General features: G+C 46.3%; 1 protein-coding gene across 1 annotated transcript; it reads right to left on the bottom strand.

Annotated features, from left to right (window-relative positions):
• Positions 1 to 13,943: 13,943 nt before the first annotated feature.
• On the bottom strand, positions 13,944 to 101,347 carry LOC8035372 (probable ubiquitin carboxyl-terminal hydrolase FAF-X). Its single transcript, XM_029966017.3, has 48 exons — positions 101,146 to 101,347; positions 97,811 to 97,970; positions 96,580 to 96,739; positions 95,741 to 95,853; positions 93,733 to 93,845; positions 91,718 to 91,823; positions 88,156 to 88,523; positions 85,568 to 85,706; positions 84,516 to 84,578; positions 83,815 to 84,009; positions 83,185 to 83,283; positions 81,254 to 81,656; positions 75,545 to 75,632; positions 74,657 to 74,708; positions 74,205 to 74,276; positions 73,195 to 73,298; positions 72,235 to 72,445; positions 70,799 to 71,010; positions 67,551 to 67,679; positions 64,002 to 64,113; positions 61,114 to 61,251; positions 60,418 to 60,538; positions 59,872 to 59,990; positions 58,562 to 58,716; positions 54,726 to 54,954; positions 52,553 to 52,654; positions 51,400 to 51,545; positions 50,471 to 50,579; positions 50,141 to 50,284; positions 47,376 to 47,519; positions 45,211 to 45,561; positions 44,025 to 44,287; positions 39,098 to 39,271; positions 37,338 to 37,479; positions 35,163 to 35,340; positions 34,195 to 34,318; positions 32,881 to 33,125; positions 31,253 to 31,431; positions 23,980 to 24,071; positions 21,877 to 22,018; positions 21,231 to 21,327; positions 20,654 to 20,802; positions 20,128 to 20,301; positions 19,232 to 19,335; positions 18,281 to 18,510; positions 17,485 to 17,687; positions 15,307 to 15,453; positions 13,944 to 14,467 (listed from the first exon to the last, which is right to left on the bottom strand). The coding sequence occupies exons 2-48, from the start codon at positions 97,889 to 97,891 to the stop codon at positions 14,258 to 14,260; spliced, it is 7,431 nt and encodes a 2,476-aa protein (XP_029821877.2). The 5' UTR covers positions 97,892 to 97,970; positions 101,146 to 101,347; the 3' UTR covers positions 13,944 to 14,257.
• Positions 101,348 to 121,427: the final 20,080 nt, after the last annotated feature.

Raw genomic sequence — 121,427 nt, forward strand, 5'->3', positions numbered from 1 at the left:
GTTCCGACTCCTGGCACGGCTGAAATCGACCATTTCATACCCTCTAAATCCTAAACGTAAAAAAAAAAAGCTTTTAACATCATGTTATTGAGAAAAAAAAAGTATAAATCTGACGTTATAAAATCTGAGTAAGTATATATGCAAAATGCATCCCTGAAGTCCTCATTCTACTTAGCCGAGCGGTGATCGCACAAAGCACTTCGTGACCTTTGGCGACGCACATATATCAATCGCGCGATCAAGCGCAAAAGGCTCGCAACAGACACCAGAAACTCAAAGGTTGCAAACGAACCTTATATCATACAGATATATATTGCCAGGATGTTGTTTAATTAATAATAATAATAATAATAATAATAAAACTGAGAGTGGAACGCGACAAGCGTGCCTTTTAAAGGGCCCCTGAAACGAATTTTGGGCTGGAATAATTCAATTTATATTGGGATTTTACTAATAGCACATCGTTCAGTGGGCCAAAAGAAAAAAGGTAGAAAGTCAAAGCCTGACTTTCGGCACGAAAATTTGAAAACACAGCCGGACTATTTCGTACCTCCTTCCCTTCGTAAGCTCTCTGCCTTTTCACTGTGATACATCCGCGGCCCCCAAAGCGCGTCACCGGGTCCAAACCACGTCACACGACACCGGACCTCACTTAATCCCTTCACTCCTAAGCTGACATTGCGGTAGAAGCTACGCGCTTGTCGGACCAAACAGCCGCCTCCCTTTCATCATTTGACCTCATTTGCTGCGCATGGGTATGCGCAAGGGAACGTGATCACGTGACAAAAGTGTGGCTGGCCCAACGAGCACGTAGCTTCCACAGCACTGTCAGCTTCGGGGTGAACGGGATGGGGAAAGCAACTTTTGTCTGAATTTTGAGCGACGGGCTAATCTTCTATAGGCCGTTGCAACCTAAGAACTAAGGGCGAGGGTAAGGCAGGCCGGGGAGGAGGAAGCAGACGGAACGCTAAAGAGAGAAGGAGGTTTCCCCCTTTTTTCTCCAGCGTTCCGTCCGCTTTTTCCTCCCCGGCCCGGCTTACCCTCGCCCTTCGTTCTTAGGTTGCAACGGCTGTGTCTGGGTGCACAAACGAGAGTCCGATCAAGAGGGGGTTCCCCTCTTTCCGTCTTCTTGAACTGTTTGGTACAATGCGCGATTTATGAGTTGAGGAGGGAAGTTAAACAGGAAAAAGTTGGAAAATTGTTTCATGACCCCTTTAAAGGGCAACTCCGCTTCATTTTTGATATTTAGAAAACTATGTAGCCCTCTTCAGTATCATATAGGAAGACCCTATGTCAAATATTACGATCTAATTCCGTTTATATATTTAATAAACTGGCCAGCAAACCTTCAAGCGAGCCAAGTCGTCAAAATCTGCCAACTCTAGCGTGCGGCGCGAGGCGCAATCATCAGCGTTGTCAATGCCACGGAGTTGGAGCAGCCGACATTGAGCCACTACGTCAGAGGCATGACTACGTCATTCTCACGTTTTGTTTGTTTTTACTTCTCAGAGCGAAATTGAACGATGACGTCATGAGTTTCTCCTCACGGTGTTGGCTGACCGGGCGTTCACGTGATCACCGTAACGCGGATGGGCTAGTTTGCGCTGCCCTGCGCGCTTATCGGTCTGTGTCTCCGCTCCCCTTCGCCTCTTTCGTCTTCTCCCCTTCCCCCTCTCCCCCGGGCCATTACCGTCCACGCCATGCGAAGCGACCTGCCGCCGTCGCGTGTCCTGTTTCTCGCTCCCTCCCGAACATCACAAGATCACGTGGTTCGACGTGACGTGGCCATGACTCTGACGACCCGACACCAATGTTGCCTGACGCAACCGAAATTTCAGTTTCGGTATCAGCTGATGTTTAAATTAGGATTACACAAATAATATTCCACATTTCGCAAATCCGAAGACGTAGAGTTGTGTAGTAGTGCTTTGTGAATTTGAATCACATGTAAGCCTAAATTTTTCGGAATTGAGCGGAGTTGCCCTTTAAGGCAAATGAATTACTTTATAAAGTGAAATCGTTTGAGACATGCGGCGATTTTTAAATCGTACTAAATGACATGTTTTAATCCAAGCACGTAGCCAGGATGTTGTTTCGGGGAGTCCCGCCCATGACAAAATGCTGTATGAGGGGGGGGGGGGGGAGAGGAGGCCCCAGCAAAATGAAAGATTTCGTGGGGGGGGGGGGGGGAGGGGACGGGCCCCATGCCCCCCCCCCCCCCCCCCCCCCTGGCTCCGTGCCTGTTTTAATCACTCATTCCAGCGTGACGTCACGTTTCAAGTGAGCGTTGTATGGAATTCCCGCGCGAGGTCATGTGGCTGTGACATCATGACCCTATCGATCAGTCAGGATTTTCGCGTCACGCCACGGACGCCGGACGCTGTCCCGTTAAAAGAGAGTTTTAGAATAGGAGGCCGCGACGTTTTGGGTCCTTCGAGCAGCTTGGGGCGTCGCACTGCGCAAGCTTAGAAGTTCTGAACATGCGCAGTGCGGCGTCCCAAGCTGTTTGGGCAGTTCGGGGGACCGAAAGAGTCGGGCCCGCCTATTCTAAAGCTCGCTAATGTATAGATAGTTGGTGCGTGGCACAGGAACAAGCTATTTTTCTCTTTGTTTAGAATAGCTGCACGACAACATCAGAAGCGACGCCGCGTTTGCCTGACCTAAATCTTCATACTGCTAAAAACGCACAAAACCGAAAAAAAAAAGAAGAAAGATGGAATCGCCATGTTGCCAGGACGAGGGATTGTAGCTGTTTGTACGGAACCTGCCTTAAAACATACTTTTCTGTACGATTATACTGATTTCTCACCATATCCAATCAAATTCTTCTTACAGCCGCATTGTCGCGTCTCGCAGCATTGTCGCGTCTCGCAGCGCCAAGTATGACAGCTTGTCTGTCTAAACCTTTTCACTTTTGGTTGCTCCACTGGAGGCGTACCCCTTTCATCCCCAAAGGAGCATGAGCCGGTGAGACACAACCAAGCCGTCAGTAACCTTCAGTGCAACGATAGTGTTTCAAGAGAAACTTTGAACACGCGCTAGCAGCCCGTAGGCCCTAGTTGACCCTAGCCTACGGGCTGCTGGATCGACACAGCTCGCATAAGAATTCCAAGCCTATTCCATTCCCACTTCATCCCGGGATAAAGACATCTAATTCCGTTCCCATTCTTCCTCTTAGCGCTGCCACCAAACCATTCCGTGTCATTCCAACTCCGCAACACTGCTCTAGATCACGTGGTCTCTCCGCAACAGCCAATGGCTACTCCGTTGGGTACAAAGCTACCGACGGACATGGAAGTGTGGAGGTTTTGACCACGGTGGGTTTGCCAGTGCACGCGTGCGCAGAGCACGAGCGACCGATGCCCTTGGACACCTCACGATCCCCGTTACTCCGCTTTCTTGCAGTGCAAACAATAGGGAGTTTTCGTAGATCGTTTTCGCCGTCGCGCAACGCTCTCCGAAAACTCCCTATAAGGGAGTTTTCGTAGACCGCGTTTCCCCTTCCGCTAAGCCCTCCGCAACGAAGAAGCCGCTACTGCGCCTGCGCGCCGATGTCCTTGACTCCAGAGTTCCGGGCTTGGTTCCGGGTATCGTAGCGGGTTGCGGAGAGCATTGCGGGACGATGAGAACGATCTACGAAAACTTCCTAATCAGAGGGATAGGCGCCCATCTAAAACTGCGACTTTGTTCCACCTAATTCGTAGTGATAATTTTAAAAATAAAACGAAGATAAAAAGGACAACGAATTCCTCATACAGCGAACATATTCCGATAAATGCCCTGCCAAATACCTGCAGAAATATTATTCCGCCTGACGGGAAGTCCTCCCCGTCCTCTTTTTTGCCCTTTCCCTCTCGTCTATCTGCACGGCGAGGGGGGGGGGGGGGGGGGGGGGGGGCACTTTTGTACCGGCTTTTTCTGAGACGATAAGCCTAGAAAAGCCCATAATGATCAGCAGCAGGCTTTTCGGCCTCTCGCCAAGCCTAGCCCTCCGGGTGAATGTTTTACGGAGCTGGAAGGCTGCGCCCTGTCAGTCACCCCCTTGACGTGCCGAAGTTGTTTGGCTGCAGCTTGCGGCAAATTAAACGCTTTGGAGAACTTCGATGCATCCCCACACCCATTGAACATACTTTTCATACTTATTCTTGGTTTCTCAAATAAGGAGTGCAGAACGTATGCGCGAGATGTGGTGGCTTCAAAATGTGAGCATGATTTACATAGAAATTACAGAGAAGATGCAAGCGAGCTGGTGAACTTCCACCATCGTAAAACCCGAGACGTGTCTGTGTTGTTCCCGTTTTTCTTCTCCTTTGGTCCTACGTCTCGGTTTTTACAATGGTTCTTATGACTTACATATTCACAAAACATTCAGCATCCTCAAAAAGCCAGCCTATCACGCTCAAACCTGCCTCAAATGGGGAACGATGGAAAAGACAAATGTGTATCAGGCGCGGGAATGTTAGCGGATCTGTTTTCGTATAGCGCGCATAAATTAGTGTGTCCCTAACTCGCAGGATATGATGGACAACGAAATATGGATGAAATTCGTATTTACACATCCCAACAGCCACGTGAGTTGAAAGGGCAGGAAGGTTGAGTGTCAATATATTAGGAAGTTTTAGTGGATCGTGGAAAAACGGTCTACGAAGACTCCCTATTAAAGCCCTATTGGGGAGTTTCACGTGTCGTGTTATCGTTCAACCTTGCTTGTATCGGTACTATTGCACGGGCTGCTACTTCAAAGTATTCTTTGGAGTCTTCAAGAAACTAAAGAAAAAGCAGCCCCTTTTTTAGTATGTCACGGAACCGCAATTTGACATTGTAAACACATTATAGATACACTCTGCCACCCAGTTTCTCCCGGTTTTTGTTTTCTCCTTAGAAGTTAATCATGTTTAGAAAGCTGTTATGCGAGTATCCAACCTAAGCGATAGATCTTAGTGCTAGACAATACATTGCTGGGGAAAAATAGCAAAAAGCGCAGATGTGGTGCTCGCGCTAACAGTGTCGCGTAATTAATGTGCGCATACCTTTACATGATCGGTGTGAATCAATGAGTTTATTGTAAAGAAAAAGAATTTGATAGCGGGAAAAGTATTTTTGTACAAGCAATTCGGAAAAGTGTGTCAAGATAATATTCGAAACCGGCAGTAATAGGGCGTACTCGCAAAATATCTATCTGGCGTAGTGGAGGTTTTGTTAAGATGCTCGAGGAATGGACTTGTCTCTTATTCTGCGTGACAGAGCCAGCGCAAACACAAATTAACATTTTAATGCAAAGGTCATACAGATTTTAGTGTACAACAACAAACTGATGCCACGTAAGTTGGTGCCCAATGGCACCAAAAAGAAAAACCACCAAAAAATGTTTTTTCTTCTAATAAATTTATGACTTACTTCGCTTCCACCGATCGTGTAGCGGTATGCATACATTACACAGCAGAGTTAGCGCGAACTGGACATCGGCGCTTTTAGCTTCTTTTCCCCCAGCCAGGGCCGTAACCAGGGGGGGGGGGTTAGGGGGTTCTGACCCCCCCCCCCCCCCCCCGAAATTTTTTTCTGGGTACGGCCTGGTCGGTGCACTGGCAGCCAGCCGATTTTAATCTCCACCTCTGCGCACGCGCAGTGGCGCCGGTCGGCTACCGGGTACCATAACGGGGACCGGTTCTCCGGTTTGCTGTAACTCCATTATATGCCACCGATGCACATGATTCATAGGCGAAAATAAGACAATAGACACTTTCAAAATGGCCGCCGTTGTCCCCGAAAACCCCCCCCCCCCGAAATTTTTTTCTGGGTACGGCCCTGCCCCAGCTATGTATTGTCTAATTTCGAGATTTACTGCTTAGGGTGGATACTCGCATTAACAGTTCTCTAAATATCATTCACTTCTCACCAAAAAAAAAAAAAAAAAAAAAAAAAAAAGGTTGATATAGTTTGTTTGTGCTAACTTTGTGGCACAGTGTACCTATGTTTTTAAAATGTCAAATTACAATCCTGTGTCATATTAAAAAAAAAAAAAAGAGCTACTTTTGCTCTAGATTTTTGAAGACTCCAAAGAATTATTTGAAGGTAACTCGACACGCTAAACACCCCAAATATTGGTTTAATATTGCGTTTTCCGCTCCGATAGCCGTGCTCGATAAAGAATGCTCACAACAAGGCTCACTTATATATCGTTGTGGAGCGCTGTTATCGGAAAGCTAAAAACGATCCACTAAAACTTCCTAATATCGACACTCACCCTTGCTGCCCTTTCAACTCATGTGGTTGTTGGGATCTGTAAATATAAATTTCCTCCTTATTTCGTTGGCCATCATATCCTGCGGTTAGGCACCCAATAATTTGTTCGCGCTGTACGAAAACAGAAACCCGCTAGTAGATGCCCGCGCCTGGTACAAATTTATCGTTTACATCGTTCCCCATTTGAGGCAGGTTTGAGCGTGATAGGCTGGCTTTCTGAGGATGCTGAAATGTTTTGGGTACATGTAAATCATGCTCACCTATTAAAACCACCACATCTCGCGCATGCGTTCTGCACTCATTTGAGAAACTAAGAATATAGGTATAAAAAGTATGTTCAATGGGTGCAGGGATGGATCGCAGCTAGAGTGCCTTCATGTGCGCTTCGCATAGAGTGATGCCAACTACCCTCTTCCACCGCCATTTTGTTTCTCTCATTGTTTCCCCGTGCGCCGGAAAGTGGCCTTTGTGTCCATCAGTAATCCCATCCGAAAGGGAAAATGCTAATCCTCCCTCAGTGGGTTCCACAACGCTGCTCCGAACTTCTGAGATAAGGTGCTTGTTTCCGGGAGGGTTATAAGCCCCACGGATTATCGCCGAGGAACAAAATGGCTGCTGGTTTGTCGGCGAGTGGTATTACAAAGGGTGGCATCACCCTAGCAAAGCGCTCATGAAGGCTCCCTTATCGCAGCTCTCCAGTAAGCATACACTTTGCTACAGGCTACAGCCAAAAAACTTGACTGCCGGGGCACAGCCTTGACACTTGGTAAAACAGCCACCGTGAGGCTAGGCTTTGCGAGGGGCCAAAAATCCTGCTGCTCTATATGGTCTTTTCTAGGCTTATCCTCCCAGAAGAAGCTGCTACAAAAGGGGACCTTCTCCCCCTCCTCGCCATGCAGCTAGACAAGAGCGAAAGGGCAAAAGAGAGGGAAAGGAGGACTTTCTGCCATGCGGAAGAATATTTTTGCAGGTCCCTCTTTAAGAAATCCTGATAAACATTTAAGAGGGGTTTATTTGAAGTGTTGGCTTGCTTGAAAAAAAGCTAAAATTGCTTGACAACGATGACAAAGTTTTTTTAGAAGCAGATATGAATGATCAATCTAGGAACCACTTGACTTCACAAAACACTACCACACACATTTAAAAAAGAAGCTGGTTAGAGTGCTGACCTACCCCTTGGTCAAATACCCCAAAAGTGATGACTTTCAAAGGCACATAACGACTGTTTCAAAATCCTTTTTTTTTAGGGGAGAAGCTCCTTAGGGGCTATAGTCAGTTACAGGTTAAGAAGGTAGCGGCAAATGCCCCTTAAAGGGATTCATATATCCCTCCGCCACCTCCGCATCCAATAGCGTCTCACCGTTTCCGTGACGTCGCGGCCAACGCGCGAGGAGGGTCTTGCCTTTCTGTACATATTTGCTTTATCTTTCGACTTTGACTTAGCATTGTGAAAGCCACGAGAGGGAGATTAGAGTTCTCCCCCACCGACGGCAACAAATACGACTTTCGGGGATCAGCCTCTCCTCTCCCTCCCTCCCTCCCTCTCCCTCCTCTCTCTCTCCCCCCCCCCCCCCCCCCCCCCCCCCCCCCCCCCGATGGATACAAAGGCTGCTTTCAAGGGCTCGGTTCCCTCTCCGATGAATACAAAGGTCGCTTTCTTAAAAAGTGGGATCGGAGACAAGTGGGAATCCATTGAAGCGGAACAAGGAGCGTTTCCAGTGAACTCTTCTTTCGACTGCGGAGAGATTTGAAACGGGCGCATCGCACTTGTGGGAGGAGCTTCTCCTACCTTCTTGACTTGCCCCTGCTCGTGAGCTCACGAGCAAAAGCTCACGAGCTCCTGCTCGCAAGTTCAGCAGCGAGAGCAAGAAAAAGAAAAAAATAATAAAAAGGGGGCTCTGAGATGCCATCCCATCTGTCTTCTTAAAAAAAAGAAAAAGAAAACCACACATTCTTCTACTGAAATGAACGAAAACGGCACCATCAGCACTAGCTATGACCAAAATCAGTATCAAGAAAAAGAAAAAAAAAAGAGTAGGGGTTCTGAGTTGCCATCCCATCTGTCTTTTTACAAGAAGAAAAAGAAGAAAACCACACATTCTTCTACTGACATGTCCGGCGGCGTGCAGAACGACGAGCACGGCGCACTAAACTACCTGACGATGTACGGATTGATAGGCGAACTCAAAAACATATCCGCCGTCACTTAGACAAGCTCGCTAGAAAAAAGTGGAGAGGGCTATGTGCTTCTTTTGATCCACGTGCTCCCATGACACAAATATGGCATATTGCGCGGGGCTAGCGGTCCACACCGCAGCAAAGATCGCCGTTCAATGCCCTCTCAATATTCTTGCGAAGGTCACTCTTGGATATTGCAGAGGATTATTGCGCTTCATTAGTGTATCTGCCAGCTGTGGCCAGCGTCAGTCCACCAATCGTGGACACTGAAAATTCCCCTGACCAATTCTCCACCGAGATTGATGTTATATTTACTTCCCAAGAACTTGATCAAGCTCTGGCGTCACTTAATTACTCTTCTTCACCTGGATCAGATGGAATTACCAATGGCACGCTGGCACACCTTGGACATGAAGGCAGCCAGCGTCTCTTGGACATATTCAATGATTCGTGGGTCACTGGCAACATTCCGCAAGAGTGGAAAATAGCTAGAATTGTGCCTGTACTCAAAATTGGCAAATCTCCATTGGATATGAAATCTTATAGGCCCATTGCACTGACAAGTTGCATCGGAAAATGCATGGAGCGCGTGATTCTCTCACGTCTAGAATGGTTTTTAGAGTCAAAGTCAATGTATCCCGAAACAATGACCGGCTTCAGACAGGGTCGAAGTTCCATCGATAACGTTATAGATCTAGTTACTCACGTTGAAGATCAAAAACTTTGTGGGAAAATAACAACAGCCGTGTTTCTGGATGTACGAGGTGCTTTCGACAATGTAAGTCATACCGCTGTTTTACAAGGCCTTCGAACGATCGGTATTGGTGGTCGTCTTTATCACTGGATAGCTGATTACCTACGTAACAGAGCGATCTTCATGCGCACGAAAGAAGGAGATACAGCACAACACGTTCTAAAGAAAGGAGTACCTCAAGGGGGGGTTTTGAGTCCTGTGCTCTTCAACATAGCTCTTATTGGTCTTTCTAAGATGGGCTGGAAATCCACTCGCATCACAACTTACGCCGACGATATATGTATTTGGACATCTGCAATTTCCCTTAAGAGCATACAGACTCGACTGCTTGGTACACTTGCTAACGTATCTCAGTTTCTGGCAATGCGCGGGCTTGAAATATCCCCTGAAAAGTCTGCCGCTATTGCCTTTACACGAATGAAAATGGATCGATACCCGTTAAAAGTGAATGGTGCTAAAATACCCTATGTTTCATCTCACAAATTTCTTAGAATTTTTATCGATCGCGGCCTAACATGGAATCCCCAGTTGTCTTATCTGAAAGTGAAGTTGTCTTCATTTCCTAACCTTGGCCGGTTCATAAGCGGAACAACCTGGGGAACTTCGACGGGTGCCCTTCTTCGCCTGTATAATAGCTTATTTGTTGGAATTCTTCGTTACTGCCTTCCTGTAATGCATGGCCTCTCTCCTACTAACATGAAGAAGCTACACTCACTACAAGCACAGGCACTCAGAGTTTGTCTAGGTGTTTCTAAATGTACATCCACCATAGACGCAATAGCAGAGTCCCACTGCTTTTCCATAACAGCTCTTCGTACGCAGGAAACTCTTCGAAATCATATGCGCCATCTTACGAGGCACCGAGCCCATCACTTAGCGGACATCCCGGAAAGGTGCTTCTACAGCCGCATTGCACAAGAGATCCTCGATCACATGCACATTCTTCCAACATCTTTTCAGCGATACAATTTAATCTCTACTCCTCCGTGGTCATTACCTCGAATTAAGATCTACAGCACTATTCCGGGTATTACAAAGAAATCAATGCTCCCCGCTGTCGCTCTTCGACAGCTCTCTTTATCTTACATTCATTTTGAACACTTATCTTCATGTCACATTTACACTGACGCGTCCACAACGCTCAATCAGTCCTCTATTAGTATGGTAGTTCCCGCACATTCCTTAAAAAAGGGTTATAAGCTCTCCCATAGGATGTCGTCCACAGCTGCCGAGCTGGTAGCTATTTGTGAAGCGATGAGATATATTCTAACAGTTCCTCCTCGACCTTGGACAATAATAACAGACTCTAAATCATCCCTTTAGTCACTCCAGCACCCATGTAAGAAAAGCCCATACGGACAGATATTATTGGAAATCCTCAAACTACATTGGGACGCAGTTTGTCAAGGTAATGAAATATGTCTTCAGTGGCTACCAAGTCACTGCGGCATTCAAGGCAACGAATTGGCTGACGCTGTGGCAGCAGATGCTCAAAGCTCTATACACGAAGTTCAAGCCCCATTTACTAGAACGGACATAAATAGTACAATAAGAGTCCTGGGGAAGACTATAACTGCACGCCTCTGGGCTAACGCAACCGATCAAGATACACACTTAAGAGCTATTGATCCTCACCTAACGTTTCGCGTACCTCGCGGTCTCACTCGTCGGCGCCAAGCTGTACTACACCGAATACGTTTAAAAGTAGCTTACACCAATCAATACTTATACCGCATAAGTAGAATTGCCTCTCCACACTGCAATCACTGCAGAATTATAGAAGACTTCGCACACGTCTTGCTGGAATGTCCTCAGTATGAAGAAGAACGCACTCAACTGCAGAAAGAAATGCAACTACGTTGTGGAGAAGACCTCACCGTCTGCAAGATACTGGGACCATGGGAAAACGAAGCCTCTGCCACAACAGCAACAAATGCCCTCTTGCGATACCTATCGGCGACCGGTCTCAACAAGAAACTCTAACGCTGCGACAAGATATACACTGATTTTAATTTTCCTCGTTTTATTTTTATTTATTTTCGTGCGTTTTTAACTCTTACTATATCTTTGTACCCACATCCCTTCCCCCTAACCAGAGTAGCAAGTCAGGAGATACTTCCCGGCTAATTTCTCTGGCTTCCTTTTTTCACATCAATAAAAAAAATAATCTACTGACATGATTGAAAACGGCACCATCAGCACTACCTATGACCAAAATAAGTATCAAGAAAAAGAAGAAAAAAGAGATTAGGGGGTTCTAAGTTGCCATCCCATCTCTCTTCTTAAAAAAAGAAAAAGAAGAAAACCACACATTCTCCTACTGACATGAATGAAAACGGCACCATCAGTACTACCTATGACCAAAATCAGTATCATCAGCACCACCCTAGCTTTGCCCCAATCAACATCATTCACCACGTGGAGATGCGGTATTTCTGATAAGCTTATGGTAGTGTCAAAATGTCGGAAGAAACTACTTTGTTGGCTTAATTTGTACAAGTGTTAATTGCCACATGCCTCAAATAAGGCATAGTAGTTCGCCAGTGACATTTGAATACTAATTTTTTCAGATTGCTGGTTCCTTTTCAATGCAACACAGAGAAGTCAACAATAGTGATGTTAACATCGAACCGATTGCTTCGAAATGTTACTTAGCCGATGATATGACGAAATGATTTGCATGTTTCACAAGGCTTTTGCGCAACTAAGCGCTTACTAAAGTTGGATGCTCATGCTTATGAACAACCTTTTCTCATTATTTTGCTGCTAGGCATTTAGACACCATATTGATGTGTTTTCAGTCACAGCTACGGCATTGCTGACAGCTCACTGACTGCCCTACCTTGCAATGCTGTTAAGCAGCTCTCAGGAACATAACTTTGCCAGTAACTGTTGAAATGCTCCCATCAAAAATTTGCATGCAAATATATGAAAATGTGAAACACAATATAAACTTGGTTTGTGAAAAATTGGATATATATTGTTAAATCTTACTTTAAAGGGGTACTCCGGCGATTTTTTGAGCTACCTCAATTAACTATATTTTCTGACTCCCTAGCCTTTACTCTTTCCGGTATGCTATTTAGTATCGCGAAATTCACAATAGTTATTGCGAAATCGGCAAATGAAAATAATGCAAAAACCAACATTCAAATATACCCGCACTTTTCAGTGCCGTGACGTCAGTAGAAGGCAAGCTTGCCAGTCGAGCGAGCAGTCTATAAAATAGAATATGCCAATCATTTGTTCCGTACTGGAGCGCGGGGACTGGAGCGAGCTTCCAAAACGTTTATTTGACACCATGAAACTGCTTCAAATCAGTTGGGAACAAATTCTAGTCCAAAGAGTGAACCCCTGCACTTCCACAGACGTCACTTTTTCGTTGTTGCCAATAGAGACTTTCAGTTTGAAAAACACGGTGAGGACCAAAATTGTAAATTCAACAACTTTGTGAAAAAAAATTATTTTGACCTAATATTTGGGATACTATTTTGGCGATGTTGTTTGACGAGTTTAGCAAAATTTCAAGCAAATCTGGAACCATGAAGAAATCGCCGGAGTACCCCTTTAAACATGATCAGAAACCGAAACCGAAACTTTGGCTCCGTCTGGCAACATTGGCCTCGGGCCGCCAAAACATGGCTATCACGTGGTACGAAATGTCACGTGATCCTCTACGCAATGACGGGAGGGGCTGGTGCGGGCCAGTGGGCCACCATTGGGGCGGGTGTGTGCCAGGCACAAGTGTCGTCTGCACTGCACTCTTTACCACGTTTTGGTGTCTACGACATTCGACAAAGTCTGCACAACTGCGGCATCAGTCTGCACATATAGTGTGAAAGAAACTCCCAAGAGACAATCACAAACAGTGAGTGAGACAAGGACGGCGGTTCTGATGCAGGAAACGGCGGTAACGGCGGGACGGCCGAATGGCTCCCAATACGCCAATCAATTGGCGTATTGGGAGCCATTCCATTTGAGAGACAATCACAAACAGTGAGTGAGACAAGGACGGCGGTTGTGATGCAGGAAACGGCGGTAACGGCGGGACGGCCGAATGGCTCCCAATACGCCAATCAATTGGATACCGCTGAATGACGAGAGGATATGTTGCTGACGTCGCCCGTTACGTTGGCTTGTCTAGAGAAGTAAAAACAAAAAGAGGAAATGGTGATGAGTTAGCTTGATGTTGGCTACGCCAACGCCACAGCCTTGACTGCGCTGTTAGTTGCGCTTCAATTCGCCCGCTAGAGCCAGCTGATGTCGGCAACTTAGCAAGTTGCAAAGTTTTCTGGATCGTTTAAGAGACATTAAGACAAAACTAGGTCGTAATATTTGACCTGTGGTCTTCCTACTGAAGGGGACTGCATTCTTTTTTCAAAAACAAAAATTAAGCAAAGTTGCCCTTAAAGTTCCTAGTTTTTTTTTTTTGTAACTTAGTGTTAGAACAGCCTGCCAACTGTTATGATCTGTGTCGTATAATTAAAGACGTTTTAGGCTACATTATAATTTTTATCTTTCTAGGTTGTATAAGAATTTCTATTTTAGTCCCAAATGTCGTCCCCACCACCTACTGTAATGCCTCATGGCACTGTAGGTGTCTGAATGAATAAATATATAAAAGCGACGGTGTTCCTATTAACGAGCACTGCATTCCACCCGAGCAAGTAGGCAAGTGCATATCCAGCTGATAACCACCAAACAAAAAAGTAGCACCCCAAACTAACAGCTCGGGCCCGCAAAGACGATATTCAATACGACGAGCCTCTTTTCTGTGTGCAGCCGAAAATCAACAATTTGTTTATTTTTTTTACCGAGAAACAAGACGAAAAACAGGCGCATAAAACAATGGGTCTTGCATTACATGTCCGAGAGCAAACTCTGCACAGCTTGTTCCTACGTCTACCGTCCCCCACTCTGGGCGTCCGTCCGGCTGCTCGAGTTCTAGCGGTCGTTGTTTCACGGCACAGGGCGCCCCCCTCCCCCCAGCGGCAACAAAGGAGTTTTGTACAAAACGAGGCTCCCCTGCGGAGGCTCGACTCCGAGAAAGCGTCCCTTCAGAGTCTCACGCACGCACACCCCTCAGGTCGCACCATCCTCCAGAGAAGGTCTGCGGGGCTCCGGAGCAGACGACGATGTGCCCGGCAAGGAACTGCCGGGGCTTGGGTCTGCTCGCTGCTGCTGCTGCTGTTGTTGCGTGGGCGCAAAGGAGGATTGTGCGGTGGTGCACTGCTGTGCCTGCTGCGCGACTCCCAGGGGAATCTCCCCGTCGTCCTCTTGCTCTTCGGGCTCCTGCATTGGGTCACGCACAAAGCCGTCACATGCAACAGTCTTGCAAAGCCGCCTTGCAATACTGTCTAGCTACGCTGTCTCGCATTGCGACAATACTCCTCACGCATGGCGCCTATTTGCAGCTCGAGTCATTCGCACCACTATGTGGTATTCCAAACCACTGCAAGCAACACTGCCTAGCAGTACAAGTAGAGTGTTGCGGTGCCTCTCAATGTATGTTGCATGGCGCTAGCTCGCAGCATTGTCACCCGTCGTACGAGCACTGCGTCCAAATATGTGCTGGACAACGCTGCTTGGCAGCAACAAAACACACCGCGAGCAACACTGGTAAGCAAATTATACAGAGCAATGCGCCGTAAAGTATTATGCTCAACAAATAAACAAGAACAGACGCAGTGTGTTGCAGCACCACAACACGTTGCAACACTGCTGTGTGATGCAGCAATAGATTGCTATTCTACAACGGTGCCGAGCAACACTGCGATCCGATGACGCAAAAGACACTGTCTTGCAACGCGGCCTCACAGCGCGACAATGTTGCAACGAAGTCCCACACTACAGACTGCACAACATCGCCTTCCTCCGCACACTGATGAGAGTTACTAGTGCGCTTCTGTGTTGCAGGATCGATAATGTTATTGAAAATACGAATTTGAAAATTCCATCCATCTAACATTTTTGCTACTTCTATATTAATCTGTTTGGGAAACCGAGCCAAGCGGGAATGTTTGGCTATACATTCCTGACTAGGAAGAGGCCCTAGACCCCTATTCATTCTATAAAGTAAATACCGAACGAAGGACTGCAGTTCTTCCGTGTTGGATGTTTGCTCTGCTCACCTCCTCGGGACAGAGCTGGATGGCCCTGGACAGGGTGAGCCGGGCACTGTGCGACCGCTCCAGGAAATAGCCGTTGGATGTCTCGTTGGACTGGGCCGGTGGCGACCACTGGTTGTAGCCGTACTGGCTGCTGCCCGCATATGGCCGCTGCGTGCACGAGCCACTCGCTACACGCCCTAACCTTTCCCTGGACTTCGCTCGTGGCCCAAGAACTACGTTACCACACAAGCTTTGAACCCTTTGTCATTTGGGATTGTGGAACTCCGAAACGAGATTCTTAGAATGAAATGTAAACATCTTTAGACAAAAATCTGTCTGGTGGAGTGGAACTATAGTAATAAAAAGGAAATACTCCAACCAAAGTCCGAAGTAACCCAACGTTTCAAAACCTGCTAGGTTTCTTCTTCGGGGGGCGACTGAATCGCACGGGGCAGCAGCAGCCCTCGTCTTCTTCGTCTGCCAAGAGCAACCCGTTTCTAGACATGGTAAAAGAGTAGCGCCAAAAAGAGGGAACACAGAAGAAGATAACGCAGGATGAGCGCTGCTTCTTCTGTGTCCCGTCTTTCTTGCGCTACTCTTTTATTGCATCTGTTAATGACTGACTAGCCTGTCAATCCACTATTTTAGACACTTTTCTAACAGAGGCGGTCCTTTGTAAATCGGCTGTCTCGTAGGCCCTGGGCGCACAAAGATGGCAAGGCACTCGGGGACCCGTTTAAACTTCCTGGAGTGACTTGGACAGTAGCATCTTGATTCAGATCACAAACATTTTTATGCCAAATTTGCCATTCAGTAAATAGTAAAAAGTTATCAAAGCTCAATTAGCTTTCATAGCAGGCATGTGGGATATTGAGTGAACCTGTTTAAAATGTGCATGGTTGAAAAAACCCCGAGACTGCGGGTAAACGACACAACTCTAAAAAGTCTCTAACACAGCTGAAATTTTTATTTTCCAAAATCTGGTTATATAGGCACTTCGATCCAAAAGAAAAAAAGGGGGAGAGGGTGAGAACTCCAAAGAATGCCGCTTTCCACCAATGTAACCTTTGACTAATTACAAGGTCAACGGACTCTGCGTCATGCACCTCTCTTATCTTTGAACTTTGGTGGAAAGTGGCATTCTTTGGGGTTCTCACCCTCTCCCCCTTTTTTATGTTGTATCGAAGTGCCTATATAACCAGATTTCGGAAAATAAAAATTTCAGCTGTGTTAGAAACTTTTTAGAGTTGTGTCGTTTACCCACAGTCTCAGGTTTTTTTCAACCACGTGCAATGTACACCAGCTCGTTTGCGCCCTTACTTTTTGTTCATTAAAATGTGCCACTTCCACTTAAAAACGACCTTCACGATTTGGACCCAATCTTTCATTTGGGACGAATGTTTTCAAGAACGAACGAGTAATTTCATGCCGAAACACTGTTCGTACGCAAAACACAGATAGCATCATTTAGTGATGAAAACTTGAAATGCAGTCATACGCTGAGCGACACCGTTAGGAGAAACACCACGTCGGCACTTTTTCTCGTATTACTTTGAGACGGTGTTGGCAAGCACCAAATTTTACCGCTCAGGTTAGTGCCCCTAATGAGCACTACCGACTACACTATCAGTTTTGATGAGAGCCTTATCATTCAATGAGAAAAACAAAAAAGACACCTGCAGTCACCTGTGTGAGCTAACAATATTGTGCTAAGTATTATTTTCGCACCCAATGCATAGTGTGCGGGGGCAAATTTGGGGTCAAAAATAAAAGTTTTCGCTTAGATAGTCCACACCTGGGGCATAGTCCGCACGACACGTGCATAGTCTGCCTAGTCCGAGCGTAAAAATGATCATACACAGCACACCTTGACAAATTCCTGCTGTATTAGCTGATAAAGAAGCTTATATCATACGTAAATCAACATTAATATACTCCGTTATTCATAAAATCCTTCCCGTCTTGTCACAGTGAGACTTAGAAAAAAACAAATCCTTGTATGGTCTGTACCTATAGATCGACCACATTGGCTAAAATTTCAACCCTTAAACACGTATAGTCTGTGCACCATAATCCAGAAGATACGGTACATGCCTAAGCAAAAAAGAAACACCAATAGAAACGGACCACGACGGGCAAAAACACATCGGGCCCCCCAGACCAACGGAGTGGCACGGGGCAAGGCCCGAACGCACTTACCCGCTCCAGCTCGTCGTGCAGCCAGTCGACAGAGGCGGTCCACTTGCGCTTGAGCTCGCCGTTGGTGTGCAGCATGTGTGCGGCTGCCGGGCACGACCCGAACAGGGCCACCAGGCACTTGATGCACTGGTACGCACGTTTCTGGTAGTGGTTCTTGCTGCGCTGGATCGTGTCGAACAGGCCCTCTCGGTCGTCCGGGATCCCTGCGGCGGTGGACATCCACGGCACTCGTTCAAGGTGCACTGCGCTAGCGGGTCGTGCACTAACCTAAAAATGTCGCTTCCGAAATCACTGTGCAGGTTGTTGTCGAAATGCGATGGCGCTTTGCATCGTCTTGTACCGCAAAGCATCCCTTTATTAAACTGCCGAGGAACTCCCGCGGAAATTCTAGGAATACCTTTTATCGACGTCCACGCAGTCTTCCATCGCGTTTAAAACCAATTCGCATAATTTTCCGACGTAACTGTCCGCTCCCTGTGGATGGACCTCCCGCGACCTGCCGACAACTTTTGCTGTAGCATCACTGCAATTTAAAAGTTTCTCTCTTAATACGTAAATATAGTAGACGTAAGGCCCTTACTAACTGCATTTGCCGTTCAGAAGTCAATAGATCGTATTACATTTGTTGGGTGCATTACGCCATCCATGTATGCGTGATCGAAGTAGGCATATAACGACACATGCCCGCCACCTACCTTGTTTGTTACAAACCGAGCTACGGACGCTGAAGTGGGCAGAATTCGCTTAAAAAGGCCATTGCATTTAAAGAGAAGGAAGGGTGGGGGTGGGAGCTCACCCTTGAGGGCGTTGTGAATACGGTGGTTCTGCCAGGAGTCCTCGAGCAGCAGCACGTGCAGCAGGAGGTCCATGAAGGGGCGCAGCTCGTACGTGTAGGTGTAGGCGATCTGCCAGAGGAGCTCGCTGAGCACCGTCGACGAGAACTGGGGGTTCTCCCACGAGCAGAAGCGCAGCAGCTTGGCCGTGTCCTCCGACCCGTTGGCGTCCTCTATCACCTTCTTCACGTAGCTGGAACGGGAGACCAAGGAAGCAGTATGGATGAAATGAATGAAGATAAGACGGCCATCAAGTCCCACCACTGCCAGTATGCATCACTCTTGGTAAAATAATGTGGTCGACGCACTCGTCAACTCGTCTTTTTTACGACGTTGCATATAATGCCCCGACTGGCTTACTTTTCTCAGAGCTGAATGTTTGTGTGCCTGCTGCCAATTACAAAAAGGGAAAAAAAGAAGCTTTTTAATACTTTTATTTATGCAGGACTAGAAGATAGAGGACTAAAAATGCTGCCATATTTCAGGTGTGCCTAGTAAGTCTACAGATCTAAAGGCAAAAGTTTATATTTTTAGTAGTGGGATTTATAGCTTAGTACATGAGGCTGTGCAAAAGCTCATAACCTCTGCAGTATTAAGTGGGCACACCACCACCATTACTATAAATGTCGGTATATATTTGTGGGCTTTTGTTTTGTGTTTTATGATATGCTTTCTTCGTATTGAGTAGTTCCCAAATTTTCCGAACAGGCTCTTAAATATTTTCTGAGGGAACGAAATTCTATAACCAAGGCTAAAAAAAGAGCTTTATGGGCCCCATCAAAATTATGTTTGACCATTTTTAGCAAACATTTATTACTAAATATACTTCCGATTGGCATAAAATGAAATCAACGCAAAGGTATAAGTCATTTATGGAACTATGTAACAACGGTACATGGCATTTGCCTCCTCACCTAGTTTTGTTGAAGAGACAGGCAGCCACTTGTGGTTGGACCACCATGAGGTAGTCTGGGCAGAGCTGATCTCCCGCATGGGGGTTGGGCAAGGGGGCGCTGTTCTGTGGGGAGCCGGAAACAAGGCCACATTCAGCGGACATTCCCCAATTCCCAAGAAAGATGAGTCCCCTCTTCACTGCAAGCGCCTGCTTCTCGTAGTGAGCGAAACATCTCGGACATTTTGAGGAACCACTTCTCAACCTAACTCTGATCTGAAGAGAAGCTTCGGAGTGGCGCAAAACCTCGAAAAAGTCGTGGCAAAACGCCACTTTGTGCTCGAGTCACCCGCGTGGCCACAGATAGTAAAGATTACTCGATCGCAGAGACTTTAGCTGTTGCGCTGTTACGTTCTTCCACTCCTTGAGCTGCAAGTTGCAACCAGCATTATGTTAGAACACTTTTAATGTTAGAACATTTAACAGTATATGCTGAGAAACTACTAATGAACACACCAGAGAGATGTTTCTATATTTTTCTACACTATTGGCACTGGACAGTGCAACATGCGGACAAATAGGGAACCTAAGCAGAGGAAGGCAAAGAGCACCCCCAAGCTCAAAAATAAGCTTTTTCAATATAACAATTAAAGATTTGAGCAAAGTACTATTTTAAGCTTCTTCGAGAGTAAAATCATAAAACTATCGGTAAATTATAAATCAGCAGCAGCAAACCAGACTAGTTAGAATCAATTTAGCAGCAAGCTCAATATTACTATATAATGTACAACACAAAGCCTCAATCCAATTAGAAAAAAAACCAAAACATTTCGCTTTTATCGAATACAAATCACGAGACCGAGTATTCGGCTAGTAAACATATTTTAAAACAGAAAGAGTCGAGGCGTAGTCACTCACTGGAAGGCAGGAGTGTGTCTTGCTGGAGACGTCGCAGCAGCGTACCAGCAGACTCACTAGCTGGTACAGCTTGCTTAGATCGGCGTACTGGTACTTGATGGGCGGACCGGGGCCCTCATCCAATGCCACCAGCATCAGGGTTGATAGCACGTTCAGCCGTAGCAGTTGTAATCTCTGCAAGGACGACGGAAGCTTGCAACTACGCTTCGACCCCTCTCCAAGGCAGCACACATCACGGAGTCGACGACAACTGAAAGTGACAAACGCTGCTCCTGCTCTACCCGCAAAGTGTCGTACTATTATATGACAACAAAACGGTCAGTTGGTTCATTCCATTACACGCTAAAAGTGCCGTTGTCTCCTTTTAGGTGGCAAGACGCGAGCAACCAATCTATTGAGAAGTCACGGCAAACTTTGTCTTAGCTCGTCTCAGGGTCGTGGTACGCTCCCAAGCCCACGGAAACGGTTTCCACGGTTGCGGCTCGGCCAAAATAGGCACTCGACGAAACCAGGAGTGGGCACCCACCTCCGGCACCCCGAAGCAGGCGTACATGTAGAAGAAGCCAAAGTACTGTGCCAGGTGTCGGCCATGTTCCGACACCTCCTTGTTGACCAGAGACAGCACTGCCAGCAGCAGGTGGTCCGACAGGGTGCCGCTGCCCTCCAGGAGCAAGCCTGCACCGGCGCAACGGAGAGCGTAGAAGCGCCGCATGCACGATTGCGCACTCAAGTCCGGCAAAGTGGGTTAGAGCTAAGAGCCACCAGACACGCTACGCTTCAAAGTAGACCCTTTGGCCATCTTGGTGTTTAGAACTGTTGCTGCCACTTATCTGAAGCTTTACCCCCCATCACGGGAAACGCTTTTCCGAAGCAAAACAATGGGCTGCCCAAGACTCCAGACAATTGTGTCCAAAGCTTGGGAAGTCACATTTTCTAATTGTAACTACCGCCGATCACGTCCGTTTTGCACCGGGCAACAAAATGGTGGCGCCCACGAGACAAATCAGGGGCAAAGTGTCGATACTCTAAACATAGCTTATTTAGCGACCAACGCGCGACACCAAAATCACTCCCACGGGAACCCCTCTACGAGGGACACTCACTGCAGCTGGAGGCAAACGGTGCAGGGGGGCTGTAGGGGCCGTCTTGAAGGGACGCGTGGGCCAGGAAAACAACCATCTTGGCAAAGGCACTGCGCACCTGCGCCCGAAAAAACGTTGTTTCATAAAGTTGTCCTCTTTACGCTCGCGGAAAAATGGCGAGACAAGTTTCTTTTTATGCTTTTCCTGAAATAGTTCGACGTGGACAGGTCTACTTTCGTACAAATCGTAATATTTCGAGCTGTAATGGGGTCGCAAAATTGGGCCCTTCGACGGTCACGCGCTAATAATAATTTAATATAGAAGTGCTTTTCTCTAAAAAGAACTAAAACCTTGAAATAGGCTTCTTAAAAACGTCCCTATTTGTGGTGCACAAGCGTAATTTTAAAAATGTCTAGTCGAATTGTATATTAAACAATGGGTGCATGCGATTCGGCAAAAAAGATTTTTGTAGCAAATCTCCCATTTACGTTACTTTTTGTGAGGAAAGATGTGAACCTGTGCAGCGGTGCTTTCTGTTGTCCGTTTATAAAAACACATCACTTATGTAAACCACTCCTGTAATGCAGCCTAAGAAAAAAGAAAAGAAAGAAGAGAAATGTGGCAGAGCCGATTGGCTGATTCGAAAGTGAAACGACGCCGGACGCACCTCGGCATTGGGGCACTCGAGCAGATACTCGGCCAAGCGGTGCGAGTGTCCGAAGAGCACCTCGGTGGCAAACCAGAGGCGCACTGCTCGAGAATGCCGCAGGTGGACGCACACCACTTCACACCAGTCTGCCGCTGGGCCCCTGCGCAGCATGAGTGTAAACACCGTGACACCACCGAAGAAACAGTAAACAAAGAATGAAACTACGAAGACAAAGATCGTCCAGACAAAGGTGATTGCTGTTTGCCTTTACATTCCATGCCCTTCTCAAAGATTAAATTCTTAGGTAAGAGTGAACCACTCCATCCATGAAACTAAAGTTCTTACAAACAAAAGTGAGTTGCTCTTAAAGGGCCACTGAAAAGAATGTTTTTTTAAACAGTCGGGACACACGTATCAAAAAATAAATTTTATGTGGGATTTTTTTAGTAATATTGATGGCACTACATTTATTTTAGTTGCGCCTGAATTATGCATGCGAAGTCCATGGCGTCACAAAATGGCCATACACTCTTTCCATCTCAATGTGATGGCCACAACCTCTCCTCCACGCGCCTGAAATGCCGAGCAAAAACAAGTGGAAAGAAGGTGACTTCCAACTAAATTGCGACTCGTGCCATCAATATTGCTTTAAGCGCAACTCCGCTCAATTCCGAAGATTTCGAGATAATGAGTTATTTTGCATGAAAAGTCCCAGCAAAAGACACCATGTCCATTGCTTCGCGAAAAATAGGATATATATTTTTAAATCTAATTTTTAACACGAGCAGAAATCAAAACCGAAACTTCGGCTTCGTCCGGCAACATTGGCCTCGGGCCGCCAAGAAAGATGGCCATTATGTGGTACGAGATGCCACGTGATCCTCTACGCAACGACGGGCGGGAGCGGGGCGGGCGTACGCCACGAGTGTCGTCTGCATTTTTTGCCACGTTTGGGTGTCTACGACATTCGACGACGTCTGCACAACTGCAGCATTAGTCTGCGCACGTAGTGTCCACAGTGTGGACGAAACCCCGGGAGACAATAATCACAAACGGTGAGACGACGACGGCGGCTGTGGCACGGGAGACGGCGGTAACAGCGGAATCACGGCGGGTCGGCCGTTCGGCTCCCAAGAGGCGTGCTGCGCAGCCGCGTCATGCCAATCACGTGGACACCGCTGAGCGTTGAGAGGAAACATTGCTGACGTCATCGGCTATGCTCGCACAGAGAAGTAAAAACAAGCAAAGGGGGGCAATGGTGATGACGTCTAGCTCAATGTTGGCTCCGCCCACGCCATAGTTTTGACTGTGCTTTTGGTTGCGCCTGAATTCACTTGCTCGAGTCAGCGGATTTCGGCAACTTGGCGAGTTGCAAAGTTTGCCGGACCGTTTAAGAAACATTTAGACAGAACTGTGTCGTAATATTTGACGTGTGGTCTTGCTAGGCGATACTGAAGAGGACTGCACTGTTTTTTCAAAACCAAAAATAAAGCAAAATTGCCCTTTAAACTTTTTTTTTTTACGTAAATTTTTTTTTTGATTTGCATGTCGCAAGCAGATTGTTTAAAAAAAACAATTTCTTTTTCTTTGAGTGGCATTTTAAATAGAGGCAAAACTGTTTCCAGCAAGGTTGTTTTCTTACAAACAAGAGTAGGTTGCTCTTAAATAGATCCAAAACTGTTTCCGGCAAAGCCATTTTCACTAGAAAACAACTTCACTTACTTCAGTGCTGTTATCATGTCGTACAACCTCGAAAAGCTACGTCAGTGTACTACTGTGGTGGAACCTCTCTAGAGTAAAGTCAATTTTTCAGGAAAAAATCTACACTAGAAAAATGTCTGGCACTTATATATCAGTACCTCAAATGCATGCACCAATACTGTGAGCAAACTTCATCTTTGCTTCACTGTGTCTGCAACTTTACTATATTAGTCTTGAGTACTGAGAGAGTCTACTACATTCCTGTGTTGCAGCACAAAAACCTTGTCCCAAGGCGGGCCCTACAGACATGCGGGCCTTGCACAGGCCTCAAGCGAGGAGGCCTCATACGAAAGACAATTTATTCCGCATAAAGGGAACAACATGAACAGAGCCAATAATCTACCGTGCATTCCAGCTCACCTGAGCGTCTTCTTGGTGTGCAGGGCAGTGAGGAAGAGGAACCTGGCCGCCAGCTGAGTGCTCAGCATGGCCAACTCTTCAGCCTCGGGCAGCTGCAAGATGAGGACAAGCTCGGCACAACTTGCCCAACCGGAGTACCCCCCCAAACATAGCTAGTGACCACGGCACAGTTCGGTTGTAACAAAGTCAGTGGGACTTATTACGCAACAAAATCAGAGGGAGTTACCGAATGCTTTGATATAGGGGCTTGCTTTTCGTTGTGTGTGAATTTCACCACTCAGAAAAATCGCAGTATATGTGAGTTGCTACACGTTCTAGAGACGGCATAAGAAAACAAAGGCCCCTCAGAAAGGTGACGATGTTAAATTATAGAGCACACATTCTAAACACAAAGGAACTCAAAGCTAGTAAAAAAAAACATAAAAAAACAACAACATAAAACAACCTTTTCAAAGGTACAGAGTGGCACCAGAGAGTTTGCTAAGATACCTTTTTCAAGGCTTTGATAGAAGTGGCCTTTTGGCATATACACCATCTATGAGGACTGCCAAAGATCTTCAGATTAACTCTTTCCTGACCACGGCCATAGGCCATTAATCAGTGATCCATGGTTTCCAAGCGTTGCTAAGAAATTCAATTTAGTGCAGAGGATTACGTTCCACAATCTCGTGGATAGCCGAGGAACTGTAGTTTCGGTTTCAACATAGGTTTGAGCTTTATCACAAGCTGGTGGACTGTCAAGAATAGTCTTGGGAATAGTGGTTGCACTTGTCTAATATGGCTAACTGCTTGCATCAGTCTTTGTAACAAAAATGGAATTATTTACATACCGTATTTACTCGCACAATGAACGCACTCGCGTAATGAACGCACCCCCCAAGTCGGCTCTCAAAATTTCGACTTTTTTTTCACTGGCGTAATAAATGCACCCCCAACTACGACGTCAAAATTTTGACCCCCTCCCCCCACGCGCGCGAAATGAACGCACTTTTCTATCCTGGTGCAGCGAGGTCGCGAATGCATGGGCAGCATGGGCGAACAAAACGAATTGCAAAAGGCGTTAAAAAAATTCGCAAAGATCCAACGGAAGCAAGAAAAAAAAACATAAAAAGAAGCTTTTTTTTTTTTCACAGCGCAGTTTGGATTTAGGGTTTGCGCGCCGCCGCGCGCAAGGAGGTAACAAAGAGAAGCGCTCTAAGCGAACGAAACCGCTAGCAAAAAGCGGCAAAAAAAAAACAAAAAAAAAAACCACGGAACTAAGAAAAAACAAAAAGCTTTTTTTTTTTTTTTTTTGGCACAGCGCAGTTTGGTTACGGGGGGCCGCGCGCCGCGCGCAAGGAGGTAAGAAAGAGGCGCGGAGAAGCCCTCTAAGCAAACAAAACAGCTTGCGAAAAGCGGGAAAAAAACAACAACACGGAACTAAAAAAAAAAAGAAAAAAGCTTTTTTTTTTTTTTTTTTTTTCACAGCGCAGTTTGGTTACGGCGGTGGCGCGCAGCGCGCAAGGAGATGAGAAAGATAAGCGGAGAGCCCTCGCCTAAGCAACGCCTAAGCAAACAAAACAACTTGCAAAAGGCGGCAAAAAAAAAAAAAAAAAAAAAAAAATCCAAGGAACTAAGAGAAAAACAAAAACAAAAGGGAGTTTTTTTTTTTTTTTTTTTTGCACAGCTGTTTGGTTACGGGGTCGGGCGCCGCGCGCAAAGAGATAAGAAGTTACTGCGATTTTCCAGGATAAAAGGTCCGTTCATTATGGGAGTAAATAGGGACGCAAAAATTTTCCTTCGCGTAATGAACGCCCCCCCCCCTCCCCCAACTTTGCATCGATTTTTCGGAAAAAAAGTGCGTTCATTCTGCGAGTAAATACGGTAATTCACTGTACTGTGGCATATTTTACAGCGGAGCTGTTAAAGGACACATGCAGAGGAAAAAAACTTATTTTTAACATCCTGGTTGGGAAAAGGAAGTCATAAAATGAATTTACAACGAAAAAGAAAATTTTTTAGAGCTATATTTACGGCGCGATATGAATTTATAGTTGGCGCCCGCGGGTGCCACGGAAAAGTTGTCTCTTATTTGTCACCTGACTGGTACATATTTGTCACGTGGTGCTTGCACTCTTTCGGAAGCTTCCTATGGCTTCTAAAAGTAACTTATTAATCTTTGTTTAAAGTATAACAAAAACACAGGATTAATAAGTAACTTTAGAGCCCAAAGGAAACTCCTGAAAAAGCGAAAGCAGACGCGATAGCCCTGTGCGCCGGTCAGATGACGGCGGCGGCGCCCCAAAGCAGACAAACTTGTGCGGCGGCGGCGACGGCGGCGATGAGAAACGCGTTGAAGCGGCGTCGCACAACACTCAGCGTGCGGCGGCGGCGTGACTTCGCGGCGGTGGCGACGCAGCGCAGGCCTACCACGTGACCAGCGGCGGCTCCCGCGGGCGCCAACTACAAATTCGTTTTTCGCCGTGAATATAGCTCTAATTTTTTTATTCGTTGTAAATTCGTTTTATAATATTTTTTTATCTAGCCTGTTTAAAAAAAAGTTTTTTTCCTTTGCACGTGTCCTTTAAGGGCTAGTTTCCCCAGTGTAGTGTCCGCGGGCAGACAAATGTCGACAGAAAACTCCGGACAGCTACCACCATCTATGAGCGACAGCGGCAACCAGCTTGCCAGTTGTCTGGTTGCCGCTCATAGAGGGCAGCAACCTCTCCAGAGTGGAGAGGCTGAATTTCTCTAGGCGTCGTCCTCGAGGTCGCCCTAGAAGTCATCCTTGAGGTTTGTCCTTGGCATTGTCCTAGATGCTGTCCTTGAAGCCGTCCGAGAGGTTGTCCTGGAGGTCGTCATAGAAGTCATCCTTGAGGTTGTCCTAAACGTCGTCCTTGAGGTCGTCTCGAGGTCATCCAGAAGTCGTCCTGGAGGTTGTCGTCGAGGTCGTCCTTGAGGTCGTCCTAGACGTCGTCCTTGAGGTCGTCCTAGACGTCGTCCTTGAGGTCGTCCTAGACGTCATCCCTGAGGTCATCCTAGAGGTTGTCCTTTAGGTCATCGTAGAAGTCGTCTTTGAGGTCGTCCTCTAGGTCATCCTAGGAGTCGTCCTTGAGGTCGTCTTTAGGCGCCTCCTCGAGGTCGTCCTAGAAGTCGCCCGTGAGGTTGTCCTAGACTTTGTCCTCTAGGCATCATCCTTGAGGTCGTTCAAGAAGTCGTCCTTTAGGTCGTCCAAGACGTTGTCCTCTAGGCATTGTCCTAGGCGTCAAGTGCTCTGAGGACACTTTGAATGATGTTATAGTTGTGAGTTGCAGATGCTTGTCAGTAAGCATTACTATAATTTCCAATGCTGTTCTGAGCCGACGTGCACGTTTTATGTTCCCAACAAGTCAGACAAAAATGCTCAATGTAAAGGAACTGCAATCAAGGCTGACAAAACCAAGATGAAACACAAAGAAAGCATTCTGCTGGGGACGTGAGGTGTACAATCTGTGCTTCACTGATATAAGCATTCTTTCACTGAAAAGTGGACGTTACGGAGGCTAACTCTCCGACGAACCAAAAATAGACGTCAGTTAGAGATCTTGTGCAATCTTGTGTGCAGTAAAGACGAGGGCAAAGGGGAGAACAGGTCACAACAAAGCGCCTTTTAGGGGCGAAGCTCCTTAGGGTCTAGCCTTGTCCATCCGGCGTCCGTGCTCACATCGATTGCCATCCCATCTCTCTTCTTAAAAAAAGAAAAAAAAAAATGTTTACGCAGTCGACAGGATTCGAAACTGTGTGGGGAGACACCAATGGATTTCTAGTCCATCGCCTTAACCAGTCGGCCACGACTGCGGGACGAGTAGGGGGCTCTGAGATGTGGTAGTAACTCAAGAGCTGGGGATGCTGGCGTGCATAGACCTAGTCTTTGCGAACTTCAGGATGGATCCGCTAGAAGAACCACTGGCTCTGTATTTCACCGACCATAAAGCTGTAATAATGAAGTTGAAACGCAACCCGGAACTCAGCACTACCTATGAGCAATAAAAAAAATCAGTACCATCAGCACTACTTATGAACAAAATCAGTATCATCAGCACCACCAGAGCTTGACCCCAATCAACATCATTCACCCCACGAAGATGCGGTCATTTTGTGCCCTGTTCTCCCTTTTGTCCTCGTCCTTGCTGCGCACAAGATTGTATAAGATGTCAAACCAACTTGCCCAAACAACCACTCTTCTTGAAGTCAGAATTCACTAACTTGCAGAAGTAATGGCCGTGGGTGTGAGGAACATTTTGTACATTCTTAATTTTTATTTTATTTGTTGTTTAAATTGAATAGCTGTAGAAGCGTCGACGTTTATGCACCTTCCGCAAGTACATTGTCTTTTTAAGAAGTAAAATTTTAAAATCTTCACATTATACCAACATCAGTTTTTCTTAAAAAAAAAGAAAAAAAAAACTAATTGGTCGCATTTTGATTGGTTATATTGTTCCATACACAAATTAGTTAAGAAAATAAAAGCATTTGCACGAATCCTTTGAAAACTTCTACATTTCCCATGGTCAAGAAAGTTAAAAAAGTTAACATAGTTAAAAGCCAGTTGCTGCAATTTTAGCACCCAATTTGTACGCTTCACCTTCCCAGCACCTCTTATCAAATAAATCCAGTTTCAAGGGATGTGCGAATAGTGGATTTTGAGTCCAAGCAAATTTGAAGCAAATTGTGGTTTTGGCCGAATATTTTCTAATCGAATAGTTTCTCCAAGTCCCGTCACTAATGTGCACCATGCTTAACCCTTTGACAATCACATGTACGGCGGCACTTACACATTTGAAAGTGTCCGCCTAAACGCGAAACTGCACACATCGCAAAAGGTGTTTCTATTTGTTTTGTTTCTGGCCAACTATAAACCTTTTGTTAGCATGGTGTTTCACTTTTCTGGAGCTATTTATAGTTTTGAAATTAGACGCTTGGCGCATGTGATATGTGCAAAATGGTTGCTTCGTATGTCCACTGCTCAGGCGGGTACTGGTAATTCGAGTGCTGGCACTTCCGATTCAGAATTCCAACGCTTTCAGAACTAAATTCAGAGGATGAGTGCTTCCCATCTGATGAAGAAGCTCAGTAAAGCACCTCCGGTTCGGAATCTGAAACCGCTGGAATGTTGCGGAAGCGGACGGGTCAAGATAAAACCGAATGGAAGAAAGGTGACAACTCTTCACCTTCAATACTTCCATTTGATGCTTCTAAACTGGAACAGGTTACAAGCACTGTACGTGCACCCGCTAAATAATTAATAAATAAAAAAAAAATCTGTGCATTGACTTTTTTTTTATGCTATTCCTTTGGAAACAAAGCTCAACCACTGGAAAGAAGCCTTTAAAGGGACAATGAAGGCAATTTCGCACATCTTTTTGGCGACTGAACTGGGTTCCAGGCACGTCTCATGTCACGCTGCCCAAATTTCAGCCGAAACCGGCGCTTCTATGCCGCGCAAATCAATTAAACAGTCGCGGTAATAATCGTACCGGGATCGACTGGAGCGACGCCCCGAGAGTTGCGGGAGAAGCCAGGAGAAGAGGAGCTCACGTGACCGATGCGGGGCCAAGAAGCGCGACGTCACAAGAGACGCGTCAGCGATTGGTCGAAACGAAAAACGTGCCCTCGGTCACGTTTTGGTTCGCGATTTTTAGGAATACTGTTCCAATTTCCACTTGAGTAACCATGAAAAGTATAAATCGGACCGAAAATGATTACTAAACCGTAAATAAAGCAGCATAATTGTTTCTTGCTTTGCTACGCTGGACGCGAAGCGGGCAACGAACAACTATGGGCAAACAAAATAAAATAAAAAAGAACACGGTACTGAAAGGATTCTGCAAAATTGTAGCTGTAGATGGCTGTTCCAACGGTCGACTGAAGACCAGTATTCGTTCGGGCGACGCTAGTTTTGTGTTCTCTGACGACGAAAAGAGGACGTCCGCGGAGAAACCGGATCCCGGAACGGCCGGATCGCTGCCGCTTTCCCCTCCGCGTCCGTCCTTCGGCATGCGGGCCGCTGGTTGCCGGCTGGGCGGTCTCTGTCGGGTGATGGCAGAGCCCGCCACACACGTACTCCCGTTCCGTTGGTGTTCGGTCACTGAACGGAAGCTCGAACTCGCTCGCGAAAGCGGCATTGCCGTAGATGTTGACAGATTCGGCGAAACGACCGCCCCACCGCGCTGCTATAACCCACCGTGGTAACCAGAGTCTCAATCTCCTAAATGCTACCGATACCGACTATTCACATCTGATGTCACTACCTACGTCACCTCCGTTTTTGGAGGCCCAGAAACGAGAACGGAGATAGTTCAGTTTCGGTTTCCTTACTTCTTTCGTAGGCACAAAAATACGCGTCATAAATGTCTACAAAAAATTGGGCAGCATGCTATGTTCCCAAGAAGCATAAAAACACCAATTAAAAAAATTAAATAAAATCGTCTTCATTGTTTCTTTAAGATAAAAAAAAAAAAAAAAAAAAACTCGACCGTCAATGGGCTAGATGAAAATTCAACTGATGTAATGAAGGTTGTTCCCAACCTTCTACTTGTCCACTTTGAACGCCAATTAATTTTAATATAACTATATGAACTGTGGCATGTTAACGACAAATTTGTAGCAGCTATCCTTATCTACAGCATTTATAAATCTGCTTGCTATATGCAAATAACCTTTCAAAAATTCAAACTTCATCAAAAAGAAAAGAATAGAAAAGAAAAGATCAAGCACGAATGATAAACGTGGGTTGTCAAGACATCACTGCCTAACATATACTCTTGCATAATCGTGGCGGGTTAGCCCCGTTGAGCTACTGTGGACTCCGGGAAAACAATACCCATGGAGCCTGCAAGCTTTGCAGGTATCGCTTCCCCGCAGTGCACAGGTGCTCAGTAAGAAGCACACTCAACAGGGGCTAACCTGTCGCAATCAACACTTCGAAAAGGATGAATATCGCAGTTGATCTCGAAGTAAATATCAAATAGCGCGTTATTCGAAACTACTATTCAAAAATTCAAATATTCGCACAACCATACAGAAATTTATAATTTCAAAAGTTTACGTAGACATAGCAAAGTAGTTCAGGAAGGACCTTGGCTAGATTGAGGAAATCGAACGAATCCAGGTTTGCAGTATGCTGCTTAGGTTTCATGTGCAATTTCATGGTACGTATTTCACATATGTAGTTGCACCTTTTCACATTTTTTGTACAATATAGGATGTTGCGACGCTCTTCCAGAAGCCGTTGCGAGAAGAAGAGCACACTTACCAGTTTGTCATGACCAGTGGGCGGGTTGACGTAGGGGGCGTTGCAGCTGATGAGCTTCTTCATGAACTGGAAGTACTCAATGCTGAACTGGTTCCGGTTGTGCATGAACTTGATGTTCTGGCGCCACACGCTGCGCTCAATAGCCAGTGGCATGCGCAGGCAGTCCGGTGGACGCGGCTCTGGAATCGGAGAGTGTAATGCTAAGCTTACTGTCCTCTCTGGGGTCGACATTCGATTCCCCCTCTTTAAAAGTCCAACGAAGATCATCTGCTCATATGGCGCAAGAACAAAGGTTGGCTTCTGACCAACTACACATCCCTGAAAAACCACAGTTCTCAAGCTCTCTCCAACTGGTGACAGCATAAAACATCAGCAAGTTAAATCTTCCTAATATAAAAACAAGGAATCCTAATTGGATAAATTTCAACTCTCTGGGACCCACGACTCAGAGTTAGAAAAGTATTGCCCCATAACATCTTAGACTCGGAAGTGTGGTTAAACCTGAAAAATTGTAATGTTCAAACATTCCAACAGCAGAGCCAGACAAAAGTGACAAAGCATGCAGCATGTGGTGCGCCAAAAGATCTCTTACCTAGAATACTATAATGATTGCAACTCTTACACCTGGAGGTGTACCTTCATATTCGCCCAGAGGTACACTAAAGGTCTCGGGAGCTGTTTCCAATGCAGTCGACGTGATTCATACCGGTAGGTGCTGCCACTGGTGTGAGGGGTACATGTTCCACAAGCGTAATGGTACAGTATCACAGACTAGAGCTGCACTGAGAGAACCTCAGACTACTTCCCTAAAACTTGAGTCCTCAAACAGTTGAGAACTGCCAGGTTCTTGGGCGTCCCAATACTTTTCTTGTACTTACCTCTAAGTAATGTGCTTCTCTAGTGTAGGTACTATATTTCAAGCATAGCTCACATAAGCATGTCTAACAAAGTCTCCAAATTTCTACCCGGTTCTACTATTGCGCAAGTGTTAAAAATAGGATCCCATTGCTGTCGCTCAATGTAGGTTAGTGTTTCTGGATACCTTAAAGTTCTTGTACGGCATGTGACACAGCGCAAAAAATAAACTGCTAGGCTTATATTTAGTTCAATGTGAGCGCGTTGGTGAAGTTAAATAAAATAGAAAGAGTAAACATAGGGACGGACAGAACAGCACCGAAAGAAGTGCTGGTCTGTCCGTCCCTATGTTTATTATTTTTGTTCTATTTTATCAAGTTTTTTCATTTTCTTCTTAGAACTAAATGGCTGTCCTCTAAACTACTATAGTCGGTGACAGGTTAAAAGTTCAAAGGAAGCTAATCCCACCTCTTTCCACCTTAGCAATGCAAAAGCTGGAGAGGAGGCGGCCTTCTCTCCACACTTGCTCTGCTAAAGTGCAAAGAGGTGGGAGGAGCTTCCTGCGAACTCTCAATCTGTCACCAACTAAAGTGCGACGGAAACTGCTCATTCAGGGCAACAACGTAACCAGTAAAGGTTAATGCTCATCGACAGCACGTTTAAATAAAATTCAATAGAGTGCCAATGTTGCGTTCGTGCCAGCTGTCACATGCAGTGTATCCCAAAGGCCCCTCTCCGACCCCAAAAAAAACAACCTTGTTGGGTGCACTGACCTAGGGAGAGGTCTTGCAGGCCCTGCTGGAGGCTGGGTGTCTCCTGGGCTCGCTGGTAGAAGAGGATGTAGGCGTTCCACCAGCGCTTCTGGCGCCGGTACGACATGCGCTTGAGCATGTGGTCGAACACTTCCCCCATGTACTCTCCCCCGAAGCACTGGTTCTTCATCTCTTCCTCCTCCTCCATGCGGCACTCGGACACCTCCCCGTCGTCAAATTTGTACCACTGGGGGCTCTCCCCGTGCCTGAAACGAGCAAATGCAACGACACACACTGACAGCTTCGCAAAGACCACGGGAGCCCTCCATTGGGGCAATGCAACAGACGAGGCCAGTTCCCATTTGGAAACAGGCAGAAATACAGTGAGAAGAGACGCTTGCAGTTAATCTGCCGTAATATCCCGAGGATAGCTCACCTAAAATCAAAAGCAAATCGGGTGAAAATAAAGAGTGGGCTAACTTTCGGTGTGCGGTCAAAAAAAGGTGAAAGGTTGCTAGAGTTAGATTCTGTGACCTGTGAAACTTGTGATTGCAGCGAGGGGTGATGAACTAAAAACGACTGCCATTCCTAGTCAGTAATGTTCGCTTATCTCTTACCGAGGCTAAGTAACACCATTTCCACCGAGGTCGCCATTTGCCGGGGTCCAGAAATTACTAGAAGTGGGCTATCTCTTGGTGCTATTGAAAAAATAGCAAATCGTGCCGAAAATAGACCCATCGGTTATCTTTTGAGGGGGGAAGGGGAGTCGGGACATTATGGTAAAATTTTCGCTACCAAGGAGGTTGCAAGTCCAAGCTTGCGACGCAATTTCGGGACGCCACTTCAGACCAGATTAGTGTTCCAAAATCGGAGGTGAGAGTATGAACGCAGGCTCGTCGGCAAAACGCAGCAGCAACTTGACCCCGAGACAAGGCTATACAAAAATGGGACAATGGAAGAACAAATTTTATATATGTTTTATATACTCTACTCACAAAAAGGTGAAAGAAACCATCACATGCATCACTAGGTGGAACCACAGGGCTTTAACACTTTTGCTTGCACCACCTGTCTTAGTTGTCATCAGCGCTAACTGCTACATCACGCTTGAAGATGGCATTGTCATTGCCCCGTTTCTGTCCACCCTCTTTTCTATGTTAAGTTATTACTGTCCCGAAATCTGCAGAACTGTTGGTCCTAACTCGGTACAACACTGGCAGCCAAAAATGTGAAGAAAAGTCAGGTTGGTCGGGGGTCAAGCTCAGTCAAAACTAGTACGTGAGAGGCCAGACTAGCCTCTTCTGAACGACGATAGTTGGGCAGAGGGGCACCCACCGGTAGAGTATGTATGAGTAATAGTGTCCTCCGCTGGCCTGGCCGCTGTGCACCACAATGCCCGTCAGCTGGTAGCGAGTTGACCCCAGGTCTTCGGCCAGAGGTTCCTCCTCAATCACCTCCCCTGCATACACAATCACACACACTCGAGCGAAAAGGCAACAGCGACAACAGCGGCAGGAACATCCGCTGCCACTGGGTCATAAAAACAAAACTCTCACAGCAGCACGGTCAAAAAGGAAGGATGTCCATGGTGCCTATTGTACATGCCATGCTAAGCTACTAACATAAATCTTACCAGACTGTTTTGGTGCAGACAAGGCTCCAACAGCCTTTATTACAGGACTCCAGAGTCAAGAATTTGTAACTGCATGCTTCTTGTCTTAAAAGAGCACTCTCCCTGTATGCATAGGTGCACTGAGGAAAAGCCTCCTCCTATAATGACTCCTATTGGGCTAATTTTATGAAGTTACAGCCTACAAACTAGAACCACTGCAGCTTGACAGAACACTGCATACTGTGGCATTAATCAGGGGAAGAAACTTCACCGATTCACCGATTGATTACAGCTGCATTGATGCTGTTAGACAAGTTGCAACGCTTTATACATGGGTACATGATTGCCTGCTAAATGAATATAAATGCAAGCTGCTAGTACTATCCTCCCACATTTTCTAATACTAAGAACCAAGCTGTCTTGTCAGCCACAAACACGGTCAGTTTTGCTCATCATCAGGGCGCCTATGCGTTTGCATGGTTTCGTGCCAAAACGTTTATAGCTACCCACTAGCTCATGCTACAGAGATCCATACAGTGGGCCCATGTTTGTTGCTAGTCCAATGCTCTTGTTACTAGCGTTCTGCAGCTTCAGTCTAAGCATGCTGTATATCTACCCCAGGAACTTCCGTACAACCCATGCAATAGACCGATCTCTACGCAAACAAACTTGAGGGAAGAACGGCACTTGCCTTCCATCTTGGCCAGCCCTTGCACGGTGTAAGGTTCCATGTCGAGCTCACGGGGAAACTCAAAGTAGTCGTTGAACTTGATGGCACACTCCCGCTCCCAGTCGTAGTCGAAGCGTTTCAACTGGATCGCCAAGATCGGGGGCAGCTTCTTGATGCACAGACGCTTCACCGTGTCCACCTGGGCACAATTGGACGGCCAATCACCCCCCCTGCCAATCGTGCCCTGTGAAGCTGCTCACGGGTCACTGCTGACCGAGCACGGTTCCCTTTGGGAAGAGTCCTTTCACTAGCATTCCTTCCCAGTCATGCTCAAAACCAAACAATCTTGGCCTTTCCCCATGTTCAGAGTCATAATTTCCGGAAAAATATTGGAAGCTGAAGAAATGCCCAAACAAGCCAAGGGAGTCAGACTCATATTAATTGCTACGCTGTACATTGCTTATCTCTTGCTGAATTAACAAAACTAATTTTAGAACTTGAAGTTTCTTTTTTATGTCTACGGGTCAATGTCGTCCCGCAAGTCACCGAGCTGTACTGCGCCATTGCGTGTCTCCTCCTTTTTTAATTTTGCTTTCGCTTGTTTTGCTGACCATACTATAATGCTTTCAAACCACTTCACCGAGATGTGCTCCGATTTATTTATTTTATTTATTGAACATACCCTCAGGGCTTGAAGGCATTATAGAGGGGGAGAGCAGATACAAGCAAACAGTTCCCTGCAATCGTTTGTTGTGGCACTCCGAAAGCTGAATTATCTTACTATCAGGGTGTCGAACCGGAACCGAACCAAACCGAAAACCGGAACCGAACCGGTATTTTTTCCGGAACTGAACCCGAACCGTCATATTGTTATCGCGATGAACCCGAACCGGAACTGAACCGGAAAAAAAATAACGGTTACCGGCTCATGTCAAAACGGTTCGGCCACGCGCTGTTGACAATCAATGTGCTATCAATGCCATTTGTTTTTTAAGTGCCGTCAACTGACACACACCTCGTTTACATATTTTTCTTCTCCACTCAGTCTTAGGAATATAAACACTGCATCCATGAATCTTGACAAACGCTGCATCCATGAATCTTGACATAGGAACCAGTATTGCGCTGGTTGCGGCTTGCACGGAAGAAAAAAAATTGAAAGGCTGTGCAAAAAAAAAAAAAAAATCGCGTCACGGGATTTCATTTTCCTACAATCTCGTAAATCCTAAATGCTGCTGTGTGCTCATTTTATAACATGTTTCTAGAACGCGCGAGTTCTTGAAGCTTGCTTCCATCGGAATGAGAAAAGAAAAGGCTGTGTGGTTTCATAATAATGCATCCGGTTTCGTATAGGCACTTAGAAGCTAACATATTTGTGAGACAGCGAACTCTTCTATTTTAATATTTATCCTATTACGTCCTTCTGGCGTTGCGTTCGGTGAAGTGTTTTTCATACTCCGTATCTTGTTTAATGAAAACTTCTTTAAGGGTCTAATTTGAGTTACCGAAGGCTAGTTCAAATAAAGAAAGCTGTATTTTCTCCCCACTGTTCCTTCAATTGCTTACACGCCGAGGTAGCGGGATAGTTAGCGAGTTCTACTTGTAAGTGGGTTTGTAAGGAGGTCGCGGATTTTACGGCTACTGCGTCGGACCCAATTAGATGAAGACCGAATGCGTAAACGTCAATGAGGTAAGCTTTGAGCGCACATAAAGAAACCATTCCTGGTAGAAATCCCTGAGCCTTACACTACGATGTATCCCGTTTCGTATGTGCTGATTTCAGATGTTTTATTTGTAATTTATTTTGATGCTGCAATTTGTCATTTATAATTTCCGAACCGGTTCGCGAACCGGTTCAGTGCCCTGAACCGGTTCGCGAACCGGTTCGCGGATCGAATTAATCGAACCGGAACAAAATTAATTTACCTGAACCTGAACCGTAACCGAAACCATATTTTTTTCGGTTCGACACACTGCTTACTATAATATATTTTATAAGCTAATAACCTTCCAGTACCTTAGTGCCCCGAGTAAAAGTTCTGCCGCGATATCTCCGGCATTTTCCGGCATAAACTGTCACTCATGCCACCTCCTACCTTAGTATACCGCAAAGAATTGGCAGCATCCCAAAGCCGCTTCTCAATATTTCGACCGCAAGTCCCAGCATGACACCCATGATGACAAGGTGTCACGCACCTTCTTGTTGCACTTGTCGCAGTGGTAGGCATTGGCGCCTTCTAACAGGTCCCCCTTCACGTACTGCTCCAGGGAGTCCGACAGGTTGCTGTGGTTCCGGATGTCAATGTTGAGCGTCGTGAACGACTCCTCCCTCGAGTACCTGGAGAGACAATGAGTCGGCAATGATGTCAATGTCAACGCTGCCTTTCCTCGCTGTGGTGGTAAGTGCCGAAGCTTGAGTGATGGTTAAATACAAATTAGAAAGAGAAAACGCAGAGAGAAAGATTCATACAACTGTATCGTCTGGTCGAAGGAGAGTATGCGGCATTTTGTCGCTCCAATTTGTAACAATGGCACTCACATGCTCCATAAAATAATGTTCAATCAATGAGAACTGTATGTCACCTTGCTGCCGCCGTTTTTAAAGAACAAAGTGAGGACTACAGGAATAATCTAATAACCTATACTCTTAGGAAAAGGATCAAGCACAATGAAAAGTGGCAATCGAAGAAATTTCACGCCACATATTTTATGACAGCGCCCAGCCATTGGAAGCAGCTGAGTAACCCTAAGTGGAAGCTGTTGATCCTGCAAGCTACTCCCAGTTTAAAAAGTTCTAAACCAGAAGGTGAAATCTCGGTAATGTGTTTATTGTTTTCGAATGCTTTCCTAGTTACTGTTTCCTTCTTTTTTTCCTTTTTGCGTCCCGTAGAAATTTATTACATTGCAATCTACTTATAACGATAACGAGAAAACCAGAAAATTCAATCGTTATCAATTGATTATCGTTGTATCTGGACTAGAAACTGAGTATTTCTAGTCTAAAAACTCTAGAAACTGATCTTTATAAGCAGTATAGCATCACATATGGCATCATTATAAACCAGGCTCGATCCAAAATGGGCCGTAAAAATCGGCGCCGGGACGTAGCAATCTCAACTTTTCGTCAAAGGTGCATTTCACAGGTCGGTTCTTTTATGTAAAATTACAAATCGCAGCTCTATAATCAAAGCATGCAACCCACCCTCATCCCCCACCTTATGTAATGTCCTCCCGGAGACCTTTTAGGGAACAAGAATAAAAAATGACCGCATCTCCACGTGGTGAATGATGTTGATTGGGGCGAAGCTCTGGTGGTGCTTGTCTGTGCAGACGCTGAGCCGCAGCATGCAGAGCCTTTCGTTCGTTTTCATCCATGTCGGAAAGAAAATGTGTGGTATGGAACGTGGTTATATACGCATTTGAGCATTTGACCGCAGCGCCCTCTCGTCTATAAACGTTGAGCCAATGCATGCAAAGTTTAACGCGATTATATACGCATTTGACCGCAGCGCCATCTCCTGTTAAGACGTTGAGCGGCCACATACAACGTTTCATCCATGACATCCCCAGCTCTTGAGTTACTACCACATCTCAGAGCCCCCTACTCGTCCCGCAGTTGTGGCCGAGTGGTTAAGGCGATGGACCAGAAATCCACTGGGGTCTCCCCGCATAGGTTCGAATCCTGTCGACTACGCAAACATTTTTTCTTTTTTTGCCCTACACGAGCATGTGAGTACGTGAGCTCACAAGAACGATCACAAGCACGAGCACCAGCAAGATCAATGTGAGCACGGATGCCGGACGGACAAGGCTAGACCCTAAGGAGCTTCGCCCCTAGTAAATGAACAAATAAAAGGAACGAAATTTCAGCCGCCATCAACATCTGCCCATTCCTTTGACAAGTTCCGGGTGCTGTTGTCATGCAGCCGGCAGAGCGGGGGGAAATGGCGCCTTGCCTGTGGGGGCATCCCTTGCAGATCTTCTGGTCGGCAAAGGTTCCTCCGAGCACCTTGGCCAGGATGCACGGCTGGCCGAGCGTCTTGAGTGCCTCGTCCAGGCTGTCCACCAGGCTGTTGAAGAACTCCAGGGCGTCGTGCTGCTCCCGCAGGTTCACGGGTTCGCCCCACAACCTGGCGGCAATGGACCAAAATCCCGCTTGAGGGAACACCCTGGTCTTGAACATTTTTCTCTAATTTGTGATCTGCATTATATTAAGTTATCACATCTAGTACTACAAGTGTTTTTGCCAAGCACGAACATAAGCTCATTGTTTTCCTGTTATAAATAAAAAGAAAATTATCATAAATGTTCCTGCTCAACTTTTTTACAATAACCCCATACAATCGAACCCGTTTATAACGAACCCAGTTAGAACGAATTATGGTCTATATCGAACACACAAAATTTTAAGATCAATATTCATGAGAAATATACTTTCTATAACGAACCACACATCGGATATATCGAACTGCGAGCGCCCGCTACCGCCCCCGTGGAGACGCGCGGGCTTCCCTGTAATGCACAGAGTGACAGAGGACAAGAGAAAACCAAGAAAAACACGATGGCCCTTGAGAAGATGAGTCACAAAACCGACTGCGAACGCCCGCAACCGACCCCCGCGGAAGCGCGCTGGCTTCCCCGCCATGCACGGAGCGACAGAGGACAAGAGAAAACCAAGAAAAACACGATGACCCTTGAGAAGATGAGTCACAACACCGACTGCGAACGCCAGCAACCGGCCCCCGCGGAAGCGCGCTGGCAAGTGATAGAGCAAAAGTCAAATTTGGGGGTTTTACGTGCCAAACCAACGACGGGCATCTGGCACGCCCCAGCGGAAGACTGAGGATTAATTTCGACCACCTGAGGATCTTTTGACGTGCAACCGAAAGCTCGGTTACACGGCGTCTTCTCCGCAATAAGCCTCCGTCAGATTGCGGGCACCTCGGCCGGGATTCGAACCCGCCACATGGGGATCCGTAGGGCGACGCTCTCGCCTCGGAGCCACCGAGGCGGCTGATAGAGCAAGCGTGCAATGACGTTCTGATGACATCATCCTGCAGCCGTACCAGGCCGGACGTGGCTCTCTTGTTCCTAGCGTTTTGCCGAGGAGGCTCGTTGTTCTTTGTGTCCTTCCTGTTCCCGCAAGAGATGGCGACCAAGGTGCGGTCATCGTTACCGTTCTCTACCAAGGTGGAAATAATCCGGCGCGTTGGACGCAGCGAGAAGAAGTCAGAAGTCGCCGCATCCTTCAAGGTCGCCAGAAGCACGCTGAGTACGATACTGAAAAACAAGCCAGCGATCCTGCAAAAGGCCCGAGATCGACCGAACGCCGACGGAAAGCGCATTCGGGCGCCTGCCTTTGACAGAGTGGAAAAGGCGCTGTATGCGTGGTTTTTGGATATTCGCGCTCGAAACCTTCCAGTTTCGGGCCCCATGTTACAGCAGAAAGCAAAAGACTTCTCTCTGTCATTAGTGCCACGACTTTTTTTTCCTTCTCAATTTTACGGAATTATCGTGTTCATTTATTGTCTGTTACCTAGAAATTTTCGGGCTTTCTTAGATGATATGTGTCAATATTGAAATTTATTGATAGAAATATGAATACATATGTTCCATCATGAAAGCTGCCTCGCGATAACACGGCTCTGAGCGCCGGCGTGAGGCTTGCTACGCTCGGCAGCCTTCGCCGCTATTCCGCGCGGTTTCCTTTTATCTCTCTTGCTTTTGCTGTCCTCACGAAATAGCGATATTTGCTATAACGAACTACTTGATATATCGAACTAAAATGCGTGTCCGATGGAGTTCGTTATAAACGGGTTCGACTGTAATACAATATAGCAGAAAGTGTGTTCTAAAAAAAAGTTGAGAATGCGACAAAACCAATTATTTTTGCTGATAATTAGAAATGACTCATTAGAGTCTTTGCCAATTAAAACCTTTGCAGTTTACATTTTTTAGAACTATTAACCTAGTTGCGCTCTCAGATTTACGAGGTATTAAACCCTGAAAAAAGTATTGAAATCCAAATTCTGGATCAAAAGATACCTTGGGCGAAATTGTGTTGTGATGAAAAAATGAATTCTGAGAAAGCAGCAGAAGCTTTTCGAAACATGCTTGCAAACAGCCTGAATATGAAACTGAATCGATGTAACTCTATAAATCTGCATTTCCTGAATGCAGTACTTACAATTTATGTTGTTTGTGACTTATAGAGAGTGTTCCGTGTTTTCGGATAAATCCGAAGAACTCCGAAAAACAGTTGCCAGTAAACTTTTGGTCAATTCTGATTTGTTTGATAAAGTCAAAATTTTATCTGCCACGGCCCCGCCCCCCCCCCCCCCCCCCCCCCCCCCCCAAAAAAAAAAGACGGTATTTTACAATTAAGTTTTATCAGCACGCAGGGTCAATGGTCCTGGGAAAATGGCACCACAGTTACCTTTCAAATCTCGGACCATTGCCAAAAGGGGTCTTACCGCTTATCTTGTAAAGGTTCATTCAGGACAACAGGTCATTGTACTTTTGGGTCCCAACAAAAGCCACTGTTTTCGTTTCCAGTTTGAGCCATACTATTTGTACTTTAAAGGGGCCCTGCAACAACTTTTTACTGGTTTTTAATTTGCACCGTACATGAGTGCACTGAACGTAGTAACTTAAAGGAACTTTTCTTTTCTCAAATTTCGCTTTATTGTAAAAGTTATAGGCAATTTAGATTTTCAAAAACAAGCAAAAAATAACCTCCTTCATGACGTCGTAGGTCCTGGCTTGAGTGGCCGTGAACTAGAGGAGGAGTAGTGAGCTCATCGAGCGCTCACGGCTGCCGCACTCCGTGTCGACGACTAGAGAGGGCGCCACTAAAGCACGTGTTGGATAGGCTGTATGAAGCGGGCGGCCAAGGCGGCTCGCATTGCATTTGCTGCGCGATTAAAGACTAATTCGGCATAACACTTCATTGACCACAAACGACAGCAAACACGGGGTAAAGATCAGTTCAGAACGGGAGCCACTTTGCGCTCCCATACCGCCAAAGGGCCAAATCGCCAGCCAACCCCGCGCCGAGAGCCTTCGGAAGCTTCGGAACGCTCCGAACCGGTCGGATCCTCGAGCCGGTATACGACCGCAGCGCCGCCGCATACATCCGGGACCTTTCTACGCCTGCCGTTCCGTGGTGCGTCATTCCACTAGCTCTTTCTAGTATGCGCCGTTTTTTCCGCCGCTTGGTGGCGGGTATTTCAACGGGTCATTTCTTGTTTCCGTACTTTCTAAACTGCATTTGTTTCTTTTCTGATCTAAAATACTATACAAAAAATACTTTTATAAATAACTGGAACGGTTCACGCCACTTATATTTTGTATTTCGACTACGAAGAAGCTTTTAGCGGCTTTGACCAGTAGTAAGCCCAGGACCAAAGACGTCACATTTTGCGCGCTTTCGGTACCGCGGGTCGCCCTCGTCGGTGGAGGAGGTTTCCGCGTCGTCTGGTTAAAATATGATGCACTGATATTTAGTTACTCTCTCCGTGCCCGCTGGCTTGCCCGAACCCCAAGAGACGTGGAAACCGCAAAAAAGGTAGATGCTTAAATATGATTGCAGGGCCCCTTTAAGAGGAAGGAGAGGTTGTGTTCTTGTAACAGTGAAAGTTAAGGACCATAGAGATTGCATAAAATGGGGAAAAAAGGGCAGTTGAAACTTCTTTTTAACAGCCTTTACCACTCCATCTTGTGCAGCTGCGAGATAGGTTGATGGAATAGGACGGGATGAATACGAGCTACCCAGCGACTACCTCCAGGAGTTTATTGATTTTAAGGCCTCAACGTTTATTGAAGCAACAGCTGTGTGGAACTTTTGTCGTGGGACAAATTAGTTTTGCCATTGGCAATGGCACCAATGCCGAACCAGGTAAAGAAATATTAATAAATACAAGCACATTTTTTTTTTTTTTTCATTTGGCATACGTTTACACCCACATATTATTTATTTATTTATTTTTAATAGGAACTACCGTGAATTAAACCCCAAATTCTGAAGAACTCTCAATAAAACAAATATAAACTCCCACTCGGAATTTTTGGAAAAACTTGAATTTTGAAAAACACATTCCGAATATGGCAAAAAAATAAACTCCAAAAAAACGCCCTCCGAATTTGACGAAAAGCGAACTCCAAAATCGCGGAATCCTACTTATAGATTGAGAAAAAAAATGTTGTGAAAATAACTTTTTTTGCTTTTTTATGTTTTTCAGGACTAGAGTTTTTTTAAATTAAAATCAACATTGTTGTCATGTCCCACTGTCAAAGTCAACAAAAGTAACTCTGATCTGAATCAGAAATCAAACCATTGTACCAAGATTCTCCAGTTTTCACAAACCCAAATATCGACCTCTCACATTCGTAGCACGTTGGTGCAATGAAAGAAGGCTGCAATACATGTGCATTGCAGTTTGCACAGTGCAAGGCATATGCTAAGAAAGGTCCATAAACAACTAGATGCCACTTCTTTATGAGGACTATAATAAAAATGCAACAAAAATTTGAGTGCAATGCAGGCATTATGTTCAAGTTTTCCCTTTAGTAGCAGCATCATCTAGGACTCTCACACAAAGAGTCAGAACTTGAGGAGAACCATGCCCGTCTACCTTATCACTGTGCAACTCCGGAAGTCTTGAGATAAATTAGTGCATCAGCGAAATCATATTCACAATACATCGAAACAGTTCTTTACAGGACTAAACCAACACGTTAAAATATCTTAAATTTTTTTTTCAAGGTAGGTAGTCCATTTGGAATGAGCCGCTCGAAGGGGGCTCAATGAATACGATTAAACCTTTTTCGTCGATCTCGCCGTCGTCCGAAATGATCCGGCCCACGGCAACTCGAAGCGCTCACTTGAAGTGCTTCCAGAACCCCCTGGGCACGTAGTACTGCAGCTGGCTGCAGGCCAGGTGTCCGAAGACGGCCTGCACCTGCTTCAGGACCCCGAGGTTGTAGTCCCGGCGCTGTTCCTCCCGGCCCCCTTCTTCCTGGGGACCCACGCAGAGCTCCGCTTCGGGGGCACCCCCTTCGGGGTCGCCGGAGAAGTCCTCGTTGGGGTCCAGGGCCGCCCCCTCCACTGCCAGCAGGCCCTCCCGGATGCTCTCTATCATGTACAGCTGTAAGGGGAAGACGCCACACTCCATACCAAGCACAACAAATGATGGGACGGCCACGGAAATAAAACGTGTCGGTGGCAATTATACAAATGTGAAATTCTTAGAAATGTTCGGCAAAAAATCGACGGTCGACAGAGGCCGGGAATGTGCGAGTATGAAGAGCATCTTCCATCCACATATACGCACAAGCAGTGGTACAGTTTCCTCATTGAAAATCGGCAACAAATTGCCTCAAACTGTTAACAGGGTGGTGTTAAGTTGTTGAACTCTTGCATCTTGTTTCAACCGCTGGTATAACACATTTGCGAGGAGTTAGAGCTTTCGACAATGTGGTTTATTTTCGCGGTGCGAGAAACACAGTTTGCTTTCCTTCGCAAACACCCGGTGTGCTACCATACGGGGCTGTTTTCTTGACACAAGATAAAATGATTATCAAGGCAAAATGTCCATGACTGTGACCTCGAAGCATTACCACTTCCAAGTTGCAAACGTGCCACCTTTTATCCGTTCGCATTTCTGAATCCATCAGAAAGCTTCCAGCTTTCTATTATGGATGATTAATGGAACACCAAACACACAGAGCAAGTGGGTTCAGCTACAAGGCCGTGGAAAAAAAGCTGCATTTGGTGGCTTCATTTCAATGCTGGCTTCACACCAGTGAAATGCCGGTCCAGAAGTTTCAAAGCTCTGAACACCGAGTCACTCTGAAGATTGAGTCACTCTGAAGATTGAATCACCTTGGACACTCAGCCACGTGCACATTGAGCCACTGTCGATAGTAAGACTGCCTGGACATTGAGTCACAGTGGACACAGAGTCACCTTAGGCACTGAAGCCCGAATCACACTGGACACCGAGTTTCTCTGAACTTTCGACTCTGGACATTGAGTCAACCAATTCATCAAGAGCAGACGTGCCCTCACCTGCTGCAGCACGGAGTTCATGTAGCAGGTGGCCCCGGCATTCTTGAGCCCCACGAAGCCCCCCTGTGGCCTGGGCCCCACGGGGGGCAGGTAGTCCCAGTCGTGGAGGGGTCCCTGCCCCTCAGCGTAGAACATGTCCTTGAGCAGGCGCACGGCCGTGGCAAGGTTGGCTAGGCTCTGGGTGCACAGGGCCACCACCAGGTCCAGGGCCGCCGCCAATGCCCGGGGACCGCCACACACTGCCACGGCCGCGGGGCGCCCACAGACGTCCCCCGCCCCGCCCGAGCACCGCCTCCGCCGGAGCTGGGCCTCCACTCGGGACGACGGGAAGGCAAAGTCCTCAAGCAGCTCCTGGAACCAAGTTGCCGTCAACCAAGAGTTTCGTCAAGAATATGCTCAGTTTACCTCGATCCTACAAATGAAGTCGATACACACAGAATTTGTCTCCACGGCATTCTTTGGTGTTTGTGGTGAACGTTGCGTTTTTTTAGGGGAGAAGCTCTTTAGCGTCTAGCCTTGTCCCTCCGGCGTCCGTGCTCACATAGATCTTGCTGGTGCTCATGCTCGTGAGCTCACATGCTCGTTATAGGGCAAAAAAAAATAAAAAAAGATGAAAAAAAAAAAAAAATGTTCGCGCAGTCGACAGGATTTGAACCTGTGCGGAGAGACCCCAATGGATTTCTAGTCCATCGCCTTAACCACTCGGCCAGGACTGCGAGACGAGAAGGGTGCTCTGAGATGTGGTAGTAACTCAAGAGCTGGGGATGTCATGGATGAAACGTTGCATGTAGCCGCTCAACGTCTATACAGAAGGCGCTGCGGTCAAATGCGTATATAATCGCATTAAACTTTGCATGCATTGGCTTAACGTTTATAGACGGGAGGGCTCTGCGGTCAAATGCTCAAATGCGTATATAACCACGTTCCATACCACATATTCTCTTTCCGACATGGATGAAAACGAACGAAAAGCTCGGCATGCTGCGGCTCAGCGTCTACGCAGACAAGCACCACCAGAGCTTCGCCCCAATCAACATCATTCACCACGTGGAGATGCGGTCATTTTTTTATTTTTATTTGGCTATAGCACATTATTTTATTCCAAACTCTGTCCTTTGTAATCTAATGGTGGGCACGTCTTGGATTTTTTGTTTCTTCCCCCAAACTGTTTGAACACAAATGCTAAACGCTCATCACCAACTGCAAACACGGAATGCCGGCATCCGGCGACCGACATTCAAACATTTAGTAGAGACCACCGTGTTAGAGACAAGCTTTGCCGACATTCTAGTGGTAGAATGTCGAGCTTACAATCGTGGGGTTGTGGGTTTGATTCCCCTCGGAACACGCTTGGAATTTCATTATTTTTTCTCAATTTACCACTCCTTTGTACAGATTGTCCGCAGAAGTATCTGTTACGCATTTCGTAATGGTTTCCGTGGCATTCCGTCACGCTTTCTTCAGTAACCCCAGTACTCAGACACATTCCGTGTTAAAAAGTCCATACCAGATGATGAAACAGTGCACGCAAAAAGACGACCACAAAAGAAAGCAGCACACACACATCGCTGTATAAGTGTTTGCTACCTGTGACTACAAGAAGGTGCAAAACGTTCCGGGATACTTTGGTAGAAGAATGAAACTTGGCGAAGACCCCAGCACATCCTTCAGCACGACAAGGCAGCCCAAACGGTCGCCACCTATTATTTACCAATTTATTTTAATGAAGAGTTGCATTCTTACTGAAGCTAACCCATATTTTATGAGGGTCCATTGTGCAAGGGGTGGCCTAGCACCGTGTATGCTCGAAGTGGTGGCCCAGTTGGCCAACAGCCAAACTCGTGTGCCACGAACCACCTGCACATGTTCGCATGTGTTGTGTGTTGACAACACAATGTGAGTCGCCCTACCCGAAGCTCCTTCGCACCAGTCTGTGCATTCTCGGTGTTGTCACGAGAAAGCAAAGGAAGAAAGATGAGGCGACGCTTAGAAAAAACGCGGCGACCCGTGCCAGGAAGACGGATATTGCACTTCAGCGTCGGCTGTGTTTCTCACAAAACGCAATTCCGTACACGTTGGTTTGATCGATAGATTGGAGTAGAGCTGCAAATTTTTAACGTAGGTGCAGCATCACCACTGGCTTTAAAGAGAGGGATGAGACCCACCTGTACCAACCCCCTGGTGGTGTCCAGCCCCACATGCTGCTTTGCCTGTGGCCCCAGTAGGGACACCAATTCCCTGGCCACCCCCAGGTGTCCCTCAAGTAGGGGCTCTGGTACCAGCAGGGCACCTGCCTCCTGCACTTGCTCCTGCAAGCACACCATGCTGCGTTACACACAGCAAGACGCTGCCATCCAGCACCCAAGTGGCCCAAAGTGTGTTCAGTGTGCCACTTATAGACCTTTCCAGAGACAGTCTTGAACGAAGTGATTTACAGCGTGCGTCCCTGGTTTCGAGAGTGTATGTCAGTGTTGCCAGAACACACTGAACTGTGTGGTTCTCATCAGTGGGCTGTTGCAGCCTGTGTAGGCGCAATTCGGGACGCTGTTGGCGGCTAAAGCGCCGTGTTTTCTTTTTTCTTTTGTGCTCTATGGCGAATAGAGTTTCTCAAGGTTTTTAAGAAAGCATTGTACTATTTTTGGGAACAAAAACGAACAAACAAAAACTATATTTTGTGAGTCTGTGCATGACAGAACAAATGCAACTGGAATGTTTGTTTCATTTCCTGTTGATTTTTTACTACGCCATGCACTCAGCTGTGTCGATCTACAAAGGCCTTGACTGTCGAAAATAATAAACCACAGAGCTGAAATGCATGGGTATTTCCCACTCACAACATGAAATTCAACGAGTCTCATCACTAGAACATATTATATGTACCCCACGGTGCAGCGTTATCTGAACAGGATTTAGTTGAAAAAGATCTTAAATGACACAGCATACACCAAATACAGTGTCGACGGGTCACTTCTAGGCGATCGGACGGAATCCAGCTTGTCTTTGGGCACGCTTTGAAGAGAGCAGTCTTTTTCAGAACACCAAAGCAAACGAACGAACGTGTCTACTCTGTCGCCATTCCCTGGACCCTATCAGCTATTTTTAGCGAAGACCGGGAACGTAGCGGGGAAGAATGTTCGAAGATTACCTCGACAAAAATAATCCTCGAAAAATGTCCAACGAACCGCGACGTGGGCTGCTTGACGTTTGCTCTCTTTGCCTGTTTCCTGTGAAGGCCAAGTAGGCTATGAGCCCTGGTATTCCCTGGTTCTCACAGTGGAAGATAACTCAGAAAGGGTAAGCATCCTGAACAGGCAAATAAAGTAAAAACTTTCAAGAAAAGCCGGCAAACTCTAAATGCACAATGCAGGTGGGGAGTCGCACTGACCGGGTCTCCACAGCTCAGGCAGGTGGGAGAATTTTCTAACCGATAGGGGTCGCCCGAGTTGCAAAATGGATTGGACACGAGAACTGCTTGAGCACTCGACTTCGGCTCGTAACAATCAATGCCTCGGCGGACACTCAGGTAGTGGCTCGTGTCCAACCACTGTGGTGGTGAGAACAGCCCAAGTCTAACAATGTCCGGAGCTCAGCACGCACTTTCTACTTTGCCAGTCCCAGTACATGGGTATGACTAATGTTGGCGGCATGGGATAGGCACCAGGCCATGGGGCCGCTTGTTCTGGCTTCGAGTTGAGCGGATGAACGATGCTCTTATTTCTCTAATCTGTTTGGCGACAGCCATTGCATAGAAAGAAAAACAAAGGCAAGTTTATTCAATTATTAACGTTAGGAAGTGATTCTAAGTAGTATTTAGAGAAAGTAGAAAAATCGTTTTATGGATCCTTTAAGCTTTCCTGCAAAGCAGCTGCGTCTAGCTATAAAGCCAATTCAGCTAGAGCAGGACACGGTGCATCCTTGTAGTTTTCCTGCAGTGCAGCCATGTCTGGCTGCAAAGCCAGTTCAGTCACTATAGGACATGCTGCACCCATTTAAGTCTCTTGCCAGCTGACTAGCCACAGCACCAACACAACTTTACAAGATCCAGTTTCACGGTAAAGCTTATTAGATTGAGGACCACAACAAGTTATCTGAAGTTCTAATGCTCACATCCAGTTACCATTGCACTGTTAATGCCTCACTCCAAGTGCTTCCCTTCCCATTTCCCTTACGCCCCCTTTATTCGAAACACATCACTTTTTGTGTCTCTCAAGTAACTGCCTCGCCGAGCTGTTCACGGCTCAATACTAGAACTACTCTTTCCCCATTTCTGAATCTCACTTTCAGAACACATTTTGATCATCCTGACGAAGACTGGTAAGAACAGAATCTGTGATAGACCTTGCACTTATCAGCATTCGTCAGCAGGGTCCCTAATAAAGGCTCTTCCCGCTGCTTCTGCCATCTCTTACATTCTCACTAAGCTAGCCTTTCTTCTTCCCCCGAGGCCACGATGAAAGAAGAGAGAGGCATCTGAATGGCACTGCCTCGCTACAAAGCAAGTGTGTCCAAGATTCACTCCCATTTCCGGCAAAAGCCGCGAGATGGCGCAGCATGACATGCTCACACTTTCGAAGCAGTGCAAAAGGGTATCTCTTTGCGTCGTGAACAAACGTCACCCCTCGCTAGCTCAGTCAATAAAGCACTTGGCACGGAATCTCAAGGTAGCAAGTTCAAATCCTGCCGGGGGACTGAAGTCTTTTAACACAGTTTCCTATGGGCGTAACGCTTTCTGTGTCGGTTTTTTCTTTACAGCCAAACGTTACAGATTTCCATGAAAATCACCTGATAAGACACATCCTGTGATAATAAAACACTGTCATGGCCTTATTTGAGTACACCAAACTACCGCTTCAATTACTGCTTCTCTCTTAAATGTGTGGCTAAGTCCCCTTAGGCACTTCCAGAGAACAAGCAGGGGCTTTCGACTCACCCGGACTTTCTTCAGCCAGAGCACCTCGTCGTTGAGGAGCTGCTCAGCAGCCGCCAGGGTACACCTGCTGGAGCATGCACAGCTGAGCAGGGCACACAGCAGCCCGAAGAGCTCCTGACACTGGGACGCGTGATGCTCGAGCTCCTGCGATTCAGCACCACTCCAAGTCATCAAACAAAGCAAAATGGAGTTGGTTCTTCAGAAACAAAGACAGCCCACACTGAAAACATAAAACATCAACGAGGCTTTTACCATGCAGCTTAAGAAGTGTTTTATCTTAGTCGGGGAGTTGTGGAAGAGCAAGCCAAAAACAGCAGAGGCCCAACTCACAGGCAGCTGGGCAAAGAGCAGCTCCACCATGAAGACCAGGCAGCCGTGCCCAGGGTAGCACTGGGTTGCCACGAGGCACAGCTGATCCGCTGCACACTGCCGAATGGACCTGCAGTAAGGGGTACTCTGAAGTGGACTGCCAGCATTTGCATCGGCCAACGGCGAACGGAAGTGTGCGTGATCCAGCCCTAACACCAGGCACCTGTGCCAGAGCTCATATCCACACAGGTGGGCCTATCTACAGCAGTACCTTGTTGATACATTCTCAGTTAGTACGTTTTTCCTTGGTGACCCAATTCCCCCAGTTCCATTTCGTATGGAGTTAGAACTCCGTAATTACGCACCACGCGTGAGGCGCACAAGTCAAGCTTCGCTGCTCTGCGTCGGCATGCTACAAGAAGCGGCTGACACGGGGGAATATTGGCCTCTTGGTGTCAGCTCCAGGGGCTTGGAAAGTTCGCTTGCTCTTGAGGGTCGATTTCTTGGTTACTAGGTTGACCCCTGAACTTTGAGAACGTTGCCAGATAAGAGATGTCGACCTATATTTGAAGAAATACGGCACTTTTTTGCAACCGGGAAAGTCCATGTGAAACAAATTGTTGATGATGAAAAACAACACGCAATGCAAGGACAGACAGGAGTGCCTTCTCCTGTATGTATTTCTCCCCTCTGCGTCCTTGTGTTTCGAACTGTTTTTCATCATGAACGTTTACATAATAGCCCAACTGTCCATTCTTGTAAACAAACTGTTGTGCACTAGTTGCTCTCTGTCTAATCTATGGCCCCTCGAGAGTGTTATTGGTCGTAACATTTTCCTGAATCACCCATCTTTTTTTATTTTTTTTTGTGAGGGTCCCCTCAAATACGAAATAAAGGGGATCAAGGGATCTCCTGCACAGCGAACCGGCAGTCCAGCCGCCGCTGCCCACCTGTTGGGGCACATGAGCAGCATGTCGAGCACAAACTGGGCCCACGGCTGCGTCTCCAGCATGAGGGTGTCCAGGGCCTCTGGCTGCAGGGCCAGGGCCAGGGTCAAAACCTCCAAGGCCTCCTGGCACAGCTCCAGCTGCTCCTCCTGGAAACCACACACCCTGCTGTCTCTCCTTGCCCATACCGGTCTTGACGCGTGCATCCGGGTATGCATGACGCGCCGACTCCTGCCTTCGGTTTTGCACGGACAAGGGACGGCCGTAAAAGCTAATCGGCTTGACCACGCTGCTTCGAACGCTTCTTTGACCGGTTTGCCTGGCACTGGTGTGAAGCACGAGCAAATACAAATGTCACCGTCGTCGCGGTGTCCCAACTCGCGACTCCCCAAGTTTACGTGGGCGACAAAGCCGAATAGTGGCCTAAGGCGGAACAAGCGTCTGCTGCGTTTGAGTCTGCCGCTGCGGCATCGCGAGGGTCACGGTGAACGACAGCATGACGCAAGTGCGAAGACGTCGGGCAGAAATTGAGAGACCACAAATGAGGATGCCGTAACCACACCAGTCCGAGACATGTTCTAGGCACCGGCATGATGGAACGTGCGAATAGTTTCGCATTCGACGAAATTTGCCATTCAAACTAAACACAAAGGTCGTCGAAGTCGTCAGGCGGAACTTAAAAAGAAGATTCATGGAAGAGGCTCGAAGTGACGACCGACATTTCGCTGAAAACAAGTCCCGAGGAAGCCCCATGTCTTGGTTAAATGACGGCTGCTACTTCAAGGTTTCCCATAGGCACCTTTCTGAAACTGCTGCGTTGATTGGGGATCCTGATACATGCAGTCTCCTTCAAAGGTTAAGAACTACAGTCTTAGCAATAAAAGCGTGCACACAATCAATGGCCCCAAGAAACGCCCAAACACCACTTTTGTGGATGCTGCATCCAAGGTCAACAAAAGCAATGTCGCTTTTGTGAATGCAGTCTCTCGAGAACAAAGCCATTTTTTTTTCGCGTTCCTGGGGATGGACAGTGTGAATTCGTGGTGCAACCCTCCGGACGACACTTTTGGCCCACGACAAAACGAGTGCTCGGTCACTTGGGGGGTTTGGGGACCTAGATAGAATGGGACCAAAGGGCAAGTGAGGAGACACTTGCCTTGGGCGGCACCACCTGCGACCCGGGGGCCTTGCCCGACGCTGCCCAGGCCAGCTGGATCAGTGCCCGCACCGTGCTCAGCTCGGGCAGGTAGGTCGCACCCTGCACACACAGTGTGGCATTGGCACCCCGCCCCTTCTGCAGCCATACTACTAATAATGATGTAAATAAAAGCAATAATAATTATGTTAAATAAACACACACTGGTACTAGTATGGGTGTGGTCACGTCAAAGCCAACCAAAGGCATGTGGAAGGACAAAAAAATGAATACAATAAAAATAATAGTATTAATATTACCGTAAAATCCCGTAAGGACATCCTCCCATGAGAGATCGTCCATCCCCTTTTTCTGGCTAAATATCAATAACATTAAAATTCCAAAACACGACCCACCCACCGATTCCCGCCGGACGTCACGAGATGTTCAACGGGAATGGCATCAACCGCGCAATGTGCTGTACAGGCACGTCTGACAGCGAGTTTGTAGTGGGTTCCCGCTTTTTTGTCTGCAATCTGCAGCCGCGATATCAGTTCCCATAAGACATGAGTTGTTCCTGCGTGTATATTGTATCGCGAAAAGCGAATCTGGTGTGTCTGCGATCTGTGGAATCCATTACCGTGACATGCAAGTTTGTGGCGGATTCCCGTATATTTTCTACGCCGTGGAACTTGAACCTGCTCTGTCTGCGATTTGTGGCATCCGCTCCTGTGAAGTGCGAGTTCTTGATGGGTTTCCGCGGGTCTTTTGCACCGTGAAACCTAAATCTGCCGTGTCCGCAACCTGCGGTATCCTTCCCCGTGACGCAGGACTTAGTAGCAAATTTCCGTGTGTTTATCGCATCATAAAACGCGAATTTGTCATGTTACGTGGTTGGTAGCAGGTGCCCCGGTGTTTATCACTAATTTTATAAAGTTCTCCGGTTGCATCCCTAAAGATAACCGACCCCATGTTTTTTTTTTGACCATTTTATCTCTTCATTTTAAGTTGGCATTCTTACGGGATTTTACGGTAATAATAAGTTTATTTTCACATACTGAAATTAAGAAAGTTATATACAGGGTGTTAATACTGACAGCCCTATTACGATCCATACGCACTGTGTCTCACGTATTACATGCAACATAACCAATGTTTCGAATCTTTAATATGAGCAGTCAGATAGAAATGCCATATCTTGCGGCCTTGCAGAAAAGCAACTTGAGGCAAATGCATCAGTGTTTCATACAGGAGTGTTTTTCTCAAGTTTATATAAAATGAATTGTCCTTAAATGATTGACATGAATGCTCAGCGAGGCCCTCAGATGAGCAGTAGGTGCACAGCCTCCAACATTTGGGGGTGGGGCGGGGTGCATCTTGTGCCTGGTTCCCTTTCGCAGCATATCAACCAGTCAAATAATAATAATAATAATAATAAAAAAACAACAACCTTATTTTAAAGTGTTCATGTCCATCAATCAAGAGAAAATATGGTAAGATAAAAAAAAAAAAAAGACCTGCTAGCCAGTAAACCTGCTAGCCAGTAACTATTTGGAAGTTTCAACTAAAAAAACAACTGACGGAATATACACCCCATGTTTTGAGGGACTACACCCGACCTTCAAAGCCCCGCAATCAAAGAAGGCATTACACAAGGTGTAGACAAGTTAGGGATCCCATACATTAATTCAACAACAAAAACAAATAAAACTCACAAAAAAAACAAAGCGATAAACAGAAATTATACAGTCAAACTAATTCAAACAGACAAATGCTGCAAGAAATAACAAAACAATACTGTGATACAACTATGAGTTAAGGAATTTAGTTGGCGTATAATTTTTATAACTCTAAGTTAGCATCTGTCACAAAGAAACAATTTTGAAAGGTTGTCGTGTGCTCCGACCCTGTGAGGTTTTCAAATGTATAATCAAAAGAAAGAAAGGAAATGCGGATGGCTGCTGAAGTGTGCACTGTGTCCATGGGCTTTTAGCTATACAAGACCGAAAATCACCAGCATAATCACACCAAGTGAAAAGAGCTTGTGAAAGGAAGTCCGCGCAGGCGAATCATTTTTGCAGCGCTTTGCTTCCTGCAGCAGCGGACACCTTCAAAGTGCTGCAGGAAGGCTCCTCGAAACTCGGGGGGGTAAACCACGGAGGAGGTTGCGGTAAGGGAGGGTCCCTCAACTCACCCCGTGTCTCAGCAGCTGCGCCAGCCGCTGTGCCACACTACGCAGCATGCACTCGGGCCCTGGGTTGGGGATGTGGGTCAGCGCCTGCTGCAGCAGGGCGCCCCTCCCCTGGGGACTCTCCTCCGCCCAGCCCCCCGCGGAGGCCGCATCGGGGGCCCCCAGGGACAGGCACTGGCCCACCGTGGTCAGCAGCAGCTTGCTCAGCTTCAGCAGCAGCAGCTGACCGCTCCTGAAACGGGGCCACTCACTCTTGGTACGTGCATCTGCCCCTCCCGCCTCCTATTTGCAGCAGGAAGGCGCAGCTTTACAAGATTTGAAACCCATAACTGCATCAAGAGGGGGGACGATAGGTTGACAATTTTGAAAGCCTCGAACGGTACACATAGCGTGCACTGATGTCACTAGGTCAGACATAAAAGTTGTAGCAATCGCTGGGCGGTTATGTTACACGCGAGACGTTCCAGTTTTGCTCCGGAACGTTACCGAACCCGGTACCTACGCTCACGGTGTTCTTCATCCGATAACTTAACTCGTGGCATATAAACCTGATAGCGGTTCCTGGAATAAAAATGCTGGCACTAATCAAGTTTAATTTTTTTTCCTTATTCTTTTGGTTACATAACCTCCCCATCAGCCAATCAGCAGAGAGCTTTGTTGATCCACCTTCATCACTGCATCACTTCTGGGCTTCATCGAAATCCAAACACCCACCTGACTAGACAAAGAATGTTTCATATTAATAGAAGGAAGGGCGCGAGGGCGCGTAGCTTCCGCTGCGTTAGGACGGTGCTTCTGGCCACGAGAAAAAAGGGCGGACTGACGTCACGTGCAAACCATGTTATAGGATGGCTTTTTGGTGGGAACCAGCTGAACATAGAAAGAAAGGAAGGAGATAAGAAAAGACCATTGACTGCTGGACTACACTAACTCTTTTATTGAACCTGCCTCTTCTTCTTGTAGTGTTGTTAATATCACTCCCAATATTTGCGTCTGCTTTTTCTTCATTAATCTTTTTGTTTCTCACTTCTTCCTATGTCTAATGAGCAAGATGATTGGAGTCCTACAGAAACAGTTTTACAGTGATAGCTGTTGTGGGCTCTTCCCACAACTGGAAATCATGTCCGTTGTTGATGTTGCAGTTGTAGTAGTTGGCAATTTAGGGCGTTCGTCGACGATGTTCCAAAATCCTTAAAAAAGATCACCCGCTGCTGCCGCCCCTGGGAACTGAACCTGGGTCCACTGCGTGCAAAGCGGAGATGTTGCCACTGAGCTATGCCACAGCATTAATAACCCACTCTATGTTTTGCGTTTTTTGTAGTACGCAATGCCCATTGTATGCGCTCTCTGCAATAACAAAATGCCGCCATAGCACTGTCCATGACAAGAGCTTGTGCCGAGAGACGCGCGTTCATGCGCTCCAGAACAAAAAAGAAATAAAAGCATTGGGAACAAAATGGTCAGATGTTTATTTTGTTCCGAATGCTCATGTTCACACACCCCATGGTGCGTGAGCGCGACCCTGATGCCGAACGACTTCGCCGTGATGTGTGGCAGCTGTCAAGGTGAATGTAGTCTGGATTAATGCAGGACTGCTCCAATTTTTTCACAGTGGAGCTGTTAAGGGCTAGTCTTCCCAGTATCATGTCTGCGTGTCGATACAAAACTCCAAACAGGTACTGCCATCTAAGAGCGACAGTGACAACCAGACAACTGGCTTGCCGGTTCTCTGGTTGCCGCCGTCGCTCATAGATGGCGGCAACCTTTCTAGCCTTTCCACTCTGGCTTTCACCAGAGCGGAAAGGCTGAATTTCTCTAGGCGTCGTCCTAGAAGTCGTCTTTGAAGTCGTCCCTGAGGTCATCCTTGAGGTCGTCCAAGAGGTTGTACTCGAGGTCGTCCTAAAAGTCATCCTTGAGGTCGTCCCAGACATCCTCGAGGTCGTCCAAAAAATTGTCCTTGAGGTCGTCCTAGAAGTCATCCTTGAGGTTGTCCTAGACGTCGTCTTCGAGGTCGTCCTAGACGTCGTCCTAGACATCGTCCTTGAGGTCGTCCAAGAAGTTGTCCTCTAGGCATCGTCCTAGACGTCTTAAAGATAACAGCTTCGCTGGTCCTCACTTTTCACGTGAAATGGAAGGGCTCTACATTTTTCTTCCAGAGAGCGCATGCAGTGGGCATCACATACACTACAAAAAACCCCAATAATAAACCAGGTTAAGAACACACTGTGGCATGGCTTTGTGCCAACGCCTCTGCTTCGCATGCCGCGGTCCCAGGTTCAATTCCCCCGGGCTACACTTTTCAGGAATTTGGCAACATCGACGACGGACGCCCTACTACGTCAACCGTAACGTCAACATCTACAGCAACATGAACGAAGGACGTCATTTCCAGTGGTGGGAAGAGACTGTAACAGCTATCGCCGTAGAAAAAGAAGAGCAAATATGAGTGCCCTATTTGTCACGGTGTCGTAACTCATGGCCGCCTAATCCTGTGCGAACTGTCAAGCTGGAAATCAACCCATAGCAGAATAGATGTCCAACGTAGAGAGCTCCACTGCTGCGGTATGGTCATGTCTCGTTAAAATGGATACCCTGCCATATGGACACCGTTTGGACAATCTTTGAGAAGAACGGAGGTGTCCCCATCAACGAGACATCACCATACCCAGGGATGGGCAAAATACATGAAAATATGTATCGAAATACAAATACAAAATACTTCGTCAAATGTAATTAATTACAAATCTAATTACATTTCCAAAAAAGAATTTAACCACAAGGTACAAATACAACCAAATGTATTTGGTCTCCTCCAAATACTTTTCCAAATACATTCCTCAAAATTTGCGTCAGCGACTTCAGGGCACAAAGGGTTTCTGGGTATCTTATTTTAATTTTGCATCGCACACTCGGGAGTTAGTGTGCGAGGCTCTAGTAACAGAATAGAAATATAATCACAAAAACATGTAATCAGCTTGGACGTAATAGGTGAAAAAAGTACAGAGCTTCAAGCAGCTTTTTTTGTCGATTACATTTTGGTATCGACCAACAAAGATCCGAGACAACTAAGACGCGCAGCACTAGCTAGAGAATTTTTTTATTGTTGCAACTCGCATCAGTTACGAAAATCTGGACGACCCGCGCATTTAGCATATTCCAGGCAAAAATATGGATGGAAATCAGGCTGGAAAGCATCACAAGTTGTCACGGGCACTTATTTAGCCAGTCTGCCTGTGAACGTTGATTTCGTCGCTATTCTTGCCCTGGACTAGCACCGTAATCACAAAGTCACTAAACGATTGTGCTTGATTGAAAGACACTGCATTCGGTGCAGAACATAGTTTTCTTCCTGCTCTGGACAGTGCCTTTAAAATAAAGCCGGAGGAGAAAAAGAAAATAGCCCCATGGTCGAATAAAGGATGGAGACTATATCTTACAACCACATGCATAAAGAGAAGAATTCTCGTGAAAATAAATTTGAGGGATGTATTTTTGCCCACAAAATTGTAGGTATTTAATTACAATTGTATTTGACATACCCACGTTTTAGTATTTAAATACACACATCAAATACATTACCCAATTTGTAATTAAATACAAATGCAAAATACACAAAGTATTTGAAATACGTATTTCAAATACTAGTATTTGAAATACTGCCCATCCCTGACCGTATCTAAACAATCACGGCAGGCAACAGCACGACACCTCCACAATGTCATCGGGCCAAAGACCAAGGGACTACACTCGAGGACACAGCAAACGCGCCAGTCAGAAACGTGTTCCAGGCGCCACAGAATGAGAAAGGAGGCAATCCGAAGACTTGTCAGTGTCATCACCTTCGGCTGGAGGGGTCCAGTCCCGAGAGGAAGCGCTCCTGGGTGAGCATGCCCAGCACCAGGGGCACACCCCCGCTCTGCACAAAGCCGCACTGGAATTGCTGGGCCTCTTCCGAGCACGGGTTCTGGGCGGGTAGCAGCAGGGCATACACCACCTGCAGAATGCGGAGCAGGCACCCAAAGGGACCGAAGTATATTGGCAGGCTCCTGATGATAGGCGTGACGGTGGAGGTAGTCATGAATATTTGTTAGGGTTAAGGAGGAACACTGGTCTTGCAGCTTTTTTCTTATTTCATGATCAAACCCAATTAAACTGCACAAGCTTATTCAACCTTTTGAGTTGATTTCAAATATCTGGTCATTTCCTCAGTCAGTAGAATTGTCCTCAAAATAAATAAAACTCACCTGCCTTTGTTTGGAGAAACAAAAGGGGAAAAAAACTACTCAACATAATATCCCCTTTAACACATGGCTAGATACTACGAAGTGTAGAGAAATCAATATTGGAGGCACTTTTAGGATTAACCCATTATTAGTAATTTTATCACACATGGAAGTTCAGTGCTCAATATGCGGCTAACAAATACTAGAACAAAAAATCAATTAAAAATTTTCTTGGACGTATATTAAAAAATCCACTCTCAACATGCTTCGCACATTTAGCCACATGTTTCAGGAAAAGTTATGTTTCTATCTGCCTAAATACTAAGATATTCCTCATGCAAATTTTTAAAAAGTCCAAAAATTGTGTTTTGTGGAAACAGTTCTTTAGAGTTGACTGCAATGCACATTCAGCCTGCATAGACATTATAAGTTGATTTATAGCTCAAGTGTTAATCCACAAAATTAAAAACCTGGTAGATTCAGGAAAGCAACAGCTGTAAGGGTCAACATTGCCATTTTCGAAAGAATGAAGCTTTAGGAATTTTCTGCCTCCAAAGACCCCATTGTCCCCCCTTAACACTCCCTTTATTCGTTACTACATCCAAAACCACATCCAATCGCTCTCCCCCACAGAGACCCAGTCCCGCATTTTCCCATTGCTTGGTCCCCCTCTCAGATTCCCTCTTTTTCCTAGCAGCTGCAATTTCCTAGCCCCTCTCTCCCCAGATTCCCCCCTGGCAGCTCGGGACGTCGACCCTCACATATTAAATGATTTGCAAGACCTTAGACTCATTAAAGAGTGGGCTTTCTTCCCTACAGAGTGTCTGCAATTGACCGTCATAGCTCTGATAATACGTCTATTTATACTGTCTTCCACAAGTAGTGAAGTATAGCGCAACAATAGGATCGCTCTGCCGGTCGCTCACCTCGAGGTGATACAGCAGCTCGGTGGGTGACAGCGATCGCAGCAGGGAATCCAGAGAAGGGGTTGTGGTGCCTGGCTGGTGGCTGCAATGCTGGCGCAATTTCTCCATTGTCTGCACATCTGCATTTCCCAACCTCTACCGTTAGGTTTGTTTAGTCAGTGACAATTCAAGAGAGCATGTCTCCCCCAAATTGATGGAAGTGTGCTCGGGCATCTATCGGTGCCCGTACCATAACGTAAGCTATGACCCATTCGGACTGTCCACCTTCTATTAATTTCTTCCTTTACCAAAGTAATCCATCGAAGCATCACATCCATTGAAGCAACCTCTCCTCAAATGGTTACTGAACTCAATTTCTCATTCATTAATCATTTGAAGTTAACAAACTGGTAGTTCACTAACCACTGCCTCGTGAACTATCAGACTTGTCGACCCCTGCAGGGATTAAAGAACCAGGTAGTGGTTAACGAACTAGCCTGTCAGCAGTCAAAACTGTGAAAGCAACTTGAGCCGGGCTTTAAACTAAAAAGGAGGTTTCCCCCTCACCCGCAGGCAGGATCTTGAGCAGCGCCATGGCCCCTTCCCTGAGCTGAGGCACCTGAAGAGAGCTGCCCAGGTCAGCCAGCTTGAACAGGAATTGGGTGTACCGGGGCTGCCTGGACATCAGCTGCAGGGGAAAGGCACCGGGGTTGATCCAGAAGCAGCCGGTAACAGCTGCATCTCCAAAATTAAAACCCCTTTCCAGGCCCTCTTCCTCACTTTGCTTCCACCAAGAGAAGTTTGGTACAATTCACTGACAAATTCAGCTAAGGGGTTAAACGGAGAGCAAAGCATGAATTTGGGGGATTGGCAAGCGCTAGCGACGAATCCGAAAACAGTATGAATACATTCGCTGCATGCCGCCATGTTAGTAAATTTCTTTTCCACCTCCACCGTTTTTGCACTCATTTTTTTAACCTCGCCACACCTAGGAACATCAACGACAGTACCGGCACATCGCATTGGAGCTTACTGCTGCAACAGCATATGGACAGAACTAAACTTGCACGCCACGTTCGGAGGTTATTTGTTCGAATTATAATCTGATACACATTGTTTTGGGGAGAAATAAGAGTAGAATTATAAAAGAAGCTCCTCTTTCTCCCTTCTCCATCCAAAACAAAAAGCTTCTTCAATAGCGAGTGAGTTGTGACAGCACGACGTCTGTCACGCCAACGTGCATCCCGACGATGCAGTCCTCACCACGCCAGGTAGGCAGGCCTCTGCGTCCGACCGCGGTCCCTCGTACTGGTGCTGAGGGGATCCCACGGAGCTGTCGGAGCTGGACTCTGGTGACGAGGGTACCTGGGAACCCAGCTGGCACAGTTTTGCAGACAGAACCTGAAAGACAAACATCACTTTCCTTCAACACTCCACACTACAACACAAGACACCAGATCACTCTGCTCACAATGAGGCAACAAAGAATGTGACAAAAAACAAAAAAATTTACATGAGTATACTTAAGACTGCTTATGTGTAGGAAGACAAAGCATTATAGTCCAGCGGGAAAAGTGTTTCTACACGTATTAAAGTTTAGGACAACACATAAGACGACGTTGAGGACGATCGACGCCAAGTATGGCGTCTAGGACGACCTCTAGGTAGTGATGCAAAACTATCGATAAATTGACTATCGATACTATCGATAGTTTTTCCAAAACTATCGATAGTGTCCCAGAACTATCAATAGTCGACTATCGATAGTACTATCACTAGTTTTTCGATAGTCGACTATCGATAGTACTATCGATAGTTTTTCGATAGTCGACTATCGATGGTTTTTTACTATACTGGCGACTAACGATACTATCGCTAGTGCTATCGATAGTCTTGCACCACTATAGTCCGTTACAACTCAAGAAGGCAGGTCGAGGGTAAGATGGGCCGGGGAGGAGGAAGCAGACGGAACGCTAAAGAGAGAAGGAGGTTTCCCCCTCTCTTCTCCAGCGGTTCGTCTGCTTCCTCCTCCCCTGCCCGTCTTGCCCTCACCCTACGGTTCGCCTCCCCCTTCTTCTTTTTTCGCCCTAACCCCCATCTTCGTCATCACTGAAAGCTGAACCAAAGTTGGGATGGTAAGTGCCTGGACTAGTTGGTGCCCCGTTTGAAAAAAAAATTAAAGCGATAAATAGACAAGAGGGTGCGACGCAAACTACTAGTGTCGCAAAACTATCCATAGTAAACTGTCGACAGTACTATTGATAGGTTTACGATAGTCGACTATCGATAGTTTTCCGATTGTCGATTAACTATAGTTTTCTGATAGTCGACTATCCATAGTTTTTCGATAGTCGACTATCGATAGTACTGTCGATAGTTTTCCGATAGTCGACTATCGATAGTACTATCGATAGTTTTTCGATAGTCGACTATCGATAGTAGTATCGATAGTTTATCGATAGTCGACTATTGATAGTACTATCGATAGTTTTTTTCACTATCGATAGTCAGATTTCTGGCGACTATCGATACTATCGATAGTTTTGCACCACTACCTCTAGGACAACCTCAAAGACGACATCGAGGACGACCTCTAGAAGAACGTCTAGAACAACTTCTAGGACGACCTTAAGGACAACGTCGAGAACAATGCCTAGAGGACGATGTCGAAAACGATGCCTAGAGGAGGACACTGAAAGAGGCTGTGGTGTATTTGCGTGGGCGGCCACATATGCCTGCGGAAGCCGCCGTAGATGTTGCCTCACAGTCCATCGCACAAACTACACAATGAGCACAGATGAAGTTTGAAGCGACCTTTTGCAGACGGCGCTCCGGCCGTGACATCCCGCTGATGACGCTTGACGACGTATTTTACACCGGAGCTGTTTATGGCTAGGGTTCTGTGGATTTTTCGTGTGCAGTGACTAAGAACTCTATGCTCGCACCGCCGCATGCGCCACACGCGCACGCCTTCCCCGTATCAAAGATTCAATGGAAATAACCCAAATAAAGCGTTGATGAACGTGCATGCAAGATGCCATTTGTTTTAGGCTTTTCCTTTAGAACAGTTACTGCTGCAGATACTGGCACGTGCGGCATGTGGAACACCATTCCCAGCATTCTCCTAGGTACTTGGGCAATAGGTCTATTAACAATATGCATCATTTTTAAGATCAGTAGACTCTCAGGTAAATAATAAAGATTTCTCAAAGATTTGCCGCTGTGCAACCCGCGTCGGCCATGTCTACACTTGTACCGCCCTCTCTTTGTCGTCTTTCGAAGCGCTTGCGTGCCTAGTTTCCTTTCCTTCCGCTCGCCCGGGGTGGCGGCCCCGTCGCACGCGTCTACTTTCCGCCGGGTGGCGGTCCCGTCGGACGTGTCTAGTTTCCTCCGGCTCCTCGGGGCGGGTCTGTGTCGTCTGCTAAACAGCTTCACTGGTCATGCACCTTCACAGAGTGGAATGGTTCACGAGTTTTTATGGCCATATTTTGATCACAACGCCGTCGGACGCTGCTTGTTTTCCAAGTACTGTAACAAGTGAGGTCATCCTAGAGGTCTCGGACGACTTCTAGGACGACCACAAGGAAGAGGGGCGACCTTGGGCATACCACTGAGCAGCACGTGCCGCTCAATCGCCTTTTTATGGCCATTTACTCCGATTTGTCGCTCAAGGGGACAAGTAAGGCTATCGCTTAAAACAAAAGGAAGCAAATGGCATGCCATTCAACTGTTATCCTATCTTTCGGTGGTCTACGTTTGTACACTGATTATTACAAATATAACCACTTGCGTGGCCGAGTTGGCAGTGCAATGTGTCCGCTCAGCATAAGCATAAGATTCGAAACCCAACAGAATAGTTCTTCCTTTTATGCCTTATTTCCTGCTCTCAAACTTTCCAGTAGAATCTCAATATTTATCGTGTGTTTTCTCTAAGAATTTTATCCACACCATTAATATAAAAAAAGCCATGGCTGGCAGCATCCAATTAGTCACACTTTTGTTGTCGCTGCAGTGAATACAAAAAAATACCTTTCTTGATTTAGTTTCAGGCACAAGTTTGCCTTAACGTTTTCTTTAGTTTTACATTCATCTGCTCTTTTTATTTGTGACAATATGGGAGTAATCTACATTAGAAGGAGTCCGAAACCCACCATTCTGTCCTTGATGGGGAGTTGGGACACCAGTTTCTTGTCGTCTGCCGGGTCAAGCAGTTCCGCATTGATGAAAAGGTCAATCTTCATGTTGATGTTGTTCACTTTCACCCTGCAAGGAGAGGAGCCAGAACATGCTTTTGTTTTCCCAGGATAGGACTTAAAAGAAGGGTAGATGCTATACAAAAGATGTGAAGGAGGTAAGGTACAGAGCGCGACACTGCTAGCGCGAACAAGCGATCGCAAGTTTTCTGTGTTTTCCTTTTAAAACCGAAAGGCTGTCATCAAAAATATCCTCGTTATAGAAAGAGCTCATCTAGGGCTCTCATATAAGGGGTAAAACCTTGTGCCCACTAATATTCTTTCCTAATAAAATGCGAAAAGGCGCCAATGTCATGTTCGCGCTAACAGTGTCGCGATGTGTACACCTAGACACATTTAACAAATTAACTTACGTGACAAGCAAAAAAAACAAAACAGGCTCAAGTATTTTTGAACTACAGCCGCCTACCGATTTTTTGGACGCCAATAATTCAGACTTGTTCGATATTTCGGACCTAAAAGAGGAACTATGACCTACCCGACAGAAATAGTGCATATTCACGACCAATGTTGCGGACAGCTTGAAATCCCAAAAATGAGATTTTTCGCACAAAACTGTCGCGAGAGATCCGCGGGAAACACCACCGAGAAGTCGCCATTTTAGATTCTATGTTGGCTGCACATGGGTTGGCTTGATTTGGCAGCGCCACTCGAGTATTGCTAAGTCCTACCACTAGGGTACGCTATGCCACAGCTTTTTTCTTTTTTCTCTTGCTGCGCGTCATTATCATCAGCATTGCTACAATTTTGCTTTGTTCATTCGCCATTCTGCAGTCGTGAACTTGTGCCTCTCATCTTGTTTCGATGAATCATGTTTTCGGACTATGCCGGCTTGGAGATCGTGACCTCGAAATGTCGCTAAGAAGCGCAGAAAGTACTCAACCATAACGCTAGAAAAGAAGGCAGCGATTCTCAAGCTAATAGAAAGTGGCCGAATGCAAGCGGAGGCGTAACCTGAAGCAATGCACTACTAAGGGCTTTTTTCAAGCCCGCTTCGACGTAATGAAGCAAGTTTTTTATTCTGCAGATTTTTCGGACTGCTCTGTTATTCGGACACTTCTTCAATCCCTGCGAAGTTAGAAAAATGGGTCGGTGAGTAGATTCCCGAACATCCCAATAAGAGCGGATTCCTCGAACAGAATTGACACTAAAAGGTACACTGCTGTCTGCACATGACCACCCAGCATCTTACAATAATTTCAGAGTGGGCCCCTTTCAAAGACCAGCGCGGTTTTTAAAATGAAAAACCCAAAATTCTCGGTTTAAAGCATGAAACACTGACCATGCTGTTCAAGGTCTTGTTTTGCCTTTTCCTCTGTACTGCAGCTTGATAGCCACTAAGAGATTAACAACAACTTTTAATAGTTTAAAAGCACAATGTAAAGATGCAAACAGCCGAGGAAAGCAACAGAGGTCAGTGTCCCGACCACGTTACATGGCTCTGCTTCACGTTACATGGCTGCGCGGCAGAGTAGCATAGGTCTAGATTCTTATCGGTTTCCCTTTTTCCAACATCACAGAGCTATGCTGCGGGGAAGCTTAGTTCTCATTCTCGGTTCCTGCGTTTTCCACAAAACAAAATTGAGCAGGCACTGCGCAGTGGAGCTGTACATACAGCGGCTAGCGATGAGCTAGAATGCGCAAACGGCGACCAGGCAGTACAGACTATGCGGTGTCCAGTGATGTGATTGGCCTAAGCCATTTTGGAGCACCTTTTGGAGCAGCCAAAACAGTGTTTTGGAGCAGCGAAAGTGGCTTTTGGAGCAGATATTCTAAGCTAAAAATATTCGTTTTAAGTGGCGGACAAACGAAAGGCACTTCTTGCTGCTTTCTGACAGAACTCGCTGTTTGTGTTTTTACGGCTAAGACATCCCACAAGTGTATTGTAGGCGTTGCCGAGCAATTCCAAAAAGAGGGCATGCTACCGTTTTACTGGTTCCCGACGTGCCAGATTTTCATCAAAAGTAAGCAAACGTAAAACAATGGATTGCAAGCGTCCCGCTGGTGCCTCTGTCGTAGTCGTAGTATGCAAAATGCAACTGTCCAGCATGCGACAAAAAAAATAAAATAAAACAGTCCAGCGGCGCGTGCTTGCCAGGCCGGAAGGCAAGACAAAGCTGAACACACAGAAAGAAAAAAAAAGAACCTGAGCGCATCGATGCATGACATCGCGAGCCAGGGTCAAAAAGTTCTTGGAGCACTTTGTGCAACGACTGAACTCGAGACAAACAAGCACGCTGTGCGGGTTCAGCGTGCAGACATTGCCTTCTTTGTTTTAGCTCACTTCTCTTCACCAACTTTCTTTCACGGCATATTTTTCACGTACCGGGGTTCTCTCGGAAGAAAGCCTACCGAGAAAAACCTAGGTAATCAATATTTCGACAAGCAGTCATTGAGCTAAAGAGGGATTTTTGTATTAGAGTATGATTTAAACAAAGACAGGAATGTCGATGAATAAGTTTAGGAAGTGCCATATCTGCAGCGACGTGGGGACGGCAACACCCGATGTCGCGCGACCACAGTAATTGTGCACAGCGCGAGCGTTTCAGCTCACAAAGTAACTCTCGCCGCGCAAAAACGTGGTTTTGTTTCACAGCATGACGACATTGCTGGCACCCGGCACACTAGCGTCGGAGCGTTCGCACACGCCCGCATCTATCGTTGAAAAAATTAGAAAAAAGACGCGAGACGAGATTCCCGAAGCGACGAGGGCGCGAAACGCGAGACGGCGGGAAAAACTATACAACGGGGGACCGGATGGACGATTCACGCAGGGTATCTTTGTGTCAGGAGCCGCTTGCGCCACCTAGCTCACGCATGCCTAATAGACCGATCTCACCAAGCGTTCCACGCATGCGTGACGCCGCCATAACTGTAGTTCGTAGGAGGCAGAAGCCAGTTCCCGAGGCAGCTCGTGCCGCCTCGTGCTCTGCTCGCGCAGACCTCCAGCAGGGTTATCGCGCGTGCAGAAAAACTACAGCTCCCACGATGCACGTCGGCAGCGGTGGCGTACTCAAACTAGCTGGTGAGATCGGACTATTGCGATTTTCAGTTTAGTTTCGGTTTTGAAAGGCTACCGAAATCAGTCCTTCGGCGCAGGCTTGGCGCAGATTACCCATATTTTGGCAAAATGTAGCAGGATGTAGCAGGGTTAGCCCATAGGCGCAGTTTGGCGCAATTGGCGCAGCAATCGCATCACTGGGTGTCTAACAGGCAATGAGTGGAGGGTCAGAATGGCAGTGGATGTGTTCAAGTCTGTCTACCACTCGCCCGCCGTGCGCGACACCTCCTCATCCCCGATGCACGCAGGGTAGACCTGTGACTGCTTGGTTCTTGGAGCCTGGTCGCCGTTTGTGCATTCCAGCTCGTATTGTTAGGCACTGTACATTTATACCCAAGTGTCTGGCTATTTGGAAGTCGCGACGGCAGAGGATTTCAATGACTCACTTGGACAGAATCTGTCGGCGTATCGAGCCTAGGGTGTCGTTTGTGTGAACCCAGAGCTCCAAGTCCTCCAGCTGTCGACCTTGGCTCGGAAAACGAACCGTCAGACCCAAGTGCTTGCCCCGATGAGCCCTGGGTGGAAAAGGCCACCGAGTTGATTCGGCTCTACGGACTGCAGCACGGTTAGCACCAACGAGTGATCTGCAGTTCTTTTTGTCTTCTCGTGGAAATAAAACTCATCAAAACTGAAATTATACACAGGCTCGATCGTGCTGACAAAGACCGGGGAGCACACAGTACATCCTGCACAAACCATGTGTGGTTTGTACTACATTTTTCATTCTTTTTATTACCTATTTTTTGCTTTTTATCTTCAAGTATTTTTATTTTATTATTTTATGTTTATTTTATAAATTGATTTACTCTGACTTTTGTTATTCATTTTTATTTACTTTATTATTTTCATTCAAAACCTGCCACTCTTGCCGGCAGATTTGCATTCAAATAAAATTAATTTATGCTGTCAGACCAGCTGTGCCAATAGCTCAGTAGCTATGACATCCGACTGCCACCGCACTAATCCGGGTTCGAGCCCCACCGAGGCTCATAATTTAAGTGTTAACTTTACATACAACCTTAATGTCCGTAACGCTCCCAGCGTGTCGCTCGTACATGACGTTCGTTACGTTGCTCGTTCACGACAATTTTCTCAAAGGAAACATCCCATGAAACACTTTCTGTGGTAAAGGATGACGGAATGTATTTAGGTTAGACAGCAACATAAGCCATACAATTTCAGCATCAGTCAATACCTTTTCGAGCAAACTGTCCAAAAAGCACCAACGCCGTGTCCGAACTATCCGTGTTGCACGGTGTATGCCGCACACTCACATCATCTGAGAAAAAGCTGAATGACCCTTTGGCCCATTTTTAAAACATAGCGAGGGAAAACTGAACTATCATTCAACCTTTTTCAAAATTCAACTTTACAGCCAAATAAAACTTGTATTAAAAAGATTATACAAGCTTGATCGTGCTGACAAAGACTGGCGAGCACAGCACGTGCGACGGGCCTTCCAGGGAAGAAAAGAAGGGCATCTGAACGGCACCGCTACCAAAGATATGCTCTCATTTCTGATACACACCGTGAGATGGCGCACCATGACAGGAAAGGCCACAAAGTGCCAAAAAGTTGCATGGTCTGAACACCAACCCTGGATAGCTCGGTCGGCAAGGCACTTAGCCCACTATCTCGACGTGGCGAGTTCAAATCCTGCCGGGGACTGAAGTCTTTTTATACGGTTTCCTATGGGCGCAACGCTTTTCGGTGTCTGTTTTTCGTTAGAGCTGGCTGTTATGCCCAGCCGTTACAGTCAAATGTTACAGAATTCCGTGGAAGTAGGCCGACAAAACAAATTCAGGTTTCGAAAATGTTAAGTGAATGTGACTGCCATTTATAGCTGCAAGATTACGTGCTAGCAGTGGGTAACAATCTAATCATGCACATCTAAAACACAAACATCATGTACGAACACGTTCAGTATGGCAAAGCGAAGTCACCAGCTGCTTTCCACTTTTTAAACGTCTCAAATAGGACCAATCTGTGGTTGATGATAATGATTAGGAGTTTAGTGTCACAGCAGCAACAAAGGCAATATAGTGCACAAAATTAAACATATTCAGAGAATACTAAAAAGAGTATCCAAGGCTAAATTATAACTGGTGTAGATATACAGTTTATGAAATAACAGTGAGTGTGCAGCCGAGCTGGTGATAATTAATCGTAACACCTGAGACAGTTGTGCAGATAAATTAGGGAACTTTAAAGTCGAAGAAAAGACAACAGTAGTATATCCATGAAAAAACGGTTAAAGTGCAGGCGAACTGGTGTAAGTTATACATGATGATTGAAAACCTGAGACTGTGGTTTAAAAAACAAAATATATAGTATATCCAGTTCGTTGAAAAAAATCTAAGGCATAGCTGAACAAAACAAAAGGTTCATCACCAAGCAAAAAGGTGGGGTCAAAATGAAAAACGATCTCTAAAAAGTTTTGGAAAATATGATCAACGTAGTAGGCAATGAGACGTATAATTCTATAGAATGCTTAAGGGGGCACACCCCCAGGGGGAGTCAACTTTTGAACCCTTGTTTTAAAATTAACGAAATTTACAGGGTAGGCTGGTCGTCATGCTAGAGGGTGTATGACAAAATTTCAGGTCTGTCGGTTAAATGAAAAGGAAATAAGAGTAGCTTCTATCAGCAACACGCCTACGTTGTTTAGTTAATCTATCGCCAGAAAACTATTGCAATATTAAAGATTTTTATTTGCTAGATATGTAGCAGAATGCCTAGAGGGTGCGGCTATGGAACATTTTTTCTAAAAAGTAATTCATTTCTATAAACTTTCTCTTCTGCAAAATTGGTCAACTTTTTAGTCTTCTGTGCCTTCGCCAAAATGTCAACATTTTTTACAAAAGATATCCGTAAAGTGACAAAAAAGTTCCATAGCCGCACTCCTTATTAAATTTCAGTCAGGATAAGGGAAGAATGCGCTTTCCCTGTTTTGCCATTATCAAACGATAGATTGACTAAAATGGAATTTATACCAAAAAGTGGAACGGAGAAAAATGTGTTCAAAGTGCTCCAAACCCTACCTTTTCTATAGCTTTGGTGGACGGAAAATAATTTATAAAAAATTAACTATACAGTGAAAATTAATGAAACTTTTTGGGAATACTCTCTAGATGTTGGTGGATGTAAAGATGTCATTTTTCAAAATCAACTTTTTTTGCAGAAATTTTTTTTTCTGGACAGTGTCTCCCCTTAACACAGTCAAAAGCTCTCCACAATGATCGCATAGCGTAACGTCTTCACCATGGAGCAGAAACTGACGTGTCGAATGGGAGTGACCTATTTTCAGGTGGCACAGGAGCACCTCCGTGTGACGTTCCCTGTTAAAGGGGCTCTCCCAAATCCACAGAAAGGGCTCGATAATGCAAAGTTCGTTGTTGTTCTCCATATCCCATTCCAACTGCCGTGCATGAAAAATTGATTTCTTCGAAAGTGGTTTAAAAACCCCAGTAGGGTAAGCCATCAGATGTTATTAAAGAGCCTCGAGCAGACAGCCAATTTTTCCGCCTCGTCATCGCCCCCGATCCTGACGTGACCCGGCACCCAGCGAAATTTTATGGGCAGCAATCTGCGGAAACGACAAACTGAGTCAAGTTGCGCAAGGGACACCGCTCACCTTGCCATGGGAAGAAGCGTGCGGTCCCCGGCATAGTCACCGTCGCACTGCGCCACATACTCGGACAGCACGCGGAGCACGCGCACCATGCGGGTGGCGCTCTCCTGTAGCGCCTCTCGGGGACCCTGCTCTTGCTCCAGCACGCACAGCGTGTCGTACGCCGCCTTCAGACGGTCCAGGCACGACTGAATAAAGTCTTCGTGCATCTCCACCTGTCAGGGAGGGTTCGCCATACGTATGGCGCCTAGAACTCGACAAACGATTAACGACGCAATAAATTGGGGACTCTCAAACTTCTTAATCTTGAGTGACACTTACCTGCCACGACCAATTGCCAACAAACCCATCCCGGTTCAGGCATTAATGTAACTAAAGCCTTTTGGGAGTCTACAAAGCTCGAAAATGGTTACTAAAAAGTTTTTTGCTCATAGTTACCCGTTGATGGACGTTGGGGTGAAAAATAATGCGGCTGGGACAAGGACAAAGAAAAGGGTTGCGCGAGATGGGCGCCGACTAACAACTGAGATCTTATTAGATTTCAGTTTTTCGTTTTTATAGCGAAGCTGTTATGCGCCAGGATCTGGGAAAAAATGCATCCGCCGATGTTGACAGAAAACTCCCCGTTGGTCGTGGCAAGTATGAATAAATAAAAATTAAAAAAAGAGGCAACCAGCGTGAGTCAGCCTTCCCTGGCATTATTAGATAGAGAGGTCCTGATCCCTTGTTATCATCTCTAGGCATCGTCCTCGAGGTCGTCCTAGAAGTCCTAGACATCACCCTCGAGGTCGTCCTCTAGCATTGTCCTTGAGGTTGTCCTCTAGGCATCGTCCTAGACGTCGTAAAAATAACAGCTTTGCTGGTCCTCCATCTTCACGTGAAGTGGAAGGGCTCTACAATTTTTTTGTCCTTTTTCTTTTTTGCCTTCGTCCCAGTCGCACCGTTTTTCTTCTTTGTCCTTGTCCCACTATCGCAGTTTTTCCACTATGAACTCCAACCAAGTCACCCATTCGTCCATTCAATGGATGTCTCAGATCTGCTAAATAGGAGCCTAAACTGGAAAAATGCACTACTTGGGATAGGGTTGATAAAAAAAAATCTAATATACAATAGCACAAGAGGACAGGAACCTGAAAGGGACAGGACAAGCACTTGTGCTATTGTATATACTATGTTGAACTAACTAGCCCAGAGCCCAGCAATTGGTTTTAATCTGGTTGAGAAAACTTGAGAACTCGGAGAATCCACGGGGGCCCTCCGGGGAACCCAGTTTCATATCCCACGCAATAAATAACGGTTTGTAGCATTCTAAACATATTCTGGTCTAGGGTAACGACCAGGCTTGAACTGGCGGCGGCGTCGACATAGCAACAAAACGTTTCCTTCCAGATGCCTTTTAGTAAGGGAGCCCTCACAAAAAAGGGGAGAGGGGACCCCACCTGGGACCCTTGCAGCCGGGGTCCCAGACTGGTGTAGACCTCCCGGAGGAGCTCGATGGCCCGGTCAGCCACGGGAGACGCCCCGTGCAGCACCACCTTCCAGAGGTAGTCGGCCCCGACCAGCTCCACATCCTCCAGCTGGTACACCCGCCGCTTCACCACCAGCTTGCCCTCCTTTGAGTTGACCGCCTTGAAGAAGCGCTCAAAGCACCTGCACAGATGTGCACGTTAACGACTGGAGAGAACGGGGAGGACGCGGAGTCCTGAAAAAACCTCAGGTTGCCGCACTTAAAACGTGCCTCGTCCTGGCTCGGTTTGCATTACGCTCAACTAGTATTGGCTCCTGCAGGCTGCAAACACCTTTTTCTTCGTTTGTTTTGCTCCTTTCATGAGCACGTGCGAAGCCCGATTTATTCAATTATTTTGTGTCCAGAAACAGCCATGGCCTAGGTACAGTTATGTCTCGTTAATATTGACAACTTTGTTCCCCCGTAAAACCGTCCATATTGAGATTAACAATCCATAAAGAGACAAAAATATGCATATTCATCAAATCTGTCTCTGGAAAGTTTGTCAATATAGTAGGGTGTCCATGTTAATGCGGCCCATATTAATGAGACATCACTGCACTGGCAAGGAAACACAAAAAGAAAACACACAAAAAAACCAAGCTCTTTTACAATTGGGTGGTCAGAGCGCAGTCAAAAGCGCACTCACTCACGATGATACCTACAACAGCACCGAGCGCAATAAAACTGTTCTCAATTTGTAAGGTGTGGGAAAGTGGACAAGGGTATTGTAACAGGCTCGCAAGTGAATGCAACCTTGCGCTCAGAGGATCATCACGATCGGTTCCTTTCGAAGCCTGTATGGCATCTGCGTTGCCGAGCGAGAGCGAGCAGGAACGCTCTGGCGCTCTGCAAGTATATCAGGCGGCTTCATTGCAGGCGGTCGACTCACTTGATGCCGTTCTCGGTCAAGACGCTGGGCTCCAGCTGAAGCACATTGTTCTCGAAGAAGTCCTGGTTGATCTCAGGATCCAGATCAGGCTCTTCACCCATCAACTGGAGAAAACAAAGACAAGACTGAAGGCTGCTGAAGACACCCGCACCAAATGTTGACGTCGGCGTTGCTCACGCTGCCATCTATTTCTAGTCAAAACGTGACCAAAAACAAGCGCTCCAACAACTCCAGCTTTGCTGTGCCTGTAGGAATAAGGCAGCGGCAGCAGCCAGAACGACCATAAATTTCAAACCCGAGCTGGCCTAACTATAGCATGTTGCAGGTTTACCCCTTAAGTGCGGAGTTTGCTTTTTGGGTGCACGACCAGTCCTTGAGGGAGTATTTGCACTCAAAAAATTGTAAGCATGTTTTTGCGCTATAAGCTCAAATTCGTCGTTGATTTGTCTCCACAAAAAGGAACAACAGGTTGCTTCTTGTTTTGAGCACACTTTCCTCGGTAAAGAAAGCATGCCCTCAGGGCTTCGCTGTCTTGCCACGGTAACGTAGGGGATGCGGCGGACGTCCTTGCCGTCGGCACATCGTCTAGGCCTCTTTTGTCATTATGGTCGTCGAGAGATGAGGTTTCGCCGTCACTAAGCGTGGCGTTCCAATTGTCCGAGTCATTGTTGTCACTTCGCTCAAGCGACGCTTTGTGCTACTTCCAAGCATGCGTGATCCAGAACAAGAACAGAGATATTTCCCACCAATACAATTCAGTCACGTTTGCACCTGGCGAATGCAAATCAATTAAATGCATTTAACATTATGTTCAAGACATGGCAATACGTCCACAGGTCAAAACTGAGGCGCGTCTAAACCCGGAAGAGGTTAAGCAAGGCAAACGCCGGAGGAGAGGCAGGTGGAGAGGAGAAAAACCACCAATCAGGGTGGGCAGAAAGCTTGTAGGAGAAGCCTGCCCTGGTTTTCTCAACCTGCAAGAGGCTATGGTGGCAACCATTCCAAGTCACCTTTGAGAACCACTTGAAGCAGGCTTCCCGATCCGTGCTGTAGACGGCATTCTCGGCCAGGCAGTTCCAGATCTGGAAACAAGCGTCAAGCCAGGGGCCCAGTTAGTCGGCACTCGAACCGTCGCTTTACAAACACGCCGAAATTCACACAAATTAAAGATGAGAATTAGTGTAAAATTTTGAACGAATGCACACAGGCGAGACATGGGCTACGGTATTTCCATTTTTACAGTCAACTAAATTTTTGAAGAAAAACGGTTGGAAGGTTGTTTACCCTTCAAAATGCTCGCAATATCTTATCAGGCATGCTCAAAGTGCAGCTTTACCGAGATAATGAGTAGAAGGCACTGGCCTCAAAAAGTGAGAGAAGGTCCACAGCTAAAAGGGCAAGGTCAGTATGAAGTAGAAAGGGGGTTGTGGAGACTTAACCAAACACAGATTTAGAAACTTGCCTGCTTTGCTTGGGCAGCGCACAGCCAAAGCTGTCCATCTTTTAAAAGAAACCTGTGAGGCAAACGGGAAAATAAATAATATAATGTCTGAACAGCGTCGTCCTCCCGGCACTTGTGGGCATAGCACCAATGTTTGATAAGGCCTAAGAACAGCCCTGCAACTGAAAGTGTAATGTTTCATAGTCAGCAAATTCCCAACCTATAATCGGTGCAGAGGCTTCTGCACCACCCTACAATGTGCTCGAAGCACAAATAATTACGCTCACGGTACGGGAGATATTTATTCACTGCATTAGAAACTACCAGCTGCAATACAATTTGTACAATTTAGCATGAATGTGGGATAAGAACTTGGCAACTTCAGTGATAAAAGTTAGACAAATGCTCGTATAACTATGACGTAAGTACAAATAGTTTGGTGCATTCATACTTTTTATTATAAAATCTAAGGCACACAAGAAATATACAGAAACAAGCGGTGCCATGCAGTGTAACACTAAACTAAGCATTGCTTTTTCCTTTTGCCTATGAAGTGGAAAAGTAAAATAAAAAATGAAAGTGCCAAAAATAAATATATGAATAAATAAATAAGAGACTACTATAGCCAAATGGACGGTACAGCTATGGGTTCACAACTTTGCATCCAATTATGGAAAGAATTTCATGCACGACTTTGGTTGGGGCAGCACATAGACGGTCGCTGCTTTATAGAAATGTCCCCATTTAGATAAAATTATAAAACCAAAGAGGGAGCTCTAACTTCATTAAGTTTGGAGACAATGCTCTTAAAAACATTCTTATTTATATTCACAAAAATAAAATTGTTTGTATCGATGAACAAAGTTGCAGAAACGCTGGTCCCCACAGCTACTGAGAAAATGAACCCACCTCAAAAATTTTAGCCTCTCTTGAACTTGCTGGACGTGACTGTATCGGCTGTCTGCATACACCGTGTTGGGATCCAGGTCAGGATGCTCTGCAAGCAAACCATTTAACTCACTTTATTACTTCCAAAATCACCAAGTAAGGAGGGAGAGAGCACTGGAGAAAAATCTTGCTTATCAAAATACAAAATGCTCGCCCATCTGAATAGGTAAAGTCAGCCCTTCATTGTGCAGCAGGAGTGCACCAGACAGTAGACCGTCCCAGAAACATGCAGCGCATCCGGTCATCCTCTCGACATGCTACGGCAACCCAACGTATGGCGTGCGAAGGAGCACCCTTGAATTGAAGAAGCGGTTCAAATTGGTTTAGCATTTTGCAGTTTCAGAATGCAAAGAAAGCAAGACAATAACGAAATGGGTATGCGTCCACTTTGACATGTCCATTCGGTTTTCTTTGCATTCTGAACTCTTGGTGGTAAAAAAGAAGGAATGGACCCTTTTCCAGCACGCCTCTGCGCATGCGCACGCTCTCTCCCCTGGCCTTGCTTCCCCGCTGTCGTCGTTTTCAAAGGGCACCGCCTTGCGGAACAAACATTATAGACACCTATCTTCGCGCATATTTATTTTTCCTGACGATCCTTTTTTGAGCACCTGTAATACAAGGCAGAAAAAAAAAAAAGAAAAAAAAAATTGTACAGCCCTTTCACTTTACATAAAGGTGAGGACCAGCGAAGCTGTTATCTTTACAACTTCTAGGACAACCTCTAAGGCGACCTCGAGGACGACGCATAGTGGACGTCTAGGACGACCTCAAAGACGACTTCTCCGACTTCGAGGACGATGCCTAGAGGATGACGTCTAGGACGACCTCAAGGACGACCTTGAGGGTGACGCCTAGGATGACCTCAAGGACAACTTCTTGGAAAGATTCTAGAACAACCTCAAGGACGACGCCTAGGACGACCCCAAGGACGACTTCTAGGACGACCTCCAGGACGATGCCTAGAAATGATAACAAGGAATCAGGACCTCACTATGTAATAATGCCAAGGAAGGCTGACTCACGCATAGGAAGGCTGACTCACGCATTTTGCACCCTCCTTTAATTTTTATTTATTCATACTTGACACGACCAATGGGGAGTTTTCCGTCAACATTCGCGGACACATTTTTTTTCCAGATCCTAGCGTACATACAACAGCTTTGCTGTAAAACTGATACAACGGCGCAATACCAAGCTGTTCTGATGGCTGGAGTTGTGTCAGGGTGCACTTCATTCATAGTTCGCAGAGAGTCTCCCGGACGGTGCTTGTTACAGAAAAGGTCCATTGTGGTGCTTCCAGGATGTACAGAAGGTATGAGTTGGCCCGAGAGTATGACGAACGACGCTACAATTACCCGCGCTGCACAATGGAATGTGGGGTCGACGAGACGCCTCGTGGGATTTCCCTGAAAGGTCTCTGGCAAATCGCAACAACACACAACACGGGAAGCAGTCCTGCTTCAAGTCACTGGATCCTGGGAAAGTGGCACCAAGCTCCCCGTATGGTTGCCATTTTGGTTCATGGAATGAGCAGTTTCCCCTTGACCTCTCCATTCTTGGCGAGCCAATCTGAATTCCTGGCGACAGCTTTATAAAGACATTTCTTGTATACCGACATTTTGTTACCCACACACAAGCGAGACAAGTGCACCTCTTCGCACCGCCACCACTTGCGACGTCAGCACTTGGCGACAATGAAAAATAATTTCCCCATCTTCAATTACGGAAGAACAACATCACTATAAAAGATCTGGTGAGAAAAGCATGATCGACAAGTCGATTGCATTCACGGCGCCAAAGACGCTTATGTTGGAGAGGAATGCTTTCGGTACGCCGCCGCTGCATAAGGCTCTTGGCGTGACTGATACAGAACGATCCTTTTCGAAGCTTCAAAGGTTTGAAAGGACCAAATGGCAATTGCTATGGCAACACGGACCAACCAGCCAATCGCCTTGCAAGGTTTTGGTTATCTGTACGTTAGTATCTATCCGGCGAGCAGGCAGGGAAGGCAATGGCACTACCGTATTTACACGATTGTAAGTCGACCCCTCCCCCACATTGCACATCAGCAAAAAAAAAAAAAAAAAAATCTGTAGATGCGCATTTTACTGCGAACACGTGAGAACGGCAAAGTATGTTTCGAAAGCCGAGCCTCCAACACGCGATCGATGCCTTCTGGCGTGCATTAGCTGCGCATGCACGCGCGAGGTGCATGAGATGCCCAGGTGTTATCGAAACTGGGAAGTTCACACAGGAGGCGGGACAACTGAAGCTGCTCACTGTCGTTCTCACTCTGTCCGCGACTTGGCTACGACTCATCCGCACTGGGGATGTCAGTCCCATCATCATCACTATCACTTTCTCGAAGCACGTCGGCGTCCAACGGAATCTCGCACTTCACAAATGACAGGATCAACCGCATCTTTTGCGCTTACTCAGTGATCGTGTTGGACGTCACGGCTAGGGACCGATTGCACACTTTTGCGGCGTACGTTGCAAGTCTGACTTCCAACTCCGGAACCATATTTTGGCCTATGGAAGCCTCTTTGTTTGCCGTCACAGTTTAAGATCCCACGCCACTGCTGACACCACTGGAGCATCACCCGCTCCGACAGGTCGAACTTCCGTCGAACAGCACAGTTGTTGGTTGCTTCTTGGTGAAGAATGGCCAAAAACGAGCACCGAAAACCTAAGCTGCCCGGATCACGCGTGTCAATACAAAAAAAACATAGTTAGCGCTCCAGCATGATCTCGTCCCTCGATCAAACTACCGTATTTACCCGAAAATAGGTCGACCACGAAAATAGGTCGACCCCTATTTATTGAGCCCCCCGAGAATAAAAAAAAATAATTCAAATATAGGTCGACCTTTCTTCTTTTTTTTTTTTTTTTTAAGGAACAGGGGAAAGTTAGGGCAAAAGAAACAAACCTTTATTTACAGCACTCTCAGCTAAATCACAGGGCGATGTCAAAAACGTATTCATCGTCAGAACTTCCGGACATATCGTCGTCCCAAGCTTCGTCAGCTTGGTATAGAGCACTATATAGCTCCTTCGGAGCAGAGTAGCGCAATCTATAGTCAGTTACAGGTTAAGAAGGTAGCGGCAAATGCCCCTCAAAGGGAATCAGATATCCCTCCGCCACCTTTGCATCCAATAGCGTCCCACCGTTTCCGTGACGTCGCGGACAACGCGCGAGGAGGGTCTTGCCTTTCTGTACATATTTGCTTTATCTTTCAACTTTGACTTAGCATTGTGGAAGCCACGAGAGGGAGATTAGAGTCCTCCCCCACCGACGGAAACAAATACGACTTTCGGGGATTAGCTTCCCCCCCGATGGATACAAAGGCTGCTTTCAGGGGCTCGGTTCCCTCTCCGATGAATACAAAGGTCACTTTTTTAAAAAGTGGGATCGGAGACAAGTAGGAATCCATTGAAGCGGAACAAGGAGCGTTTCCAGTGAACTCTTCTTTCGACTGCGGGGAGATTAGAAACGGACGCATCACACTTATGGGAGGAGCTTCTCCTACCTTCTTGACTTGTAACCGACTATAGAACGCCGTCTCTCTGCGACTAGCGGCGAACGCTTGGGGGTTCCAACTGCGGTCAGAAATGCATGGGGAACGTGAGAAAATCGTTGTTTCTTCAGTTTTGTGGGGATGTGCGGAATTGAAATCATTTTTGACATAATAATGAAACATTTTAGAATAATATGCGATAAGTTTTGTGCCATACAAGGACGTAACTTTTTTTAGAAATTGCCTGAGCGGCATCATGCAGCAGACGACACGGCGACGTCACACCATTCACGTGACCCGCTCCGGCCAACCCGAAAAGCCCATCTCCGCTGCGAGCAAAAATCGTCTGCTTCAAACGCCATTGCCTCGGAAATTGCCTTCTCAAAATTTGCACACGCATCCGATATTATTAAAACTTTGATAAAGTGTTTAGCGCTTTACTAACTTCACGACAGGCTAGTTTTGAAAAATGTGAACTCGCCGTTAGTTTTTTAATCAGCCGTGTTATGTCGATCTCCATGTATTCTCCCATAGGGTGGGCCGCCTCCTGGAACCCTGAGTACCACGTGACTCGCGCCGAGCCGCTCTGTCGGCCATGTTGTCGGCAAAACACGGGGTTCAAAGGATTGCGCTACTCTGCTCCGTAGGAGCTATATAGTGCTCTAGCTTGGTAGACATCCTCGCAAATTGGCAACAATACCTCACTGACACCGTTGTAAAATAACAAGAAGAAACGAAAGAAGGTGGAGACGGGTGAGCGACCAAAGACCAAATACAAAGACACGAGTAACGCTGCGAGCCCCGTGAGCAACACGCGACCCGCCGGAAAAAAAAAAAACTAAAGTACCTCCGTTTTTTTTTTTTTTTTGTTGTGCGCGTTTGCGAGGGAGAGGAATGGAGCGCATAGGAGGGCAAAGTGCATGGCGCATCGCGTTCCTCTCCCTCTCCTTCCCCCTTGCCCAGCGGGGGGAACGCTACAGGCATGATGGCGAAACCCGACGCCGAGGGAACGTGCGCGAGAGCCGTAGCCGGTGGCCACGGGCTGTCGGCTGCTGCTGTTCGGTTGTTTTTGTGCATCAAAAGCTTTTTGAAACAAGAAGCCGCGCGGCTCTACCGCGACGTTGGCTAGGTGATTGATAGCTCCATACCCTCTGTAGGGTTTCAAATTTTGGTCGCGAATTAGGTCGAAATTGTTTGGTCACGATTATAGGTCGACCCTTAATTTTTGACAACATTTCCGAAAAAAAAAGGTCGACCTATATTCGAATAAATACGGTATGCGCTACCGTGAATCGCGCGAAAAACTGCGAAGAGAAGTTGCGGGGTGAGTGAGCCGTGAGGCTGTTCCAGCGGCCTCCCAAGTGGCTCTTACAAGAAGTGCCGCCACCCCCCGGGAGTCGGGCGCGCCGTGAGCTGTTCACCGCCGCATATTCGGGTTAATTTGCGAATCGCTATCAGTAATACTCGTTCGCGTGAGTAAAAACATAATTAATTTGTAAAATGAGCACACAGAATAGTGCCATGCTAGAGGTACGGCCGGCTGAAAACTCGTAACAAGCCGAGTTGTTCATGATATTACGATTGTTTCGTTTTTGCCAGTGGTGGAATGCTTTGGTTCAATTATAGGTCGACCCCCCCCCCCCCCCTTCAGATTTCAAAAACTGAAAAAAGGGTCGACCTACATTTGTGTAAATACGGCACTATGGTGCATCGAATGCATCTCCGACAGGTGTAATTACTGCATCCAAAAAAAGAAGCCGCTCAATTTCTGTTTGACAAAGTAAAAAAAAAAAAAAGTCACGCCGTCGCCGGCCACTATCCTGGCGACGTCAAGGCAGCGGTGGGGGACGTAGCAGACGCCTGTTCCGTTGCAGGTCGCTCTTCAGCCTGACAGTCTACAAAAGCTTTGGCAGCCAGAAGTTGGGATGCCGCGACGACGGCAACACTTGCATTCTCTCTCGCCCTTTCTTTGTACAACTTCTTGGCCCGACCGCTGGGATTGTGACACCTGACAGTGCGACGCTCCGACTATGGAACAATTTTGGGAACACTTTTGATGCACAAGCGGAATGGAACGCCAAACACACAAGCCGGAGATGCATTGGCAGCGCAGTGCTAGCTTCCCAAGGTCTAGTGACTTCAGACCCGCTCACCCGCTGCGAGCCTCTTGGCCCTGGCCATGTACGCCGACAGCCCATCCGCCACGAGCACCACCAAGGAGTGCTGCTGCTGCAGGCGGTTGATGACCTCGTGCCGGTACAGGGCCTGCCCGACGGGGGCGGGAGCGGCCCGGTGGGGACCCCCCGCAGGGGCCGGCCCCAAGGGGGCCTCCGAGTAGAGGCCCGCCACCTCCTGGATGTGGCGCAGGGCCGGCAGGGCCCACTCGGGGCCCTCCCGGAGCTCCTGTACGCAGCGGTCCAGCCAGTGCGACTTCTGGGCGTCCCGCTCCTGCGAGCAGCTGTAGTCCAGGATCTTCACGTGGAAGCTCAGCGCGAGCTCCATCATGTCTGTCGGGACCTCCCGGCTGTGGGCCAGGCTCCACAACAGCTGGAGCACCTGTGTGGATAGATGGATGAACACGTAAGGCTCGACTCTTTGAATTGCTGACGCGCGACTATGTCGCGTGGCGTTGCGTGTTCAAGCACCTCTACTTCCTGGGTTCTCACACTGGCTTCGTATTGATCTAAGGGTTCCCCCCAGCACCCCTCCGGGTTCCCCGAGGTCCCAGATTGCCTTGCCCGTCCTTGTTTCTTAGTACTGAACCGAAATTTGGATTTTGCAAAGTAAGGCTGCAGAAGTGTTGAACGGGACGCTACAAACCCCAAAACATCACTCGTACATCGATATCTCAAACGGATGGCCGTACTTGTGAAAAAGAAGGGCGCGATCAAGCGAGTTCTTTGACGTAACTGTCCTCCGGGGAATTTGAGAATGAGGAGAAGCGGCCTCGCTTCTCTCCTTTTCACTTCGGTTCACCAGCTTGGCGGGACGTAGCGAGGAGGAGAGAGAATTGGAATCGTGACGTGCCTTGTCTCGTCGGCCTCGTCGGCAGGGTTCAATCGCACACTTTTTTTTTAAAAAAATGCGGCGATCCGTTAGATATACCGTATCGCCGTATGAGTGATATTTTTTGGTTTTGCAGCTTCCCGCCTATCCGCCCGGCCTTGTTTAGTGAACTCGAAATTTCGGTTCAGCATCCCTTTAAGCGCTATTTTGGAAGATCCGAGTCATCCACTGTTGCATAACCACCTGCCAAACACACACATGTGAATCTTTGTTTACGAGGTCAGGAGACCCCTGGGCTGCTTCAGGCATCACTACCAGGATCGGGAAGGGTTCCTCGGCTAGCAGTTAAACGAGGCTGACTGCTAGTGACTGATAGCAACTGCTAATTGACTAGCAACAAAAAGATGAGCCATACTGTGCTAATCTACAAAACAGTCACAGCGATAGCTGCTACACGTCATGACGAAGTCGTTGGGCATTGGCGTCGCATTCACGCGCAGTCTAGTGCGTGAACAAAAAAGTTCAGAACACAATGGACATCTGATCATTTTGTTCTGAACGCTTTTGTTTCTTCTTCGTTCCGGAGCGTGTGAAAGCGTGTCTCCCGGCCCAATGTATTGGCATTTTGTTATGGGCTATATCTCTGCATTTTTCCAGAGCGAGCAGGGTCGGTATCAGGTACTACAAAGAATGACATCACCCTAAAATTAGAAGGACATTGCGGCAACCTAGTCAGAGCTGTGGCATAGCTCAGTGGCAACGCGCTCACTTCACACGGAGTGGACCCAGGATCGAACCCCGCAGGTGGCGGGCCATCTTTTTGAGGATTTGGCAACATTGACGACAGACACCCTACGCCCTAATACGACACTACGACAGATGTCATTTCCAGAGGCGGGAAGAGCCCATGACAGCAGTCACCGTAAGTGTTTGAGGACCCCCGCTCCATTGGAAAGTAAACCATGGCTTTAAGAAATCTCATACACATCCTAGGAGCCGAAGTAAAAAGAGAGGAGATTGCTGTAATGCTGCAAGCATAAATGAAACCATTACAGCAAAAGTAAACGCTACAACCCACCTTGTGCGCCATCACGCCGTCCTTGTCGTCCTCTGCGAGTCGCCGGATGAGTTCTAGCAGCTTCTCACGCTGCTTCTTGGTGGCGGAGGCCCAGCTCGACTGCGCACAACCCACACCGCGTCGCGAGTTAAAAACGGTACAGACTCAGGCACGTCGACGCAATTACAGCGTCCGGAACGTGTCTTCAACTGATGTGTTTAGCGTCCTATGCCGCCGACACATTGAAAGTGGTCCCAAAGTGGCAACAAGCGACGTTGCAGGAGACGGTGTGTCATCTTGTTGAACGTCCAACCCTTGCAGATAGGTAGTATGAGTTCCCACAGAAAAACTAAAGCAGATGCACATGTCGCCGTCGTAGCAACGTCCTAACTCTTAAAGCTTTCACATACTGTCAAGCCGCAAAGTGGCCTGCAGCGGGACGGGCGTCTGCTGCATTTTCCACCACAGTCGTCGCGCTTCTGCAGAGATTGCGGCAGGCAAAGGCATTACACTTCTACGACGTTGTCGGGGTGGAAGTCGGCGGAGCACTTTTTAGGACGCGGTCAGCACACCAGTCAGAGACGCCTTCTAGCACCATAAACGTCACGTCCGAAGACGCGGCCAACGGTTGAACGTCCCACCGTTCCTCACCTGGAAGCAGTCGAAGAGGTGGTCCAACTGCTCGGGTGCAAAGTCCCAGGCGAGCTTGGCCAGCAGGTCGTGGACATTCTTCACGATGGCCTCGTGTTTTCCGCTCTGGGCGGCCCACAGGTCGTCCAAGTCTTCCAGAGTCAGCGCTTTCTCCTTGATCACGAAGCGCACCATCTTCTCCAGCTTCTCCACGTACTGTGGACAGACATGCACATATACAGACAACTCACTTGCCCAAACGAATACAGATGCGTTTATGTTCGTCCCCAAGCACCCATCCACCACACAACCACGTATGAAAAGAGTTGTTCGGCTGCTACGCGAGTGCCTGGCAGCCAGTACAAACAGCACTTCGAGATACTTGAACGTCCATGTAAAGGAATGCTTAACTTGGCCACTTCGAACTGCTGCATTGCATTTGTACCGAAACGGCCATCATTCGCATATTCTGGTTGCATTATCACCACCCCGATCGGGGAACTCGAAGTGTCATAAGAAGTGATCCACAAGCATAAAGGAAAACAGCTGCTGTGTCAAGGCTTTCGTGCACGACACAACCAGCTCTAAAACAAACTGACATCTGCATTTCTTTTCACTCTAGATTTTTCAATGTTCCACTCATTTCAGAGGCTAAACAAGGAGTGGAGAGCATGTCGGGACACCTAGAGGTACGAAGAGATAGACACCCAAGCGACACCCACCTGCGGCTGGTGTAAGCTGTCCCGCAGCACAATCTGCAACACTCGATTCTCCTTGATCCACTCCTGCAGAAAGGCACACACACACCCACTCTTTTACGACCCAGGTAGCGAAACCAGAGTGCTCAGGAAGTTACTCCCAGTTGACGCGCAACTCGGCCCTAAGAACGCAGATACCATATTTTCTTGCAGATTACCAGCCCCATATTATTAATCATACTATTTAAATAAATCATATTATTTAAAAAATTTGCATACCCATGTTTGCAATTCAGAATGCTGTGCAATGTCATTTAAACTCGAGTGTAATTCCAAAAAACAGTAAAAACGTCAATGGCCGAGTGAAACCAGGGACGTCGGCAAATTAACACTGTAAAAGGCGATGGTTCTCAAATTAGGGTCGGCGAAGGCATTCTAGGGGTCTGCGAAGCCCTGCCATATCAGTCAAGCCCAATGATAAATGTTGTCTTTTTACTTTTAGATTGCGAAGAAACTTTACATTTTTCGGGACAGTTTTCTCGTGTGTATGTTAACAGGAGAAGTCTACTTCACACCAGCCCACATATAGTTATTTCCATTAAATAAATCATCATAATTAACCTATACCTTTCCCTTCCCTCCACCAGAAACGGGTACTCTATCATCTCTGCCGATCCACAAGGGGTCTGCAAAACATCAATGGTTGAGAACCACTGGTATAAGGCATAGTGTTTGCGTGTTCCAATATGCACACTTTGTAGACAAGAGAAGAGAAGCTGTTTAGGGCATTGTAGAGGATAAAAGTGCTAAAAGTAACAAACAAATAGAAGAATGACCAACACCACAAAGCACTTTGTGGCGTTCATTGTTTTTTTTACTTGTCTGTCATTTGGAACGCTTTTATTCCCTATTAAAAAATTACCAACTAGCCCAAGTGCGTACTCTTTCGCTGTCCAGTTTTGCAAAGTTACGAGACTGCTGAGGATTGCTCTCTGCCTCATCACTGCATCTGCGATTGGCCCAGCAGGTAAGCCAATCACCATAAATGAAACGAGAATCCACTGAGGGCAACTCACGGCCATGCGTTCTGCAGTGAGCCACTCCTCTTCCTCGATGCCCGCGTGCCTGTGGGCGTAGTAGGAAACATTGGCGATCACCTTGTTCACTTCGTTCAGCGCATTCATCTTGCCGTTGAACGACGAGATCTGAAGCAACCTGGGAAAAAGACGACGCGTGAGTGACACGTCGCTCTGGTTAAGCGGTTTTCGGTTTTGCCCCAAAAAGACTGCGAACTATAGAAGAAAAAAAAAAAAAGGGTTCAGACGATACTCTGGATTTTACTTCAGGTAAGCCTCACCCTCGGAGATCGGGAGGCCTAAAATTGCAGTGTACTTTTCATTTCATTTCATTTTCTTTTCATTTATTTGTACCTCACAAGCACCCCAAGGGGGCATACATGAGGGGGGAAATTCAACAGTACACAAAGAAATTAGAACAGTGAAAATATGAACAAACATAATGCAAAAGTACAATATAATGAAAACAAGTGGAAAACATACATATCAATTTACGCAGTATTGAGCACACACAATTTTAAATTCGTCAACAATGACTAAAGACACAATGTTAGCTGGAAGTCTGTTCCAGACGGAAATTGCCAACTGTAAGAGTGATGTCTGGAAAAGTTTAGTATGTGATGTTTGAAATAGTATCTTATGCTGATGATCAAATCGAGGAAAAATACGGTGTGGCAGCTTTAAAAGTTCAAGCTTGAGGAGTGGGTTATTATAATAGATGTTATGGCTGAAGGTTGACCTAGAAAGTTTTCTTCTGGTAGAGAGGAGTGGCAGGTCTGTTTTTTCTTTCAGCTGAGATACGCTTGGGTGTCGAGAATAATCTTTGTAAATAAATCTGCTTGCCCTGTTTTGAATTGACTATTTTTTTAATTGGGTAGTCCTGAGAAGGATTCCAAATGATAGAAGCATACTCTAATTGAGACCGAACATATGATTTGTAAGCGAGTAATGAAACGTCCGGAGGTGCCAGATATAAATTTCGTCCTAATGACCTACTAGCCTTGCTAGCCACATAATTTATGTGATCTTGCCAGTGTAGATTCTAGCTCAAAATAACTCCTAGATATTTGTAGTTATTTACTTTCTCGATTGATAGATGACCTATTGAGTAGTTGAAACTTACAGTGGATATTTTTGTGGAGAAGCTCATGAATTTAGATTTTGACGTATTGATGTTCAACAAGGTGGAAAGTTGGGCGAGCGCTGTGTCTGAGTGTTTCCTTTTACTGGTCCTTCGTCTTTTTTGCGCCATTTTAACCCATTCAATATTGATGTTCATTTGCCAGCGATCACACCACAAAGAGAGGGCATCTAAGTCATGCTGTAGTGAGAGACGGTCGGTCTGGTTTTTGACAATGCTATAAATAATGCAGTCGTGAGCAAAGAGTCTGACTGTGGAGGAAATGCTGGTGGCAATATTATTAATATAGATAAGCAATAACAAGGGGCCCAAAACTGATCCCTGAGGAACTCCAGACTTCACATTAAAACTAGAAGAAACATTACAATGAAAAGAAACTGCCTGTGTTCTGTTGGTGAAGAATTCCCAAATCCAGTTAATTAGAGAACTATCAATATTAAGACACTCAAGTTTTTTAAGTAGGCGTTTACGTGGCACGCAATCAAACGCCTTAGAAAAATTAATAAAAATAATGTCAGTCTGAACTTTTGAATGTATGTTTGTGTGTAGATCGGTTAATAATTCACAAAAGTTGGGTTTCGCAAGACAGGTTCTTTCTAAAGCAATGCTGGTTTATGAAAATGAAATCATTGTCTACAAGAAAGTTCATTATATGAGTGCACAAAACATGCTCAAGAATCTTGCATGGAACACTGGTGAGAGATATCGGTCGATAATTACAAAACAAAGATTTACTACCAGATTTCCTAGCAAACAAGTCCTAAATAAACCAACCAAATAAACACATCCAAGAGAGACAGAACATGGATAAATGGGGCTTGTACAAACAGCTACCCCAGACACTGAATGGGTTGCTTGTAAAGGAGCCTCAGATAAATAGATCACAAATAAAGTGGATCTTGCATCAATTGGGCATGTCAATTATTATTCTTTTTTGTTATGTGGAAATGATTTATATGGTGTCTCACATAAAAAAATCCCACGTGCAACATTCCCACACAAACAGATCCCAAACAAATGAGTTTTCATATCACAGCACAAGGTGGGTAAGCAACGTTTGCCCGATCCGCCACCTTTTTTTTTTTTTTTTTTTTACTTCCAGTTTTTTTGTTACATTGTTAAAAGACAGTGTTTTTGCTGAACATGCCCTCAGGCAAATGTAGAATCACAGAAGTCTAAGACCTGTGCCATGCTCGCACTTGCATATCATCGCTGTCGTCTTCCCTCTATGGAGCGAAATGTATCAACGAACCAGAACCAAGGCAAACGCCGCTCGACCACAACAAAGCACATTTCACTCCTCTCGCTTCCCCCCCCCCCCCCCCCCCCCCCCCCCCCCCCCCCCCCCCAGTCCTGGCCTGCCATCTCTAACGAAACAGACGGCGACAGTCAAGGTTGCCCGACCCGGCCGACCGCCCGGTGCCGAAAGAGGGGGCCTGGGTCTCACCTGAGTATCATGCGCAGGCGGAACATCTCGAGGGCCTTGACGGTGTCCTCCTGGTGGGGCACGCGTGCGGCCAGGCAGCGCAGGGCCTTCACAATGGCGGACAGGGCGTCGTTCTTGGTCTCGTTCTTGGCCTCCCGCTTGAGCTCGTCGTCCGTCAGGCGCTCCAGCAGCGAGGGCACCAGGGACACCAGCGGGAGGAGGAAGCGCTCCACCGTGCTCACCGTGAGCAGGCTGTGGCAGAGGCCCAGGGGTCGGATCAGGGCCGCCATCAGGGGAACCGAGAGGGCCCGGCCGCTCCGGAACCGCTCCAGCAGCAGCGAGAAGCCGCCCAGAGAGCCGAAGCGGTTGATCAGGTCCACTAGCCAGCCCTGCGTGGGAGAGGAAAGGAAGAAAGACTAGTTGCGGACACGGAACATAGGCGGAGCAAGTTGTCGCCTGATTTGAAGGGTTCGGCCACAGGTGCTCGTGCGGGAAGGGAAAGAAGAGTAAAATACAGCACATTAATGGCGCTAGTCTTTGTCCAATTCAAAGGATTTGGCTACAGATAACTGCACAAGAAGGAAGAAAGAAGACCAGTTGCAAACATGGCACATAAGTGGCGCTAGTTGCTGTCCGATTCAAAGGGTTTGGCCACGAACTACTCCAACGAGAGGACCAGAGTGTATCCCCTTTCACGTAAATGAATGTTTCCAAAGAGAGGGGAGTTTGGCCACTATGTATCCATCCAAGAGGCAATGACAAGCAAGGACACAAATGGCGCTATGTTCACTCAACTGGCCTCACCATTCCTTTTAGATTGCAACAAAATGGTGAGTTGGGCCAGTTGGTTCATAATGGAAAAAGACAAGCGCCGAAAGACCAGGACAAGGTAAGAAGACGACGACACAGGGTGCACTCGCAACTGAAGATTTATTTATGGAAAAACATAGTCTTATACACACTTTTAAAAAACACCCACGTCACTTTCCACGTGCCCACTCTTTATCCAAGAATAGACACTCTTTTTCTGACAGAGTCACTAAAGGCCCGCTTATGCACTTATCTGCACCCTTCCTTATTGCATACGCCTCATGAATTTCCCTTGTCGTCTTTTTGCTGTATCGCCCCAGGATTGCCACGTCATTGAAAACTGGTGTGCACTCACATCGGTTGCAATGCACAGCCAGGTGCCCCGAAGGTGACTGGTTTAAGGAAGGAGCATGCTCTCTTGCGCGATCATTTACGCAACGCCCAGTTTGGCCTACGTAAGACTTACCGCAAGAAAGCGGAATGTCATACACAACACCAGTGTGACATTCTACAAACTTGTTCTGGTGTTTTTTCTTACACTCGTCACTCTTCCCTTCGGGATCATTGATTTTCCTGCATAACGCAGAAAGCTTTTTAGGGGCTGAAAAAACGACAGGAACGTCGTAACGTTCCGCCACCTTTTTTAAGTTATGAGACACTGCGTGAATGTAAGGCATTACAGCGGTTCTTACTTTTTGCCGTTCAAGAACGTTTCTTTCCGCACCCCTAAATTTCTTTTTGAAGCCCTCTGCAGCTTCAACTATAGATCTCAGCGGAAAACTCGCACTTGCGAGCCGATCGACCTGTAGAAGAAAACTCCTTCCCATTTCCTCAAGACAGGATTTGTTCAGAGCGGCTCCGAGGCACGAAGAAGCAGTACCTCTTTTTACTAACTTGGAGTGGGAAGAATTAAAAGGGAGTACAGCTTTCCTGGAGCGAGGTTTGTAAGCCCAGCACACATGGTCATCTAAGAATTTTAGTTTTAAATCCAAAAATTGTAACGAGCCCTCCGTGGTCCTCTCATGAGTGAATTTTAACCCATGAGAGCAGGACGTGAACGTGCCAAACAAATCCTGTCCTGAGGAAATGGGAAGGAGTTTCCTTCTACAGATAGATTGGCTCGCAAGTGCGGGTTTTCCGCTGAGATCCATTGTTGAAGCTGCAGAGGGCCTCAAAAAGAAATTTAGGGGTGCGGAAAGAAACGTTCTTGAACGCCAAAAAGTAAGAACCGCTGTAATGCCTTACATTCACGCAGTGTCTCATAACTTAAAAAAGGTGGCGGAACGTTACGACGTTCCTGTTTTGCTGTCGTTTTTTTAGCCCCTAAAAAGCTTTCTGCGTTATGCAGGAAAATCAATGATCCCGAAGGGAAGAGTGACGAGTGTAAGAAAAAACACCAGAACAAGTTTGTAGAATGTCACACTGGTGTTGTGTATGACATTCCGCTTTCTTGCGGTAAGTCTTACGCAGGCCAAACTGGGCGTTGCGTAAATGATCGCGCAAGAGAGCATGCTGCTTCCTTAAAACAGTCACCTTCGGGGCACCTGGCTGTGCATTGCAACCGATGTGAGTGCACACCAGTTTTCAATGCCGTGGCAATCCTGGGGCGATACAGCAAAAAGACTACAAGGGAAATTCATGAGGCGTATGCAATAAGGAAGGGTGCAGATAAGTGCATAAGCGAGCCTTCAGTGACTCTGTCAGAAAAAGAGTGTCTATTCTTGGATAAAGAGTGGGCACGTGGAAAGTGACGTGGGTGTTTTTTAAAAGTGTATATAAGACTATGTTTTTCCATAAATAAATCTTCAGTTGCGAGTGCGCCTTGTGTCGTCGTCTTCTTACCTTGCCCTGGTCTTTCGGCGCTTGTCTTTTTCCTTTTAGATCATTTTGTGATGGAGAGCACACTCTCAATGCTGCTTTTGTTTAGATGTACAGCTGTCATAAGGTACTACGAAATATACTGCTGATCTGAAAACCCAGGAACGGTGGCAGTTTCCCAAAACAACTAAAAAATCTTTAATTCTTCACCATCACCATTTCCCCCTCACCATTTCTAATGTCACCTTGTGACATTAGAAAAAAATGGTACCAAAGAAAAGGAAACAGGCTCCACACTCGCCATCCATGAGCGCAGGCCCTGATATTGTTTGCATGCTTGCCATCCTGATTGTTGGTACTTGACCAGTTTGGTCTATTTTCAACGGTATGTGCAGACTAGATATGTGAAATGCTGCTTGTTTTAAGAATCAGATTATATATAAGTGTTTTTGATGGCAAGTATTGCATAAGGGTCGGGAAAGTGCTTATAAATGCAAATAAAAAATATATATACAGAAAAAATTTAATGAAGCAAATCTCAGGTGCTTGAATAAAAATGTTTGTGGTTACGTTTTACTTTTTTTTCTTTGACAGTAGTTTTTAGTTCCGAGGCCTTTGAGGCCTTAGTTGCATTCTAAAACTAGAGCAATCAAGTGAAAGCTTTTCGTAATTATGAGCATTTGTAAATATACACCTAAGAAAAACAAAATAAAGAACATGCCCAAGCATCACAAAAATCATTAAAAAAAGAAAAAAAAAAATGATTTTGCACACAATAACCAAGACAGAACCCAGATATATGAGCAAAGGGCAGAACAGCCACACTTAGAAACCAAAATAGAGACATGCCCAACCTAGCCATCTTCCATACAAAAAAAAAACAAAAAAACAACTCCAGATTCTGCAAAATACCTACCACAAACAAAAGGTAAGTACAAGAGGGGTGGTAACACACCTTGGGCGTCCTGGTGTCTGTGGGGCGTGCAAACACCTCTTCGTCCGGGATCTGGGAACCAGGGGGCACAGAGTCCGAGGGACGACTGCCGTTGTACGAGTGGAACCTGAAGCACAAGTTTGCCGGGATCAGCCCAAGCTTCTGTCTCCAGACACTCTGCACGTAATGTCTCACGGAGCCTCCGCAGCAAGACCCCAGAGCCTCGGCGACGACACTTCGGCAACAAGTTAAAGGAGCTGTGCAACAATTTCAGGGCTTTGCTTAAATAATTGTGGAAGTTGATGCCTGACACTTCTGCAGTCAACTACAGCAAACAGATTTTGCCTGGATACCCTAGTTTTAATTTTAAAAAATGAAAAAGATCCAAGTTTTTGCCGTCTCTCAACTCGTGCATCGTCTTCCGGGTCACGTGCACAGTGACGTCACTTGAGTAGGCGCGGAGTTCCGGAAAAGTTCTCTCTTTGGAGCCATCAGCGAGCAGCGAGAACTCACCCGCTCGCGACCGCATGACCACCCGTCCTTGCCCACCCGGCGCTGTCCCCCTCCCCCTCCGGCTTCTGGCGGCTGTTCGCGGTTTTGTGGACCTAGGATAGATGGCGCCACTAAAACTCCGTATAATAAAAGTTTTGTCGATGATACCAGGGTTTTGACGCATTTATATATATATGTTGGAACGACAAGATTTATAAAAAAAGTTACCTTTTATCGAGCAGGTATTCGCACAACTTGCTATCTTTTTTACAACTACCCAAGTGACGTCACGCCGCCTGTTTCTCATGGCCGCCGCTCGTGGCTGCAGGTCGGGAAATATTCCAAGTTTTGCCTCGCTATTACGCGGCGGAATCGCAACATTTCGATGAAAGGAGGTGTGTTTTCTGCCATTTGTGATACAGTGAACAATATCAAAAGCAGAAAATGCCAATTCTTTCAATGTTAAAATCGTTGCACAGCTCCTTTAAAGAAGAGATGGCACCCATAACTACCACAAAATCCCGTAAGGGTGCCCCCTCCCCCGAGAGATCACCCATCCCGTTTTTCTGGCTTAATATCTCGAACATAAAAATGATGAATCCTCCCCCCCCCCCCTCCGATTTCCGTCGGACATTGCATGGTATCCGACGGAAATCGCATTAACCGCGCGATCTGCAGCACCGGTACGTGTGACAAGCAAGTTCACAGTGGGTTCCCGCGTTTGTGTTCGCGATCAGCGTGTGCAATACCGGTTCTCATGACATGCGAGTTCGTAGCGAATTCCCACGTTTCTTGGTTCACAATCTGCGTGCGTGACATCGGTTCCCGTGGCACGCAAGTTTAGCCGGTTTCCGTGTGTTTGTCGCACTATAAAACACCAATCTGCTGCATCTGCAGTCTGCGGTATCCTTTACCGTGACACAGCAGTTCGCACCGAATTCCTGTGTGTTTACTGTATTGTGAAACACGAATTTGCCGTGTCCATGATTTGCGGCATCAGCTCCCGTGTCACTTGATTTGTAGCTGGTGCCCCATGTTTATCATTCATTTTTTATAAAGTTTTGCTGTCTCATTCCCAAAGGTGGCCCACCTCATGTTTTTCCACATTTATCTCTTCATTTTGGGAGGGCCACCCTTATGGGAATTTACGGTAGTGGAATTTTCTCAATTCCCTTAGACTAACGAACAAACGGCAGTTTTCGTATAGGACACAGCTTGCTGAAAGGCTGCACAAAGTATGTATTTTCATTTCTGCATCAAAGGGAACAAATAAGTTTTGGTATTTTGTTGAAACATTAAATGACTCCTTCCGGGAATAATTCACTTTTAACAATGTTCATGGTGCCAACAACAAAAGCCAAATGCCTGTATCTGGCCATTAAACCGCTGCCAACGAGTGGAAGGCATCACCAAAAATCCATTTTTTGCGACCGGCACCGAAACATTTTTTCTTTGCTGACCCAGAAAAGGCGACAACATTTTGACCTGGTAGTGCCAAGGAGAGGTCTGCTCCCGCTAAAAGGCGAAATTCGGCGGCGGCTCACTTGTTGTGTGGGTTGAGCACCATCGCCAACAGGTCTAGCAGGGGGAACCAATCCTGTTGCAGCTTGGTCACGCACAACTCCACCAGACGCTCGCAGTTCCTCATGATGCAGCGCTGCAGACAGACAAAAGCACCCCTTGTTAGACACTGTGTCCCCAATCGTTCCAAATGGTTCATGTCTAGCTGGTGCATTATGGGGGCACTAAAGAGGATTCTGCGATCATCTGCTCTTGGTCGTAACTGATTCTACAAACCCTGAGCATCCAAAAAATAAAAAAAAAAATTACAATCACATTATGCCGATTTCCCTATTCAAAATGTGGTGAAAGGTCGGGACACACCACTTTCCGAGTCGATTTTTCCACTCAGGAAGGGTGGGGCGCATACCTGAGCAGCGGTATCAGCAGGGTGAGCACGGGCACTCGTTGACCAATCGCAAGCTGCCTCTCTCAGAGAGGTGGCTTGCGACTGGCCGACAAGCGCCCATCATCACCGCACTGACGCCGTTGCTGGGGTATGCCCTGCCTTTCCTGAGCGGATAAATTCGCTCAGAAACGGGTGTTTCCCAATCTTTCATTTTTTTAGGAAATTTTTTTTTTTTTTTTTAAATAGGAAAATCGGCATCGCATGATTATAATTTTTGAATTTTTAGGGTGTTTAGGGTGTTCTTCCTGAGTGGACGAATCAGTTATGACCAAGAACAGACGATTGCAGAATCCTCTTTAGTGCCCCTTTAAAGTTAAGCAACGAGAGCACACCCACCTCTTCGGGTCTAGCTATATGCGTGAAAGACTAAGGAAAGGGTGTGTCCTATAGGTGGCACGCAGCTAGAGGGCCTCTATCGGAATTTTGACAAACTAAAATTGCACATCCCTGCCTAACTTTACCTCCAAAAAAAGTTACAAAGCTACAGTTGAACGACAAGGTCCTTGCATCAAGGTCGTGACTCCGTCAGCATGCTCACTAGTGTTCACACCAAACAGTTTGAACATGTCTGGCATATTTGCCAGGCTACATAAAAGCCCATGAAACTTTCTTAACCAGTTTGTCAGACAAATAAATAATCCCAAAGGCTTCATCAAGATTTCACCTCCATTCAGACATTTCCGATGCAGTGTCCTCAAATACGGTTGTGAAAGGGGAACTAGGACACAGGAGCAAACTTTGTCACTTTTGTTAAACCTACTGGGCAGCGGTACGGAAACTGTGAGACGAGTGTTAAAGGGACACTGACAGGGTATTTATGCTCACTAAGGTTTTTATTTGTACATGAAAAATGAGAGCCCAACTACCCAGAGCACATTTCGCGGCTCAAAATTCATTCTCTTTCCGCCCGGAAACCCCCGATAGAGAATGCGCTCCCTCTCTTCTTCCGTAATCATGTGCCGTTTTCTATGCTTTAGACACAACCACCAAATATAATCAAATCGTGGGTCATTGAAGGCACACACTCAATATTAAAAATCGAAAAGAAATATGATACCCATGTTTTGTGGCTTCTAAAAAGGTGCAAATATGTTCAATGAAGAAAACAAAGTTGCACAGCCACATGACTTACGCCAACTCTCTCCTCCTCTATATTTCTTCTTCCTCCCCAGTCCAGTTTTGATTTCGGTTTTGAGCAGTTGCGTTTTTTTTACTTTATTAAATATATGTGCGACGCTGTAGCAAAATATTGATTGGGTAGTCTTCTGACACCCATATTGAATCGCCTGGCAAAAATATAACAAAACTTTGGCGGGGTGTCAGTATTCAATTAAAAAGGCACGCAGGAGATGGCTTAGACAAACATAAGTTTTGGTGGCATCCTGCGTATTGGTAACGGGTGATACCGAAAGGTAACTCTAACACGCAGGCCCGTTCCAGTTTGTTTCACCCACAAGTATACAAAAATGCTTTCACAGTACAGAGAAGTATAGTCCTAGTGTAGCGAAGAAATTCAAGACACCACATTAATAAGAATGCACACACGCAATAAAAATAAACAGTGGATGCATGGTCAGACTCACATGTATCTCGAACTTCCATCCGCTGACCGCCTCATCCGTGAGAATCTTTGTGAAGGAGATGGTGAGGCCCTCCCGAAAAAAACGCTGGCACGGCTCGCTGGCTACGTCCCGGCCTGCAAGGAGAAAACAAGCTCACGCATAACAGCCCACCACATCAGCACAAGGTCAGCACTGAGATAGCACTGAGCTTCGCACTTAGTGCCGCACTGCATGTGTGAACTGGTCAAGGCCTTCACAGGCAAGGAGGGCTGGCAGTCCGACATCCTTTAAAGTCTTTTTTTTTATTATTAATTAAAACAAAACTGAATTCAACAACTATGTGAAGTCCCCTTTTGCTCCAGTTTGCCAGCACATTTATTGGGCAGTAGACATCTTTTGCGTATGTATGGTGCCATCTATAGCCGATAAAGACTTGATTTTGAAGGCTTGCTGATAAAACCAGAATCATGCTTGATACTGCAAGTAACAGAGCAACAGAGTCCCGACAAGCTAGAAAATAGAATGCACATCTACTACGGCTACACACCACTACTGGCTGCCGATACTTCCGGAGATGCGCACCAAAAGGTTTGGATCTGCAGTTAGCAAGGGTTGCAACTACAAACCTGCGTTCAGGTCAATTTTGGATTCGGTTTAAAGTTTGACACCATAACTGTTGACCGGAACACTCGTAAGAGAGCCAACACCCACCCAAGCAGCGTGCAGCCAACAGCAATCTTTTGCATTCCAAAGATTGCACAAGCATTTCCTTATAAACTGCTCTGGTGAAGACTGAGGTATCACCCTAAGCTATTCCACTGGCACACTGAGAGCAGCGCGGGTCACGGTGACTGGCTCACCCTCCTTGCAGAGGGTGATGGCTGCTTCAAGGAGGACCTCCAGCTCCCCCTTGGCCAGTACGGGGACTACCCAGCGTGGCCGGTTGATCATCTCGTCCAGACGGGCCAGCTCCGCCAAGGGGAACTCGGGCTCCTCTGAGGGAGCCTCTTCGGATGGCGCCTGGGGAAACGTGCGAAAAATCACCTATAGCCTCAGGGCAGTGAGCAGGGTGTTGTAAGAACATCGCCTGTCTGCAATGTTTATGCACAGAAATGTTTCACCATAAATGAAGAAGCAACTTTCTTACAATAGACCCTTTCTGAGCATCGGTTTGGCCACAATGTCAAAGGTTGAGCTGGCCGACTTCAATAGCGTCTTCTCCCAAGGAAAAGCTTTCCTGCAAGCTTGACCCCTTCAGCACACGTTTAATCGAAGCACTCTTATTAGTGCTTGCCCCACTTAACTGAATTCTAGTATTTCAAGGTGCACACTGACCCCACTCTAAAAATACTCAAAAAACAATACCGACGCTGTGCTTGATCAAAACTTTCTTGCGCCACATTGTCAAGGCTAGCATAGTTCCTTTCCATCATGCTCCAACACTGTCGAAGCTACTTGAACGAGCATGCGGCTTGATGCGGCGTCCCCTTTGCACAAGAGCAAGTACGAACGAGACTCAAGACGAAGCCACGTGTTCTCGTAGCAGTGCAGGGCTGAAGCACTGTGGGAACTATGCTAGCCTTGACAACCTAACACAAAAAAGCTGTTGCCAAGTCTAAACGACTGCAAGCAGGGCAACTGGCCGCTGCAATGTCTCTGATCGTGCTAGCTAGCACGTGCAATTTCAAGCCTGCCAAAGCTACATTCACGCATGCACGCTGCACATTCTTGCACGCACTACACCCCGGTCGGGGTGTTGCCCTTGCAATAGACCTTTTGCTAGATTACCCAAGCATCCAAGAGAATGTTGGGAACGTAGATACTCACGCTGCATGTGCTCACCTTCCCTATAGAAAACATTCAAAGTAAATAACCAAAATAAAGTGTCCGTAAAGCGCGCATGTGAAGTGCCATTTGTTTTAGGTGTTTGCTTTTGACAGTTAGGGCTGAAGACGCCAGCACGTGCAGCACGTGTACCTACGTTCCCGGCTTTTCTTTTATGCTTGGATGATTCGGCAAAAGGCCTATTGACTATAGCTCTAATCACAACAAAGGCGCCGCATACAATAGATAGGCACTGCAGGTACCCACCGGGGCATGGGGGCTGGGAGGGGGCTGTTCCGGGGGCGGGTCCCCCCCTCCCAGGGGGTTGGCGCGTGTCACCAGGGTCATAGGGCCTCCTTCCCCGCCGCAAGGGGGGCCCACTGGTTCTGCCTGCTCCCGCTCCTGCTCGCACACCGCATCCAGGATCCTGCAGGACAGAGAGGCCAGGAGGCGCGAGAGACCACCATGGGACGCGAGCGAAATCCAAGGCCAGACGGGAAACAGCTATACTCCATTCACCATTAAGCTGACATTGCGGTTGAGCCTACAAGCTCGTTGGACTAGTCATAGGCCTGATGTCCATCTTGAAACCACGACCCTGCCCCGACCCACAAGCAGAAAGCGGGATCAAGTGATTAAAGGAAGGCGGTTGATCGGTCTGGTGAGTGTGTAGCCCCCACTACACTGTCAGCTTAGACGTGAATGGAGTATAGATGTGAGCGGAACTACCGGGTACTAAGTTTAAAAATGAGCCGTTTTGAGAGGTAGGGGAGAGTAGCAGAAATTAACATGTCTTTTTTGTTAGGAGAAGAGCATGCTGAGCAAATGTCAGAATAGAAATGAGTGCAAACAGGAAAAAAGAGCAAGATTTATCCCATAACATACCTTGTCTTCACCTCTTGCTTTTATTCATCTGTGTTATAAAAGCTTCTTTTTGAAAAAGACACTACCCAAAATATTTTCCATTAGAGTCTCACGTGTTACTTGATAAAAAATAAACAACGTCAAACCGAAACCACAGGACCTGATGTCATAGTGCCCAGGAATTACTCCTAGCCACAAAACAGTAGAAATTCCTTTAAATCAAGACATTCTCGGTGTTCTGGTGGTCATAAAAGTGATGTTTTATGCGTTCTACTTTCTTTGCTAATAGATATATGTTCTAGATGGACTACAACTTAAAAATATCTTATCTGCTGCGTCATCACCACATGTGATCACGTAGAAGAGGGCCCCGACGATATACCTCAAGATTCAATTCTTGACCAACAACTTTTATACAAAAGAAAAAAAAAATTTCGACCTGCATGTTTTTTTTTGGTTAGCTGGGCCCTCAAAGATAGTTTCAGTAATATCTCGACAAACATAAATGCCATGTCATTGTCCCTTCATACAGTCCAGTTCCCAGTAGAGAAGCTCTTAGAAAGAAACCACCTCAAATGCAAGGCAGAGACCCCTTTGAAAAGTCACTGAAGTGACCCAGCCCAGAGCAAAGCCTGGTGTGAAAAGAAAGCAGCATCCCACAGCACCTCTAAACCAGGAAAACGAAATGTCTGAGGTTTTAGAATAGACAGCAGAAAACCCATTTCGACATACTGGCTTGTGTATGTTGCCTTTGATTCCCAAAGGTGAAGGTGTGTGATTTAGACAACTTAGTTCTTCAGTAACCACCATTAGTCCGAAAAAGTTTTTGAGCTTCTGTGACTGCCACTAGATGGCTCTGACTTTTGAAGACGGTCTATTTGTAGCACCTGATGAGGCGAGGCCATCTAACGACAAAGATGTGCCTTTCAGAAACGGAAGTTCATACCTGTCGAAACATGCAGCGAGAACTTCCGCAGCTTGGTGGCACAAATGTGAAATGGAGGAATGAAAATTAAATGCACAATACTGGAGTCGTGAATTGCCTTGCTCTCGAGGTGAAACCCATTTCAGGGAGTTTCTCTGTACTGGTAGCCGCACTATTTAAAGGGATATTGACAAGGTATTCATGCTTGCCAAAACCTAATCCTTGATATGACTGACAGTCCCAAAACATTACCAAGTTTGCACTAGCACAAAAGTGGATGAATGGCGGCGAAGTAGTCAAAAACCAAATAGGTACCAACAGCCCTCAGAAGCTGCCAAACAGGCACACAAAAGCCAAACACTCCGATCCTAATAGCAAGCATCTTTCTCAGGATGCATTACAGTTACAAGTGCCCATGGCACACGTTAAGCCACACATTCCAATCCATGGCTCTTCCCCAGTTTGTTCTTAGGATTTTTCCTTTCTCTTTCTCTCATTGCTTCTCTCCTTATTTTTTTTCTCAGTCAGAATGAATCACAACACCATCTGTGAGGCTCAGTTCACATTGGAGCCACTGAGGCAGCCAACAGTGTATGTGTGTAAACAGAACATGTGCACTCATGTTGCTTAGGTCACCTGTTTATCAACCATACAGTAGAAGAAAAAAAAAATTGTTCTGATATGTATGATAGTGGTAATGAAATACACATCGCTCTCGTGAGTGTCTGTGATCATTTCACTTGTCCCCCAGAAAACAGGCCCGACAAAGCCTGTATTATGATAAGCTGCATAGCAGTACTACGTGGTTCAAAAGGAGTTTGAATGAGTAGTACATGTTCACTGCTTGCCTGAACAAATGAATAGTCGACAGATACCATTTGATGATCGCTATCATGTGTTTGGATACAACGGAAACAGCCTACTTTCCTCAACTGTACGCTGCAACAAAAGAACAAGAAAAAAAAGCAAGGGAAGTAAAAATAAAACGGAACAGACTCCGCCGGCCGGCAGTGTGCAAAGACTGCATGTATGAAGTACGGGTGCACGGAATGGAGAAGAGGCATTTCGGTCACTTCGCGCAGGCTTTTCGCGTCACTAAACCGGGTGACTAAGTTTTCGTCCTAAACGGAGCCTCAAAACAACACAATCGATCGGAACTTTCTTTATAAGAACGATTTCAAACTACGCCACACAGACCACGTCAGTAAACGACGGATGCGTTTTGACCGCGGTCACTTAGAGAGCCACGGGGTGCAATCGGTTCCAAACCCATTCGAATCGTTCTCTCGAAAGAGAAAACAACATCATCTCTTAGCTGGCGACAAAAAGAAACAACACAGGAATATTTGAAGCCATTGCACCACTGACATTCAACGTCTCGTAGGTGCGAAGCGTAACACTGCCCCGTAGAGCCGATCAACGCCTGATTGAACCTCGTATTTTCGCTGGTAACGAGCCAGACAACGATGGGTTCTTAGTATCGTCGTAATTTCGAGAATGACTCATGGTACTAGCAGCGAGTGTCTTCGACGTCGAGGCCAAAGAGCTCCGAGGGGGGTGCTGTAGAGGCGACGCCATCGCACCTCGCGACAGACCACGACAGGGCTGCTTCGGACACGGGACGGATGACGTCCCTGCTACCTTGTGACGCGCTAAAGAAATGTTCGGGGCGTGTAGGGAGGCGACTTAGGGGTCCAGAAACAGAAGGACAGCGAATCTGCAACACTGGCATCAGCGGTTGTCAGCACTGTCGACACGCCTTCGCGCTGGGGGTATCGGGCAGAAACCGCGGCTCGAGCCTCGGTACACTCACTGCTTTGGAATCTGGCGGTTGCTCTGTTGTTCTAGGCGGCCGTTATTCCTTTGCTGGGCACGCACACAAGCGACATAACGACACCGGCGGTGAGTGTAGGCCTGATTAGAAATTCCAGGGACCTCGCAAAATATCGCTAATCAGGGTTGCCTCCGCTTGTTCGCTTCCATAAACTTTCCCATAAAAGCGGCGCTGGAAGTAAAAGGCACCAAGTAGACGCCAGACAGCGCTGGCGTCGATCCCAAACTTGGCGTCATCCGCGTCATCCACTCGCACCTCGTCGCTATGGTAGCGACAATAGTTTCGGTTTCGTTTTTACGTTTTCATTGTTTTTCGTTCGTACGACGCTTCGATCTAGTCGATGGGAGCTGTGTCTGTAACTCACGTCGTATGTATGTAGGCGAATTTACAAAAAGCATAAAATATTAGCATGTGCTCTGGTAAAGAAAAGCTTTGAAGTAGCAGCTTTTATCTTCCTCCTCACGAATGCCTCCAGTAAAGACAAAAGCACAGGCGCGTGATCCTAGCTCAGCGGAATGCTTTTGTTTGTACGAGAATTCGTGCATAGGACGCATTTTCCGAAGCCACGCGCTCGTGCCCATGCCTTTGTCTGCACTGCAGTTGTTTATGAAAAAAAAAAAAAAATTGTGTATGTTGATACAGCCTAGAACTTAGTCTGCCTCAGCGGGCGACTTGTTTCCCAGCTTTAATGAGAAATTTAGCCAGTGCAGTATAACCGCTAGCCTGGGGTCTTTAACGTGCACCACGCAGTAGTGATACACGACCGCACGCCGGTGTGATGCTCATCCAGATTGAAGCGGGCAGGGTTGGGGATTGAACAGTTGTTGGAGAGATGGAGTATAATAGGCGGGAACGGCGAACAAAATACTAATAATATACCGGCTACAGCGAATCTGTACTTCTCTGCTATACTGTACCACTCCGTATAAACCACAGCGTTGTCTAAACTGACTTCATGGCAACTTAGACCATGCACTTACCTGGCGAGCCCGAACATACTGGGAAGCTAGGCGCCACGCCACCTCAAGGTTACCCAGTGATTGAAGTCAATCGTGTCTAATTATGTCGTAAAATTAACCAAGAAAGGGGTTAAATTCAAGGAAAAAGAAACTGAAAGGGGAACGCGGGTAATTTTAGAACATTTTAGGGCCTCTTTAGCACTATTTTAAATATTTACCACATCTAAATTGAGCTCTAAAAAAAAAACCATAAAACTTTTTTTTTTGAAACGACGTTTGCGTGCCCAGTTTCAGGAATGTACGATTAAAATTCAAATTTTACGTGTCAAATATGTACAGATGGTCTTACGGCCTCACCATACATGCATTATTTTTTACAAATATATATATATATATATATATATATATATATATATATATATATATATATATATATATATATATATATATATATATTAATTATTATGAATATCTACTATGTCGAAGCACATTCAGAAAAAGAAAAAAAAAAACAGGAAATGTGATGAAAAGAAAATCAACAAATTTAAAAGGAATTATATATTTTTGCGAACGATTACTCGTTGAGTTGAGAAAATGTTTTATTTTTGGAACTGAGGGTGGGGGATGCCTGTCGCCCTTGAAACTGGACATTGGTTACAGGAGGAAGGGGAGGAAGGTGAAGGGAGTTATATACAATGTACAAGCCCCGCCGACTTTATGTAGTCGATCAGAGAATCTAACATTGCCTTCCGGTTTTCGGGGCAGCCGACAGGGAGGATCCATTCTTGCAGGCAGCTTGGTCTCACAGGCTCGGAGTGCGACTCCAAAGCATTCTTTCTTTCTTCTGCACTACTTGGACAATACCAGAATATATGCTGTGTATCCGCGGGCACAAGGCATTCTTCGCATATTCCGGCTTGTGGGTCATCTTGGTTGTCTTTCCTATTAAACTTGTTTCTTCTGGCTGGGGTCATGGCCGTTCCTGTGCGTAGTCTTCGCAGGCACACCCTCTCCCATCGGCTGTACGACGTCGAGGGGAGTGGGTGTTCGTCTTGTTGGAGTTGTTCGTTGAGACGTCTTCTTCTCTCTTCACGTTCTTGTGCTTTAGGTTCAGCCGGATCGGTCTCTTCTATTGTGTCTTTTCTGTCGACGGGGCTAGTTGAGCCTCGGCCGGGCAGGGATGCCTGTAGCTGTTCCCGTGTGGCTGTATGCGCCTCCTCGTTCCTTTGGATACTTTGGTGACCAGGGATCCATCCAATTTTAATGTCATATCCTTCAATTCGAAGTTGTTTGGCCGTCGTCTTGATTGTTCTGACGGTCTTGCTGTGACTGTCGTGTTTGCTGCATTCTTGCACTGCTTCTTTGCACTCCGTGTAGATATAAAGCCTGCGTTTTAGTTTGACGTCTTTGAATTCTATTCCTGTTTTTTTTAATAGCTTGAAGTTCAGCTTCCTTGAAACGATTACTCGTGAAAGAGCCAACTATACCGGTCCATGATGATGAACATTGTGTGGATTGTGGTTGCACATTCGTTTGCCATGTCACGTACCTTTAAGACTAAAATGATCTTGCGCGGTCACACACTGCTTAATACATCGTACAAAAACTGTCTAAAGACATGTTCGAAAGCATACATATGTGTATGGAAAAAACATACTTCGATCGTGCTTGAGGCGTTTCCGCGGATAACTCGGTCCATTCCCAGAAATTTGTGCCATCGCATGCTGGCGCCATCTCTTAGCGGGTCACGGCAGCGCTCCCATAGAAGTCCAAGGATTCAATATCCAAAAATAGCCATAACTTCGAAACGTTACGCTTTGAACAATTTGCCACGTTACTACTCCATTTTATCAAGGAACGTTATTCTTGTGCCAAAATTTCAAGATGATGGGGTGTAAACTGCGGGTTTTTCGTCTAACCAACTTTTTGATGTATTGCTACTACAGATAACATCCAAGTTAATCGAAGTCTAGAGTTTACTCTTAGGTATAAACAACTCGTTATAATTGTACAAATAAAATAGGATGCCTCCCAATTATTTTGGCGAATTTCGTAGTGTCTAAGATGCGTATTACATCTGTAGAAAAAATATATATTCGGAGGCACCTCACTCATATTTTTGAGAAACAGCGATGTTTAAACGAGCACAATTTAAAAATACAGCAGAATACAAGATTTGCCATTCGGCTGCAGTAATTAGGGAAGATGGATAATATGCTGGGTACGTTTTGGTTTTTATCAAAATTATTTTCTTGGGTTCCTGAGACCAATTTGTCAAATTCATTATCTACTGACATCAAGAAAGAAGCAAACAAGAACCACTCGTTGTATTACGACAATATAAAATTAGAAAACAAATATATTTAAAAATATTCTCGCTAATTATAAATTTTATGAGATTATAACGGTGATTTTTATCATAAGGAAAGGAAGCACTGCGACTAACGAAAGATTTAATTGAGTTGCTTTATACAATTCCTCTGTATCGTTTTTTGTACAGTCCAGGCCCAGGGTAGGATGATAAAGCGAGTCAAGCGAATGGTGTCACCCCCTAACACAAAGACTTTTTTTTTTTTTGAGTTGCATAGTCAGACGTTTTTAGTGAAAGCCTGGTAGTCCCATGCAGTAGCTTGGTCTAACAGCTGCGTACTGTACAAAAAGTAAGGTCGACCACGTTTTCCTAGACTTTTGGGACGCGGTCTTTTTTTGGGGCGTCCTGCAAAGAACCCTCAAAAAGGACTTCCCACTAACGCCCCATGGCATACGATTTTGAGTGGTAGAAGGGGAAAATGACGTTCCCTAGGACATGATTCCACCGCTGGACCTGCAAAACATATGGCGTTGCCGCCATATGTTCGCCCCGTGAATGAAAAGTGTTTTATTGAGCGCTTTCTAAAGGAAATGCATCAGGACCAGCAACCTACACCTGAGTGACTGCCACTTCTTGAAGTGTTGTCTATCCTCAAATACTTGTAGCACGTTCAACAATAGCCAAGATGGCTGGTGTCGTTTAGTGTTTTATCGCGATTATATGTGAGCGAATTCTGTCATCGTCCAAAAAAGAAAAAAAAGAGTTGCGTGCGTGGCGGAGTTTGCAGCGCATAGGCTGTCACGCAGAGGAATGGGGTTTCGATTCCGCTCAGCCCCAATCCTTAATTTCATTTATTCTGCACTATTCCAAGAAATCACAGCCCATTCACGGCTGTCATGAAGTGGTCTTGTTCAGAACATTCCTGAACGTGCCGCGTGTATGGAAGTAGCGGTAACGCGCTGCTTCGGGTCAGTCACTCTTCCGTCGCCGACGCAAGATACGTGGCACGTGTTTGAGGCACAAGTTGGCCCCGTTAAACGTTAATTTTTTGCTCTAAATTTATGTGCTCTTTTTATTGGTGACAACATTGCACCAGGCGGAAAGTGGACACAAATAAACGCGTAAAAAATCATGTGACTGAAATACATAAGCTGACAATATATGCTTAGATACGTCCTGCGGAATCAACCACTAATAACATCGTGTGTTTTATGCCCTGCGCTCACTCACAACACAGTTATCTCTGAAGGTACCCAACTATATCGCACTCTAAGGAAACTGTAATAACTATAGAAATGCGTGCGATGACTTCTGCGAAGTTGTTTAGAAGTTCCGATGTTCATTTTTTCGATTGCCATGAAGTGGTAAGGGAGAATGATAAAGTTATCAGTATATTGCAACCGCAAGACACTCATTATCTCATCCTTTATTTTATCTTCGAAGTTAGAGTTTTTTTTATTTATTTTTCACTCGGCACACACACTCCGCTTGGACGGGAATTTGCACACGGCGTAGTAGTTGAAGGTGAATATGCCACGTGGGGACAGATAAGTGAACTAAAAGCGTCTGTCACAGATCTCTGGCCCTGCGTCATGTCCGCGGGGAAACTCCGTCTCTCCGCGTTAAGACATTTCTCTATTGCACGCTTGACTTTATTGAATTTATTCGGGTGTTATAACTGCACCCCGCACATTCGTTTTGTTTTTCTTTTTTTTCACCACGATTGTTTTTTTTTTCGTTCCGCAGCCATGTATGGCCGCCACGTTGCCCTTCGCCGAGGCAGCTCTTCACGATCTGACTGCGCGCGATATTTCCGGTTAATTTCATTCATCGCGTAATACACAAAGATGTATGGTATTCGTACACACGTTACACAAAAACCGAACTTGCGTACGCTATTAGCCATCGGTTCCCGAGCTCTTGCCTTTGGCAGTTGTTGTCCCTGCTGCGCGATTTCCTCCTTGGTGTGTCCTTGAGCGAGCAGCTCGCTTGTAGCTTTCGCTATACTATAGACACCTGTATAAAAACACTATATAAATGCCATCACATATTCGAATAATGTAACTTTTCTAACTCATAAAAAAAAAAAAAAGATTTTTTGTGACATGGAAGAAATATACAAAGATCTCCATTAGGCGGAGCACCCTCCGCCTTGTCCTTGGAGGGGCTGTTTTCAAGTTATGGTGAAACCAGTTACCTTGCATATGAGCGGAGGATAGGAAAGAAACAGAAGCGTAAAGTTGCTGCGAACTGCATGCCGTTGCTATCTTTCTCTTCGATAAGATACTTGTGTTTGTTTGTGCCCCGGTTTCTTCTCAATCGTGGCTTTTTATCCCGTGCTTCGACAAACACGGGCTGCTGTGAACTCTCCTAATCTTCCGTTTTTCATATAGTTTGTGTCGTGGGCGTCGAAGGGTAGTCCGTGTTGTGCTTCGATCGATTCTGACGTCGTTGTTTCGATTGTCGAAAGCCAATTGCTTGGTCAGTTAAGCATAGTTAAACAGAGCGCGATGGCCTCTGCCTCCTCCGACGTACCACACGATACGGCTCATGTGGTTCCTCACAGGCGATTTGGCTGCACTGACATCATGGTGCCTCATCTAAGCTTCGGTGAGCATCCGTTGTTTGATTGCGTACTTTTATTTGTATTTTCTGAAAGGCAACTGTTTTCAAAGAAATTGCTATTTATCGGGTGAACAGACGCCAAACGCTACATGCCCATAGGATTAATAAGTGAAATGAAAAGCAGCAGCACGACAAATTCAAGGCATTAAAAATTATGTGAGCAAACAAGACAACGAATTGAGGTGTGTGGACATTTAGACAGCTGATGGTAGTCAGCCATCAAAATGTTCCAATTCGCTCTGCGTTGTAAAAAGATAACTTAACCAATACAATAAAAAAAAAAAAAAAAAAAAAAAAAACGCTTGTAAGGGTGTAAATTAGCCCTTTAACACCCCCGGGGTGTTAAAGAGCAAAATCAGCTCTGCAACACCTCAAGGCGTTTGTACTGTACACTCTAAGCCCGGTCCCACTTAGTAAGAGGGACATTTCTTCGATTTTTTCCCACTTAACTTTAAGGGGGGCGACAGACCTCTTAATATTACATGGAGATGCTCCCTCTTAATTAAGTGAGACACCACCCCTCTTAAAGTAAGCGAGGCGGCGTCTCCCTTAAATTTGAGGTCAGAGTCCCTTAATTAAGAGGGACAGTTTTTAGATATTTTCTTTCTTAAATTCGGAGGGACGGTGGCCCGCTTAAAATGCAGGGGCATAGTCCCCCTTAAGTCGGGGTCACGCTGCTTATACTTCATACAAAATACATTCTGCAGACATGTTCCGAAACGAGTCGCCTCGACATCCGCGCTTCCTTACGCCACGAGGTAACCAATCAAAAGGTTACTTTGTCACGTGGCATACAAAGCACGGATGTCGCGGTGACTCGCATTGGAACATGTCTGCAGAATGTATTTTGTATGATGTATAAGCAGCGTGACCCCGGCTTTAAGTTACCTCTGTTATTGTATCGTACAATTTCTGCTCCTTCGTGTTTTGAGTGTCAGGTGACATGCTGCACTGCACTTCTCGCACTTTTGCTGATATGGTTTAACCAAAGTTATTTTGTGCTGCGTAGCAGAATTGAAATTTGATCTGTATATCTTGCTTGATAAACGGAATCAATGTGTTAAAGAAAACAGTAACAATCTTTAAGAGTAAACACTGTTTTATTTGCCATGACACAAGAAAATATTTTGATATGTCTTCATCAAAATACTAATTCTATAACGATGTTCTGGTAGCTTTTACGAATAAAAAAAGACTTAGAACGACGCCAGAAATCGGCGTTTCTTGGAAGCTCTCAGACAAAAAATTTCGTGCTGCAGAGTGACTCATTTTGCCTATCATAAACAACAACAATACAATCGTGCTGGAAAAAAAAGAAAAAAACTTTTTTTAGCGGATAATACAAAAAGAAAAGTACATTCTAAAAAAAAAGCCCGTGCGTCTACTTTCCCGCACAACACTTGGAAAGACAATCACCATAACTCTCGGAGGCAGCTCAGCGAATGTAGATGCCGAAACATATGATTATACCAAAAAAAAAAATGATTTGCGACATTAAGTACAACAAGCGTGATGTTTTGCATTGGTTAATGTCACAGCTCGGACTGGCTTTTTTGGTCTAATCTTATGTTTCGGCATCGTGATTCGCTGAGCTGCTTCCGTGAGTTACGGTGATTGTCTTTCCAAGTGCTGGCTCGGGAAAGTAGATTCCTGTGCTTTTTTTTAGAGCGTAGTTACCTACTTCATAGCATTAAAAACTAATTATTCGGCGTCTCTTGCCATCAGCAGAACCTCAGAATTTCTGTTGTTTTTGAACGGCCATAAGCGATTTTATGAGCTTCTCCGACATAAACTGAATCGAAACACTTTATTTTCAACGAGCAGACCCTAGAGGAGTCCAAGGGTTTGTCCACATGCCACGAGGTAGGAGAGTCCCGTTATGTAATACACCCATAAGCACATGACTAGTGCCCCCTCCATAGTCGTGCTAGCGGTGAGTTTCACTGACCAGTTCCCAGAAACGATCCCTTTCTCCGACGAAGAAAGTCTTGGGTCTTGGAACTTTTTCGTCAGGGGTAAAATCGTCCTGCAAGCAGCAATTCTAAAAAAAAAAAAAAAAAAAAAAAAAAAAAATTGCGTCAGCGTCAAACTTAGATTTCTATTTTTGCATTCGCTTTTTCACATACCATAGGTGATGAAAGAACTTCTGGCCAATCGAGACCGGAGGATGGTCTTAATGTTCAAGAATGTTGTTGGGTTGTCTCCGCAGAAGGCCCCTTTTACCTCCTCCAGGTTTCCCAGCATGGTGACAATCGTGTTATGGAACCGAAGTTGTGCATCCACCTTTAGCTGAATGAAAGACCATATTGTTTTCCTTTAGATACAGAGGGTGGGAATTAGAATAAAGGTAATGAAGCGCTTTCACCTGTTATCAAGCAGGCGATAGGAAACAAATGCGAAAATAAAGTGCAAACAGTTCAAAGATTCGGAACCCAATCTGTATGCGATGAAATAGCGAGTGACATTAGCTTATGACGCAACTTCTGCTACTATTAATTTTTGGTACGAGAATAGACTGCAGTTTTAATTAATTTACGAGAATCAATTGTTTCTGTATTACCAAGACAAAAAGAAAACGCATTTAGTAGTAGATGAACTTTAGAAGCCCCATGTGCTTTGGAAAGCATGGATTGCATTTGCGGCTCGAAGCTGCAGAAGTGATCTAGCGCATGTTTTAGAAAGCAACATAATCAAATAAAAAATTACATTTCTGTAAATATTTCGCCGCAAGCCATTCATTTTTTTTTTTTTTTTTCCGAAGCAGTGCATATGCCAACAGAACGTAAATAGTGCCTACCTACATACAGAAATACAAAAAGTTAATAATTACCGAGTTCGTTGTGAACCGTGTGCGGGTGGCCGCAGTAGGCTCACCACTCAGGGTGGTGCGTTCCACCGTGCAGAGGGTCCCGGTAGAGCTCTTTACACGAGCAATCCGAGCGGAACCCCCGCCTGATTCCCTTCATGTCAACGTTCGTTGCCATTGCCTCACTCTGAAAACAAGATTGTTAATAACGGTCAGTCATTTAACGCCCACAGTCAACGCACTAGCCCTAAAGCGCATAAGAAAGAAAAAAAAAAGCAAACTTCTGTTTATATATTTTTCGCGGATGCACGACACAGAAAAAAAAAATATTCAGCCAGCTACAGAAAACAAAGAGCATAATAAACATCATAAATAAAATCTCCAAAAACAAAAACATGGTCGGCGCCAAAAAAAAAAAAAAAAAAAAGCCGGTAGCTGTGTTGGCACGACCGTCAAAATATAACGAACAAAACAGTACGCCAAAGAAATACAAAAGAAAAAAAAAATGTACTCCCTGGCCGCCGCTACACCCTTCCCCCAGACGCCGCGACGCCGACGCAACGCGAACACGCGAAGAAAAAAAAAACCTTATTTCTTCTTTTTGTTTGTGCTCGTCGAATCCCCCTGCCCTTTTCACAAACATACACACACATTATGGGTTTTTACTCGCCGCCCACTTGAGAAAAAAATGTTCATAATCACTGCAACGCTAACGATGTCTACAACATAACGTTGCAGTGTAAATTGCTGTAATGAATTGTGAAGGCAAACAAACGCAAAATCGCCAACATTGTTTCTGTCAATCAACGCTCTCGGGCGGTCAACCTCAAGCATTTAGAGCGCACACCGAGAAAGAAATCGGCGAGCCAAGCTTACAAACACTGAGTGCCCCAGCTAGGGTGCCTTTATGTTGGCTTTGCCTTAGGGAGGGTGATGCCATCCTTTGTAGTACTCGATGCCGACAGTGTACGCTCACGGGTAAAATACCAGGAAATTGCCGGTAATAAAATGCCGGCGTAGCACTGCCAAAGTTAGCAGCTCGAGCTGGGAGAAGAACGATCGCGCGTTCGAAATTGAAAAGTAGACAAAAGCGTCGGACAGAAAATGGTCTGATATCACCAGCTTAAGACAGACGCGTACAGATTGGGACACCCTAACCCGCTAAAAGTGTTTTGTGCGAAAGACAGCCCAGCGGCTCACGGCAGGGCAAACGATTAGCGACGCTTTGTCCTAGCTGAACGAGCAGATCCAGGAAGCGACCGCGTCCGCGGACTACAGCTGAACACTCTCACTCTACATGCAAAGCTCGTGCATCTCACAGCCAGCGTGAAAATATTGATGGCTCGTTATTCCCACCCGCAATGCACCCAAAACAAAAGCGCCAATATGACAGGATTACTCACCCGAAGGAAGTCAAACGAGCAGCATGACGCTTGCGACTCTCCGGCAACGACCGTTTCCAGCTCTCCGTGAATTGGCGCGAAGCCTTAGCACCGTCTGAACTCTTTGCCGTGGATTAGTGCGCCTGCCCCCCTCCTCCTGACCGAACTACATTGGTCCAGTTAAGAGGGACCGGTCCCCTCTTAATATGAAGGGACACGCGTGAATCTTTTTGTCTGTCTTTCCTGTTCAGAGGGACTAACGAAACGGTTTCCTTGGTCTCTCTTAATATGTTGGTGTCCCTCTAGATGTTGCTATTTTATTTTTCAATTTCCCTCTTAAAAAGGGCTGTCCCCCTGAAAGCATTGTTGTCCCCTCTAAAATCAGAGGGACAGCGTTTTTGATGAGGGACCGGTTTTAGAGTGTACTGGTGTCTGTAGCGCCCTAACAGAAATAGTTACAGTTACAGTAAGGGTGTCGTGTTCCTAGGGTGTAAAGCAACGCCTTCAGGATGCTAGTGAACAGCCTAAAATAAAATGCTGGTGGTCGTAGTAACCTCTTCGGTATATTTCCTTTTTTTTACGAGCAACAGATTTACAAGCAACAAGCACCAAAATACAGTTCAGACATACACAGAAAACACAAATACAGACGGGATGAATCATGCACGAGTGAGCAATCCCGACCCTGTTGACTGCTCTAACGCCTTGCATACTGAACAATTCAAAGACACTCATTCGCAGGTGGGCGTGACCGCAATTACAAAGGTTACAAGTACGTTCCTTTGTTCTCGTGAATATGTCACGTAAAGCGTAATATATCTGAGTTTAAGGAATATATCTATAGGTATAGAAGCATTGGTAGAACCAATAGTTAGATTTTTTTTTTGTGTGTATGTGTTTTATTAATAAAATGATTATTTACAGTCTCACCATCACAATATTCTATTAATTTTAAATAAATGTCTCCTGAATGGTAGCGATATATTTATTGTTTCGATGACATATTTGTTTTAGCTTGTCAAATGAACGCTTAGATTTGTTCAGTTTTTGTACTGTAATAATTTATAACTTCTGAAAGACGTATTTACGTATTTGAAGTGATCGTCATTCAAAACTTATGAGAAGTTTTTTTTTCTTTTTGTTTTTGTTTGCATCGTTGGAATATATATGTAACTAAAAAAATTGTTGAAAACGTTTTTATTGCTGCTGGCCATGTAACGGACGTTTTCATAGCTGCTCTTTAGCATTTTTTGTTTTATTGGGGACTTTCTATACTATACCTGGAAAAAAGGTTTTTATTCTGAATTTGAATTATACAGGTCAGTAAAAGCGTGCACGGGCAAATATAAGTTCTTTTCGTTAACCTCGCTTCTTTCCTTTTTCTTTCCGACTGATTGCCTGCGAACGACTGGAGGAGACACCGTGAGCGAACTCTGTTCCTTCACCGACCCGATTCTCAGTCGTAAGAGGAATCGTTCCTCACAGGATCATCCGGTCTGGGGCTCCTGGCCCAAGGATCGGACGAGGAGGAGCTCGGCATCGCGGCCGTGCGCCAGGCTCTGCTTCGCGGTGTCGACTACGTGGACACGGCACCCTGGTACGGCAGGTCCGAGGTTGTCCTGGGAAAGGTCAGCATGCAAGTCGAAAGCTCGCTCGGTCGTCACAGCGATGTGATTGGTCAGAGTCATTTTTTTAGCACCTCCTTGGAGCAGCAAAAAGGACTTATGGAGCATACGCACGCACTTCGTTTTCATTCGTACCACTGCAAACATTATGTTAAGATTCGTGTGTTGACCTGTTAAACTAAAAGACAATGTCTACTTTGACTTCCCACTTTTGTTGTTAGCATCAGTTGCGCGGCAGGTTTGATTACCTTCAACACAAAACAAACAAAACAAGCTGCTTAATTGTGTGTAGAAGCACCAAACACGGAACAAGATGCTGACTGATGAAGGACGGTATGAATTGCATAGCGTAGTTATTTTTAGTACATAATCAATAGTAAAGCAAATATTATATTCCCCTAAACTAATGTTAAAACAGTATAATATAGACCACCCAAATTAATGTTCTGTTCAAATGCTAAAGGTTCTTATAAAACTACAATTGTTAAATCAGATAGAAACAAAAGTTGTGTATTTGACTGTGCCATCGAACTTATAGTATATGAAGACATATAAAGGGAATAACTAAACAAGAAAGATGACATAAAAAAAAAAAAAGTATCGAGCGGTCCATACAAGTCTACGCAATACTCAGTTATCCTTGCTAAATCTAAAATATATATATAAGTATACATATCGTCAGAATATTGCAGTCCTTTATACATACAATAGCCACAGCTTTATTCAGAAATCACGCGTCACGTCTTGCTCTGGAAAGGTGCTTCCCCATTAGCACGCGGGTGCGCTGCGGCGAAACAAGATATACGCAAAATCACAAAGTTTATTTGGCGGTTGTCGCTTCCCTGCAGTACACTAGTGCGCGGTAAGAAGCACCTCCAACGAAGCTAGCTAACCTGCGAGAACAATTACCACACGCACGAAAAACATTGAGAAACTTTCGAGTGCTGTCAGTGTTTACAGAACTGAAATCAAATAGTAGAATATTTGACGCAATAAACGAAAACCTTCGAAAATTCGCGCACGCCTGCTGTGATAATCTGGCTGTGTAGCGGGGCCTGAGCTACTAAATCTTAAAGATTTTAAGTGATATTGAGTTTTGGCGCAAAGATGGCGCAAATTCCTCAGATTTCGGCAACATGTGGTAGGATGTAGCAGGGTAAGCACATTGGCGCAGTTTGGCGCAACATGCGCAGGAATCACTTCACTGTCGTCACACATGACGTCAGAGACGACAGCAAAGACTAAAGCCACTTAATAATTGGTACGCTTAGAGTACTGACACTCAAGTTTCTTATTAGCTCGTGGACACCGCCATTTTGTTGCATTGTTCAGAGTAGGCGCTATAGGCCTTTCCATAAAGTCCCAGGACACTTGAAACAAGGAGAATTCTGGGGCCATTCCGATGTACGCTCGTGCCGGCTCGAACGCTTCGTATATCCTGGTAGCAACACGATTCATCCTCTGTTATCATTAGGAGCTAAGAACGCACAAAACAATAAAACGAACAGCAAAGGAAGTCAGTACATACTACATTTTTCTTTTTTTCTGCCTTCTTTGTGTTTTGAAATCACAAAATGTTAAACCAACGTCAACTTCGTCTTCGCTCCTTGGATACTCTCATGTGCCGTACATCTGAACGTCACAATACGTAAAGCACACGCTGGCAAGCGACTTCCTGAGCTTCAGATACAGTGTCAGGACCAGGGTGTAAGATAGACAGGTGGGGAAACGAGAGCGAAATGAGTGACCGCATTGTGTCCCCCTCGGTTTTCTCTTTTTCTGTGGCGCCATCTATGTGGACCACCGCGAACTCTCACTCCGGGTGGGTGACCGATGGCGACCGGCTAAACTGACGGAGATGGTTTTTTGTGGATTTTTAATGAAAGACTGTCGTGCTCTCGGTTTATTCTGCGCAGTTTCCCATAAAGTTCCACGCAAATCCGATTCCGATTTTTTTTCTCTCGCCGCAGCGTCATCTGTTGCAAGTCGGGGGTACCCGCAAGCGGACGAGTACACAATCCGGTCACGGCGCTGCAGTAGGCTTCTATGGGCCGTTTCCCCACCTGTCTATCTTACACCCTGGTCAGGACGGTCGAGCGATATTGCTTTGCTCTGTGTCGTGGACAGTTTTAGCATTTATGGAGGACGAAAACGCGTTTCCTGCGATTTAAGATAAAGCTTCAAATAACCGCGAACAATGGTTTTAAGCAACAAGATGGGTTTTGCTGGCGTGTATGGAAAAATCGAGGAGAAAAGAATTGTAGTCGCGAAGAGGGGGTTAGAAGATTGGTGGAAATTATCTGGGGAAAATTGAATGAAGTAAAACTAACTAGCACGGCTGGGGACAGACACGGGACAGAGGAAAATTGCTACTCCCTCCCAAGTGGCTCCGGCTCAAAGTCCCAATCCTGTCTCCCAGTGGGTTCGGTCAATTCGGGCCTTGTCCACCCGGTGACTGCCTCGCCGGGTGGAGAAGGCGGGGCGGGGGGGGGGGGGGGGGGGGGGAGGTTTTCATTTTTTTGCTTGATCCCCCGAAGGTCATCCTGGCGACACCCAACAATGCCTGGTGATTGTTGCAAAAAAGCTGAGGGGAAGGAAATTGGCTTAGAACGACGAGGGAAGGAATCATACTTTTGGTTCCTTTTGGTTTCTAGGCTAGGTGACGCAAGCTACCGCCCGTTATAAAGGGTACAGCCGTTAGCATCAGAGCCGTATATGTAGAGATTTGGGCCATTCGTTGCAGAGGGGGGAAGGTGCCGCCGCTTCCAATGCACCCTCCTCAGAATTTACGGCGCTCCGTGGGGGCCGCCATGTTAAAACTTGATACCAGTGTTGCTGCATCTGTAGGTCATCTTTAAGCTAGAGCTGACGAAGAAAATCTGGCCACGGCCCAACGCCGATGTACGCTGGAAGCTAGAGCCGGTTTGCTTTCGTTGTTTTTGTTTGGTCGGAGAAAATCTGGCAACAACGCACGTTTCAACATGGCGCCGGTATTGATTCGGCAGCTTCGGTTTGACCACGGTTGACGCGGTTTTCGAGCACATGTAGCGAAGACGTGACCGGAGAAGTGCCCCTTGATGGTCCCGGAAGACGGAAAGTATCATTCGTAATCGTCGTGTGTGCTTTGAAAGCGAAGGGAGTCACAGGATCCGCGAGTGCGCAACCACAAGCCAAGGTTCACGACAGCGCTCCGTTGACTTCGGCGATCTCGTTCTGTTTGGTGCAACACGGCGATGCGGCAAAGAGTTGAAACGTTCGTGGTGTGTGGTGCGGTGCTTGGAGGTAGAAGCCCATACTAACACGAAGCGCAAATTGGTTGTTGTGGGGTTGAAATTCAGCGGTTTCAGTCCCGTCGTCGTCAGCTGATGCGGTCCAGCTGGTCCGGGAGGACGCAGTGAGCGTTTTTAAAAGTAAATCTTCCTTCGTTCCGTTTCAAAATATGGAAGATTCTCGACGCATACAGTGAGTAAAAAGCTGCGGGCGTTTTCAACAAAATTACGTCGTTTTAATTGAACAATGGACTCCGGATTGTTGTCCTAGACCTGCCGTTTTTATGCTTCGTGTTGTTGGCGTTTGCACAGCGACGCACACCGCCCGAGTAGATGATTCGGTCTTGCAAACGACCGGTCTACAGAATTTCAGGGAAACTTAAGTCACCACCGATATTTTCTTGTAAATCTCGTGTGAGTTTGTTGCGCTCGTCATGTGGTGTGAATAAATTAGGGCAACGTTTCCTACCCGCCTGCGGATGCATGAACTGAGACCATTTTTTACGTAGTGAACATAGCGTTTTTTCTTTATTTTGGAGAGGTGTTGGGGAATTTATTATGGTACAATCACTTGAGAGTTCAGAAATTGGAAAGAGCGAGCATGCTTTCCCAACTTTGTCTCTTTTCTCTCTGGCATTGCCCCTAGTTTCAAGTTGCAGTTTCAGTAGACATGCCTACTAGCAGGTACAAACTGCTCTAAAGCAGGTAAAAGACTGCTAAGTCGGGGCGGTGCGGACTCCGTGTTTCGCGCTTTTCGCAAGGTGACTGGGTAAGTGCTTTTGCGACGTATGCGGAATACAGAAACGATTTTGTTACGCCCGTCGGTTGCGTCTCTCCAGCAAAACGAATAAGATGATCTACAAAGGCGCAATCACAAGCCAATATTTACGATAACAGTGCATTTGATTCGGTGGTCCGCGTAGTTGTATTTTACCCTGCTTTCTGCAACACCGTGTCATGGCGAAGAGCTGGAACGTTCACGGATTGTGCTGGGCTACCGGTTGACCCAAAGGCGGATCCAGAACTCCGTTTTTTTTTTTTTTTTTTGTTGTTGTTGTTGTTTTTTTTTTTTTTTTTTTTTTTTTTGGGGGGGGGGGAGAGGGGGGGGAGGGAAAATCTAAAGCAAGATAGACAGGACTCGGGTTGCGCCTTTTGTTTTAACCGCCGCAGAACCACAATGCACCGACGGCCCCTAGATGTGCGCCGCTGCGCCGACTTTTGGTTCTAAGCCGTGCTTTGAAACCGCCGCCGCGGACTTCAGTCTCGGTTGAAGCGACGGAGTGGTTCTCCAAGTTCAGAGTACAAGTGTGCCTGCTAGGGTGCGGCCTACCCTATTTCGAACCCTCGTCCATGAGTACCGAGCCTCCTACCACCTGGCAGGCCGGTAGTTGGTGTTATTTTGGGGGATCCACCCATGTCAAATCGCCCTCCGAGAAGGGGGCAGGGGGGGGGGGGGGGGGCGGTTGTCCCCGTCACCCCCCTTTTGGGTCCGCCGCTGGGTTGACAGAAGCCCGCGTCGCCCGCATCGGCACTGAGTGCACTTGGGCTGTTGTAGTGCTGTTGACGCTCAAGCCTTTCATCCGCGGCTTGCCGCCAGCTGATCCGGCTGCTCGACGGTGAGGAAGCGGCGAAAGTTACCTCTGAAGTAAATGTAAATCCTTGTTCATACAGTTATCCGGTGTCAAAGTGTGGAAGGTCTCCAACGTCTATTGAGGGCGGGAACTACGAGCGTTTTGCCTTGCTTTCGTAACCGAAACCAGAACAGCGAGATAACTGCCTTGCGTACTCCAAAATGATGAAAGCAATAAGTCGTCAAAAACCCGTTTCTAGGGTTTCAAACCAAGCAAACAATACAAATATAATTCAACTTCGTTGTCTGTATGCAGGAGGACTTATGTAACACATCGATACATTTTCGTTCCAAAACGAAAAAAAAAAGTAAAACTCAGTCCGCCGTATTTGGCAGCAACTTCTCCGCTGCAAAACCTATGCTGGCAACGTAAGCGGTTTTAATATGGCAGCCTCCGCTTTGCGCCGCGTTCCCTTTCCCTCCTTCCCCCCCCTGATTCGTTGGGAAGTATAGGAGACAAATGAGGAGGCGCCATTGGCTGAAAGCGGGCTGGGCGTGTTCCAGGGCGTCTTCAGAAATTTGAAAGTGACCAACCAGAAGCCATAAATATTACCCTGGCGATGGTCGCGAGAAACAAACCTGATAACTGCATTGAAGTAACTCTCGATGGCTGAAAATATGGTACATGTGATGTCTCAATCATGCTCACTGATCTCTATGACAATTGCTGGATCGCGCCTCCCCGCTTGTTCGCTGCGGCGCAAGTGAAGCCACCGGGCTTCACTCGCTTGGGATACGATTTGCCGTTTTTGCTAGCCTTTGCTGCGGTTTTCCAGCGTGCTGACGACACGTTTTCTACTCGCTCGTCGTCATTCGCCGAGGAAGTTTTTTGAAGACTCTGTGTATTGTTGAGACTTGCCGTTGTGAACACGTGGAAAAGTTTACGAAAGTGCAGTGTCGCAGGAAAAAGGCACAACGCGTCGAAAGGAAGGGCTGGCGGCGTGTTCAAAGCATCCTTGGCACGCCGAAGTGCCGTGTCTCTGTGCCTTCGCGCGCTTGGATACCGACCAAGAACCGACGCCGTGTGTATGTGTTCAGCGAGTGCAATGTGCGTGAAGCTGTTCGTGCCTCTGGATCAGCGTCTTTTCCTCTCGCGGTTTAGGAACGAGCTTAATCCAGCGTCCACTAGCGACGGAAGATGGGGAGAAGGTACGTCTTTTTTTCGTCCTTAGACGATTTACACAGTACCGTGCACAACAGCTCCTCATCACTGATCAGTGCTGGCTTATTATCAACCTACTTAATTGCACTTGACGTTTGAGCGCGGCTCGCCTAATTGTAATTGGTCAACAGATTGCACACGACCATATCGGCCGCGCTTCAAAGATTTTCATTCTCGCCGTCTTGTACTTTTGCTTTCGAAAACCCCCCTGGCTCCACAACGTTGCCCTATTCGTGCTCCCACGGAATCTATTAGAGTAGATTTGGGACACAGCCATGGTTAATATAGTACATAAGAACACGTACAGATCTCCCCCTTTTATTGATAGCAACTCACCGGAACAGCTGGACGATCCAGAACTCCGTGGCCGATATATATAAATTGATCTAAAGGCATCTACGCGCGACACACGTTCAGAACTTTGGCGCGGCGTCAATTCTTGACCGGTATCCAAGCGAGTGCGAAGGCGCAAAGATGCATCACTGGGCGTGCCAAGGAAGCTTGATCACGCCGCGACCCGCGCGACACGTTTTCGACGAGTTGTACCCTTTTGACTACGGCTTCACGCACAATTGCACTCGCTAACAACACATTCACACGGCGTCGGTTCTTTGGTCGGTATCCAAGCGCGCGAAGGCACAGAGACACGGCACTTCGGCGTGCCAAGGATGCTTTGAACACGCCGCCAGCCCTTCCTTTCGACGCGTTGTGCCTTTTTCCTGCGACACTGCACTTTCGTAAACTTTTCCACGTGTTCACAACGGCAAGTCTCAACAATACACAGAGTCTTCAAAAAACTTCTTCGGCGAATGACGACGAACGACTAGAAAACGTGTCGTCAGCACGCTGGAAAACCGCCAGCAAAGGCTAGCAAAAAACGGCAAATCGTATCCCAAGCGAGTGAGGCCCGGTGGCTTCACTTGCGGGAGCGGCAAGCGCGATCCAGCAATTGTCATTGAGATCAGTGATCATGCTCATCCAAAATGATGGTGGAAGAGTGCGACTAGCGGAACGATCGACATAATCCGTACGCCAAACGCCGAGGGCCGGGAATCTGCCGTTTGAGCGGGTCACACTCTGTCCGCGCAAAACAGAGTTGAGCGGGCGCATATTCGTTTCTTACATCTTTCTGCATGATCATGTTGCTAAAACGACACGTGCACCCTATTTTCAACCACGAAAAGTTACTACACTTCACTCTTACGCGCTTACTAAAACCATATACGAACATAGACCTTTGATCAGACTGTTTCTCGCTACCACCGCTGGGGGGATTCTTTTCGGCTTCTGGGTTGGTCAAGAGAGCATGCCAAAGCCTCTCTTTCCGAGCCTGCCGCACGCCCTGGCTCTGCCCGCACCTCCCATTGACCAAACTCTCTACCATATATACGGCTCTGGTTAGCATCCATCCATCCATGGCTGAAGTGTTGTTACTCCGCCGCCGTGCGGAATCTACCTCGTTGGGAAGTTCGCAGGTAAAGTTTGAAGCATGGAGGTAGGAAGCGTTTGGAGGCGACATGACGCCACCAGAGGTGAAGCCGGGGGAGACTTGCCGGTTTAGACGGACACGCCCCCAACGGACTTTAATTCAGAAGTTCGTAGAACGGCGAACTCTATAATTGGGCGGCCCGCGTGATGGGATTCTGATAAGCTTCAGACCTCCACTACTGCGTTGCACTCAAACCACGGAGGTAGGAAGAAGAGGAGGCGACATACCGACTCAAGCCAGCCAAACGAGACAATCCCAAGTGAAGCCGGAAAGTAGAGGTCGCGGTCGGTGGGAACGCCCTCAAGTGTGACCAAAAACAGCCGTTGGAGCTAAATCAGGTGTCCCTTTCATCCAGTAGTGATATATATTATATCGGTTGCCTCTAGAATTACATTTTGACTGACACATTGACATTGGGAGCCAAGATGTCAACCAAAATACACGAGGACGACGACGGAACGTAACGACTTTTCGTTGGCAAATTTCTCTAAAATTATCTATTGGCATTCGAGTGTCAGCCATCTTGCTGGCGCTGGCGCCTGTGCTGAGGCAGCATCGCCTCAAGGGCCACATCGATAATCGGCTGCAAAGCACGCGCCCCCCAACGTTCCTATCATACATCGGATAAATAGAGAGTTTTAGTAGATCGTTCCGATGACTCCGATAACGATACCCGATACTCCGCCACCGCCTCCCTTGCGCATGCATAGTATCGTTATCGGGGCTATTGGAGGTATCGGAACGATCTACTAAAACTCTCTAATAGCGTAGGCGTAGACTACGGTGGGGCAGTCGGGGCTCGTGCTCCCCTAATAAGATACGGGGGGCGGGGGGGGGGGGGGGGGGGCAGAGCCTCCCCCCTTTCCTGCCGAGCCATGATCCTTTACCGAGACGCTCTTTACATGCCATGTAACGAGCTTCAAGTAGTGGCATGTAAACAAAATAACGCACACAGCGACGGACCACATGGCGATATACATACGTTGTAAAATGTACCCCCCTA

This window comes from Ixodes scapularis, unplaced genomic scaffold, assembly GCF_016920785.2.
Source record: "Ixodes scapularis isolate PalLabHiFi unplaced genomic scaffold, ASM1692078v2 PGA_scaffold5__190_contigs__length_132052651, whole genome shotgun sequence".
Taxonomy (NCBI): Eukaryota; Metazoa; Arthropoda; class Arachnida; order Ixodida; family Ixodidae; genus Ixodes; species Ixodes scapularis.

Excerpts from the sequence above, each read along its gene's own strand:
- LOC8035372 (XM_029966017.3), bottom strand. The coding sequence starts at position 97,891 with ATGACCCTGGTGACACGCGCCAACCCCCTGGGAGGGGGGGACCCGCCC. Across the intron at positions 74,709-75,544 it reads GAGAGGCTAAAATTTTTGAG|GTTTCTTTTAAAAGATGGAC; the intron begins GTGGGTTCATTT and ends TTTGCCTCACAG. Across the intron at positions 50,285-50,470 it reads TGCTCTTTGCCCAGCTGCCT|GAGCTCGAGCATCACGCGTC; the intron begins GTGAGTTGGGCC and ends GCTGAATCGCAG.